This window comes from Pseudophryne corroboree, chromosome 1 (genome assembly GCF_028390025.1).
Source record: "Pseudophryne corroboree isolate aPseCor3 chromosome 1, aPseCor3.hap2, whole genome shotgun sequence".
Lineage (NCBI taxonomy): Eukaryota > Metazoa > Chordata > Amphibia > Anura > Myobatrachidae > Pseudophryne > Pseudophryne corroboree.
In genome coordinates this window covers 218,333,075-218,477,253 of record NC_086444.1, presented here as the reverse complement: position 1 = coordinate 218,477,253, position 144,179 = coordinate 218,333,075, and the positions used below count along the sequence as shown (strand labels likewise).

Here is a 144,179-nt window from a genome sequence, read left to right as displayed (position 1 = left end):
GGTGCAGCTGTACTTAAAAAACAAAATTACGATAATACAGATACAAGCATTTGTAGGTGAAATGGATGGTTTTTGAATTGTCCAAGTAAGGTAGTTCCGTGCTATTTAATCAGATGGAACAATCAGGAGGTGAGTGATCTGAGAAGTGACCCACATTTGTTATTAGTTCTTCAGTTTTCTTTGTTTTTTTAGATTGGTGTGCTTTTGTTTTCCTTCTTTTTCACTTCGATTGAACGCTGATGGAATGCTGCTATGTGGCAATTTTATCACGCTTTGATAAAATGCACGCTTAGATAGTAAATGCACAGCCAAACGGCTTTGCACAGCCTACACCATTGAACTTAACTAGAGGACTACTACAAGTGAAACCAATAATTGAAATCTGTAGCCACACCCCACCCCGTCAAATGCCAAGCAGTAAATTACCTTACAAAAACAACCATGAATTCCACAAACATTAAACTGGGTCTATATCATTCATACCTAGATATCCCTAAAACCTGGACTGTTAGGGTGCCTTGAGGACAGAATTTGGAAATCACTAACATATTTCAATTGCGAAAAGGCGCAAATGAGTTAAATACAGTATATTGGTATTCAGAGTTATTTACTTCAATCCAGAGGGTTTGGTGAGACATAGATGCTCCGCCACAGGTAGCAATGCAGACGTTTTCCTAAATATTGAATCTTAGTTGCATCATAGCCACATAAAGAGCCATTCACAGTCTACCAGGGACGCTGGATTACTGCTTTTTTCACAAAGGATTAGATACAAAATGTGTGTAAAGTTGCAGATTTTGCTTAATGAAACATGGCAGGAGGAATGGGCGCAGCTGTTCATATCGGAACCTTATTTACACACATTTGCGACTTAGTCATATACACAGAAGTTTTGCCAAGCCCAGTGTATGCTTGCAATGCAGTTTTGTCGCTTTAATGGTGCAAATAAAAAAAGGTCACGAAGTCTGTTGTGCACTAAATAGCACAGGTTGGCGTGACACAGACTTTGTGCCAAGCAATCTTCAAATGTTAGTCTCATTGTATTTGCAATATTATAGCAAAAGGTGTATGAGTAAATATCTGTATTCCAGGGCTGTAGATGCTTTAACCAGTTCACATATGATCTACCTTGTTCGCATGTAAGCAAGCCTATCTTTATATATATATATATATATATATATATATATATATATATGATGAGGCATTAACATTTTTTAGTTAGATTTTATACATTTTGGATGTACTGAATTGTGTACAGTATGTGAATAACAAACATGAACATCTAACCTTCAATGGCAAACTTCAAACACATTAGTATTCAAGCTTGAATTAGATTTAAAACTAAATGTAGGTTGCAGTAGATATGTACAAGCTACTACATTTGATTTCTAGGTGAATAAGACCTTAATCCTCAAAACCTACTGTGGCTTGGTTATTCTGATATGTTAGTGAACCTGTTTGTGTTGTAATTTTGCTATTTGTAATGTATATTCCCAGCACTTTCTTTTATACTTAACCAAAATGTAAGCGTTGAAACAATGAAAATGACTTACACTGCAGCACAAAATACAGTAATTGTTTATAAATATGTGGATAGGACAGAGCCGCCCTTAGGCATAGACAAACTAGGCAATTGCCTAGGGCATCTGGTATGCCTAGGGGCACAAGCAGCTTCTGCTGATTAAAATGATATGCAGCATGCCTATATTTTGTGTGTAGCATTTCGTATGCAGATACAGCCACAGTCGTACACAGTATATAGGCATGCTGCATATCATTTTAATCAGCAGAAGCTGCTTGTGCATTCTAGCCACATAGCAATGCAAATAAGATGCATTTTCATAAAAAAAAGGCACCCGATGTTAGCAGAACTGCCAGTTGACTCACGCCAGGAACTATGGAATGTGTCATTATTTGTATAAGGGCATTAATAATGTGTAACATATGTGTAAGGGACACTATGTATATTATTATGTGTTTAAGGGCACTAATAATGTGTGGCATATGTGTAAGGGACATTATGTGTGTCATATGTATAAGGGCATTAACAATGTGCGGCATATGTGTAAGGGAAATTATATGTATAAGGGCATTAATAAGGGTTGGCATAATGTGTAAAGCGCATTATGTTTATAAGGACATTAATAATGTGTGTCATATGTGTAAGGGGCATTACTGTGTGGTATTATGTGTATAAATGCATTACCAATGTGTGGCATTATGTGTATAAGGTGCTCTACTGTGTGGCGTAACGTATAGAAAGGGCACAACTGTGTGGTCTAATGTGAATAAAGAGCAATATGGTGTGGTGTAATGTGAATAAGGAGCAATATGGTGTGGTGTAATAAGAATAAAGAGCAATATGGTGTGGTGTAATGTGAATAAGGAGCAATTCAGTATGATGTTATGTGAATGAGGGGCACTACTGTGAGAAGTAACGTATATAAGGTAAATTGGTACTACTGTGTGATGTAATGTGAATAAGGGACACTATCGTATGATAAAGTGAATAAAGTTGCACTACTGTGAGGCAAAATTTGAATTGAGGGTACTATTGTGTGGCCATGCCCCTTGCCAGCAAAAACACATATCATTTTGGGCTGTGCGCCAAATGTGCACACTGTTCTTATTTAAATTACAGGGGGTAGGAAAACAAAATAAAGGACTGCTATGCGTGGGGGGTGATGGTGCTGGGAAAGGGGTGCAGGGTCAGAGGCGGAACTAGCGGTGGTGCTAGGGGGCACCATCCAAAATCTTGCCTAGGGCATCATATTGGTTAGGGCCGGCTCTGGGATAGGATTAGGATTTTAATAAATATATAATGGGTCCTACACTTTCGGCGACCCGCCGCCGAGCTGCCCAACTGCCGATACGGCAGACGGGTGACTCGGTGGCGGGGGGAGGTGACGGGGTGAGTGAAGTTTCTTCACCCCCCCCCGTCACCCGACTCCATAGCAGTGCATGCTAATATGGACAAGATTGTTCATATTGGCTTGCATGCAAAAGCGACCCTGCACCAACGATAAATGAGCAGGGGCCGCGCATCATTCATTGTTGGTACCTACACACTGAATGATATGAACAAGTTCTCATTCATTACTGAATGAGAATGTTCATATCATTCAGTTATATCGCCTAATGTGTAGGGCCTATTAAAATGTACTATTTCAATAGATTGCAACCAAATAAAAATTCATCCCTATCTGAACAATATTTAGTAGAAAGCCAATTATAGAAACCAATTTACAATATAGAAAGCAATCTAGGGAACGCTGTATAAACCAAAGAGCAAGGCCCATACAAGGTTTCTCAGGAACATGGACAGAGTTTCATCCTACTGGTCTTTATCCCCCACAATACAGACTTTACAAGACCCGCACTTACTGATTTTGCAAAATCGAAAATAACGGTTACGTCCTCCTGGCTAGCCACAAGGCTGCAGTTAACATGCACTTACAGGTATATCCACAGAAACATAGAAACATAAAATTTTGACGGCAGTTAAGAACCACTTGGCCCATCTAGTCTGCCCTAAACATATGTACAAGCACACACTTGCACAGTAGGGTTCACTTTTATCAGGAGCCAATCAACATACCAGTATATTTTTGGATTGTGGGAGGAAACCAGAGATGAAACCATGCAAGTACGGGGAGAATATCCAGTTGCAAAACGCTGTCCAGGCTCCTCTACTGCCCTGGGGAAAACACAGGATTTCTACAATGGAACACTTTAAAGATTAGATTTCAAAGTAAGGGGAAAAAAATATTGCAATAAGCAACAGACATATTATTTTTATAATTTGTTTGAGTCCTTATCTATGCATTATGTACATACACCATTACCATTTTCACCCGAATACTTTTCATGACAATTTAAGGGGAAAAAAAAGCCAAGACAGCACAGCAATACTCAGCTCCCTGGTAATACTGGATTCAAATTGTAAACAGAGACTTATTGCATCGCTAACCACTCATGGTCCATTCTGCATATGCGTGGCCCTGCACTATATATACAGCAAGTAAATAACCAGCATCACTCTAGGTTCTGTCAATCACAATAAACTGAGACTGGGCAAAATCAGGCAGACAAAAAAGTAACAGAATAATGCTCGCAAGTGGGGGTGTTTTTTATTTTATGTGCATAATTCTATAAATTGGGAGATTAGAGTTATATATGGGATATTTGTACAGATTTTAACATATGCATTTTTCTTAAGACTGAACATGAGTAAATTATTAAAAAAAATAATGGATGTAATATCACAGTGCATAAATAAACTAAGTTTTAGGTAGAAACAAAAATTGTCTCCGTTATACATAGCACAATATCACAAAATGTAGTTGTCACATACAGGACAAGCCAAGTCCACCACCATTTTGTAAAGGAAACCTACTTGATAATTCAGCTCATCTCTTTGTAGCCTGTGCTGTTTTTTATAAAAACATACTGTATGAGAAACAGCTACAGTATAATTTAACTATAGCAATAATAGCTATCATTTAACATGACAACCTGAAAACTCAAAAAAATATACAGCTACAAAAAAATTTATTACAGTGTCACAGATGGGACCTTTTTACTAATTTTCATGGAATGGCCAATTATTACTTTATTCTAAAAATGTGTTACCTTATACTTTGGAGCACTTGAATGAAGCATACTATCCATTCAGGAACTTAGCTTGAAATGTCAGAGTCCAATACCAAAACTGTGATTGGACCTTTAAAGAATCATCTTACAGTCAGATTAATCCACACTCATTATCAAATAGGACAGAGTTTTAATTATAGTACTAGTTATCTGGTACAATTGAATGGTTTATATACAGTATACTGTCATATTACCCTTATTATTTTCCAAATTATATTACTACCTGGATAAATATCTTATGCAGTCATATTATATTTGTACTTTTTTTTTCTGGCACAGAGCCATCATATTGACGGGTCTGGTAGCAGTTGCATGGACTGCTATGGTTAGTTAAACCCTTACATATGTGCTATGTCCAGTTAAAGCTGCATGACATACTGTACAGTTAAGCAGTGTCGGACTGGGGCATGTAGGGCCCACCGGGAAAATGCAGTGGTAAGGGCCCCTGTTTAGGGGTGTGGCCAGTCCACAGAGGGGGTGTGGCCTGCCACCTCATTGGTTTGATTAACCATTAGAGAGTGCAACATCCGGGCCCCTTCATAAATATATACAGTAAATTCATCTGCTGCATGCATGATAATGTAACAGATTAATAACAGCAATGCACTGTAGAAAATAGACCATAGTCCAGTATAAGGTAACATATGTATGATGTATAATTCAAGTGCACAGTCTAGAACCTGATCCTTAGAGCAGGAGGTGGGCCCCCAGGCAGTGGGGCCCGCCGGTGGCTTCCCCTGTACCCCTGTGGGCCAGTCCAAGCCTGTAGTGAAGTGATTGCCATGTCCTGCCATTAAGAAATTAACCATTGTCTGCTTTTTTTAATGTATTTTTTTAATACTGTTTCTAACAATTGTGTTCTGCCAATAATTTAACAATAACAAGTAAGACAGACACTGATGCTTCTTCAATCATGCAAATGAGAATGATATGTAAATGTTATTTTTTCAGTTATTTCCATAGATTTCTAACATCTTTATCAGTCCTTTCACATGTTGGAGGAAGATTTCTGTCACTGAATCACATTGGTGTTGGCAAAATAGCATATTTTTGTGTAAAGAAACGCTTCTGTTCAGTAGTTAATTGGCTGGCCTATGTAAAGGTGTTAATGTTGCAGCAGTGTGCTTCGTGATATAGTTTTGGGCAGCACAGAGCTGAACCAGCCAAATCCACCAGGAGGTTCAGAAAACCACTGCACGCCTCATTGTAACCTAATTGACATTAGTAGAGTACAGAAAAAAAGAAAAGATTATGCACAAGGCCAGTATGTATATTGGATGTGTTATGACTGCCTACTGTGACCGTGAGCTTACACAACACTTTCCAAGTGTTTCACCTACAACAGTGCTTCTTACAGAACTACAATCATTCACTGGTACTCAGTGGTTACCAAGTCTAAGTAGTGTAAGCCCATTTAACAATACATACGTATATTTAAAGGTAACAGGACACCTCAGAGACTACTAAAACTATAGACAGCAAACATCATTCCAGATCTTCAGTATAGCATGGGCAATCTTCACTGAAGAGTGTGCTTGTCAGTTTTCCAAATAGCTTTAGTAATGTTTGGCTGGACAATTCTCTCAAATAATAGAAATCTTTTCCACAATAGAGAATTGATGATATTTTGCAAGAATAGGTAAATGCCTAGTATAGAAGTATTTCACAGTTCTTTCCAATAGCACAAGTATATGTATTTACAAATAGATAATGGATTTCCTGAACAGCACAATTGATTTGCATAGCAGCAAACTGTAGAACAGATCTTCAGAATACTCCAAATTGATTGCACTATAATGAAATGCCACACTGTCCTTTTTAATATGCACAAATCATAAGCACTGTATCAAAATACTTAGCAGATTTTCACAGAGTCAAGGTTAGCTTCATTATAGAGAAATATCAACAAGTAAGAAGCTTTGCTAATTGAACAGGCAGGTGAACGTTGCTGAGCAGCTCAGGGCAGGAATCCATGTATGCATAAGGGCAAGACAGGATTAGACTGATTACAACCCACAACAGAGTGTATAAGGGCTGAACAGCCAATCAGCACCAATCAAAGGACCAAGCAAGATTCAACTACAGCAAAGTAATAAGGGGTCCGAAAGAAGCCTAGCACAATGAGACCTAGTATGCACAGCTGACTGGTTATCAGGAGACTGTTTGCAGCTCACAGAACTATCCTAACCATTATCTATCAAGTTGTGCTTATTACAAATTCTAAAAGGATGTCAATATGGAATATTACTTTCACTATGAAAGTTCTCATTGTGAGAGATTTACTGACTCAGCCAATCAAGGGAAGCACAGCTGGATATAACACATGAACAATACATGTTGAGCTCAGATGAGAGCAGCTGGTTAGAGATGCAGCAGCTCCATCTAATACTCTGTGTGATATGTCTATCTAATCTGCAAAATAAAGTCCTAAAAAGAGAAGAGGTGAGAGGCCACACCAATGGACATAGGAAAGTCCTGCACTGCTTTATGCTACAGAGTGAAGAAGTCCAAATACCAGATACCCAGAAACCCAACAGATGATTCTCTGTTCTGGAATCTGTATGATGCCCCCAGGCCTGGCTTTCAGACTTGCATGTCTGTGCATGTTGTGCATGACGCCTTCCTAAATTTCTAATGCAGTTTGTGCTTTCAAATCTTCACAGAATATCAGGACAAAAAGTACATCTACAAGAAAAACCTGTTGAAAACCAATTTGACTGCAAACTCAGTGGTCAGCCAGTCAGAAATATGCAATTTAGTAGCACATCTTCTTTTTATAGAAATAACTTGTGTTGCTTGCTGCACATGCTAGAGATATGATAGATATATATATATATATATATATATATATATATTGCAAATAGAGGAAGGCTTGTCAGCGCTTAACCGTGATACCGAATTATACTAGAATGTAGACCAGAGTGTTATGAATAGTAAAAAATTTAATAGACTGTAATTAGCACCAACATAAAGGTAAATAAATATAAATAAAAGCAATGGCCCTAAAACAAGGAGCCAGCAATTACAGTCTATTAAATTTTTTACTATTTTTATAAAAAAAATTTACTGAGTCTCCAGCAAATTATAAGACACCATTGGTCGCTGAAAATTACCTTATTCCTTTTTACCTTTACACTGTACATGAAGCACTTTACCAACGCTTCTCTCTTTAAGGTATAGCTGACGCCCAAATATATCTAAGGGAGTGTCTGAATAAGGAGAACTTTTCAATCATTCATAACACTCTGGTCTACATTCTAGTATAATTCGGTATCGCGGTTAAGCGCCGACAAGCCTTCCTCTATTTGCAATTTCCATGGTAATCTTTGCCTACGGCTGCCTTCCATAAGCCGATACCGCTCATACAGTATGTTCAGAACCGGGGAACGCACCAACAAAAGAAATAATGTATGCCATAAGATCTTTAATGAAACCAATACCACTGAGAGCGTACCCAGTACGGACTCACTTGATGAGATATTCTGGAGTATGGAAAGACTACTAATTAAAGAAGTGAAGGCATGGTGGGACGTCAAAGGGTTGGAGCACTATATCAGCGTGGATCGAATACCCAGGGGCCTCAGAATAAACAAACAGCCCACATTTGGAACAGAAAACCCAGAATTCATGAAAGAATGGGATAACACACTCCACAGCTGTTCAATTAAACTAATGAAAATCCTGGTGACAGAGAAAAAACGTATCATCTCCACCCTGGAAACAGAAATCAAAGAGACTGAAACGAAGTTAGAAATATTCAAGGACAAAGAGGATTTCAAGATCAACGAAAAAGTATTGAATAGGAAACTGGAGCAAGTTGAAGATGAGGTTATAAGGAATAAAGGAAAGAAATTTGTACGGGACAAGCAAGATTATGAGAACAACAAAGTCAAGAATTGGAGCAGATTTAATGGAAATGACAAGATTGAACCGAGAACAAAGAGGGAATAGGCAATCTGTACCAAGAAGAGGTATAGATAACGGAAGGAACTATCCACAGAAAAGACATAATATACAGACCACTAATAGATTTTCTACACTACAAAGATTGAACTCGGCAACTGAGGAGGATTTTTTATCACCAGGCAAAAGCACACGATTCAAAACCATGGCAAGAAATATACCGAAGGAGAAGGTCACGAACACGACACCTCTAAAAAGAAGACTAGCAGAAGAAGAGGATGTCGAGGGGGCAGGAGGAACAAGTGTTTACAACAGCAAAAGAAGACATCTCCACTAGAACATCCGACACCGAAGGGTATCTTCAATTTATCAAGCCACACGCTATCAAAATATGAAAGTTCATTACTGAACAAAGGTCTCTCCTATGCACCTACAAAAGGCATGAACAAGTTTGACGTCTTCATAGATCTGAACAAGTTTGTACGGAAGCTAACACTCAAAAGGCACTTTCTCAAAAAGGAAAATGCGGTGATCCGCAATTATGACCAATCCAAATCGGGACTAAAACCGACTTCAAAATTTTACCCCTTGGAATCAAAGGGCCACAATGTGGGCATTTTTTATGATCTGGTTAAAAAGGATCTATGCGAAACTGATATGGAGGATATTAAAGAGAAGAATCTCACGAACAGAGAAACAAAGGCGATTAAAGAACTTCAGGATAACAAAAACATTGTTATAAAATCTGCTGATAAAGGGGGGGGGGCTGGTCATTATGGACCGGGAGGCATACGTCGCAGAAGCAAACAGACTGCTGGGGGATAGGACTTCATACACCCCCCTCCCAGGAGATCCAAAAGATGGTTTTGTGGAGGAACTGAGAACCATACTTGTAAAAGCATTCAGGTGTGAGATTTTAACTAAAGAAGAATACCAGTACCTGTTCAACGCCAACCTCATCACCCCCATTTTTTACTTCTTACCCAAGGTACATAAATCTATGACGAATCCCCCAGGAAGACCCATTGTGGCCGGGATAGATTCACTGACGTCACACTTATCCGAATACGTGGATGTATTTCTGAGGAAACATGTGTTGAACCTGCCAGCTTATTTAAAAGACACTACATCCGTCCTGAACCTGATGGACTCATTCGAATGGAAAGATACTTATAGATGGATCACCATAGACGTTCAGTCGCTCTACACCTGCATAGAACATGACAAGGGTGTAGAGGCCTGTAATGGATTCCTGAGTAAAGATGCAGAGATCACAGAGGAGCACAGGATATTTTTATGTGAACTAATGAATTTTATTTTGAAACGTAACTATTTTAAATTTTTAGATACCTATTTTTTACAAATCTGCGGTACCGCTATGGGCACAATTTTTGCGCCCAGTTTCGCTAATCTTTTTATGGGAAATTGGGAAAATGAGTACATTTTTAAGGATCATCCATTCCAACAAAATATTGCATTTTATAAACGTTATATAGATGACATTTTGCTTGTGTGGGACGGTGACGGTGCAAGTTTTAAAGAATTCTTCACGTACTTATCCAATAATTCCATGAATCTTCATTTCACTGCAAAGGAAAGCACAGAGAAAATAGAGTTCCTCGACTTAGTTCTGACACATACAGGTATTGAAGTGATCACCAAGAACTACATTAAGGAAGTGGATATGAACAGCTACGTACACTACCGAAGCAATCACAGTCAACAATGGAAGAAGAATATCCCCTTCTCCCAGTTCAACAGAATTGCTCGGAACTGTAAGGATACTGAGGACCGAGACCAACAACTGCAGATATACACCGAAAGATTCAAAGAAAAAGGATATCCGAACCATCTTTTGGAAGAAGCCAACCTGAAGGCCAAGAATTTGGAGAGGAAACAACTTTTGAAATATAAATCCAAGGAAAAAAGAGATGACACAGTGAGGTTTGTCACTACGTTTAGTAGACATGAGAACATTATTAAGAAAACCCTAAAAAAACACTGGAACATTCTCCTGATGGATCCGATTTTGAAAGACTATCTCCCAAAAGACCCTCTTGTGGTATTTAAGAAATCGCAAAACCTTAAAGATCTGGTGGCACCAAGCATGCTGAGGAACCCGGAAGTAAGATCTAGCATGCCCAAATGCGTCGGATGTTATAAATGCGGCCGCTGCAATGTATGCCGCTACGTACACCCCATAAGGAAAACCTTCAAGAAAACAAACGGAGAGAAAGACTATAAGATCAAGCAGTTCATTAACTGTAATACGGTGTCAGTGATATACATGCTGGAGTGCTCATGTGGGATGAAGTACATAGGTAAAACCAAAAGACCTTTGAAAATCCGCATTCAGGAACATATAAGGAACATTAAAAACAAAGTACTGACACACGCAGTATCGAAACATTTCCATGCTTGTCACAACTCGGACCCGGACGATCTAACCTTCAAGGGCATTGAACTAGTCTCACTGGGCGAGAGAGGCGGAGACCTCTCTAACCTTTTATCAAAAAGGGAAATGTACTGGATTTTTGAACTTAATACCCTGCACCCTGATGGCTTCAACGAGGGCTATGAAATAGCCCCCTTTTTGTAACGTAAGCTGACTACATCTTGTTCATATTATATTAACCTGTCCTCTCTCTCTTCTATTTCTATTTGGGCTACCTTCCAAACCACGTAATCACATTATGATACCTCCAAAAAACCAGGCCAATTATACAGCCATACCGCACTGGAGATGCCCAACTCCGTTCGATCTTGGAAGCCAAGCAGTGCTGGGCCCAGCTAGTACATAGATGGGGAACCATCATGGAATACTGGGTGCTGTAATACCTTGGTGTGCAAGGGCTATGAGGATATTGTACTAACTTCATTACGTGGAATGTGGGTGCCAAAAAAGAAGCTGATCTATTCTAACAACCAGGCTAACACCTGATTATCTTTCTAACACACCAAGAAATCTGTCTGCCGCTGATTCACTCCTGTATATGAATATCTTCACTCACCGCTTTCATGCAGTTTTTTTATACAGATTTCAACACTGCAAAAAACCAACACCTCCCAATCTCCTCCATTATAAATACTATAATTATTTACTATCCCTGTGCTCTATGCGGTGATATTAAGAAGTGGATATACATCCAATATATATATATATATATGCTATGCAAAAAACCCCTGTAATCAGGGGCACCAGTGGAATTTAATACTAATATTTGCATTCACAGTGGTCTTAAAATCATATTTCTTTCTTTTTTCTCGGTCGAATGAGCATATTTTAATATGAAAAGTCACAACAAAGATGGCCACCGCGATCACATGATCACACAAACAGTTGCTTGAGACGAACATTCTTCAAGAACATGGCCGCCGCTGTACGAACTCTTCCCCGCCTCTGAAGGGAGAATATATGCACAGTAGATGTACGAGACCATCTAACCCGCGGTCGGCGCATGCGCAATGAGGATTGCCGGACGCCGGAAGTGGGGCGGACGTGACGTCACCCACGATCCGGACAGGAAGTCCAGGATCACAAGTTTAAAAGTGTGGAAAATGACTTTTTAAACACAACAATGACTCCATTCTTAAGCGGTTTTGCACAGCATGGGGATACCTTGCTGCAAGGCTATTAGAGCTTCGTTTTTGATGTGTATACACATTGACTAATTTGACATTTGTTAATTGACAGGAAGTGATGTAACAATCACTTCCTCATTAACTTAGGTATATATAGATGATCTGTCCCAGTCATATGCCACCCCTTGATGAAGTCCAGAGAGGACGAAACACGTTGGGTGTTATGATATATATCCTCTCAAAAAAAGCTAAGAACCTTTTTATACTATTTATACGTTGATCTTACTTCCAATTTTATATTGTTAGGAATTCATTCTCCTGTCTTTTATTAGCTTGAACTATTAATTGTATGCATTTTTTACATTTTTTAATTAGTTCCATTGATTTCTCACTTAATTGCTGGCTCCTTGTTTTAGGGCCATTGCTTTTATTTATATTTATTTACCTTTATGTTGGTGCTAATTACAGTTTATTAAATTTTTTACTATTTTTATAAAAAAAAATTTACTGAGTCTCCTGCAAATTATAAGACACCATTGGTCGCTGAAAATTACCTTATTCCTTTTTACCCATATATATATATATATATATATATATATATAATAATAATACATTAAAATGTTATCACTGAGTGATCTGCATTACAAAGAACAGAGATAGACTATACTCAGTGCAATACGTCACATTCACTAATGTAGACTAATAATTTAAAAATGATTGAGATATATATATATATATATATATATATACTGTACAAACATATAAATATAGTATATAAATATACACATACAGTTAGGTCCATATATATTTGTACACTGACACATTTTTTGTTATATTAGTTGTTTACCAAAACATATAAAAATTACAGTTATATAATAGATTATGATTTTAAAGTTCAGACTATCACCTTTAATGTGAGGGTATTCAAATTGGAAGAAATGTTTAGGAATTACAGTTGTTTAATATATACCCCTCTTAATTTCAAGGGACCAAAGGTAATTGGACAATATTCAAAAGCTTCTTTATGGACAAGTGTGAGCTATTCCTTCATTAATTAAGCAGGCAAAAGGTCTGGAGTTGATTCCAAGTATGGCATTTGTATTTGGAAGCTGTATCTGTGAAACTACAACATGCGGTCAAAGGAGCTCTCAATGCAATTGAAACAGGCCATCGTTAGGTGCAAGAACAAATAAAAAAAAACATCAGATATGTTGCAGGAATATAAAGGAGTACGGGTGATCCTGCACCACTGAAAACAATTTTTAGAATAGTGATGTAAAACCAACAATCCAAAGAAATTAAAGGATGTAATTATCCTATTAGAATGTAATAAAGTTGGTGGTGCTCCCCCATGACGAAATGACAATTATATCAAAATAGTGAGATGTATTACATAGGTCCCAAATTTATTGGGAAATGTCTATATTCTTCTATAGAGAGTGTGTATGGGAGTGGCTATCTCAAGAGAGAGGATATGATTACCTCTAGCCACTATCAGGCACAAAGTAATGGGAGTTTTTCTACAGTATATATTTCCTTAATTCCTACCAGCATTATCATACAAGATCATTTGTGTCAATGTTTACCATAAATGGCAAACAAGGAAAGCAGATCCATCAATGTACTGTAATGTAAAGGTAATATAACCACGTAGCAATAACAGTAATGCCCTTACCAAAAAGAGCACATACAGTCTATCCCGTTGTTCATAAATCCAAGAAAAAATTATCTTGCAGTCAGATGACACCAATATGCTATGGGTGAGCCTTATTCCTAAACATATAGTATAGTTTCACTGATATAATTTTAATTAAATCATCCGGTGTGCATATGCAGCCATAGCCTGCTAGTAGCATCCATTCTTATACGTATTGTTTTGTTTATCATGACATTCCATATGAATACATACTGTAACTGGTGTGGTGTAAGAGACAGGATAGTAACTGCTCTGATATCCCAGTAACTTCTACTGCCTTCCCTTGTGGAAACCAGTGAACAGGTGGTGAGAGAGTTAGCTGGTCAGAACAGGATAGAAGGAAGCAGCGTTGGATCTGCTGTCAGGTGCTGCGGGGGATGGTCGCCCTGGCTGCCAGCTGGCAATTGCAGAGGGACCCCACCGCTAACCCTGATGAGAGGACACTGGAATACCTGTGTGTGAAGAGGGGTGTGCATGGTAGGATCCTCCACTTTGCTGGCTATCTCCCGTGTGCCCAATGCCGGGACCCGTGTGTGCTGCACGGAGTCCTGAGAGTGACGTCAGAAATTACGTCAGCTGACCGGACGTACGTTTCACCCAGTGGGGAGTGCTTGTTCACCGTGATGCCTGACATTGGGATTCCCTTCTCCTAGTTAAAAGGTGCCGCCAGCCTATCCCGTTCGTGGGCGGGACTGATTGGCAGTTCGGGCATCCAATTATAGATAGTACTAATAAGCCGCAGTGAGCCAATTATATATAAGACTGTTGTTTGATTCCGCATTCCTGATTGTGCCTATGTGTTCAAGTGCACGTTTCTTTAGCATCCTTGATGTCAGTCCCACGTAGTACACATTACAGGGGCATGTAATGCAGTAAATTACATTCTTCGTCTTGCAATTAAAGTACCCCTTTATGGGTTGTTCTATTCCAAATTTGACCCCGAATGATTTCTTTTGTAGGACATGTTTACACATTTTACATGTGCCACAAGGGAAGCTTCCATTCAGGGTTGTTGATTTTGTAGGATTCTCCACGTAATGACTTCTGACCAATTTGTCTATTGAAAGGAAGAAATCAAAATTCAGTCATGACAAACAAGATTTTTCCATTGGGAGAATCTTCAAATGGAGTAGAACATTTGGAAAGGATAAAACCCAGACCAATTACCTTTCCTCTTCAGAGATTGATTCATCAAGAACAGACAAAGACCAGCCAGATAGTGGAACATATTTCAGGGATGACACTAAAAACTTTTAACCCCCATATCATAATTTTTTAGAGAACAGCAGGGGCAAAAGAGGATGCCCCAGAGGTAGCCGCGGAGGGGCGGCAAGAAGAGGAAGAGGAAGGGGTGACCCAAGATGGCAGTCACCTCCACCATCCAACTTTCAGACAAGGACCAGGAAAGACCACTAAACATCACGGACAATCTATTGATTATTAATCTTTCAAAACACAATTTGTCTGAAGAACACTTTCTATCAAAAGGCCTAACCTTTGCACCCACTAAAAAATGTAATCGATTCCAATGGGAAAAGGACTTACAACTTTTTGGAAGAAAATTATTGCTAACAAAGTTTCACGCCAACAAAAAGAGAAGTTAGTCCCCACTCACTCAGAGTGAGTTAGCAACTACTGGGAATGAAATGGGACATTCAACCTTGCATGAAGAAGGCCAAAACTATTGGGCCACTGAGGAAGATCTGGAAGTAATCTCGATACTGGAGGAATTACAGGACCCCAAAGATTCCACTGATGATGAGTGGAAAAAGACCAATATGCAAGAAGAGGTCAACTTTTTACCCGCAGGACAATATATGCCCTGAGGTAAGAGTGTTTACACAATTAATATCCAAGGACCTGGATATGATGCACAAGAAACGAATTAGATGCACACATAATAATCTTTACAACAAGGAAAGAAAAGCCATTAGAGAAATTGAATCTTGGGAAGATGTTGAGATAAAACCATCTAATAAGGGCGAAAATATTGTCATATGGTCTAAAGATCTCTACACCAAGGAAGCCCTTAGACAATTAAGGGATAAAACATGTTATATAAAGACCCTTTTCAACCCTAAAGACAATTTTATGATGGCTTACAACAGAATTATCAACAAAGCATTGGGAGAGGGTACAATTACAAAGCAAGAATTCAACTACTTAGAGGTCACCAAACCCAGGGTACTGTACCTACCTTTTACCTGTTACCCAAAACCCACAAGAACCTATTAGAACCCCTGGGCAGACCAATTGTTTCAGGGATTAACAGCCTTCTGGAACAAGCAAGTGTTTTTATTGACATCCATCCTCAACACCATGTGAATGGCCTTCCATCATATATTCAGGACACAATAGACATTCTGAAAAAATTACATAATGTCAAATTGGAGAAATCACAACTACTAGTCAGCATGGATGTTGAATCCCTATACACCTCTATTGATCATCAAGGGATTGAAGCTATAAGACATTTTTTGAATATGGAAGGATTCAATGACTTCCACTCCTTTCTTATGGATCTCCTTCACTTTGTACTGTACCATAATTACTTTACATTCAATAATCAGTTCAAACAAGAGGGACTGCTATGGGAGCTTCCTGTGCGCCGACATACGCCGACCTATTTCTGGGATGGTGGGAGTGAGAATTTGTTTTCGGAGAGAAAAACTGTCATCATACTGAGAAGATAATTACTTGGCTGAGATACATAGACGACATCTTCCTCATATGGGATAGAAGCTCAGAATTTCTGGAGACATTCATTAAAGATTTACATACCAACAATCCAAACCTTAGATTCACACATGAATCCAGCCATGAAAGAATTACATTCCTGGACCTGTCTATATATCGGGACAAAGAGAATAACATTGCCATGGAACTTTTCCGAAAACCTTCTGCAACAAATAATTTACTTCATCAATCCAGCTCCCATTTCCCGCCTACAATAAATAATATCCCAAAAGGCGAGTTCCTGCGATTAAGGAGAAATTGCACAGATAATGATATTTATGCTACAAAAAGCAAAGAACTGGCATCTCGACTTAAGGCCAGTGGATATAGTAATAGGTTGATTAAGAAGGCCAATAAGGAGAACATACAAATCCATAGGGAAACTTTGATTTTCAAGAAGAAGACCAGAACTGAAAACACGGAAATGAGATTTGTTGCAAATTTCTGTCTGGAATGGAGAGAGATTAAACAAATTATCCAGCGACATTGGCCAATATTACTTACAGAACCTGATTTGGAAGGGGTCCTAAAGGATAAGGTGTCAATGAGCTGGAGGAGGTTTCCGAACCTCAAAGACAAATTGGTCAGAAGTCATTACGTGGAGAATCCTACAAAATCAACAACCCTGAATGGAAGCTTCCCTTGTGGTACATGTAAAATATGTAAACATGTCCTACAAAAGAAATCATTCGGGGTCAAGTTTGGAATAGAACAACCCATAAAGGGGTACTTTAATTGCAAGATGAAGAATGTAATTTACTGCATTACATGCCCCTGTAATGTCTACTACGTGGCAATGACATCAAGGATGCTAAAGCAACATGCACTTGTACACATAAGCACAATCAGGAATGCGGAATCAGATCACAGAAAATTCAAACCTCTTACAACGGTAGCAAGACACTTCTACCAAGAACATCAGAAATCCCCTGAAGAATTGAGAATTTTTGGATTGGAAAAAGTCAACATTGGAATACGAGGGCGAGATATTAACAAAGAGCTCCTCAAAAAAGAAAGTGCATGGATATTTAAACTGGGGTCAATAGCACCAAAGGGACTCAACGAGACTATCAATTACAGCGTCTTTCTGCCACATTAAAACAAAATGGATGTAGTAGTATTATTTTAGTCTTTCCACACTCATCTACAATGATGATTTATTACTTAGTCAATAATTTTTTTACACAAATTCTTTACATCTTTTTCAATAAACACGTTAACAATTTAAACTCTCTCATTTTAAACTCTCTCATATTAAGATCTACTTTAACAGCAATGAGGCATATTACTATATTTACAGTAATCACTATTGAGACAAAATATCAATAGTATCAGGTGGTCAGTAAATTACACTGATCGATAAATTATAATAACTATAAATTAAAATTAATTACCTTCCCAGTATTCATTGTATACAACTGGAGCAGAGGGAACAATATATTACAGGGTTATTAAACACTTGTATCTAAGTCCATTTTCCGTAAACTAAAGATTAATTTATCTCAATGTAATATAGCCTTATAATTGGCTGCGATAATTGTCAATCCAACACCAGTCCTATATATAATTGGATCACTGCGGCTTATTAGTACTATCTATAATTGGATGCCCGAACTGCCAATCAGTCCCGCCCATGAACGTGATTGGCTGGCGGCGCCTTTAAACTAGGAGAAGGGAAACCCGATGTCAGGCATCACGGTGAACAAGCCCTCCCCACTGGGTGAAACATACGTACGGTCAGCTGATGTCATTTCTGACGTCACTCTCAGGACTCCGTGCAGCACACACGGGTCCCGGCATAGGGCACACGGGAGATAACCAGCAAAGTGGAGGATCCTACCACGCACACCCCTCTTCACACACAGGTGTTCCTGTGTCCTCTCTTCAAGGTCAGCGGTGGGGTCTCTCTGCAATTGCCAGCTGGCAACCAGGGTGACCATCTCGCAGCACTTGACAGCAGATACACCGCTGCTTCCTTTTATCCTGTTCTGACCAGCTAGCTCTCTCACCACCTGTTCACTGGTTTCCACATGGGAAGGCAGTAGAAGTTACTGGGATATCAGAGCAGTTACTATCCTGTCTCTTACACCACACCAGTTCTGTATTCATATGGAATGTCATGATAAACAAAATAATACATATGAGAATGGATGCTACTAGCAGGCTATGGCTGCATATGCAAACCGGATGATTTAATTAAAATTATATTGGTGAAACTATACTATATGTTTAGGAATAAGGCTCACTCATAGCATATTGGTGTCATCTGACTGCAAGATAATTTTTTCTTGGCTTTATGAACAACGGGATAGACTGTATGTGCTCTTTTTGGTAAGGGCATTATTGTTATTGCTACGTGGTTATATTACCTTTACATTTGAAGTACATTGTTGGATCCGCTTTCCTTGTTTGCCATTTATGGTAAACATTGACATAAATGATCTTGTATGATAACACTGGTAAGAATTAAGGAAATATATAGAAAAACTCCCATTACTTTGTGCCTGATAGTGTCTAGAGGTAATCATAACCTCTCACTTGAGATAGCCACTCCCATACACACTCTCTATAGAAGAATATAGACATTTCCCAATAAATTTGGGACCTATGTAATACATCTCAATATTTTAGAGAGTGTCAATATTCTCACCCAATCAAAGAACCAATATAGTGGTGGATAAATATTAAATTACCTCTGTATATCACATATTAGTCACAAATTGTTCATTGCATTTTTTAATTCATGAATTATTCATTGGAATTTTTACCTTTATATATTTAACTATACCCTTAAGGTAAAACACAGTAAGTGTTTATTACTGTGCTAAGGTGAACTAAAATAATAATACAAAATAAAAAACACACACATTATTTTAGTATACATTTAATAAAAGTTACATTTTAATTACACAATTATATTCAAGAGTGCCCCCAAAAAGACAAAACTTCTGTTTTTTGTTCTCTTACGAAAACACCCCTCTAAAGATATTGCAGGAAGCAAACAGTAGGAATGACCAAATCAACGGTTTGGTACATTCCGAAAAAAAGGAACATACTGGTGAACTTGTCAACACATAAAGAAAACAACACTGGTGGATGATCACAGGATACTTTCAATGGTAAAGAAAAATCCCTTCATAACATACAGCCAAACAATGAACACTCTCTAGGTGGTAGGCATATCATTAGCCAAGATACAAGAGAGAGTACCACAAGTGCGCAACTACTAGGCTGCTGCTTATGTTAGTGGATAGAGTGTCACCTGCATTTAAAACAATGCGTTTGTGCAAAGAGAAAAAACATTGCACTAAAAAGCGCAAACAGACAAAATACTTAGTACATACAACCACAGTCCTCAAAAAATCCTTCAATGATGTTCAGTTCCTTTGGATATTCCTCAATACCTCAAAAAAGGAATAGATGGTGTGACACTGATAATATCATTCTACTAAAAAAAGATTAAGTAGGAACTTGTACCCAATTTTTTGTCTACCAGTTTATTAGTAGACAATAATAGCCCATGGAGCAGAATTTGTCCGTGATGAGGGACCCAATTGTTACAGCTTTCGGTCCTTAGACTATCTCACTCCAGATTACATGTAAATTAGATGGAGACTTCCATAGTGTAACACCATAAAACAATTTATTAAAATTACATACAAAATGCTCACCACAGGCTGAATCTTATCTTTTTTATAATTAAAGAATACTGTGTTCTCTTCGGTATTGCCATACTGTACGGTTCATTCTTCTTTCAAAGCATTGAATGTACCTGATGCGTTATCCTTCCTTTTTCCCTTCCCTTTTTTCTGTACCCTTATCCCCATCCTATGTCTGTGTAACCATTGACAAATACTAATAAAAATGTAAATTTGAAAAAAAATTACATACAAAATGGACTGCTACCAAATGGATAGGTCTGTTCATAAAAGCAGTCAAAAAGACATATTACAGTTGAATATCACAAGCAATGCAGATATAGGACTCCTGCCAGATGGAATTATCCACTTGAAAAAAAGTAGACAATTATGCCTGCATTCACCTTACCTGCGAACAGGTGCAAATTTGTCACAACTGAAACTATTCAAACCAGGAGCAGGAGCTTATGTTTATATATTGTTTTTTATTGCAATGTAAACAATAAAGGGTATTTTCAATATACTTTTTTAACATTTAAATTCCTGCATCATCCCTTTATGTTTAAGCCATTTACATTTCAAGTATTAAATATATTATGAAATATAATTTATATTTATAAATAATATATATATATATAATTATAATATATATATATATATATATATATATACAAAAAGAGAACCCAGCACTCGCCAAAGTAAACTCACTTATCCTCAACAATTCAATAAATAAATGATGGGGGTTTAGTTGGTGGATTGGCCAATGCACGGAAGCCTGTATACCGATTCAAGGTACCCCACCTTCATACAGGTCCTACACTATCACATTGTGAGTGGTAAGTGCATAGCTGTGCCCCGCTTCTGGTGCGGTGAGTGCTGTGGTTTTTACTTTGTGTGTATATGAAGGGGTTAATCTATGGTTAGCTCTTATTAACCGTGGCCACTAGCTTTCTCATGCACCCCTGTGTGGACTTTATTATCCTGAACCTGTCTCAGCTGTTTTTTAGCAATCATCTTTGAGCCAGTGCAATAGGTGACTAGTGTGCCTTTAAAAGCCATAAAGTCTGTGGCAGGTACACATTACATCTAGCAGGCAGATGATGCAGCAGTGTGGTAGTCAGGTTTTAAGACTCTGTGATAGTGTAGGACCTGTATGAAGGTGGGGTACCTTGAATCGGTATACAGGCTTCCGTGCATTGGCCAATCCACCAACTAAACCCCCATCATTTATTTATTGAATTGTTGAGGATAAGTGAGTTTACTTTGGCGAGTGCTGGGTTCTCTTTTTGTATTTATTAGAGCGATGTGGTCATGGGCTACATGCACCCCGCCCTGTGAGTGGTAAGTACAGCTGTGTACCCCGCTTCTGTGGTGGAGAGTGCAATGTTACATGCACCCCACCCTGTGAGTGGTAAGTGCATAGCTGTGCCCCGCTTCTGGTGCGGTGAGTGCTGTGGTTTTTACTTTGTGTGTATATATATATATATATATAATTTGTACAGTGTCCGGCTCTCACTTAATGCTGCCCATCTGCGCCGGGTGCCCGCATGCAGGGAAAAGTAATTACACGAGAAGTAGTATGCAGCACTCCTGGCGTCTTGAAAAATCAATCATATGATGCACATTCGAATGTGCATCATATGATTGATTTTTCAAGACGCCAGGAGTGCTGCATACTACTTCTCGTATATATATATATATATATATATATATATATATATATATATATAAAATGAAATATAATTTATATTTATAAATAATATATATATATAATTTTTTTTTTTTATATATATATATATATATATATATATATAAAATAAATAAAAAAGACAGTTACTCCTTGTGGGATTCAGATTAACCCATCACTGGGCACATAGGATGTGTTCATTTTTTTTGTCCACTTTCAGTAATGGAAGTTCGTGTGAAAGAAAACCCAGTTGTTATGAACCTCCTGGGTGCAGTTGCACAAGAAGTCATAAAGTACAGTAGTAATATTCATAAGATTGTATTTATTCTGGTAGAAGGTATACAGACTGAACCGATGCAGGATACACTTAAAAATGCACAGAGAGTCTGATAGATAGCATCCAGAATATGCACAATGGAGATAACTCAGTGTTCAGAATGGTAGCAAATAACAGAAACAAATAAAGTGCCTGATTAATAAATAATAAAGCAGACAGTAACTCAGAGTACAAAGTGGTAATAATGGCAAGCACAAATACAGCCCTGGATAAATAAACAAAGGATGGTAACCTAGTAACGCCTCTTTTTGCAGTCAGAAATATACAGGAGTTCATAGCAAAACAGGTATACACAGGAGCAGGAATACAGAAATCTTGGCAAGGCAGATCACAAAAGCTCATGAGAACACAAATCCATCACAGGAAATACAGGGACCAGGCAGACTTAAATAGGCAGGTGTCAGGTGCAAACCATAATGATGATTAGTAGTAAACAACCTGACCTCTGGCCACAGAACAGACTTGGAAGAGTAGCACCTCTGGAAATTTCTAGATCTGCAGCTTACATAACCAGAGGCCTGGAAAAACCTTAATGGCAGGGAATCATACAGCAAGGAGACAAGGCAAAACAGAGCTCTAACAGTATAATTATTTAAGTTACAGTTATTATTTTATCAGATTTGTTATGTCTGAATTATGAGACATTTTTGACAGCTCAAGTCATAGTGTTAGGGAAATCTCATCTCATAGTGTTGGGGGAATCTCAGGTTATGGCTAATTAGTGTGCACATACACTTCGACTTCCAATTTAATTTGTTGTGCCTGACTGTAAACATCATCAACAGATACCTATTGTGTGTCCATGTGCCAGCTGCCATGTTCCAATTAGTGGGCTTGACATCCCTCTGGTATGTACACCCTGGGGATATACCATTGATCTGTTGAGATTAACATGAATTTTAAATTGCATAAGCTTTTGGCCAATCTTTGGATTTTGGGCCACTGTTTCAATATTGTAATTAATTTATATTCTACTATTACACTATGGGGTATATTCAATTAGGGTCGAAAGCTGCCATTTGTCGTAAAGACAGCAGTTTTTGACTTTTTAAGGTCGAATCATGTTTCGACCTATTCAATCCCCAGCCTTTTTATTCGACAAGTCGGGGAATTCGATTTTTCGAATAGTATGTGAATCGGTGGTATAGCTGGCGATTCACGTACTTTTGAGGGAAACGGGGCCAAATTCGACAGGATTTGGCCCCGTTTCCGACCATCTCAGTCCAACATAAAAAAATGTCAGACTGAGATAAGGGACCTTAGAGGAGGAGAGGGGGGAGAGCGGCGGGCACAGGGGGACAGCAGCGTCGGAGGAGAGGAGATGGGAGAGCGGCAGGCACAAGGGGACAGTAGTGCCAGAGGAGAGGAGACGGGAGAGCTGTGGGCACAGGGGGACAGCAGCGCCAGAGGAGAGGAGACGGGAGAGCCGTGGGCACAGGGGGACAGCAGCGCCGGATGAGAGGAGACGGGAGAGCCGCGGGCACAGGGGGACAGCAGTGCCGGAGGAGACTGTGGGGGCAGACGGGGGACAGCAGCGGGCAGCGTAGCCGGAGGATGTCACAACCGCCACTCACAGCAGCGTCCACCCAGCTCCGGCAAGCGGGACCTCGCTTGCTGGAGCGGGGGGGATGCTGCAGTGAGTGGTGGCTGAGACATCCTCTGGCTATGCTGCCTGCTGCTGACCCCCATCTTCTCCTCGTCTCCTACGGCGCTGCTGTCCCCCTTTGCCCACATCTCAGCTCCTGCATCTCAATTCAACTTTTTTTAAAGTCGAATTGAGATTGCTTTGAATAGCCCAAGTCGGATTCATTCCGACAAATGAATGTTAGAATGGATCCGACTTCAATTGAATATAACCCTATGACGTTAAAATTAACAGAAATCTACAACTGTGACTGCGGTATTAATAATATTCCATAAATCCAGGAAATGGCCATAAAAGTAAAACATTTTTTTACATTTTTGTTAAAGTTGATCATCAACACTATGGGCAGTATCATATTAGATTTACCAATTACCTCATTCAGGGTTATTCAATTAGCCCCAGTGCTGGCACTTATCTTGGATTATTTTTTGCTTGCTCAGGAAGACAAAACTAAATCCGCGAAAAAGCCCTTTTTTCCGTGATCACAGGGGTGAACATACATAGATCTGAGACTCTTCATGGATACTCAAAAAAAAATCAATGGAAAAATGTTTGTGGTTAATAGGATACCTCCTATACATTCCATTTCCTGTAGCCTGTTTGCAAATAAGTAAGCTATCAGGACATGTTGAGTATGGGTCCCACGAGTGGGAATAGTCCCTTTTAGTTGGCATGCTGACTGTCGGATATATCAGTGTTCAGGATGCAGGGGGAGGTATTGTGACCATCCCATCAGGGCAGATACAGTAAGCCTGACTATTAAATATCACTATTTGGAGGCTATTTATGTTAGTACACTACTTTTTTTAGAACTTGCATCCAATCCCTTACACGAGTTACTAGTGCAGCTGTGGCCAACCTGTGGCTCTTGAGCCGCATGTGGCTCTTTCTTTTTTCAAATGTGGCTCCCGACACTCGAGGTCCACAACAGTTCCAGAAACCGCTGCACTCCAGTCATACACACAGCAGCACTATGGGGACTGACAACTGAGGGAACCAGATACTAGAAGTGAGACACCCAACGGCAAACAGAGGACAAATAAGGTGCTGCTGCAATGGCAAGAGTTGGGGGGCTGTAGTGACACATGAGACTGGGCTGGAGTGACACAGGAGGGTCCTGACAGGAGTGACACATGGGGGAGCTGGCTGGAGTGACACAGGAGGGTCCTGGAAGGAGTGACACATGGGTGAGCTGGCTGGAGTGACACAGGAGGGTCCTGGAAGGAGTGACACATGAGTGAGCTGACTGGAGTGACATACTGTAGGAGGATCCTGGCAGGAGTGACACATGGGTGAGCTGACTGGAGTGACATACTGTAGGAGGATCCTGGCAGGAGTGACACATGGGGGAGCTGGCTGGAGTGACACAGGAGGGTACTGGCAGGAGTGACACATGAGGGAGCTGGCTGGAGTGACACAGGAGGGTCCTGGCAGGAGTGATACATGGGGGAGCTGACTGGAGTGACACAGGAGGGTCCTGGCAGGAGTGACACATGGGTGAGCTGACTGGAGTGACAAAGGAGGATCCTGGCAAGAGTGACACATGGGGGAGCTGGCTGGAGTGACACAGGAGGGTCCTAGCAGGAATGACACATGGGGAGCTGACTGGAGTGATATAGTAGGATCCTGGCAGGAGTGACACATGGGGGAGCTGGCTGGAGTGACACAGGGGGGGTGCTGGCTGGAGTGACACATGGGGGAAGCTGGCAGGAGTGACACAGGGGGAAGCTGGCTGAAGTGACACAGGAGGGTGCTGGCAGGAGTGACACATGGGTGAGCTGACTGGAGTGACATAGCAGGATCCTAGCAGGAGTGACACATGGGTGAGCTGACTGGCATGACATAGGAGGATCCTGGCAAGAGTGACACATAGGGGAGCTGGCTGGAGTGACACATGGGGGAGCTGGATGGTGTGACACAGGAGGGTCCTGGCAGGAGTGACACATGGGGGAGCTGGCTGGAGTGACACAGGAGGGTCCTGGCAGGAGTGACACATGGGTGAGCTGACTGGCATGACATAGGAGGATCCTGGCAAGAGTGACACATGGGGGAGCTAGCTGGAGTGACACATGGGGGAGCTGGATGGTGTGACACAGGAGGGTCCTGGCAGGAGTGACACATGGGGGAGCTGGCTGGAGTGACACAGGAGGGTCCTGGCAGGAGTGACACATGGGTGAGCTGACTGGCATGACATAGGAGGATCCTGGCAAGAGTGACACATGGGGGAGCTGGCTGGAGTGACACATGGGGGAGCTGGATGGTGTGACACAGGAGGGTCCTGGCAGGAGTGACACATGGGGGAGCTGGCTGGAGTGACACAGGAGGGTACTGACAGGAGTGACACATGAGGGAGCTGGCTGGAGTGACACAGGAGGGTCCTGGCAGGAGTGATACATGGGGGAGCTGACTGGAGTGACACAGGAGGGTCCTGGCAGGAGTGACACATGGGTGAGCTGACTGGAGTGACATAGGAGGATCCTGGCAAGAGTGACACATGGGGGAGCTGGCTGGAGTGACACAGGAGGGTCCTAGCAGGAATGACACATGGGGAGCTGACTGGAGTGATATAGTAGGATCCTGGCAGGAGTGACACATGGGGGAGCTGGCTGGAGTGACACAGGGGGGTTGCTGGCAGGAGTGACACATGGGGGAAGCTGGCAGGAGTGACACAGGGGGAAGCTGGCTGAAGTGACACAGGAGGGTGCTGGCAGGAGTGACACATGGGTGAGCTGACTGGAGTGACATAGCAGGATCCTAGCAGGAGTGACACATGGGTGAGCTGACTGGCATGACATAGGAGGATCCTGGCAAGAGTGACACATAGGGGAGCTGGCTGGAGTGACACATGGGGGAGCTGGATGGTGTGACACAGGAGGGTCCTGGCAGGAGTGACACATGGGGGAGCTGGCTGGAGTGACACAGGAGGGTCCTGGCAGGAGTGACACATGGGTGAGCTGACTGGCATGACATAGGAGGATCCTGGCAAGAGTGACACATGGGGGAGCTGGCTGGAGTGACACATGGGGGAGCTGGATGGTGTGACACAGGAGGGTCCTGGCAGGAGTGACACATGGGGGAGCTGGCTGGAGTGACACAGGAGGGTACTGGCAGGAGTGACACATGAGGGAGCTGGCTGGAGTGACACAGGAGGGTCCTGGCAGGAGTGATACATGGGGGAGCTGACTGGAGTGACACAGGAGGGTCCTGGCAGGAGTGACACATGGGTGAGCTGACTGGAGTGACATAGGAGGATCCTGGCAAGAGTGACACATGGGGGAGCTGGCTGGAGTGACACAGGAGGGTCCTAGCAGGAATGACACATGGGGAGCTGACTGGAGTGATATAGTAGGATCCTGGCAGGAGTGACACATGGGGGAGCTGGCTGGAGTGACACAGGGGGGTTGCTGGCAGGAGTGACACATGGGGGAAGCTGGCAGGAGTGACACAGGGGGAAGCTGGCTGAAGTGACACAGGAGGGTGCTGGCAGGAGTGACACATGGGTGAGCTGACTGGAGTGACATAGCAGGATCCTAGCAGGAGTGACACATGGGTGAGCTGACTGGCATGACATAGGAGGATCCTGGCAAGAGTGACACATAGGGGAGCTGGCTGGAGTGACACATGGGGGAGCTGGATGGTGTGACACAGGAGGGTCCTGGCAGGAGTGACACATGGGGGAGCTGGCTGGAGTGACACAGGAGGGTCCTGGCAGGAGTGACACATGGGTGAGCTGACTGGCATGACATAGGAGGATCCTGGCAAGAGTGACACATGGGGGAGCTGGCTGGAGTGACACATGGGGGAGCTGGATGGTGTGACACAGGAGGGTCCTGGCAGGAGTGACACATGGGGGAGCTGGCTGGAGTGACACAGGAGGGTCCTGGCAGGAGTGACACATGGGTGAGCTGACTGGCATGACATAGGAGGATCCTGGCAAGAGTGACACATGGGGGAGCTGGCTGGAGTGACACATGGGGGAGCTGGATGGTGTGACACAGGAGGGTCCTGGCAGGAGTGACACATGGGGGAGCTGGCTGGAGTGACACAGGAGGGTCCTGGCAGGAGTGACACATGGGTGAGCTGACTGGCATGACATAGGAGGATCCTGGCAAGAGTGACACATGGGGGAGCTGGCTGGAGTGACACATGGGGGAGCTGGATGGTGTGACACAGGAGGGTCCTGGCAGGAGTGACACATGGGGGAGCTGGCTGGAGTGACACAGGAGGGTCCTGGCAGGAGTGACACATGGGTGAGCTGACTGGCATGACATAGGAGGATCCTGGCAAGAGTGACACATGGGGGAGCTGACTGGAGTGAAACATGGGGGAGCTAAATGGAGTGACACAGGAGGGTCCTAGCAGGAGTGACACATGGGTGAGCTGACTGGAGTGACATAGGAGGATCCTGGCAGGAATGACACATGGGGGAGCTGGCTGAAGTGACACAGGATGGTGCTGGCAGGAGTGACACATGGGTGGAGCTGGCTGGAGTGACACAGAAGGATGCTGGCTGGAGTGACACATGGTGGAGCTGAAGTGTATTATGTGAATCTTTTTCAATATATTTTATGTGGATCTGGTTTTTAAATGTATTTTATGTGGATCTAGCTTTTTAATGTATTTTTTTACCAGGGGTGTGGCCTAGCAGGCACAAAGCCACACCCCATTTTTGTACACGCAAGTTTGGTTCGATGTCGGCTCTTAGATGTACCTAACAAGATTTTTTGGCTCTTTGTCTCTGACTGGTTGGCCACCCCTGTACTAGTGTATTGCTCCCTTTCAGGTAGAGGCACAACAACTTCTACTTGTGCAGTAACTATTGGTTATATGTGATAATACTATCAGCTATCAGTAGTTGTAAGCACTCCATATTAAAGAAGCTGATATTCCAGCTAGGAGCCCCCACAATAGGCGGCTTCTTGCAACACTTACTCTTTCAGGGTGTACGTGATGGGATGTTTTCTCAAGAAAACAAAACCATGGCCCTAGCCAGAGATCTAGCAGTGCTGACTCTGCCTGCCGTGTGTTCAACACCTACCTGCTACCAGTAATGGCTGCTAGCTGTATGACAGTGGCAGGAAGAGTGATATGTGACAGCAATGTCAGTGTGCAGGACAACAGACACAATAGAAGTGAATTGCAGGAGTACATGGGCAAGATCGAATATGCATCGTGCAAAACAAAGACATCTTGTGCTGCCTGCTGCCCGAGAAGGATTAGCTCTTACGCAATTAAGAAAAGCTACTGACTGATCAACAACCTGAAGCCTCAATATGTAAAATAGTCACAGTACCACATCAACATCTATGATTAGTTATAAACAAGTGACACTTGAATATATGTAAATTGTAAATAAAGCTTAATATACACACACACATATATATATATATATATATATATATATATATATATAATATATTATAGGATTTTATCATATAGTGAAATCACTTGAAATATGTATAAAATGGTCATTATTGGCTATCAAAGTAAATAGAAGACTGCATGCCATGTGCTTTTATAGGATTTAAATCCAACTTGTACCAGCTACGTTCGCTGGTGTTTTATAGCTGATATGCTTGGTGGAGGTCTTACCTTTAATCACTTAGCTGACAATTTTTTATTTGTTTTTCAAAAACAGGCTCAAGAATTGTCATTTTTTTTTTAAATGATTGAATTAGGTGTAGAACGTGTATTTAACCTTATTCACCGTGATTTTAGTTTAAAAAAAAAATATTTTTTTTTTTAATGTCTGTAAAAAAACATTTTTGCTTTTTCCTCAAACATCGGGACATTGGTCAGCACCATAGGAAACATCAGAACATTGCGACTTTCATTTTGACAGTTGTGACAGCTGCCATGTACATGGGGATGGGGGGATTGGGGAGGTTACTACACTACAGCAGCGGCTGCTATTGTCTGCAGCCGCCGGGTGGGGGTCCTGCCATGCTGACCAATTAGCAGTGATCGAAAGCACGGCAAACAATGGGGGAGGGTGTGGGAAGGCAAGGGGACCTTCTGGTCCCAGAGGGAAGTTTCTCCTCCCCGCAGCTGCAAACACAGCTGATCTAACAGGTCGCATCCTGAACGACCAGGTCAGATAAAGCACTTGACGGTGTGGTCACATCTGATGCGACCATGTCAGGCAAGTGGTTAAAGCCATAAAGCCAGTATGATTGATAGATAGATAGATAGATAGATAGATAGATAGATAGATAGATAGATAGAGGGAGGAGATTACCCATGCCTACTAGTGCTTTAAAATACTTATTGCAAAAGTGCAAAAAAAGAAATGGAAAATGGCTAATATTTAATATTCTTTGTCTTTAGAAATCAAGAGTCCATGGAATTGTTAAATAGGCAATATAAGGAAAGACAAAAAATAATCATAAGATTGTGTGTATTTCTTAAAACCTGTATCTTGCTTCATATAACAAATAACATATAATAATAGTGTGAAAAGGTTTCTGTGTAGGGACTGTTGCCCTCATCCAGCATCAGTTGTTAATTTGAGAAAATCACAAATGACCATGTAGCGATCACAATGCGAGTGACAGGCGGCGGTTGCGGCATTGGAGGGGAGCAGGAAACACAGGCATGTCATGGCCGTTTTCATGGTAGCCCGATAATGTCGTCTGCGTTACCTGCGATAGGAAACATGACAGCTGCGTATGCATGGGGCTACCACTGTTTGCCGATTTCTGCGATGAATTGCGATCGCTTTGCTGATTGGCACTTAACATGCTGGGTGGCCTTGTCCTGTACTGGGTGGGCCCAGCATGCGATTTAACAGTAGCAGTTTTGCTTTTTCAGCAAAACTGCTAATGAAGCTGAATCAGGTCCTATGTCCCAATGTAATGCACCCACTGCAAATGTACTTCAAGTTTCACAATCAAACACACTTAATTGTAGACAAAAAAAGTTAAAAAATCAGAATACAAATAGTAAGCAGCAAATGTACAACATGTACAAATGTATAGCGCTTATCTGTCCAATTTAGTCAGATATAGAGTTTTTCCCAATGTGTTTCGTAAGTGCTCCATACTTCATCAAGGGGATATCAAACAGTGGCTTCTATCAGATATTTATAGGGTTATTGATTAACCCTAACAGGAAATTAGCATGGCGTTACTTCCTGTGATGTCATTAATATTTCAAACAAATGACTATAAATCATAAAATAACAATAATGCTATATAAGGAAAACCAATTGGGGATTTAGAAAACAGTGTAATTAAATAAATAGGTAGCACTAATAAGGTCTCAACAACTACAAATTGCCACCTTGCAGTGGCGGAATTCATGTGGAACGCACAATGCACTTCAACTTTGCAGTCATGTGGTGTCCCAATTTACCACGTGACATACTTCCACCTTCCCGTATTAGTGGAAAGCTTTGGGAATGCAAGACTTGCTTCCGCCTTGCAATCTCTATTAGAAGACAAGTGTGTCACATACAGTAATGTGATCCCGCCCTTGTAGCTCCTGTTGACAGATGTCAGTTGGAATGCATGAAGTTTTTTAAAGCACAAGTAGGCGCTGGTAATCTCCACTATCTCTATATCACAATGGTGTATCTCACCATTGCACTTTACTGATGCACAGCTGCCACCTATAAAAATAGGGAGCACATTCTCTGCAGTATTTACTTCTCAGTTCTAATTTACAAGAGGGTAATAGGTACATTGGTGCTAAATTTATTCTCTCCCGATATACAGATGGTGCCATGCTAATCGTAGCTCTGTCTGTGCCTGGGCGCACCCATTGGGGTGCGCCTTTCACCACATCCGGGGTGTACTGGGGTGTACACGTGTTCATGACCCATGCGCACCCCATTCACTAGAATGGGAGCATCTCTGTGGGCTCCCGGCATGACTAGGCGAACGGATCGCCCAGCTACGCCGGGAGCACCCGTATGAGATGAGCCGCACTAGATGAGTGTTGCTTCATCTGTATGTATATATATGTATAAACAATAGGCTAGAACCCACAGCACTCATACATCCGCTGTGCCAGTGGTATTTGTGACCACACCATTTAATTAAAAATATCATACAAATTCAGCTCTCACCTAATATTAACACTTCAAACTGTAATTCATCTGAATACAGGGAATGTTAGTTCCAAAATATTGCAATAGTATGTTAAGCTGACCAGCCACTTCACGGCCATTCCCATTTGGTCAGTCCTGAGAGCGATGCTGACTTTCAAAAATCTGAGCATTGCTCTCAGGCATCTTTTGGATTTTAAATACACAATATGCTTCTATCATGGGTTTAGGCCCTGTCTCCTTCTTTTAAAGAGACAGGTACCACACCCAAGCTTATCAGTTAATAAACACCTGGGGAATTTCTTAACATTTAATTTACATATGGACAATAGGGGTGCAAAAAAAAGTGCGACCACAAATATTTTATATGAACAATAGGCTAGAACCCACAACACTCATACATCCGCGGTGCCAGTGGTATATATATCAGTTACGCGCAGTGGGGTCAGGCAGGGCCTTTCCTGTCATACTAACGTATACGCCAGAGTTCTGACTATATAAAGTATATGAATACATAGAATATATTAGAAATAGCTTCTTTGTATTATTCTAATAATTTTTGTAGTCAGAACTCTGAAGTAAAAAGTCTATGGCGGGTGAGCCAGTGCAGTTGCGCAAATCTACCACAGCAGATCCAACAAAGAGGTCAGGAAATCGTCACCTTCTGACAGAGATCCTGGTAACATCACTCTCCCACAATGGCAGCTACATGCCTCTGTTTTGGGAAACTGAGGCCGTCATCACCCCCTTCCTGCCCTAAAATGGCAGCAGATTGTCAATCACTGACAATGTACTGCCGATCTACGCCTGACATCACAGATGCATATCGCACATGCACATCAGTACTGGAATGCACCACACATCCAAACACATCTAAATTAGGCCCACTGTGCCAGAACTATAGAAATATCACTAAGTTGAGGTGATATGTACAGTGACTCTTCTGTCCTTTTGCCCCCGTACCCACTCATCAGCAACACACACTATTTTGTGGATCCCTATCATTGCATTATCTTGATGAGCCCGCATTGGGTACGCTGGATCGGTGCTGGGGATCCCGGTAGTTAGTATACTGACCGCGGGATTCCGGCAGTGGGAATAGTCACTGGTAGTCGGCATTTAGTGCAGGCGGGATGCAGGGGTCGGTAATGTGACTGTCGGTCTCCTGACTGCCAGTCACATAACTACATCCCGTGACCCTTCATGCTCCAGCCCAACTCGAAGTTTAGAATCCCCTTATCATAAAATGTGCTTTCCAGCTAACTACTGTGTATACTACTATGCAGAAAGCACTATAATGACCCTTATGCAATATAAACAATAATTTAGAGAATATTGTAGGGAGAAAAGTTTTAAATACAGAAAGCATTCTAGTGACCAGTATATAAACAGAAGATGCCCAAGCGAACATTATACAATACAAACAACAAAGTAGTGTCCAGTATGTAATATGTAGCCCTCCTTAGTGAAACTGTATGACATAAACTCTGTATCTCTGCTGGCTTTTAAATATTGACACCCAAATATTTGATAACTATGCAGACACCCAAGTTTCTGCTGATGACAAATTCTCATTAATAGTTCTGTCTGTGTGAGAAGTGCCAAGAAGTCAAAGGCACCAGAATTACACTCTGATATGTGAATAGCATCTAGTTGTAATAACTACCCTCAGATGCAGCTGCTGCTTTATTATAATAAAGGGGTAGTTCCTGCTATACAACTATACAATTTTATCTCTTGGGGTTGCTGTAGGAGGGTGATGGGAAAAGTATGAGTCCTTGCTTCCCATAGCAGTTATAGTTAAATAAATGGCCTCATGTGTTTTGTAAAAGTATAAAAAGATCTGAAAAACTTTTCAAGACTTGTCGCTATTTCCAGTTACAGGCTATTGAGTTAATTAGAATGAGTCATAATAAATAAATAATGCATCAATTATGTTCCCCCTTCTAATAAGTTCCTATTCTGCTCCAGTTCACAGTTTGTCAAAGGCATAATCATCTTAGTGGTTGAAGCAGGCAGCAGGTTTTTTCGAATACAGCAGTAACTTATATACAACATGTATTTCTATAATAAAATTTATTTTTTCCCAGACAAATTATTAGTTTGATAAATACTCGCACAATAAAAATCCGATATAGTCATGGTTACCATAATATAAAAAAAGAAACACTGAGCCAAGAATTTATCACAAACATCAGCAAAATGTGTTTTTCTGATTACACATCTACAATTAATTTGACAATCAGTAGCCATAAATCATGGGTAACAGTATAAAGATGATTTGAAGCCAGATAAATTATCAATGTGGTATTTTATATCTGAATTAATCTTATTGTTGGAGAAATTTTTCATCTGCATTCAATGTTGTTCTTTATCTGTTTGTTATTATAACTGAATGTATTATTATTGCATTTCAGATTGCGTTTTTATTCGGTGGATTTCTCGTCTCACTATAGTCTAAGGAATGGAATTAATACAAAAGGAGGAGAAATATCTCCTTACAGGAACAGCTGCATCAATAACAGTTTTTCTGTTTCAACAAATTTACAAGTGTCAATTTAGTTCTAGTTGAAGACAGACTTAGATTCAGAAAAGAGGGATAAATATTTATGAACTTGCTTCATTTTTAGCCATTATGTAGGATCCTCTATTCAGTACATGTTATTCTGGATCTAAAATATGGTGTAATACGTTGAACCAGTAGTGGAGAGACATTTAGCATTTTGTCAATTTTGATTTTTAATCAACTACCCAGAAGAATGTGCTATGGTTATTATACTTTCAAGCTGGTTATGATGCTTCATTCTGTGAAGCAGTTTTTTCTCACCCCCATCTAAGGAAATCTATACTTCACCTACTGTTCATCAAGAATTTCTTAGCTATCAGCACTTGTGACTGTCCCAGCTGCATTATACCCTGTTATAATGTCAGTAACCCATCTGCTATATAAGACTTTTGATTTACCCACATGCTACAAGAATACAGTGTTCCTGACATTGTCTTAAACTTGACAGTGGTTCTTAAACTTGGTCCTTCTGGACCCCACACAGGTCACGTTTTCCAGGTCACCCGGCAGGTGCCTTGTGTATGACCATCTGTCACATTTTAAATAACCACAGGTAACCTGGAAAACATGCACTGTGTGGGGTCCTGAGGACTGAGTTTGAGAACCTGTTGTGTAACTGATGCTAAATAAATGGTTGGGGGAACCTGTTGCTGTTCAACTGTTGTTGGACCACAACACCTAACAGAGAAGAACAAGACATCCTTGACCTTTTCATATACTCACACACTGTATATCACTTACAAAATACTGTAGCAGGAAAACGAACATTGTTTGGCTCCATATTGATTTTTAGCAACTTGATATCCAAGACTGTTGATCAGTATGACATAAGTGAAGAAACAAGGGTTGCTAACTTTGGGGTCTATTCATGAAGCAGTGAAAAAGCATGGAGAAGTGAGCCTGTGGAGAAGTTGCCCATGGCAAACAATCAGCTGCTCTGTACAATTGTATAGTATGCAAATTATAAATGTTATGTCAAGGCTTATTGGTTGCCATGGGTAACTTCTCCACTGGCTCACTTCACCACCCTTTTAACTGCTTCATGAATAAACCCCTTTGAGCATTAGATCATGGAAGGTTGCTAGTTGCTGCTGGGCTGCAGAAACTAGCTGGACAGATATATGGGAGGTACATATTACTGTACTGTTGCGGGTTACACAACAGGATTATGCAGGTGACTGCTGATTAGTGATTAAAGAAGATTCAAATTAATGATAGTATCAAATTTAAAAAAAAACTATTATGTTTACTTACTATACACTCTGCTGGCCAAAGTCCTCTTCAGATGTAATACACTTGTGCGAGCTTCGCACTTGCGCATGCACAGTACAAAAATGTATATAAAACTCACTGGGCATGTGCAACCTTATCGTCTCACATATGCCTAGCAACCTTATCGTCTCACATATGCCCAGTATGGAGTGAAGGCTAAAAAAAATTGGAGCATCACTGGCATGTGGCCTCATTGATAAATTAGCCTAATTGATAAATGGAGCCCATAGTTCCGGGACAGCAAATATATGGTTGTGCATATGAATAACATTGAAATCTGGTGTAATATTATAAACATTAAAAGCCATCAAAAATGCATTTCCTCCCTCACTGGCACGTTCATCAGCGGTGGAGCTCAACAGTGCTAGCTCCTGGCAGCTAATTACTGTAGTTACACCAACTAATAAAACACTGTTGAAAAATGCAACTTTATTTAAACCAAAGAGCACATTCACTGATATTATGCAATGGTTTGTATTGGGTAACATTAATCCTATCCCTGTGATTTTACTCATAACAGTTGTGACTAAAAATGGAGTACACTACAGTGAACTACTGTGTTGTAGAGAAACACTGGAGAGATGAGTGGATGGCAGGAGATAGAGAGGTACAGGAGGAATGAGGCTGGAGAGACATAGGGAGGGGTGAGGCTGAAAACACAGGAATGCTGCTGGAGAGACAGACGAAGATGAGGCTGGAGAGACATGAGGGAATAAGGCTAAGAGACACAGGTGGGGATAAGGATGGAGAGATGCGGGCATGAGGCTGGAAGCACAGGGGGATGGGGGGACCAAAAACATGAGTTTGGTGGGTCCCAAGATTGCTGTTGCCAGCCCTGCCAAGAATATGTACTTCAAAAACAGGACAAGGAGAAAAGCAGAGGGCCAAAAACAGGGTAATAACAAGCAATGCATAATGGAGCCATTAACTATTAGGGAAATTACTATTAGTGAGATGCCTATACTGGTATTTTAATATTATTAGACTTACAGATAACAGTAAAGACTATGGGGTCTATTCATGAAGCAGTGAAAAGAGTGGCGAAGAGAGACAGTAGAAAAGTTGTCCATGGTAACCAATCAGTAACATTTATTAGGTGCATTTTATAAAATGATACATAGAAGCTGATGGTTGTCACGGGCAACTTCTCCACTGGCTCACTTCTTCACTCTTTTCACTGTTTCATAAATAGACCCTTATCTGTACACCACAGTCAAAGTAATAAGTCAGAATGGGAACGAAACACGGACGGCTTCTAGAAGGCCACTTCTAGTGCTCAACCAAGAGTTGGAGGTAGCTATAGTCTATGTACTAGAACATCCCAACATAGACTTTTTCATCTTTTTATATAAAAGGTTTCATATCCGCATGCTCTGCCTGCCCCTGAGAATAGCTTTGAATCGGTTAATTAATGTGAAATAAAATTTTACAGGTGGACAACATATGAAAAAAGCACTGGAAAATGTAACTACAGGTTGAGTATCCCTTATCCAAAATGCTTGGGACCAGAGGTATTTTGGATATCGGATTTTTCCGTATTTTGGAATAATTGCATACCATAATGAGATATCATGGTGATGGGACCTAAATCTAAGCACAGAATACATTTATGTTACATATACACCTTATACACACAGCCGGAAGGTAATTTTAGCCAATATTTTTTATTAGGTTGTGCATTAAACAAAGTGTATCTACATTCACACAATTCATTTATGTTCCATATACACCTTATACACACAGCCTGAAGGTCATTTAATACAATAGTTTTAATAACTGTGTGTATTAAATAAAGTTTGTGTGCATTGAGCCATCAAAAAACAAAAGTTTCACTATCTCACTCTCACTCAAAAAAGTCCGTATTTCGGAATATTCCGTATTTCGGATATTTGGATATGGGATACTCAACCTGTACTAGGTAATACATAACAGTATTTTGATGGAAGTAAAAATGGTGACAGAAGTGAGACACATATGAGTAATACGTTTCAACACTAAAAGAACCGAAAGCGGAAGAGTTAAATTTAATGGTTTATTGCACATTTCTGTACTGTAATCGATTTGTATTTCAGCAGACTATGTAACCTTTACAGATGTGACAGCAGTTAAAGTTTATCAAATGCCTTTGGTGATTTGTAGTGTCATAGAGTGACACATGTGACTGATGTATTTCTTTAGGGAAAGCTTTGTTTTATTCCCATAACATCCTTCTAGTTAAAGAAATAGAAAATAAACCATTTGGGAGAAAATCTATATGAATGCACTGTATACTTCCATATGGAAAGAGATGGACAGGTAGGCCAAGATTTGGGACGTTTGAATGTAGCCAAGGGATTCATCAGTCTGTAAAACCTTTACCTGTAACATGTTAGTGTTGTATATCTCTAGGCAACATAAACCCCTGTGAGGCATCATCCAACTCAATGCTGTATGTAGCCAGGATACATATAAATATATCTTTTTCAGTTTAGTTGACGATTTTTGTGTTTAACGTTTGAACGTCTCAAGAGTCTCAGAAAAATTATTATTTGCAAGAAACATAAAAAATTGCTTCAAAATAGTTGGTTACATCATAAATAAATGAAAGGAATAATAAAACATATGCAATTAGAAGGTAAAGAGTAGTGATGAGCGAGGTTCGGTTTTACTCGGTTTTACTCGGTTTTACTCGGTTCTCAAAACGGCATCTTATTGGCTATCCAAAACACGTGACATCCGTGAGCCAATAAGATGCCGTTTTGAGAACCGAGTAAAACCGAGTAAAACCGAGTAAAACCGAATCCGCTCATCACTAGTAAAGAGATACTAAATCAAGAAAGTTAAATAAGAAGAACACTAAAATAGCATCCTATGGGTACAAAATAGCCCCAATCCTGCCCACTGTATCACTCTGATGTGTTGCCAAATATTCCATCATGCTGATGCCTCTTATCCAAGTGTACAGGCCTGTCAGTGAGGGTTCTCTTTGTTCCAATGTACAGCAATAAGACAGCATGCTGCTATAATATATATAGAGATCTGCTGAACATTTGTAGGCAGTGAAAACAGTTTACCGCAGAGGCACATAAATATATACTTTTAAAGCAGACGTTCATGCCAACTTCCTAAATAACTTGTAAATGGCATCTGTTTAGGATGGTAGCGTAGTATCACGAACAATTTCCATGATGACCATACACTGCAAATTTAAGCCGCAATATAAGAGATGTATGTTATTTCCGTACACCTGACACTGCAGCTATTAAGCAGCTGCTGAAAAGCTGCTTGGATACTATGTAAAACTTTTCAGTCAGTAATATTCCTGCTGGGTGAACAGCTCTCCTGCGATACTGATGTAAGACAGCAGAAGCAGAGTTTTCCAATAAGATTTTATTAAGCGTCTGTATCCTGTATAGGCAGATCTACCGACAAACACTATGAACTAATTAAATTCCCACATCATGAAATGCAGGCAAGCCCCTACCTTGGTAATAATAGGATCGTCTTCAATTTGGTTTATACAGTACCTAAATTGTCCTACTAAAACCAAATTTGTTGCCATAAATCAATTAGCATACCTACACATTCATGAGCTGACTATAGGGATTACTCAGGTTGGATTGCAGATATTGCTAAAAAGCTGCCGATCCACCCCCGTTTCCCCCTTGACGCCCTCGCAATGCTCTGTCGCCGCCCCCTCCCACCCCACGAATGTGGCAGAGGCATTCGCAACCAATGCGATCTGATCGCATTGGTTACTAGCACATGCGCATGACGTGATCTGTGCGTGCACATTGCCACCTGGAATGGGGTTATTGCAGTCGCATCAATTAGCAATGCACCCTCAATAACCCCCAAGCTAATTTTGAGTTAAATGTGCTAAAAGCAAACAAGAAAATTCTTTAACTGTAAATCAGTGTAATTTCTCTACATCAATAACATTCATTAGCAGCAGGATGTATCACAGGCTTTTAGATCCTGGGTTAAGAGCCCGGGTCGGTATACATTTAATTTGCCGGCTGTCGGGATCCCTGCGGTCATGATACTGAGGCCGGAATCCCGACAGCTGGCAATGCTGGCAGCCGGAATACTGGTGCAACAGTACTATTCACACTCGTGGGTGTCCACGACACCCACAGAGCGGGAATAGAACCTGCGGCGAGTGTAGCGAGCCACTGAGCCTGCAAGGGGACACTTTGTGCTCACCCCGCTGCTGGTATATTGGCGGCCGGGATGCCGCTGTCTGTATATTGACGGCTGGCATCCCGGCCGACGGTAAATCATACAGAACCCCCGGATCTATTTAGTTGTATCCCACGGTAAACCCTGAGGCTAATATGTGGTAAGATATAGATTCCGGGTCAAGCGCCCGGAGCTATGCAATTACAGTACTGTCTGCGGTTAGCCCTGAGTGTGCATGTAATGCGGATTTCTGTTCTCACCCTCCTGATGTGCAAATAGAAATATACGCTAAGGGCCTGATTCATATTTATATGCAAACCCAATGGTTTGCATACAAATACAATGTTTGGAGGTCTGCGCAGGTGCAAGATCCTCTCTACACATGTGTAGAATAGGTCTTGCGATATTGCTCGCAGCACCCTGTCAGCCTCAACATGATGACATGCTGCGGCATTTAGGGGGCGGATCCTACGCAGGCTGGCCAGTGCCTGTTACTATCATGTATCACGAGCGATGGTCGCGATGGTGATCCGAGGCTGCATCCTCAGGCGCAGCACTTGGATCTTGGTGGCGTCTATCTCCTACAGATGCCTCCTGCTGCATTATAATTTTAATCAGATGGAATTTCACAGCCGCTTCATTGTGGCTGCGCAATTCCATACAAACATGAATCCGGCCTTCAGTGCAACATTGAGGCTTACAATGAGAAGTAATTTAATAGCTCTTTACCCAGTAACTAAAAGCCTGCATTAATTCCCATTAATTCCTGTGTCACTGGGGGTCATTCCGAGTTGATCGCTAGCTGCATTCGTTCGCTGTGCAGCAATGTGGCCAAAAAACGGCACTTCTGCGCATGCGTATGCAGTGCAATGCGCAAGCGCAACATACTATTACAACGAACGATGTCGTTTCACACAGGGTCTAGTGATGCTTTTCAGTCGCACTGGCTGCCGCAGAGTGATTGACATGAAGTGGGAGTTTCTGGGTGTGTCAACTGACCGTTTTCGGGGAGTGTTCGGAAAAACGCAGGCGTACCTGAAAAAATGCAGGCGTGACTGGGAGAACGCAGGGCGTGTTTGTGACGTCAAAAAGGAACTGAATAGTCTGAAGTGATCTCAAGCGCTGAGTAGGTTTTGAGCTACTCTGAAACTGCCCAAAAAACTTTGTAACCGCTCTGCGATCCTTTCGTTCACACTTCTGCTAAGCTAAAATACACTCCCAGTGGGAGGCGGCATAGCGTTTGCACGGCTGCTAAAAACTGCTAGCGAGCGAACAACTCGGAATGACCACCACTGTACTGTACACTGTAATATACCATAACAGTAAGTTTAGCTTTATTACATCTGTCAACAAGATAAAAGACACTCATTTAGACTGCTACAGTAACAAATAGCACCATACCAAGGGCTGTGCAACTGCGGTCATCGCCCAGGTCAAGTGACTAGTACAGTTACGTCCCCAATAGTACCTAGGACGTGCCAGGCTCTCATCATACTGCTCCTGGCACTTCTTCTGTCATGACATCACGTGCACAGGGGGCTGGGAGTGCTGGCCCAGGGTACAAATGTGACCTGCTATGGCACTGACATCAAGTTTCTATTATTCTAATTACTTGCCAACCTTTCACTACCAAAAAACTTGCCTGAGACAGATGCCCCAATTAGTCTCCCATCCTCGTAGTTGTTACAGTATTCTGTTAGCACTTCCTATTTGTGCCAGAATTTAATGAGAAAAACAAACTAACAGACGTTTGAAAGTCATTCACATTCAATTGGAGTCAAGTCAATAAGGTCAATCCACCCCACTCTTACTGGCATAAAGCATAAATATGTTTTTCTTCAAGCGTAAGCCCATTTTGATTTGACTCAAGCTGTTCTTTTAGAGTACAATTATTATTACGTAGTATTAGGACTTTTTAAGTTCATCGACAGTTACTGTAAGTGCAAGGAATGAAGTGCATAAAAAAAGAACACTTCAACTTTCTAGCCCCCGGAGTGTAATAGAGTACAATAGGCATATGTTATTTTTATTAATGGAGTAAAATAATTATATTAAGTAATGAATGAGGAAAAACGTTTGATGTATTAAAATATATGATGAAATGCACTCATATTTTTCACATTTTGCCTAAATGGAACATAACTCAAAAATGAAAAGACTTATTTGAACTCTTTGTAAGCAGCACTCATTCATAAAGTACATATAAAAGTATTAAATCAATTAAACAAAACATAGTTATTTCTGTCCATGTAACAGTAGTTTCAACATGCACTAACCTGGCCATGCTGTGACGTGTAGTTCTAGAGTGCAGAATGTTGCCTGCCCATGGCCCGGATTAAAGGCGGCGCGGCAGGGGCAGTCGTCCTGGGGCCCGCACACTTAGAGGGCCCCCACACAGTCACCACAATTATGAAGTGCAGAACAGTGTTTTGCTGCCTGCACTCCGGTTCTCCTCTGCGTCTCAGCTTTTTAGTAAACAGCGGCTGCCGCAGAGCTCACTGCTCTCTTTCTCTGGAGATGTCATTGACATCTTGCGAGACTATGTCTGCCTCAGAGCCGGAGGCGGAGCTGCTGTGGTCACACCACCATCCCAGCTTAATTCCTGTCCGGCTCCCCGGCATCTCTTTCCCTGAGCCCAGCTCCTTCCCCCTGCTGCGGGCACAGAGCAGGAGAACTTACTGTCTTGTGGGATGTCCTCAACTGACATGGGTAAGTTGCGAGGGGAGAGGGGACCCGGTCACATCAGGGTTGGCTGCATGTCCAGGGAGGAAGGGGGCTCCTCATTGACTCATGTATGAGGAAATAAGGATTATCAGGGACTGTATCACACAGAGGAGGGGGAGGGGGCTTCATGTCCTTGAGTAAGGGGATATTGAGGAAGATGCCTAGTCTCTTTGAATTACAGGGCACAGAGTACTGGAAAGGGGCCTGCGGTTTCTGGCCATGGGAGTTCACAGGAGCTAACTGCAGATTAGGGGTGGTGTTTAATGGAGGAGGTACACTGACAGCACTGCCTGTGGAAGTAGTTGGGAAGTGATCTTGAGAGCAGTCTCCTGCCGTACTCAGCTCCTCTGAAGTTTAGAGGGGGAATATCTCATCCTTCAGAGTCCAGTCTAATCTCCTGAGGGAGGCAGCTGCAGTAGTGATTATAATTTCTTATCACTGCCATTCACAGCAATAGAAAATTATGTTCCGCTGGCATGTACTATTGTATACATGCAGGGACAGGGGTCCCGTCAAGTTTGTTGCCAACGGCCCCCACAAACCTTAATCCAGCCCTGTGCCTACCTATTGACACAACTGAGGGTCTGTCTGTACCCAGAGTGGGTTGGGTGCCAAGAGCTGGGCTGGAGGCTACATGTAGGAAGCTAGGTGGCTTAATTAGATTCCTTTGCATGGAGTAGAAGGAACATGTACAGGATAGAGGTAGCTGAATGCACAGGAGAGCTACAGTATGCAGCTACAGTATGCAGGTATAGTATGCGCATGGCACAGGAGATAGCTGGAGAACTAGAGTAGCTAGTTAGTGATCTGACTTAACAGAGATAACTGGGCTGGGACCCATAATGCTGGCTGGACTGGAGCCAGCAATGTGGACTGGGCTAGAACTGGTAATGCAGACCAAGCTGGAACCGGTAATGCTGTCTAACAACAACTGGAACCAGTAGTGAGAGCTGGACTAGCAGAATTGTGCAGACAGGACTGGACCAATTTACTGGACTGGAGGACTGGAACCAGATTGTTGAACTGGACTGTATCTGGATTGCTGAGCAAGACTGGAACCAAAATGCTGAATTCGACTGGAACTGGATTGATGAGCCAGCCTGAAACTGGACTGCTGAGCTGGACTGGAACCAGATGGGTGAAATAGACTGGAACTGGATTGCTGAAACGGACTGGAAACAAAATGCTGAATCAGACTGGAACTGGATTTCTGAAATGGACTGGAACCAGATTGCTGAACCAGACTGGAACTGGATTGCTGAACTGGACTGAAACCAGATTGCTGACTGCACTGCCTAGGCAGGAACAACTAAATAGACTGCAGACTGCTATGGACTTGGTTGGCGTCTGAAGAATCAGTGTTGCTCTGGTAACTGGATTGGATGATGCGTTCAGCTGTGCAGAAGCATAACTCTGGCTGGGAGAGGACAGATGACCAATTTCTACATTGCAGGATGACCTGCCACTGGCAGAGCCTGCAGACCTCTGAGAGACCCTGGAAAGACAGATGAAAGGCAGATAACAGGACCTAAGAGTCTGGTGTGTTACAGTACTCACCCTTCCCTTTTGTTGTTGGTTTTTCAATTGGTAGTTTGGTTGGTAGTTTTGAGGCATGGGGCCCCCTGCATTGCCATGTCTGGGATGCTTCAAGGCATCACAATATAACTTTTCTTATTGTTTATTATTTTAGCACTCTATAGCACTTCTATTGCTTGTTTGTTTTTTATATATGTAACATTTTTGACATATTTATTTTTCACCCCTGTAACACTTCTAACACATGTAGTTCTTATCTGTCTAACACTCTTGTATACTTAACTTGTCTTACTGATGCCTTGGGGCGATTTGGCTGGGCTGGATTGGGGGTGTCCCACGCCCTAACCTTGGGCCTTTAGAATGTTAGGAATTTACCATATGATGAGGTTACCTGGATTTGGACTGTATTTTTGGCCAAGATTATGCAACTCTATTTAATTGTAAAATGTATTGCAAAATGTAATACAATTCTAATTAGTAATGTTTGAATAGTGCACCTGTGCTCTTTTTTCTGTGTGTGTGGCAAGGTCTCAGAAAGGTAGCACCACTCATTACTTGTAAAAGGGTGTGCAGTCTAGGGCCCTTTCCTATAAATCCTTTTGTTGGTGAACCCTGGACACCTCTTGGGCGTCATAGGACATTTTAAACAGTTTAAACAAATATATGTGGAAAGAGTTTGGTATTCACAGGAATGGAGGCAATTTGAGTTTTAAACCATTGGGTTCATGAGATGCTCTATGAGAAATGGACTGATGTAACAAGGCACAAATTTCATATAAAGTACTTTAAGTCTCAAGTTGCAAATGGAATGCCAGACTTGATCTACCTGCCGTAGGTTGGGTATTGCACTCCGTGTCCGGTCAGCATATATCTTGTACTGTAGCTGGAAGAAGCCCATAGAAAGGCACATTATGGTGAAATAATGTATTGCACTATGAGCATTGGGTGCATTGAGTAGAGCAGGCATGTCCAAACTGCGGCCCTCCAGCTGTTGAGAAACTACATATCCCAGCATGCCCTGACACAGTTTTGCTGTCAGAGAATGCTAAAGCTGTGTCAGGGCATGCTGGGATGTGTAGTTTCTCAACAGCTGGAGGGCCGCAGTTTGGACATGCCTGGGGTAGAGGAAGAGGTTGAAACTCAAGTAACCAAGGATGAAGTCCACAGACTATGAAAAAAGGTGTAGATTCAGAGGAGTGGTAATAATTACTGTGAATTCTGCCCAAGGTAAATGTTCCTTACAGTCATCTTGAGAAGATGAGACAAAGAGGAGAACAGTTTCCAAGTCCTGATTCACCCTTTCAGCTTGACCTTTGGTTTGAGGGTGGTAGGCAGAGGAGAGCTTGAGTGTTACCTGATGGGCAGAACATAAGGACTGCCAGAATTTCCCCATGAACTGAATCCCATGATTAGATATGATTTCAGAGGGCAACCCATGGAAACTGAATACATAGTTCAGTCAACTTAGGAGCTGAACTTAGTCCAGTGAAGGGAATGAAGTGGACCATTTTTGAAAATTGGGCAACTACAACCCAAATTGTGCTAAATCTCTTAAAAGTCAGCAGATCAGTAAAAACTCCTTTAACAGATGAGTCCAGGGTTGGCGAGGAACTGAAAATGGTTGAAGCTGATCAGTAGGTGCCTAACAAGGAACTTTGTGGCGTGCACATAGGGGACGTTAGCATTATTCTCCCTGATATCTTACTTGAGAGTGGGCCACCAGTAAGATCTTCAAATAAACTTGAATGTTTTTTGCACACTAGAGTGACCAGCAAATCGCGAGGCATGGGCCCAATGAAGCAGGATACTATGAAGAGCCAGACTGACCTAAATCTTCCCCTGAGGTGGAGAACGTGGAATGTTAGTGACTGCAAATGATACAGGATTAATAATAGGGTTCTTTTTGGTGTGCCAGAGATCTTCATCTTGCACCAAAGAGTGGGAAAGGGCATGAGCCTTGCAGTTTTGAGTTTTGAGTCCCTGGTAGGTAGGTTAATCTAAAATCAAACCTAGAAAATAATAGAGCCCACCTGACTTGCCTTGGGTTGAGGCATTTTGCTGATTTGAAGTAGAAAAGGTTCTTATGATCAGTAAGAATGGCAATGGGGTATTTGGTATCCTCTAACAAGTGTCTCCACTCCTCTAACACCAAATTGATGGCTAATCATTCTTGATCCCCAATACTGTAGTTCTTTTCTGCTGGAAAGAATGTTCAAGAAAAATACCCCCAGAGATGGAGATATACATATTTAAAATGCTGAGACAAAACAGCTTCCACTCCTACAGCTGAGGTGTCCACCTCCATGATGTTTACCCAACATGATTTCCCCAGTAACAGGACCCAGTGGCAGGGCCAGCATCAGCAAGTGCATAGACACTTGCCAATGCCGGCAGCAATGAGCTGCCAATGTCACCCATCAGACCTGCATGCAGGTCCAATGGAGGATGAAGCTGATGATGCCCATGAGCAAACATCAGCAGGGCCGTAACTAGGTGTGGAGAGCGGAGTATGCTCTGCACATAGCACTGCAGGGTAGGGGGTGCTGTTGGCAGCACTTGTCAATTATGAATTATCTAATACTGGAACTTTCTCTTGCATCTTCCACCCTTTTTCAAGCCCAGCAACTCCCGTCCACCCCTGTGTCCTACCCCCACTACTTTTGTCACTAATACCTATACAGCATTCATGGACTTGACGTGAGAGCTCTTTGTTATTCAGTCACACTGTCCTTTATTACATTTCGGGATGCTGATGTGCCCAGGATTCAAACCCAATGTCTATAACATTGCAGTTGGACACGCTATTCATTGTGCTATCTGCCCTTGCATAGAAAGCTAAGGAATTCCAAGCTGGAGAGTTTTAACTATTTGAAGCTTACCATGTACTTTGTGAAGGGGTGATCAGTGTTGCGGCTTGGCAGCAATGTAGTATGTGACTGCAAGGGATGTGTGGCTGCACACTGCATGGATCTGCTCAATTATATATATATCTATAACATTAAAAAATAAGTCCGCCAAAGAGTACTTAGCTGGTTGCCCCACAACCATATGGAACGAAGGTGCGGAAAATACATCTCACAAGGCTAAATTGCTAAATTGACAGCAATTTAGCCTCATGAGACATTTTTTCTAAAGCTTGAAGTGCCGCACCCTCGCTCCGTGTGTGTGTGTGTATATATATATATATATATATATATATATATATATATATATATAAATGCCTGTGTATGGGGGAAGGGGCATCATAGCATGTCATTTTATCATTTTATCATGCCTCTTCTCCACGAGGCATGTGCCGTATGACCCTGTTGGAAAAATGAGGGGGATGGGGGGCAATTCTCTTTATGGCACAGGGCACCAAAAAGTCTAGTTACAGCTCTGATCATCAGTGACATAGTGCATACACACTAGATGATATCATGCCGTATTTCTATGCAATTAACCATCTCAATGCTTGCACAAAGTTGATTTTAGAGATGTGTGTTGTCTGTGGACATGTGTCCTTTGATTCCTAGTCTTTTGTTTTAATCATTAAAAAAAAAATATGGATATATAAATATACAATTATTTTTGGAATTCTCTTCAGCCTTGTGTCATTCCTTAATGAAAAGCAGACTTGTTTATGTTTATATTTATTTACACTGGGATGAATCCAAGCGCAGTGATATCCATAATATCAAAATAAGTTTCTTGTTAAGTCTTGCTTTCTTCTTTTACTTGTACCTGTACATTCTCTTCTAATTGATTCACTATAAATATACAGCGCCGCAGGATAGGAACTGAGTCGTTCTCAGCTACTTTCTTTGTGTATCTATCTTGACTCTTCCAGAAGATCCAGGGGTGAGATCCAATTGGGAAGTGGTTCAATCAAGACTGCTGACTGCCCAAGTCAATTGAGAAGTGTGATCTGAGAGTTTGGTCTAATCTCATGGTTTTGTGGTAATGCTCCCTGAAAGTTGGAACTCTTCAGGATATTCCAGAAGAATAGGCAAGTTTGGATCAGTATACTACAGTGGGATTTAGTCAATATACCAGCATTTTACCGGCATATTGAATCCCGACACCCGCCCGGTATTCCCACTCGATTGGTGGGTCCATGCCACCAACCGAGTGGGAATAGAACTGATGCGTGAGGGGACTCGCTGCTGGGATTCCATCAGGCGCGATGCCGCTGTCGGTATAGTGACAGCCGGCATCCCGTCTGCCAGGATATCATATTTATCCGACTACAGGTACCCATGCTTATCAATCCGGTGTCAGTTCACTGACTCTTTACAGGTCATTTCAATTATTGATTGGGTTGATAAATAGTCACTTTGATTGCTTCAGTTTGGAATATGTGTGTTATCAGTATTCAATCCATGCAACAACAAAAAATACAAGGAATGTGCATCGAATGTCAAATATAGTATAATGTTTGTATCAAGAGATTACTTTCTCTGTAATTAATGAAAAGTAAAAACAAATTAACAAAGCAATTCTTTTTTAAACTGTTTTTCTTTTCCATATTAGTCATATTTATACAAATAACACATTTGAATAAATAATGTGTTTATCACTAATAGAAAACAATCAAGAGCAAATAACAAGTATAACAAAAAACATTTCTGTTATAGAGATTAAACAAACATAATGCTTCAGCAGCCTATGCGTCCACCTCTTCTGCAACACTTTTACATATTTAATACAAGATGTCCCAAACCAGTCATAAAATTGCCAAGTAACAAAAAAATTTACTTATCTAAAAATATTGTTTTAGAACCTCGTGCATAAGTTCTGGAAGCTACTGCTGTTATTGTTTGAATCTAGATTATTTTTAAGAAGGTGGGCCACATAAATACCCAGGGTTGTTTACTGTTTTCATTTGTGAAAATACAAGGAAACTTAAATTAAAATGTTCTTTACTGTGATATATCTGCTGGTCGAGGTCAGTGGAAAAGGGAATAAACTTTTCTATGTTGTTATTACTCTGGGAGGAGCTGATGAGCTACAGCTGTAAACAAACTCAGGTGTAGGGTTTATTTCATGAATTTAAAATAAAATATTAATTTATTCTAGATTTTAGCACCTGTAGTTGCTATTTCAGAAAGCAATGTTTCTTAAATAAATTGACCACACTGTGACTACAAAAATGGAAAAGTGAATAGAAACATTCAGTAAAATTATTAGGCACACATACAGTTCTGTACATTGCAATGTACTCTGCATTAAAAGATTTCTGAACAATTGGGCATAGTAATCTAAAAAGGCTGCACTGTTCTATGTTTTGATTTTAACAAATAGAGATAACTCTATTATGCCAAAATAAATTAATTACCGCATGTTTTTTTTTATCATAAGTCACACGTTGTTGGACAAAAGTGGGCATTAGTTTCTTCAGTGTTATACAGTCCACAATAAAAACAATGCTGCCTTTTGTAGCCAGTGATGTATCATCAATTTAAAAGCTGTCAGTAAGATCATTAAAATGTGTAAGTAAATATATCTGATTTAAATCTCTATCCTCTTTACTCAATGCAATTTTTACTTTTAATTTTAATTTTACTTTTGATCTTTTATTGCCAGGTGACAAAACTAGGTTGGATGACAAAGAACCACAGTCACGCTAATCAACATCCTATTCTCCAGGCTAGCTGTAATAGTGGGAAACTGCATAGGGAAGAAGACAGAAGGTGTTACCAATCCAAAGTCAAACTGACAATCAGTGTAACAGTACATGATCCTTCTAATTTCAAAATAAAATACTTTCCTGGTATGTCATGGCCCAATGCCATAGCAGATAATAGACATGTTAGACATCACCAGCCAATATTAAGGCACCATGATGGAGAGAACTTGGTAAAACCTACAGTATAACACTACCTATCTTTTGATTGCTTATGCAGGTTGTCACTTTTTTGTGCATTTCCCTGATGAAGTTGACTGGTTCTTGTGAAACGCGTAAAAGGGGAAATGAGATTAATATTAATCATTTAATATTATGGATGTAAGTGCTCACCAAATCACATTCTTCACTAAGAAAAAAAAACTTGCTCTGTTTTTTTTTATCTTTTGGGACAGCATTATTCCAATATGGATCCATAATCACATAAATGATGAAAGGTATTATTTTCATGGCTTCACTTGCACTCTTAACAGGTGAGTGGGTATTTAGTTTCTTCTTTTTTCTTTTGCTGAAAAAAGACCTGAAATTGTCACTATGCCAATGAAATGATAATCTACTTACACATCTGAATACTTTGGTTTGGTGTGCATATATGTTTCTTTTTTTCATCATGTTATTTGAACAGTACAAACTGTGGGTCTGATTCTGAGCCATACATAATGTGGCTGCAATTCTGGATGCCTACAGTGATTGTGAGTACTGTGTTACTGTACACCCATAATCTGAGTGATATGCATCGATGTCCTCCAGCTGTGAGACAGCCTTCATTACTATCAACTACACTTTCCCTTACCCCATGCTGGGTGCAGAAGATAAGTGTGAAAACTATGTGCACTGTCCATATGTTCCCTCCAAGTAAGTAGCAGCGATGCAACCTCCAATCACATCTGTATTAGGCTCAGTGACATCTCTGTGGATGTTGTGCCTTCTCAATAAAAATATATATATCGCAACCAATAGGAGGGATCTACACAATTTAAATATGTCATCAAGCCACACTCCTAAAGAAGTCCAATGTGGCAAAACACCATAGTGTAGGGGTTTCGCACCACCTCAAGATCGGCAGTGAAGCAACTTGTCTCGCCTTTCCTGTGCATGCTTTCTCCCAGTTGATTATACTGAAGAAATAATCTATGGAATATAGAGAATTGAGAGATCGCCTAATAGGGCAATATGTTACAGTTAAAAAAAAGGGGGTCCAAGTCGTGGGGAGAGATAAAGTGGATTGAGAAAAAGTACCTGACAATCAGCTCCTAACTGCCATGTTACAGGTCGTGCTTGAAAAAAGACAGGAGCTGATTGACTGGTACTTTATACCCATTCAATTTATCTCTCTCCGAGGCTTAGTACATATAGCCCTATGTGCTTCCTTTTCTTAAAGTGCAAGTTTTTATCTATATACAGTAAGTGTCATTAAATAAACAGTGCTCATCTGCAGTGTGATTCTTCTTATTGATTTACATTGTAATAACCATCTCTCTGGTGAGGTTAGGAACAGATAAAACAGAAAGGGAACAATGTAGCGCAAGCTACTTATAGAATAAAATTAACCAGAAAGTGCCCATGCTCAACTTTTAAAGTGCAATAGTAAAAATTAGCTCTGTACCAGAAATAGATAAATAATGGACTTATCCCAACTCTTACGTTCTTCGGTTCCAAGTGAGCCCTTGCAAACGTTTTCTCCTTCACTTTAGCTTATACAATAGAGAATAATTTTATACAAAAATATTACCTACAATATGAATGAATAAAAATAGCTAAACCTTTGACAGGTAAGACCTCTAGGTAACGAGAGCGAGAGAGAGAGAGAGAGAGAGAGAGAGAGAGAGAAATCACAAGAATGTTATGTTTTCTCTATTTAAAATAGGAGGCATTTGCAAAACATTCTTGCACTCAGATAATTATTACAAGTAATACAGTTATATACTGTACATATATATATATATATATATTCCTGACAAAAATCCTTAAAGGATTGAAATGTTGCTGCACAATGCTGTGTTTGTGATTCCTTTTATCAAGTGTTTGTGAGTGCCACACTTCTGCTATTATATATATATATATATATATATATATATATATATATATGTTTTGAAGGAAATTATCATTACTAAAAGTACCTTACTTATCTGCCTTACTAGTCAGTCAGCAGGGAATAAAAAATTAGACAAACTGTGCATGTAGCTGGCATAATACTTACACTACAGGGTTTAAGACCCTGGGAAACTACATTTCAACTTTATCTCCCTGACTGCTGGCAGTTAAGGATTCAGTCACAGTAGATGTCTATGCAGAGAAAGAGCTGTTATGAATGTTAAGAACCAATATGCCATGCCTTAATATCCGTAATATGCTTGCATACTTAGAACAATGGCTTTACACTTCACATTTTATACTATCCTGAAATTAAGCAAAATAAATGGTTCTTCAGTTAAGGAAATAGATGTCAATGATTTCAAAGCATCATATAAAAGCACAGTAAAAAAAAAAAGACGAGATAATTTGTCATTTATAAGCATTGTCCATGAAAATATATAGTGGAATACTAACATACACATTCCTACCAACTGTCCCGATTTTTGCGGACAGTCGCATTTTTTTGAGACTGTCCCACCCATGGGCCGCAGTCTTCCGCAGTGGGGGGAGGCAGTTGAAAGGCTCCTGTCACTCACTGCTTTGCTTAACAGAGCAACGGTGAATATATGCTGTGCGCATGCGTCTATTCACGGGACAGAGAAGAACTGGGGGCATACCAGCAGCTCACAGAGTGTTGGGCATGCCCCCTCAGTGACAAACACAGGGGCATGGCTCGTGATTGGAGCATTCCAATGAAGCCACTCCCCCTTTTTCATAGGCCATGCCCCCTTTTCGGTCATGCGAAGCATCGCCGCATATTACTGCATATTAAATTATTACTATATTAAAGTGTTGTTCAAAGATACATATATGGGATATTTAATTTTTGTGGGTACCCATTTTTTGGGAGGATATCCTGCATTTTTTTTATTTTTAAAATATGCCTCTTAATAGGCATAATATTGAGAACATCGTACTATTATTAGCGCTGCTGGTACAGCTATATAAAAGTGTGATAAGTAACAGCAGTTCTGTGAAGTCCCTGCTGTGGAACGCATGTGGAAACTAGAGAACCGCATGCACCGGTTGCCATGGTTACAGCTGTACACACGAATTTATCATTGCATGTCCCCAGAAAGAGGCATGGTGACAGCACCGGAAGTGACATGTGGTGCCATTAGCCAATGGGAATCGGTGAACCACATAACCTGGAAGTCCGGGGTTTGAGCAGCAGCGCTGGCAATGTAAGTGTTGGTAAGGCTTGGTTGTGTATGGAGACAAATTGCGCATGTGCACTTCAGTGGAATGCACGCCGGGTGGCCGGGAAGCATGTTGGATCACCTGTAAGTAAGTGTTAATTAGGTGCAAGGGTATTTCATGTGGATGACTGCTGTTTCTCTTGGGTGGCTCCTGACTGCAGAAATGGCTATGACATGGTGCAGAGGTGACCGAAGTCAGACAGTCAGGATAAGTTGAGAATTTTTTCATTACTGCAAAAGTTAGATGCTGGATTGCTGTGGCATTATATAATGCTTATATAAAGAAATGTGGATATTTTTACATCTGGAATGAGCCATCATTTTCTGGTTTTTAAAGTGCCCTATTGGTGGTGAATAAAATATGGATTTTGTTTCAAAGTGAATTGAATGCCCTTTCTCTCAAGATTTATATATATATATATATATATATATATATATATATATAGAGAGAGAGAGAGAGAGAGAGAGAGAGAGAGAGATTTATGGTAAGAACTCACCTTTGTTAAATCTCTTTCTGCGAGGTACACTGGATTCCACAGGGAATAACATCAGGGTGCAGAGTTGGATCTTGATCCAAGGCACCAAGAGGCTGAAGCTTTGACTGTTCCCAGGATGCTTTGCACCCAGAGCCGTCTTAACAGCAGTGTAGGCCCCTGGGCACAGCAATGAACTGGGGCCCCTAACCACCCATCAGCAGCAGGGATCGGGGGTGGTATCAGTGGTAGCTTTGATGTCCCGTGGGTGGAAGGGGTGTTCTGTCTTCTGCTCAACATGTAGGACCTGGAGCAATAATTTCTGCTAATTATTCCTTTACTGCACAGATAGAGCGTTAGGGAGAACACTAAACTGTAGAATGTGGGACATTGGGCTGAATGAAGGGGCCCCGGTACATGACTTCCAGGGTGGTAGGGGGTGTCTAATACGCAAGGAAGGGGTCGATAGTGGAGTGGGCTTAATATTCATCATTTTCTGGTGGGAGGGCAGCTTGCTTGACTGCAGATATCTCCAGTTCCTTCAAACAGATTTCTTAGTTTTAATGGGATAAAATCAACTAGAAAGTCCCACCTTTCAGGAGATACTGGGGACTTGGGGATCAGACTTCAGGAGCCAGAGCAATCCACCAACGAAAATATAAAACAGCATATTAGGCGTGTGCAGCTGGAGCAGGGACCAGCTGCTGGAAGGCTGATATCTCTGGTTCTGGGCATAGTAGAGACAAGCTGCTAATGTCCACCAAGAGGGGAGAGTCACAGCTTTTGAAATATGTCCTCAGAAAAACTCTACATCAGACAGAACCCGAGATATCTGTCTGGGAAGGAAAATTAACAGGTATGGATGGGGACCACTACTTTGAAGTCGGATATCTCTGGTTCCCCAGGGCCGATTTTCAAAAATCTGGTACCTCTGGAAAGAGGGGACCCTCAGCTATCAGTCTAGGGCCCTTTTACCCCTGGGGCCCTTGGGCAAGAGCCCATTGAGCCCATACGTAAAGACGGCCCTGTTTGCACCGCCTCCTCTATATCCCCGCCTCCAGGCACTGGAGCTCAGTTTTGTTAACCAGTCCAATGCAGTAGCAGGCAAAAGAGACGATAACAGTTAGTAGCCACAGCGAACCACATTCTCACGACAGGAGAAGGTACCAGCGGCTAATGCCATACAAACCCAAAGAAGCTAAGTGCGTCAGGGTGGGCGTCCTGTGGAATCCAGTGTACCTCACAGAAAGAGATTTAATAAAGGTAAGTTCTTACCATAAATCTCCTTTTCTGTAGCGGGGTACACTGGTATTCCACAGGGAATAACATCAGGGATGTCCTAAAGCAGTTCCTCATGGGAGGGGATGCACTGTAGCAGGCACAAGAATCCGGCGTCCAAAGGAAGCATCCTGGGAGGCGGAAGTATCACAGGCATAGAACCTAATGAATGTGTTCACTGAGGATCACGTGCCTTGCGCAATTGTTTTAGAGACGCGCCACGGCGGGCTGCCCAAGAAAGTCCAACAGACCGAGTAGAATGGGCCTTGATAGTAGCAGGAGCTGGAAGAACAGCCTGTATGTAAACTTGTGCAATCACCATTCTAATCCATCTGTCCAAGGTCTTCTTATTCGAAGGCCAGCCAAGTTTATGAAAACCAAAAAGAACAAAGAGAGAATCAGATCTCCTAAGGGAGGCGGTTCTTTTTACATAGATACGGAGAACCCGTACCACATCCAAAGACCGTTCTTTGGAGGACAAATCAGGAGAGATAAAGGCCGGAACCAAAATCTCTTGGTTAAGGTGGAAAGATGACAACACCTTAGGTAGATAACTAGGGTGAGTTCTAAGAACGGCACGGTCATGGTGAAAAATCAGAAAGGGAGACCTACAGGATAAGGCACCCAAGTCTGAAACCCATCTAGCAGAGGCAATAGCCAGCAAAAACAAGACCTTAAGCGTAAGCCATTTAATGTGTACAGACAAAAGAGGTTCAAACGGAGACTCTTGCAGGGCATCCAGAACAACCGACAAATCCTAAGGAGCCACAGGAGGAACATAGGGAGGTTGAATCCGTAAAACACCCTGAGTAAAGGTATGAACGTCAGTCAGAGTCGCAAATTTTCTCTGATACCACACCGACAAGGCGGAAACATGAACCTTGAGGGAGGCCAGACGAAGGCCTGAGTCCAGGCCCTGTTGCAGAAACGCCAAAAGTGTGGTGGTACTGAACTTGTATGCATCATAATTCTTAGCCGCACACCAGGTGAAGTAAGAATTCCAGACCCTATAATAAATCCGAGCTGAAGCCGGTTTACGGGCTTTCAACATAGTTTTAATGACCGCCTCAGAAAATCCTTTGGCCCTCAGGACTGAAGCTTCAAGAGCCACGCCGTCAAAGCCAGTCGGGCCAGATCCTGGTAGACACAAGGGCCCTGAACGAGGAGGTCTGGGCGTTGCGGAAGTAGAAGAGGACGCTCTATCGAGAGACCCTGCAGGTCTGAGAGCCAATGCCATCTGGGCCACGCTGGAGTGATTAGAAGTAGTATTCCTCCTTCTTGCTTGAACTTTCATATTACCCTGGACAGGAATGACACCGGAGGGAACACATGCGGCCGACGAAAGTTCCATGGAATTGCCAGCGCATCCACGAACGCTGCTTGAGGATCCCTTGTCCTTGCTCCGAAGACCAGAACCTTGTGATTGTATCGAGGCGCCATCAAGTCTACATCTGGTAGGCTCCACTTGTCCACTAGGAGTTGAAACACTTCTGGATGAAGGCTCCACTCTCCGGTGTGTACGTCCCGATGACTGAGGAAGTCCGCTTCCCAGTTGAGAACCCCCAGAATGAGCACTGCCAATATGGCTGGCAGATGGCGTTCCGCCCATTGAAGAATCTTTGACACTTCCAACATTGCCATGCGGCTTCGAGTGCTGCCTTGATGATTTTTGTACACCACCATGGTGGCATTGTCCGACTGCACTTGAACAGGCCTGTTCTGTACCAGAGGCAGGGCCAGTTTCAAAGCATTGAACACTGCCCGCAACTCCAGAATATTTATCAGGAGGAGAGATACCTCCCTGGTCCACCGACCCTGAAGAGAAGAACCCCGTTGGAGATCCAGAAGGGACGACCCCTGCTCAATCGTTGGTCCTGTAGCCACCAGCTCAGTGACAGATGAACTTCCGGAGTCAAGGAGATCATGTGAAATCTGATCCGGTAAGGCAGGCCATCCCACTTGGCAAGGATTAGCTTCTGCAGAGGACAAGAGTGAAATTGAGCGTACTCTACCAAGTCGAAAGCTGACACCATGAAGCCTAGTACTTGCATCGCCGAGTGTACTGACACTCGCTGATGAGAAAGGAAGCATCTTATCCTGTCCTGAAGCTTCAGGACCTTCTCTTGGGACAAGAACAACCATTGGTTGTGTGTGTCCAACAATGCCCCAAAGGTGCACCATGCTCTGAGCAGGGACCAGGGAGGATTTCTTCCAGTTGATGGGCCACCCGTGGGCTTGCAGGAATTGGACCGTCAGTTACAGATGATGGAGGAGGACCTCTGGGGAGTTCGCCAGGATCAACAAGTCCTCCAGGTACGGCAGGATCCTGATATCCTGTATGTCCAGTGATACCATATAGTCCATGGGCTCCAAGGCCAGAACAATAGAGTGAAGAGTTTCCATACGGAACTTGGATACCTTCACAAATTTGTTCAAAGACTTGAGGTTGAGAATGGGACGGGAGGAACCATTCGGTTTCGGAACTAGGAACAGCGTTGAATAGTACCCCCTGCCTTTCTGAGCAAGAGGCACCGGCACTATCACTCCTGTGTTTTGGAGGGATTGTACCACCAAATGGAGAGTTTTTGCTTTCACCGGATCTGAAGGGATATTTGTTGAGCAAAACTGGCGAGGGGGACATTTCTTGAAAGAGATGGCGTATCCGTGAGTGACGACTTCCCTTACCAAGGCGTCGGAAGTGGTCTGTAAGCATACCTGGGCAAACCATAGAAGTCAGCCTCCCACCCTGGGATCCCCCAGGGGGAGACCTGCTCTGTCATGCAGCAGGCTTGTCTGGTTTGGAATCAGGATGATGGGCAGCCCAGGAACGTTTAGGCTTAGAGGTTTTGGAAGTGTGAGCCTATTTCGGGTACGCCTGACCCTTTATTTTACTTGGAGGTCAAAAGGAACAAAAGGTGGTACTTTTAGCTTTCGGAGCCGAAGGATTAGTACTCGGCTGATATGCAGTTTTAGCAGACGCTAAGTCAGCAACAATCTTGTTCAGATCTTCCCCAAAAAGAATGTCTCCCTTAAAAGGGATAACTTCCAAGGTCTTTTTAGAGTCCAGATCCACAGACCAGGACCGCAACCACAGAATCCGGCGAGCCAGAATGCACGTAGTAGAGGCTTTGGCCACCAGGACATCGGCATAAGAGGCCACCTCCTGAATATAATGAGAGGCTGTGATAATATATGAAAGACACTGTCTGGCATTACCAGAAAATTTAGAAGGTAGCTCCACTTCAACTTCTTGAACCCATGCTTCAATAGCCTTTGGAGCCCAAGAAGTCACTATAGTGGGTCTATGCACAGAACCTGCAAGGTAAATAGACTTCAAGCAACCCTCCACACGCTTATCCGTCAGCTCCTTCAGAGGGGTGACGGTAGTGACAGGCAGAGTAGATGACACCACCAGATGCACGACATGTGAGTCCACCGGCGGCGGTGTTTCACAGTTTTTACTTAACTCTGCAGCGAGGGGATAACGAGCTAGTATCTTCTTAGACTGGGAGAATTTCTTTCCTGGAGACTCCCAGGATTCCTGACGTACAGCATGTCAACAAAATGGTCAGAATAGGGCAAAACTAATTTAGTGACCTTCTGACGTGTGAACTTATCGGGTTCTTAGACGTTTGAACTTATCGGGTTCTTAGAGGTTCAGATTCATCATCAATCTGAAGAATCAGTTTGACAAGCCTCCAAAAGGTCAGGAACATCCACCTCATCACAGCCATCTTCATCGGATGAAGTATCCAAAGCATGCGTGTATTGTGAGGAAGTAATGACCCGCTTAGATTACCCTGTGGTCCTAGGAGGGCAAGGGTTAGGTTTCTGTTTAACCAAAGACTGATTTAATTGCTGTAACTGAGTTGACAGAGTATCTGGCCATGGCGGATTAACGGCAGGGACAATTCAGGGCTGGATTAAGCCCTCGGGGGGCCCAGGGAACCCAAGACAGGAGGCTCCCCCCCCCCCCCAGAGCCACGCTGCAGTAGGGAGAGAAAAGAAGATACCAGGTTGCCAGGGCAGGAGGGATCCACGCTGCCAGGTGAGGAGTGCTGCTGTGCATGCGGCTTCCTCCCCCCTCCTCTTGAGCAGCACAGGCCAGGACTGAGTCAATCGATCTCCAGCCTCCGCCACCAGCAGCATCTCTCCTGGCAGCAGCGAAGGCTGGAGATCGCTTGACTGGAGTGGGAAGGAAGTCGCATGCACAGCCGCACTCCTCCACCGGCAGCATGGATCCCTCCTGCCCCGGCAACCTGAAGAGCGGTGTAGAGCTCCGGCTGGGGGGGCCCCTTAAGACAGGGGGGCCCGGAGTACTGACCATCTTGGCACCCCCCTTAATCCGGCTCTGGGGACAATATGTAGCTGCAATGGCACAGGTCTCACAGGAGGCGTAAGTCTCGTTACTAGCGTAGTCAGTAGATTGGAAAAGCAGCCCAAGGTGGGTCTTGGTGTGCAACCGGTGCTGCAGGCTGACTGAGGGGTACTGGACCCCCGGTACCTGGACTCTCGGCTGGAATATTTTCCTCAGGTGCATCCGCGGCGTCAGCACTGCCTAACGCAGGATCCACCACAGATCTCCCGCCCTGTGTAGCAGACATTATTTGGAAGCGTAGCCTTAAGGCGTAATAGTACAATATAGCCAGACAAAGTACCAGACAAAAAACCCCTGTGGAGTGTGACTGCAGATGCAGAACACAAACAGAGGATTTAAGTGGTATATGGTGACTGAAATACACAGAGAAAAATACCAAACAGTATATACTGTGAAACACTATATATATAGGACCCTGATGCACTTAGTCCACATCAGGGTACAGAATATAGGGATAGCAATATGTGTGAGATACACAGAATAGGAACCACACAGCAGCTATTGGCACACACAGTCACATGTACAATGCAGAAATTATTACAAACAACAATAAAACTGCACTGGAATAGCAATACTAAGTAAAGCTATATATGTATACAGATATAACAATTGACAGTAAATACTGCATGTATATCACAGGATACTTGTACTAAATATCCCTGTAGTTATGCACTTGATCTTAAATAACACTGTCTAAATGACATGTAGAATACTTAAGTGTCCTGTAAATGCACAGCGCTGATGAGGCAGGCGGCTTTACAGAGGAGACAGTGCCCAGCAGTCCCAGTATCAGCGCAGCTCTGTGTAATGGTGCCCAAACGCTGACAGGGTGTGAGGGAGAGAGAGAGATGCAGCTCCAGGGAGGGAACATCTGCTGTAGATGGCGCCTGGGGCTGAGGGAGGGGCTACAGGTCAGAGCCTTATCCCCTCTGCTGGACTTCACCAACAGGTACTGTGGGGCCTATGCTAAAGGGATTTTAGTAAATCTGACCGGTGCCCCTTGCCCTGGTGGATATAGTGGGGTCCCTGCACGGCCACAATGTCCACTCCAGCAGTGCGGTCCGTCTCCGAAGACCGCGCCGTCTCGCGATTTCGGCGGGTCCCGCCTGGGGGACCCTCTTACCTCCTCCCAATGATGCGGCCACGTGATCCAGGAGAGCAGCGGCGGTATGTGTGCCTGAAGGAACCGGAGCACCTCCACTGTAAGTACCCGGCAACCAGGGCGCGCGAGTATACACGAGGTGATGGCCCTTGAAGTCTTCTTTCTTCTCAGAAAAGCTCTTTTCAGGGCTGCTTAGAGTAGCTCATCTTGTTAGCTGCCTGCACTGCAGGCACCAAACTACAAACTGAGCTCCAGTGCCTGGAGGCGGGGATATAGAGGAGGCGGTGCAAGGCATCCTGGGAACAGTCAAAGCTTTAGCCTGTTGGTGCCTCGGATCAAGATCCAGCTCTACACACCGATGTTATTCCCTGTGAAATAACAGTGTACCCTGCTGCAGAAATAAATATATATACTGCTCAAAAAAATAAGGGGAACACTTAAACAACACATCCTAGATCTGAATTAATGAAATATTCTTATTAAATACTTTGTTATTTACATAGTTGAATGTGCTGCCAACAAAATCACACAAAATTTATCAATGGAAATCAAATTTATTAACCCATGGAGGTCTGGATTTGGAGTCACACTCAAAATTAAAGTGGAAAAACAAACTACAGGCTGATCCAACTTTGATGTAATGTCCTTAAAACAAGTCAAAATGAGGCTCAGTAGTGTGTGTGGCCTCCACGTGCCTGTATGACCTCCCTACAATGCCTGGGCATGCTACTGATGAGGTGGTGGATGGTCTTCTGAGGGATCTCCTCCCAGACCTGGACTAAAGCATCTGCCAACTCCTGGACAGTCTGTGGTGCAACGTGGCGTTGGTGGATGGAGCGAGACATGATGTCCCAGATGTGCTCAATTGGATTCAGGTTTGGGGAACGGATGGGACAGTCCATAGCATCAATGCCTTCGTCTTGCAGGAGCTGCTGACACACTCCAGCCACATGAGGTCTAGCATTGTCTTGCATTAGGAGGAACCCAGGGCCAACCGCACCAGCATATGGTCTCACAAGGGGTCTGAGGATCTCATCTCGGTACCTAATGGCAGTCAGGCTACCTCTGGTGAGCACATGGAGGGCTGTGCAGCCCCCCAAAGAAATGCCACCCCACACCATTACTGACCCACTGCCAAACCGGTCATGCTGGAGGATGTTGCAGGCAGCAGAACGTTCTCCTTGGCGTCTCCAGACTCTGTCACGTCTGTCACATGTGCTCAGTGAGAACCTGTTTTCATCTGTGAAGAGTACAGGGCGCCAGTGGCGAATTTGCCAATCTTGGTGTTTTCTGGCAAATGCCAAACGTCCTGCACGGTGTTGGGCTGTAAGCACAACCCACACCTGTGGACGTCGGGCCCTCATACCACCCTCATGGAGTCTGTTTCTGATCGTTTGAGTAGACACATGCACATTTGTGGCTTGCTGGAGGTCATTTTGCAGGGCTCTGGCAGTGCTCCTCCTGTTCCTCCTTGCACAAAGGCGGAGGTAGCGGTCCTGCTGCTGGGTTGTTGCCCTCCTACGGCTTCCTCCACGTCTCCTGATGTACTGGCCTGTCTCCTGGTAGCGCCTCCATGCTGTGGACACTACGCTGACAGACACAGCAAACCTTCTTGCCACAGCTCACATTGATGTGCTATCCTGGATGAGCTGCACTACCTGAGCCACTTGTGTCGGTTGTAGACTCCGTCTCATGCTACCACTAGAGTGAAAGCACCGCCAGCTTTCAAAAGTGACCAAAACATCAGCCAGAAAGCATAGGAGCTGAGAAGTGGTCTGTGGTCACCACCTGCAGAACAACTCCTTTATTGGGGGTGTCTTGCTAATTGCCTATAATTTCCACCTGTTGTCTATTCCATTTGCACAACAGCATGTCAAATTGATTGTCAATCAGTGTTGCTTCCTAAGTGGATAGTTTGATTTCACAGAAGTGTGATTGACTTGGAGTTACATTGTGTTGTTTAAATGTTCCCTTTATTTTTTTGAGCAGTGTATATATATATATATATATATATATATATAGATAGATAGATAGATAGATAGATAGATAGATAGATAGATAGATAGATAGATAGATAGATAGATAAATAGATATAGTCTGTGTGTGCAGATTTCTTAATACACATAGGGGGTCATTCCGAGTTGTTCGCTGGTTATTTTTTTTCTCGCAACGGAGCGATTAGTCGCTAATGCGCATGCGCAATGTCCGCAGTGCGACTGCACCAAGTAAATTTGCTATGCAGTTAGGTATTTTACTCACGGCATTACGAGGTTTTTTCTTCGTTCTGGTGATCGTAATGTGATTGACAGGAAGTGGGTGTTTCTGGGCGGAAACTGGCCGTTTTATGGGAGTGTGTGAAAAAACGCTACCGTTTCTGGGAAAAACGCGGGAGTGGCTGGAGAAACGGAGGAGTGTCTGAGCGAACGCTGGGTGTGTTTGTGACGTCAAACCAGGAACGACAAGCACTGAACTGATCGCACTGGAAGAGTAAGTCTCGAGCTACTCAGAAACTGCACAGAGAAGTCTTCTCGCAATATTGCGAATCTTTCGTTCGCAATTTTGATAAGCTAAGATTCACTCCCAGTAGGCGGCGGCTTAGCGTGTGCAAAGCTGCTAAAAGCAGCTTGCGAGCGAACAACTCGGAATGAGGGCCATTGGGGGTCATTCCGAGTTGTTCGCTCGTTATTTTTTTCTCGCAACGGAGCGATTAGTCGCTAATGCGCATGCGCAATGTCCACAGTGCGACTGCGCCAAGTAAATTTGCTATGCAGTTAGGTATTTTACTCACGGCATTACGAGGTTTTTTCTTCGTTCTGGTGATCGTAATGTGATTGACAGGAAGTGGGTGTTTCTGGGCGGAAACTGGCCGTTTTATGGGAGTGTGTGAAAAAACGCTACCGTTTCTGGAAAAAATGCGGGAGTGGCTGGAGAAACGGAGGAGTGTCTGAGCGAACGCTGGGTGTGTTTGTGACGTCAAACCAGGAACGACAAGCACTGAACTGATCGCACTGGAAGAGTAAGTCTCGAGCTACTCAGAAACTGCACAGAGAAGTCTTCTCGCAATATTGCAAATCTTTCGTTCGCAATTTTGATAAGCTAAGATTCACTCCCAGTAGGCGGCGGCTTAGCGTGTGCAAAGCTGCTAAAAGCAGCTTGCGAGCGAACAACTCGGAATGAGGGCCATTGGGCGGCATTCAATTCTTTCCGTCCGCTTCCATACCCGATCTGATTCTGCTGACGGGGTTGGTATCATCATTTCAGCTCACTATCCCCGTGGTAGCGAGGCACACAACCCTTTACGCAGCTAGACCTGATTACTATGTGCACGATATGCGCAATCATGGGGATCACTTTAGAAAGGTGATTGGGCCGTACTTCAGTTGCATTTCCCCTTTATTAAATCAGAACAATCCAGCACCAGTCAATATGTCACAAATCAGTACAAATTCATACATAGCATGTGTTTACAATAGTCATTGTTTTTTTTTTGATTGGTACTTTCAAAAGATGAGCGGAATGTGATGTTGAAGTTAAGTTCATATACCCCTATAGCACTGTTCAATGATTTCACTGGTCTCTACAGAAGAAAGACGACATCTGTTAGTTGCCTGTGTTCAATGGGGGTCATTCCGACCCGTTCGCAAGCAGCGTTTTTTTGCTGCTGTGCAAACGGGTGCGGAATGCACATGCGCGGAGGGCGCAGGGCACGTACGCGACGTTGCTCGGCGACAGGGGTCACCGGGTTTTGTCGCGGCTACCGACGGGAGCGGTCGCAGCAGCGACCGCTAAGAGGATTGACAGCAAGGAGGCGTGGATGGGCAGATCTGGATCGTTGGAGAGCGTTTTCGGGGAGTGGTGAGTGAAACGCAGGCGTGTCCAGGACAACGGAGGGCGGAGGAGTGACATCAAAGCCGGCCCCATCATCGTTGGATCCATCGCACATGTCCAGAGCTACTCTACTTCTGCTTGAAATTTTTTTAGCAGGGCTGCTCAAGCGATCGCAGCCCTGCTAAGCTAAAATACACTCCCCCATAGGCGTGGACTGTTGATCGCAGCAGCAGCTAAAAGTTGCTGGCTGCGATCAACTCGGAATGACCACCAATATCATTTCCTCTGTCAACTCTCCTATCATGAAGGGTAATGGAAGGATGCAAATCTTGTATGTACAACAGCAGTACAGTCTCAACTTCAGTTAGACATCAGGCATCTGTTAAAAAAGTAAGATTAATAAGATGACATATTTAACACTTGAACTAGTTTATGAAATAAGCCTTTTATATTAACCTAAATCAAAGTGCACAGGAATACTAGTAATAATATTGCTACAGTACAAGTTGTCATTTTATTTCCTACTTTACCATTTAGAATCATCTTGGTAATGTGTAACGGCACATGTAGTACTTATTTTTTCTTTAGTTTTCTTGTTATTGTTTGGTCTGTATTGCAAAGTCAATCAATATCACTTGATTTAAAAAAAACTAATTTTTTTGTAAGGAAAATAAAATAAGATTGATCATCCAAGTATAAATTTATCAAAATTCTATTAATTTTTGGCTTATGCATCAATGAAAGTGTTGAAAGTCCTTAATTTAGAATAAATTATCCAAGATTACGGAGGTTACAGTATTCAATTAGCCAAAATCACAGAAACTTTTCAAGGTAATCATGCAAAAACGTCTTTTCGCGGGTATGCACGCTTCCGTTTTTGCACTTGTTCAATGCCAAAATAGTGAGAACAGGATTTGTGTGAAAATTCATGCCGTAAAAAGTGGAGATGAAAAAAGTGTAGATCAGCCTGTACCCTGAAAAATGTCAAACTAACATATGATAACAGCATAGAAGTGCATTAGAGGTCATATTAAATAGATTTGTGGTATTTAAATTATTAACCAATTTTTTATCAGTAAAATAACAGACACTACTGTGTGGTATAATGTCAATAAGAGACACTACCATGCGGTGTAATGTGACTATGAGGCACTACTGTGTCACATCATTTGAATTGGAGGTATTATTGTGTGGTCACTCCTCCTTTCCTACAAGACCACAACCCTTTTCAGGGCACGCTGTCCTATTTATAATATGTGGGGCACCGATGCTTTTTCTGGCACAGGGCACCAAAATGTCTAGATACGGCTCTGGTCATGGGTGTGCCTGGACGGTGACAGGGAGGTGTCTTAGTGCACGTGCAGAGATGGTCCATCTTATGGGCATATTATAGGAGTGTCATGGGTATGTTGGTGATAGTGACTGAGTATATAGATGCTTGACTGCTCACATAGGAGGCCATACATGGATGGAGAAATTGCACCTGCCAATCGTTATTACTGCGTATGTGTCTATGCTGATAGTGGGCTTCTCAGTCCTTACAGACGGGATGCAGTCAATTTACCTACAATCAAAATCCAGACGGTCAATATACCGACAACCATTCACCGGCGGTCAAAATCCAGACAAGGTCAAAATCCTGACATTTAAATGTCGACAGGTCATAAAGTCGACATGAGTTTTTCATGATTCTTTCATTGAAACCGACTTGTTCATACTTTATCATCCCAGTGGACCTGGAGGGGGAATATAATAGTGTGCCGAGCGCAGCAGGACACCATGCCTGAAGCATGGCTAGCGCAATAAGCCATGCGAAGGGAAGCTGTACACTAATGTCCATGTCGACCTATGTCAACATACACACTAAACATACACACATACACACTAAAAGTGTCGACTTTTTGTCCTAACGACATTTTAAATGTCTGTATTTTGACCATGTTGGTATTTTAAATGTCGGTAATTTGACCTTGTCTGTATTTTGACCTTGTTGGGATTTTGAATGTAGGACAATTGTTGTCGGTATTTTGACTGTTGGGATTTTGATTGTAGGCATTTCATACTAAACCCTTTACAGACAGATGTACACAAGGGAAGGATTTTGTATTGATATTTGCATAAAGTTAAAGACATGTGACCACCAAAAGACCTACAGTAGCTGTGGAGGCTTCTATGTCCACCTCTGAATCAGCCCCTACATGTGCTGACAGATTTAGAGTTGGGAGGGGGTGGATCGTATCGAAGCTCTAAATTGCACTGAATAAATAGTTGTCCTGTTATTTTCCAAGATTGATGCAAAAGCAGGCAGTATCTTCCATGCATGTGTAACACCCACTTTTCTTGTCTGATGGTTCAGGTAAATCTAATCAGTCGGGGAAGGTGTGCTTCCTTTTCCTTCCCCGGCATAGAGGTGAAGGCAACTGACCCCAAATCCAAGCATCACACTTGTTTTAAATAAAACACTTTACTTATTAAATCAATACTTTAAAACATACAACGTAGGATCATATGCATATATCACCAAAGAGATAACAGCTTAGCTTTTTCTCCAGACCTTGACCCTTACACTTCGATAATGCATGTATTAAATGCTTAATTAACTTTTAAACACAGAATCAAATGAATGTATTTACATTTCATATTCAAACAGCACATTTCATGCACAAATGACAGCTCTAGGAACTTCTGATAGATTATTACAAAATGTCTTTCTTTATGAGTTCTAGGCTGTAGCCTGAGCCAGGCCTGCTCAATTTACTTAAAATTCTTATTTGTTGCAACTGAGGGTTACATTTTTAAACACTCTCGCTGTGGTGGTAGGCTTGCTTCTCTTTGTAACAATTATGCTAGATAGAAATCTTTGCCAGCGGACAGTCACTTTCTGGTGATTGCCATATCACAGAACAGTCTCAACTCTTTTCTTTACTAATAAACAGTCATATGGGGCTAGATGCATCAATGCTTGGAAAGTGATAAAATGGAGAGTGTAAAAGTTCCAGCCAATCAGGTCCTAACTGCCATGTCACAGACAGTGTTTGAAAAATGGCAGTTAGGAGCTGAATGGCTGATACTTTTCACACTCCATTTTATCACTTTCCAAGCGATGACGCATCTGGCCCATGGTGTCCAATACCTCCTAGTACTGTAGTATGTATATATTTGTTGAAAAGTAATACCAATAACTGACTCTTCTCTTGTGGCAGTGGCGATAATCTCTACGCTGCCTATAGCAATAAAATAAGATAGTCTGCATCTGTATGAACAATGGTGATTTCAATAGCCTTCTTTTTGATTACCAGTAGTCACAGTTCTTAGGAAGGTGTGTTAAATACTGATTTTGGCACCTGAAATATGGAGTCTTTGGAGTGGATTTATTCTCACTATGAAGGAACAGATACCTTCTGCCAATAATAAAAGCAGTGGGTCTTCCTACAGACCTGTAAGAGTATCCCAGCTGCTGCAGCTCATGTGATTGTAAAGTGTCTTAGTTTTACCTCACACATCACCAGCCCCGTGAACCATCTCTGGGTTTCCCAGCTGTCTGTCGATCACATAGACTGCTCCACTCCCAGCGTTATGCAGTCTGAGGGGATGATTTGGGGAAAATCCTGAAGTGCTGCTCTCTACCTCCAGGGACAGTTAGAGGACAGCTCCTCCTGGATGGTCAACGGCTCAGTTCTGCTCCCTCCCCCAGGACACCTTACCACCATAGAGGTCTCTCAGCCAGTCCTAACTCCTATTACAACAGTGGAGACCAGGGTCCTAGCCTAAGGTATGCTGCCGCACTCATTAGATTCTCCTCAAGCAGTTCCACTGCAGTCCTAGTCTCTGAGATGCAGCTCACACACAGCCATTGTCAATGGCACCTCAGCAGCACAGGTCAGTTCTCACAGCCGCCATCTCAGGGCTAACCACTGACCAAATGCCACTTCCAACTGTCACTAGCTGTACCACCTGATACTGGTCATGTGATGTATTTCTGACCTCTTGAGCAACTGCAGAGGCTGCTGGGAATATTGATCTGCATGTGTCATGACAGGCGCTATAGAGTAACACACAATGCATACCCTCCAACATGACCCATTCCACTAGGTACAAAATGCTCTGTTCCTGGCTTTTCTTGCCAGTGGCAGTTACAGAGACGGGGCTGTAGCACAGTCCAAAATTCAAACAGGGGAGCCACACCAACTGCCAGTGAGTCCTGGCCATCTCTGGAGCCACCACTGGAAGAAAGTCCAGGAACAGAGCATTTGTACCTAATGGAATGGTTCATGTTGGAGGGTATGACAATGTCAGACGTAATAACTTGCATAGCGGGGTTTTACACATGCAAAAATCAATTAGGTTTGCACCCTCTACATTGGTAGAAATTCCACTGTTAGATTTGTTTCTAAGTCTAACCAAATGTTGTTTAAGGTAGCTATATATTATTATGAATACATTACATGTAGTTTTCACAAAATACTTACATTTGCAAAAGTAACAAAATAAATGCAGTTTGCCCGATTAAATAATACATACCAAAATGTTATATCGTGCAGGCATTAATAATAAACAACACTGTGTAAAATTTCAGTTCAAATTATGTTTTATTTAAAATGTTCTTTATAAAGATATATTTTACTCTGGCGTATTTGCAAATGTAGATAGTTCTGGATATTTTACAGCTTATTTAAAAATAACCTCTACTTATGATTTAACAGAATAATGTTGATTGGGTCTTGCTGGTGTATCCTTTGCTTGCAGCACTACTGACATAACCAATATACAAAATACTCCAGTTTATAAAAAGTTATTATAATAAAATCAACTATATTGTATGACTTTAAGCATTTTCAGAATGAAAATATTACAACTAATTTTTTTATTTCAGACATAATTTTGAAAGTATCGCGGAATGAAGGCTTCGTGTGCATCTCTTCCCATTTATATCCATGTCAGAGTTGTATTGATTTTTCTGGCAGCTGCACACAGACAGAGGCATAGCATAAAACTATGTTGCCTGGAAGACCAGCACATTACAGCACCCCATCCAACCCAGTACAGACGTGTGCCTGTATAGCGCAGCCAGCTTGTGGGGCAATTTGAAGTAAAAAAAACAGCAGGGCCAAAATTGGCCTGAGCATGTAGTCCCTCAGGAGGAATGCAGTAGTAGAAGCTCTTAGTGTGTAAGCTACCATAAAGCGCCAGCACACCTCTAAAGGGGTGTGGCTCAAGTTGGGCTTTAAACATGGACGGCATTTAGGCAAAAACTTTACAACATCTGGAACTCGCCCACAGTGACTGTTAAATTTATCCTGGGGACAGCATACAACCAGGGCCAGCTCCAAGCCTACTAGCACCCTAAGCAAAAAATTTTGAAGCGCCCACCCAATGCTGCCTTACACATAATTGGTATCCTTACACATAAAACCCACAGTAGTGCTCCTTACACATAATGCCCACAGTATAGTGGCAGTTACATGTAATGCCCTCAGTATAGTGGCAGTTACACATAATGCTCCAAGTATAGTATCAGATACATGCAATGCCCCAGTATAGTGCCAGTTACACATAATGCCCCTTTGAAGTGCCAGTTACACATAATTCCCCAAGTATAGTATCAGATACAAGTAATCCTCCAAGTATAATGCCAGTTACATGCAATGCCCCAAGTACAGTATCAGATATATGTAATACCCCAGTAGTGCCAGGTACATGTAATGCCCCAGTATAGTGCCAGTTACATGTAATACCCCACTATAGTGCCAGTTACATGCAATGCCCTAGTATAGTGCCAGTTACACATAATTTCCCTAAGTATAGTATTATATACATCTAATGCCCTAGTATAGAGCCAGTTACACTTAATTTCACAGCAGTGCCAGTTACACGTAAATGCCCTCAGCAGTGCCAGTTACATGTAATGCCCTCAGCAGTGCCAGTATCACATAATGTCCCTGGCAGTGCCAGCTACACATATTTCACCAAGCACTGCTAGATACACATAATTCCATCAGCAGTGCCAGTTACACATAATGCCCCCTGCAGTGCCAGTTACATATAATGCCCCCTGCTGGGCCAGTTACACATAATGTCCCTTATAGTGCCAGTTACGTATAATGTTCCAAGCATTGCCAGTTAGACATTATGCCCTCTGCAGTGCCAGTTACACATAAAGCCCCCTGTAGTGCCAGTTACATATAATGCTTCCTGTAGTGGCAATTACACATTAATGCCCCCCTGTAGTTCCAGTTACACATAATGCTCCCTGTAGTACTAGTTAATATCCCCTATAGTACTCACCACTGCTGTGCTTATGAAGGTCTGCCACTGCTGCTGGCCTTCCCCTGCTGGGTGTCTGAGAGGAGGAGAGGGGAGAAAAGCCGGAAAGGCAGCGACCACATAAAATATGGCACCGGATCGTGAGCCAATCAAAGCTTGCAGTCTGGGAGTCAATCAGGAGCCATGCTGCCTGATTGGTTGACAGCTGGCACCACATTAAGAAATGGACAGGCACTCTTAATAGCCCTGCACAGCAGCTCCTATGGAACATGCCTGGAGCCGGCCCTGCATGCAACACTCACCCAAGGGTGTAGCTACCATAGGTGCTGGGAGTGCAGCTGCTATGGGGCCCAGAGCTGGGATTGGCACACCTTCACTGTCACAGTTACATGTGTTATATACATGCTTCAACATTGGGTGGTATATAGGGGCCCTCACAAATGTTGCCTCTGGGCCTGCGATATATCTCGGTATGCCCCTAGACCTGTTCATTGTAATATGGTATAAAATGAACTGGAGGGCATTATAATGTTATGTAATATGAACTGGGGGCACTGTAATGTGGCATAATATTAGCTGATGTCACTGTACTGTATGTCATAATGTGAATTGGGGGTGCTAGGTTGCATAATGTGTACTGGTACCCCTACAATGCACCATAACATGAACTAGGGCACTATTGGGGTTCATAAAATAAACTACAGATGTGTCCTATTGCTTTGTTTCTGCATTCTGCAGCATATACTAGAGGCACCGCGGTGCGTTTGCTTTGCGGCATGCCAAGATTAGTCACACCCGCTGGTGACCCCATTGACTGTAATGGATAGCGAGAGCGTGCATATGCACATGACCCGCTATGCCGCTAGAGGACACATCTGTGTTAGGGGATAACCCTGTGTTTTGTTGAGGTCATTTGCTTACCTCAATATCAGAAGAGTCAGAGGATAGGAAGTTTCTGACTGAAAAAGTCCTCTTTTTCTTTACATTAATATCCTCTGAGGAGTCAGAGGATGAAGTAGTAGAGTTATTTGCCCTTTTATGGGCTCTCTTCACTGTAGAACCGCCAGCCATGGAGGACAGTGAAAGTGTGTCTGTTGCTGAGACAGAGACACAGTCCTCCATGTCCGCTGACAGAAAAAATCTAATCAGAGGCTGGGGCGTGCGCCCACGTGACCATGCGCACGCACGTGACGTAACGTGCGCACGCCCCGGCCAGCCCCTGGAGATGTGGGAGGGAGTGAAAATTCTTTCACTCTCCTCTCCATCAGCGCTTTTCGGGAGGCTTGCTGCCTAGCCCACTTGCTGTTGCTAGGTGGCAAGCCTCCCGAAGAACAAAATGATAATATTAGCTGATGTCACTGTACTGTATGTCATAATGTGAATTGGGGGTACTAGGTTGCATAATGTGTACTGGTACCCCTACAAATGCACCATAACATGAACTAGGGCACTATTGGGGTTCATAAAATAAACTACAGATGCATCCTATTGCTTTGTTTCTGCATTCTGCAGCATATACTAGAGGCATCGCGGTGCGTTTGCTTTGTGGCATGCCAAGATTAGTCACACCTGCGTACCAAGCCCTTCTTGGCCAGTCTGGAGCAATGAGGATCGCTTGATCCCTTGTTCTCCTTATGAGCTTTATGATGGACTCCACACTTCTCCTGGATTCTGTGTTGGCAGACTATTGACGTAGCCACAGTCCTCGCCGTGCTGAGACCGACATGGAAGAAAATACTGCAGCCATGGAACCCAGATCTTTCATGGATTCCACCAGAAATCCCGCTGAATCCTGAATGTTGCGCAAAAATAAGCCAACATCATCCTTATCCATAGTATCCAAATCTTCAAGTAAGGTGCCAGACCACTTTACTATAACTTTGGCAATCCAAGCACTGTGGGACACGGTATAGCCCCTGAAGCCGTGTACATGGATTTGAGCGTATTATCAATCTTATGATCAGCCGCCTCCTTCAAGGCGGTAGATCCCGGAACAGGCAACACCACCTTTTTTGAAAGTCTGGATACTGACGCGTCAACAATAGGTGGGTTTTTCAATTTTTTCCTATCAACAGGGAAAGGAAATGCCACCTGAACCCTCTTAGGGATCTGGAATTTTTTCTCAGGGTTTTCCCAAGCCTTTTCAAAAATAGCATTTCATTCTTTTGACGCAGGGAAGGTTAGCAAGGCTTTCTTATTCTCAGTGACGTAAGCCTCCTCAACCTGCTCAGGTGGTGTGTCATTAATATTCAACACATCCCTAATAGCCTCTATCATTAACTGCACCCCTTTAGCAAGAGATGCTGTCCCCCGTACCCCATCATCACCGTCAGAATCTGTATCGATGTCATCCTGCATAATTTGTGCTAAAGGACGCTTATGGGAGTGCATAGCGGGGGGACCTGAGGTACCAGAACTGGGCCAGACTGCCATATTCTGCAGCACCTGGGTAGCAGATTAATTTTGTGCAACCCTCTGTGAAATCTGAGAAATCATATTTTTGATAGAGGATAACCATTCCAGATCCCTTGCTGGAATCTGTGCTAAATCAGTGCAATCCTGATTACATGGAATGGGATCATCTTGAGAGGACAAATCCTCTGCAGCATATGACACAGAGTCCCTGGACATTGCTATTGGTGACCACAAACACTCCACGCACACACAGGGGATACACACAGAGTTTCTCCCCAAGAATGGCAAGAGAGACACAGAGATTGGAGCCAACCCACACACAGCGCTTTTATACATATAAGGGAGACCCCTTATGAGTGCTGACTGTGTACCTTAATAGGTTACACAGCCGTTTTGCAGCCTCCCCCTCCCCCTTCTACATTCTACAACCCCTTGGTACCGTGAGATAGCTGGAGATTGCTGTGGAGGGACTTGCTTCTTTCCTGGACAGCGCTGTGCAGGCAGGAAAAGGGCACTGAACGCTGCTGGGTCCACTCTGAGGAGAAGCTCCACCCCCAAAATGGTGCTGTCTTCCCGCTCTTCATAGGATTATACTGGCCTGAGTGTCACGATCCGGGTATCTGGACGCCATTTCTTACCCATCAGATGCCTCCTAAGGCTGGCTCAGCGCTCCAGGACCGGATCCCATCTGTTATCCTAATGTTCACATTCCTGCATCCTCTCCTGTCTCTCTGAGACGCTGTCACAGTAACGCCTTATTACATCTGGCATGGCGTCTCCCGCGGCCTCCGCCGCCGTCCCTGAGCTTCTGCATGCAGAGTGTCAGAGTGGCGATTACGTCAGCCGCGGCCTCCGCTGTGTCCGCGTAGTTGGATGTGCACTTGTCAGCCTGGCGTCTCCTGTCTCCAGTGGCCGGCGCCGCCATTACTGTTTTCATTACCACATGGATTACAAACCAAACTTCCCTCCAAGTGTCTGCATGGGCGCAGCCATCTTGGATTCTGTCAGCTGATCATTTCCTCCAATCTGTTGTCAGTATTGTTAATCTGCATAATTGCCTAGCCAATCCCTTCCTTGCTGCAGGTATAAATACACTGCCTGAGCAAGGAAGGCGTCAGTGCTCTGGTTGTCAAACCTAGTTCCTGTTTGTCTCTCTCCTGTGATTGTCTTCCAGGTTCCAGCTCCTGTCTCAAGACTTCCACCATAGAGACCCGCACCAGCATTCCACCTGCGGTGTAGCCTGACTCTCCAATCCATTGTGGATTCATCTGTTTCCAGCTACAACATTACCTGCTTCCAGCTCAGCTTCCAGCAGAGTACAGCTTCCCTTAAAGGGCCGGTGTCCTTTCTACACTTTACCACTCTCCACCGGTATTATTATTTCTCCGCTCTCAAGTTCTACATTTCAGTTCATATTTCATCGCTCCCAAGTTCATTTATTATTTAACTGGTTCCAGCCAGTATCCACTCCGTGCTAACAACAGTCTGGTTCCAGCCAGTATCCACAGCAGCTGTTTTACCTTCAGCAACCCAGCTTTTCCTGGAACACCAGCTGGCACAATCCTGGGTTATCTCCATTGCTACAGTCGGGCCTGGTAAGGACTTTCCATCTAGAAGATCATAAGAACTATCTCACACTACCAGTGCCCTGTGGCTCCTGCCATCCTGTAGTACCCAGGAACTGTATTTATTATTTGCTGACTTTTACGTTTTCTTTTACTGCTGCTGTGTTGCGGAGTTGTCATAATAAACATCATTGACTTTTATCCAAGTTGTCGTGGTCACGCCTTCGGGCAGTTATTATTCATGTTACTTACATGTCCAGGGGTCTGATACAACCTCCCAGGTTCCGGTACATCTCAGCCCCTACAACTGAGGCTGCCTCCCGTCAGCTCAGGCCCTCAGTTGTGACACTGAGGATTTATGCTGGCTGAGGTCCGGGGACCCCAGCAGGCTGAGTGCCCAGTGTAGGGTGCAGGCGCTGGCTCAAGGCGCCCCTCACAGCACCGCACAACGTACCGCTGAGCCTCCTGGAGCATAGTTAATACTGCGCTCCTACCCTGATGCCACCATCTTCACACCGGTCCCCCACTTGCTCCCCTGTGGCGGGGAATGATCTATCCCCTCTGGAGCTCAGTGTCCAGTCAGCGGAGACAGTGGCTCAGACCCCGCAGGGCTTACACTGCTCCCCCCAGGGCCGGTGCTAGGGTGTTCGGCGCCCCTCTGCAAACTATAAATTTGCGCCCTCCCATATTCAACAAAGGGGGCACATGCTGGGAAAAGAATTGTGGTCTCACAAGTAAGGGACATGGCCACACAATAGTACCACCATTTACAATTACACAACACAGTAGCACAATCTTATTCATCTTATACGTAATGTCCCACCCGTAGTAGTAGCGTCCTTATATGTAATGCACCCCAGTGGTAGTAGCATCCTTATACATAATGCACCCACAGTAGTAGTAGCGTCCTTATACTAAGTGCACCCCCAGTAGTAGAAGCGTCCTTATACCTAATGCCCCCCCAGTAGTAGTAGCAGCAGCGTCCTAATACGTAGTGCACCCCCAGTAGCAGAAGCGTCCTTATAAGTAATTCCCCCCTAGTAGAAGTAGCGTCCTTATACGTAATGCCCCCCCAGTAGTAGTAGTGTCCTTATACGTAATGCCCCAAGTAGTAGTAGCTTCCTTATACATAATGCCCACCCAGTAATAGTAACGTCCTTATACATAATGCCGCCACCATTAGTGGTAGCATCCTTATATATAATGCCCACCGGTAGTAGTAGCGTCCTTATATGTAATGCCCCCTCTCAGTAGTAGTAGCATCGTTATACGTAATGCCCTTCCAGCAGTAGTAGGTCCTTATACATAATACCCCCCCAGCAATAGTAGCGTAATTACATGTAATGCCCCCCCCCAGTAGTAGTAGCGTCCTTACATGTAATGGCCCACCCAGTAGTAGCGTCCTTATACATAATGCCCCCCCAGTAGTAGCGTCCTTATACGTGATGCCCCCTCCCCCAGTAGTAGTGTCCTTATACGTAATGCCCCCCAGTAGTAGTAGCGTACTTACATGTAATGCCCTCCCAGTAGTAGCATCGTTATACGTAATGCCCCCCCTGTAGTAGTAGCGTCCTTACATGTAATGGCCCCCCCAGTAGTAGTAGCGTCCGCGCACACACACACACACACAAACATTTCTCACTCACCCTCCACTTACCTAAGTACCTAAGTCTGGCTGTCCCTCTCTCTACAGCAGCCTGGTCCATTTAGCTCCACCCCCTTCTGTCCAGTGTAGCTCCGCCCCCTCCTCTGATCCTACACAGCCACTGTCACAGCTGATTGTGGGGAGGGTGGGGGTTTTCATGCTGCCAGCGCTGCTACCTGTCATACAGTGACAGGCACAGCAGCTGGCAGCAGCAGCAGGGGGGGACAGGACGGCGCCGCAGGGAAGGGATGCAGAGTAGGGAGATCGCCTCTCCGTCCCAGCGCCTCCCTGCACTGCATCCCTTCGATGAGTGGGTAGCGCCGGGCCTGGCTCCCCCCCTAAGTCCCTCGCTGCAGGGAGGCTGTTGCCAGCAGCCTCCCTGTAAAATAAACTCTGAAAAATAACTTTTACTAAGGAAACGCTGGAGAGCTCCCCTAGCTGTGACCGGCTCCTCCAGGCACATTTTCTAAACTGAGTCTGGTTGGAGGGGCATAGAGGGAGGAGCCAGCCCACACTCTAAAACTCTTAAAGTGCCAATGGCTCCTGGTGGCCCCCTCTATACCCCATGGTACTAATGTGGACCCCAGCATCCTCTAGGACGTAAGAGAAAAGTTATTCAAGTGCAAAGATATGTCTTTGCATACAAAGATACAACTCGTTCAAGCTATGGTTTTTCCAGTGACATTTTATGGTCGTAAAAGCTGGACAGTCAAAAAGCATGATAGGAAGATTATTGATGCTTTTGAATTATGGAGACGAATATTACGTATACCATGGACTGCCCAAAGAACAAATTAATCTGTAATAGATGAGATAAAACCTAAGCTCTCCCTAGAAGTACAAATTATAAAACTGCGCCTTTCCTACTTTGGCCACCTCATGCGAAGAAAAGAATCTGTGGAGAAATACACTATGCTTGGAAAAGTTGAAGGCAAACGAAAAAGGGGAACACCAGCAGCGAGAGGTCTTGACAAATCACAACTATGGAAACCACACTATGGGGGTAATTCTGAGTTGATCGCAGCAGGAATTTAGGGGTTAATTACAAGTTGATTGCAGCAGGATTTTTGATAGCAATTGGGCAAAACCATGTGCACTGCAGGGGAGGCAGATATAACATGTGCAGAGAGAGTTAGATTTGGGTGGGTTATTTTGTTTCTGTGCAGGGTAAATAATGGCTGCTTTATTTTTACACTGTAATTTAGATTGCAGATTGAACACACCACACCCATATCTAAAGGCCAGTACTCACTGGCCGATGCGGGAGAGATGTGTGCTGAGCGAACCGCTCAGCACACATCTCTTCCGCCGCTCAGCACAGCGCGATGTGTGCTGAGCATGCGGGGGGAGACGGGGTGGGGGTGCTCATTTCACCCAGCGGGTGAAATGAGTGACCCGCTAGAATGGCCTGTCTAGCACCAGCGATAGCGATGCGCGGGGCTGTGCATCGCTATCGCTGTAGGGGGTACACACGGAGCGAACAGGCTTAAAATCTAAGCAATCTAGTCAGATTGCTTAGATTTTAAGCAGCGATCACTCCGTGAGTACCCCCCTTAACTCTCTCTGCACATGTTATATCTGCCTCCCCTGCAGTGCACATGGTTTTGCCCAACTGCTAACAAAGTTCCTGTTGCGATCAACTCAGAATTACCCCCTATAAACATTGAGCCGCTTGATAGAAGAACAAAATTTGATTAGGACAGCTATCCATTAGGTCGCCATAAGTCACAGCACAACAGGTTTCATATGATTATCACATACATTATTGCGCCCCTCTGTTTGTTTACTATGCTTACTTTATAGCCTTGATTAGAGCTGCTGAACATATCCTAATGCAGGTCTTAAGTTTTTTTTTATCCATTTTATAAGATTGGGCTAAAAGAGATTGCAATAACACCAATAATATCAAAAAGGGAGCGCATATAGCGTTAACAATTTAAATATTTTTATTACACATATAAATATACAAAGTATGTAAAAACAATCAAGATATAGACATTACCACTATTGGAGATGTTAATCCATATATAGGCCCTCATTCCGAGTAGTTCGCTCGGTAATTTTCTTCGCATCGCAGCGTTTTTCTGCTTAGTACGCATGCGCAATGTTCGCACTGCGACTGCGCCAAGTAATTTTGCTATGAAGATAGTTTTTTTACTCACGGCTTTTTCTTCGCTCCGGCGAACGTAATGTGATTGACAGGAAATGGGTGTTACTGGGCGGAAACACGGCGTTTTATGGGCGTGTGGATGAAAACGCTACCGTTTCCGGGAAAAACGCAGGAGTGGCTGGAGAAACGGAGGAGTGTCTGGGCGAACGCTGGGTGTGTTTGTGACGTCAAACCAGGAACGACAAGCACTGAACTGATCGCAGATGCCGAGTAAGTCTGAAGCTACTCTGAAACTGCTAAGTAGTTTGTAATCGCAATATTGCGAATACATCGTTCGCAATTTTAAGAAGCTAAGATTCACTCCCAGTAGGCGGCGGCTTAGCGTGTGTAACTCTGCTAAAATCGCCTTGCGAGCGAACAACTCGGAATGAGGGCCATAGTTCTAGTCACCATTCAGTTTTGTCCCTTTTTATAGTGTAAATAAATCCAGTACAATATGTCCCTCTTTTAGGATTAAATAAGACGACAGTCCAAAGGTGCAGTAGCTTTGCTAATTAATTAATGCTATGAAATAATATACTCCACATAAGTGATATCCCAGAGAGGTTCCTGGTGCATACAAATGATTGTGTTAAGAACAAAGAAGATGCTTATACTGTAAGTTATAATTATCTTCTTTCTGTTCTTCCAATAATTTTTATAATGAGAACTCTGAGCGGGTGGTCTTCAGTATGCCGAATGTCGGGATCCCGGCACACATTATACCGGCGCCGGAATCCCGACACCCGGCATACCGACAGCTATTCTCCCTCGTGGGGGTCCACGACCCCCCTGGAGGGAGAATAAAATAGTGTGGAGCGCGTAGCGCGCCACCGTGCCCGCAGCGTGGCGAGCGCAGCGAGCCCGTAAGGGGCTCCTTAGCACTCGCCACGCTGTCAGTATGCCGGCGGTCGGGCTCCTGCCGCCGGTATGCTGGTCGTCGGGAGCCCGAGCGCCGGCATACCGTACTACACCCCTCTGAGCATGATAGGGAGCATGACAGGTGAGGCACTGCCTCCCCTGACTGCACGTTCCTGGTTGGTGGTTTTTTTGTTGTATAGATCAGTACCAGGTGGGACCCAGTGGAGTGGTAAGAGCAATTTGGGCCCTCTGTTTGTTACTTACCTTATCCTACTATGGAAAGGTTGCATCTACCCACCAAAAGGTTAGTGTATCTGTACCAGCAATTTTATTTTTTTATTATTAAAAAGTCTGTTTTTATCTACAAATGTTTTTTTGCCCTTTTTGGAATTCTAAATACATATGCGGGAGGAAAAGAAACCGTTATAGGAGTTTACAACGCATGTCTCAAGTAAGCATACATGTAAGATTTCATCACCTGATGATAAAATGTCAGAAAGTGTTTTAAAGATACCTTTATGACAGGGGTGGGGAACCTTTTTTCTAGCGAGGGCCATTTGGATATTTATAAAATCCTTCGGGGGCCATACAAAAATTCTCAATTTAAAAAAATGACCCTGCCCCCCAGTAGGTCTGCCCCTTAGAGGTACTGTATATGCGCGCCGGAGGTGCGCGCGCGCAAAAAAAAATGGGTATGGCCAGTTAAAATGGGACGTGATACACATATGCCCCCAATAGTGCAGTGCCAGATCCACAATTGCTCCCACAGTGCCAGGTATACAAATGCCCCTCACAGTGCCAAGTATACAAATGTCCCTCATCGTGCCAGGTATACAAATGTCCCTCACCGTGCCAGGTATACATATGCCCCTCACCGTGCCAGGTATACATATGCCCCCCACCATGCCAGGTATACATATGCCCCCCACCGTGCCAGGTATACAGATGCCCCCACAGTGCCAGGTATACAAATGCCCCCCACAGTGCCAGGTATACAAATGCCCCCCACCGTGCCAGGTATACAAATGCCCCTCACCATGCCAGGTATGCAAATGCCCCTCACCGTGCCAGGTATACATATGCCCCTCACCGTGCCAGGTATACAGATGCCCCCACAGTGCCAGGTATACATATGCCCCCACAGTGCCAGGTATACAGATGCCCCCCAGAGTGCCAGGTATACAGATGCCCCCACAGTGCCAGCTATACAGATGCCCCCACAGTGCCAGCTATACAGATGCCCCCACAGTGCCAGGTACACAGATACCCCCACAGTGCCAGCTATACAGATGCCCCCACAGTGCCAGCTATACAGATGCCCCCACAGTGCCAGGTATACAGATGCCCCCACAGTGCCAGGTACACAGATGTCCCCACAGTGCCAGCTATACAGATGCCCCCACAGTGCCAGGTATACAGAAGCCCCCACAGTGCCAGCTATACAGATGCCCCCACAGTGCCAGCTATACAGATGCCCCCACAGTGCCAGCTATACAGATGTCCCCACAGTGCCAGGTATACAGATGCCCCCACAGTGCCAGGTATACAGATATGTCCGTCCCCCCGCCCCCCCCGTGCTGCTTACCGCTGCTTGCTGACAGGGAGGAGAGCGCGGCTATGTCGGGTGGCGGCGGCGGCGTGTAGGACTTCAAACCAGCCGCCGGTGCGAGAGCCAATCAGAGCTCGCGGGACGGCAGCCGCAGCTCCTGATTGGCTGCCGGTCCGCGAGCTCTGATTGGCTCACGAAGCGGCGGCTAGTTTGAAGTCCTACACACTGCCGCCGTCATCCAACATCGCCGCGCTCTTCTCCCTGTCCTGACAGCTGAGACACGCTGCCGCCGGACTGAGCGGCGGCGTGTCTCACTGACAGAAGCGGGTGGGCCGGAGCAAACGGCTTTGTGGGCCATATACGGCCCGCGGGCCGGAGGTTCCCCACCCCTGCTTTATGAGCACGGACTTCTTATTCGAAAGTAAGCTTGAAAGTGAGCATCGTTTTGTGATCATTGTGCACTTTGGGTGACCCCATACTACGTCTTTGGATGTCACATAGTGGAGGATTCACTTACTGTCTTTAACTCAACATCCCTTAATTTTTTTTAGCACTTAAGATGGTACTACACATTGGAGCGAATTTATGCTCCTTTTGTATATGTACATTCCTTGGGAGGAGTTAGTACAGTTTCTTGCCAGATGGCATCATGTTAGAGAGGATTTAAAGATACCTTTATGAGCATTGACGTTGTATTTTAATGTAATCTGAAAAGTGAGCATCATCTTTCTTGGTCGTTGTGCACTTTGGGTGATCCCATACCACGTTCTTTGATGTCACGAAGTGGAGGATCTACTTACCTTGTTTAACTCCCATACTCTTTGACTTTTCTGATCAAGACAATACTACAAATTGGAGCGAATTTGTGTTTTCTCTTTTACATGTGCACTCGTTTGGAGGAACTCGCATATTTTTGCAGATTAAAGGAATAGAAAAATCCGCAGAGACTACAATTGTGAACTCGGTACACTTGTCATTAGTTTACTTAATGCATCTAATTCCCTGTAATGCGGCGCGTTGGTACACCGGTGCTAACAATAGTGACTGGCTGGCAGAACTGACTGACTCGCTGAATCAATGTAAAAGGTGAGAGTGCTGTGCAGTGTCAGTGACCCCGCACATCCACTGCACTGCACAGCACTGTCACCTTTTACATTGATTCAGCGTCCAAACATTATCCTTCACGATATCACCCACTCTATCCGTTACATTAGCCATCTCGGGGCTTCCAGGCCTGCAGCCCAGGTGCTGTGTTGTGGAGTCAGGGCCTCTGGGGATCTGGGCACGGCTGTGGTGGGGAGGCACTTCTGTGACATCATGCACAGAGGAGGCTCCGGGGCTTAGAGAGTATGCGGCGCAGGGAGGGCTATGAAAGCCTTCCGCTGCGCCGCTTTCATACATATCTATGCCGGTGGCCACAGCAGCTTTTATGCAACCTGCGCCGCAGCTAGGGAGTGGAAATTGTTGATGCCGGAGGAGGGGGCAGGCGGACTGGCAGCAGGACATAGGATGTTGCAGTAAAAGCATTTTTTTTCCCTATCTACAGCGCAGAGACTTGCTGCAGATGCAGTGGCACACCCTCCAACTGCACCTTTTTGGCAGGTACAGGACCTTTTTTTATGGTCTGTACTGATTTCTGGCTCTCCAAACATCCATTGAAAGTATAGGAAAAGGGGCGTGGCCACGCCACTGTACCCGTACCCACGCCCCCTTTTCGAATTTGTACTATTTTTTATGTGTAAATTGTTGGAGGGTATGTTGCTGCAGATGCAGTGGGACTATTTTTGGGTGTGGACCTGGAGCTGCAGCTCCATCAGCCCCATTGTTAATCCTGCTCTGGGGACACACAGCAGCCAAAGGGCAGAGCCTCCCATTGGATGTAACCTGTGTGGGAGGGCGTTTCTTGCCCAATCAGCTGTGGACTGGGTGTTATTGACCTGCTGCTAACCCAATAAGAGTTCCTAGCCATGCCCAGTGTTATCCACACAGTCACAGAGTGACAGATCTGGGCTATTATATAGGAGATCTGCTTGCAAATTAATACAAGTCAAATCTAAATTTAACCAAAAGTTTTCCAGCGGTGATTCATCATTATCCTAACGTGTGGTGATTTCTGGGGGTGTTGCTTGGGGTTCTCCTCGTTCCTCTGCCTAGGGTTCCAGTGGTGAGATCTGGTTCCAGAGGTGATTCCGGGCAAGGGATCCAGGTACGTCGACCTACATCTGCACCTGCACTTATATCAACACTCTACCATACTTACCGCAAAATATAGCAGTATTGTAACATATGTGTGAGAGAGTGAGGGAAGGAAAGAACAGAACTTCAAGGAACCATCCCTATCGGCTGTCCAATGTCATCAAATGAGCAGACAGAGGATGACAGCAGGAATGGATGCAGCACTGACAGAAGTAAAAGATGAAGCATGACGCTGACCCCCATATGCCGGTGTTAGATAATCCCTGATACATTTTGCATTGCAGTTACCAAATGTACTGTGGAAGATTAAGCCCTCATACTAGAAAAATGCCAGTCTGTAGAAACCAAAGACGGAGTAAAGTCTGCAGATCCCACTGCTGTGTGCGGCTTGTGCCTGCAGTTTCTCCCTGTGGGCATGATCACCTATCAGCCTGTCACTCACTAGCCGAATGTTGTGTAATCGAAGCCTGTCACTAACCAGCCAAATGGTGTGATGGCCTGTACGGACACCCGATGGTATTGGCAGCATAGGCAGAAGTCCAGAGCAGGTGGTAAGCCCCAGGATCCACTGGATAATGCATGGACAGGCACTAAGCAATAGCCATTGCTGAAGTTGCTAGCAGAGGCAGATGGAATTTGCGGGTACTCCGGTATAACAGCTGCAGCAGGAAATACCAGTGGCAGATTGTATAAACAGCAACAAAGGTGATAATGAAGCCTGGAGAGAATGATTTCTAGAATGCAATATGCTGGCTCCGGGTGCAGGTCTAAATAGGAAACAGTTCAGGCTCATTAGTGTAGATCATGGGCCTTCAACCTGCGGCACTCCAGCTGCTGTGGAACTACACAGCCCAGCATGCCCTGCCAGTTTTGCTATTAATACATGTAGGTTGAAGATCCATGGTGTATATGATCATGTGAGCGTGGCAGGGATCCTCAGGTGATTCACCTGACAGAGTCCAACATGACCACACACCATGCTGCTGATTGCTTGTTTACATTTTGGAAGTTTAGCTGATGCATGGTGCACAGAGATGTGTGACTGCAGGATCTAGTAAGTAATACTGTGTGGCTTTGGATTAGCACCACCAGGGTTAGGGTTAGGCTGAAGGAGAGGAGAGGTTAGGGTCTGGCACAAGGGTTAGGGTTAGAGTTAGTGATAAGGGGGCTCAGATGCTGCCAACAGAACTGCTTCTCACATGACTGCCAGAACCTGAAAGACAATGCTGGAGATGCCACTGCCGTTGGGAGAAGGTGACACAACAAGACCACCGGGGACGGTTTAACAAACGTCAATCATGTTGACATATCATCTGTGTAGACGGGTGTAGTAGGGTATGCCGGCGGCCGGGCTCCCGGCGACCAACATCCGGCGCCGGAATCCCGACCGCAGGCATACCGACAGCGTGGCGAGTGAAAATGAGCCCCTTGCGGGCTCGCTGCGCTCGACACGCTGCGGGCACGGTGGCGCGCTATGTGCGCCACGCTATCTATTCTCCCTTGAGGGGGATCGTGGACCCCCAAGAGGGAGAAAACGTGTCGGTATGCCGACTGTCGGGATTCCGGCACCCGTATACTGTGCGCCAGGATCCCGACAGCCGGCATACTGAAGACCACCCGTGTAGACATGTTGCATGTCGACAGTTTGACCATGTTCACATTGTCATGTTGACCTTATGCATACCGACATACTGACAGCCAAACATACCAGACCCAGAGTGGATGGTGTGTAGAAGAAAATTAACAGTGTTGAAAAAAGCCTGGAGTGTAGAAAAGTCACTGGGCAGAAGCTGATAGCGGAGAGTTAAGTTTGGAGAACGAGAGTCATTGCTCAGGTAATTTGGAAATGGAGTAGTTGGGGATAGTTTCTTTAGAATTGAAGATATGGGAGTGTGTTTAACAGGGGATAGAAATGTACCAGTGGAGAGATGGGTCAACGAGGTGAGTTAGAGGCGGGTATTGGTGAAAACTGAAGAGAGCTACTAAGCAGTCTCCATGATGCTCCTTCAGGGAGGCATCAAGTTCTTTACCAAGACGACCACCATTTGGTCTTCTGCACATATGCGGCACCATCTTGTCACTGTGAAAGAGTGCTATAGTGGGACATGGATGCTCAATGAGACCCTGGGATATTCTGCATCCCACAGTCCTAGAAGCCGATTGTGGCTGGTGACTTGTATGCTCAGCTCCATGCCAAGAGTCTGTATATATGCATAACTGTGAGTATGGCTGTACATCCAGATTACCGATAAACAGGGGCGCTTTAAGAGAGCAGAAAGGTGTATATAGTGGATGGGGCACATGTGTAGTCTCCGATTGGTCCCCCTCCACTCCGGCGGTGCTGTAGACTGTTCTGCAGCTATTACTGGACCGACGGAGAGGTGAGTATAGATAAATTGGTGCAGGGTGTGCAGTGTGGGCCCCCCCAGACCCAGGGGCCCGTGTGCACCACACAACTTGCACCCATTATAGATACACTAGTGCTGATAAATCAACCCAATGGTTAAGTACTGGGCTGTTTTGTGACTTCGAGGGATCCGCTGGTTTATACTATTGCTCGGAGATGGAAAAGTTACTCTTTCTGCTATTCACCTAAGCTGGACAGCATTTTGTCTTCTATATAATGGACCTGAAGTTATTCCTGAATTTGTACAGTTTCTGCCTCAGTTCATGTAAACTACATTGTCCAGTCATTATTTTATACTGTTGCTGACATTACACAAGGGGGTAAATTTACTAACATTCGTAATTTTCGGGAAAAGGTCAAAGTTCAATCACGAATGACATCGAAAGTGTAAAACTGCAACTTTTTGAATTGATTACGACTAATTTACTAAGCTGTCGTATTCGGGTTTTTCTTTTGTTCCGATGTCGATGTCATTCGTGGTTTTTTTTCTATTTTTACGGCAGTGATTAGCAAAACACTGCCGACTTTTTTACAATGAATCTCGGCCGGATCTGTGTGATCCGTGCTGGGGTTCATTTATTTTGTTTTTTTTAAATTAAACACTGTAAAATATTTAAAAAAAAATTGCGTGGGGTCCCCCTCCTAAGCATAACCAGCCTCGGGCTCTTTGAGCCGATCCTGGTTGCAGAAATATGGGGAAAAAAATGACAGGGGTTCCCCCATATTTAAGCAACCAGCATCGGGCTCTGCGCCTGGTCCTGGTTCCAAAAATACGGGGGACAAAAAGAGTAGGGGTCCCCCGTATTTTTAAAACCAGCACCGGGCTCCACTAGCTGGACAGATAATGCCACAGCCGGGGGTCACTTTTATCTAGTGCCCTGCGGCCGTGGCATCAAAAATCCAACTAGTCACCCCTGGCCGGGGTACCCTGGGGGAGTGGGGACCCCTTCAATCAAGGGGTCCCCCCCCCAGCCACCCAAGGGCCAGGGGTGAAGCCCGAGGCTGTCCCCCCCCTTCCAATGGGCTGCGGATGGGGGGGCTGATAGCCTTTGTTGTAAAAGAACAGATATTGTTTTTAGTAGCAGTACTACAAGTCCCAGCAAGCCTCCCCCGCATGCTGGTACTTGGAGAACCACAAGTACCAGCATGCGGCGGAAAAACGGGCCCGCTGGTACCTGTAGTACTACTACTAAAAAAATACCCACAAAAACACAAGACACACACACCGTGAAAGTATAATTTTATTACATACATACACACATACATACATACTTACCTTATGTTCCCACGCAGGTCGGTCCTCTTCTCCAGTAGAATCCAAGGGGTACCTGTTGAAGAAATTATACTCACGAGATCCAGGGGTCCAGGCTCCTCGGGGAATCCAGGTGTAATCCACGTACTTGAAAAAAATAACAAAACGCTGACCCGAGCCACGAACTAAAAGGGGACCCATGTTTGCACATGGATCCCCTTTTCCCGACTGCCAGAAAACCCACTCTGACTTCTGTCTAAGTGGGTTTCCTCAGCCAATCAGGGAGTGCCACGTTGTAGCACTCTCCTGATCGGCTGTGTGCTCCTGTACTGAATGACAGGCAGCACACGGCAGTGTTACAATGTAGCGCCTATGCGCTCCATTGTAACCAATGCTGGGAACTTTCTGCTCAGCGGTGACGTCACTTTAGGTCAACCGCAGGGCAGAAAGTTCCCAGCATTGGTTACAATGGAGCGCATAGGCGCTACATTGTAACACTGCCGTGTGCCGCCTGTCACTCAGTACAGGAGCACACAGCCGATCAGGAGAGTGCTACAACGTGGCACTCCCTGATTGGCTGAAGAAACCCACTTAGACATCAGTCAGAGTGGGTTTCTGGCAGTCGGGAAAAGGGGATCCATGTGCAAACATGGGTCCCCTTTTAGTGCGTGGCTCGGGTGTCCGTTTTGTTATTTTTTTCAAGTACGTGGATTACACCTGGATTCCCCGAGGACCCTGGACCCCTGGATCTCGTGAGTATAATTTCTTCAACAGGTACCCCTTGGATTCTACTGGAGAAGAGGACCGACCTGCGTGGGAACATAAGGTAAGTATGTATGTATGTGTGTATGTATGTAATAAAATTATACTTTCACGGTGTGTGTGTCTTGTGTTTTTTTGGGTATTTTTTTAGTAGTAGTACTACAGGTACCAGCGGGCCCGTTTTTCCGCCGCATGCTGGTACTTGTGGTTCTCCAAGTACCAGCATGCGGGGGAGGCTTGCTGGGACTTGTAGTACTGCTACTAAAAACAATATCTTTTCATTATCACAAAAGGCTATCAGCCTCCCCATCCGCAGCCCATTGGATGGGGGGGGGACAGCCTCGGGCTTCACCCCTGGCCCTTGGGTGGCTGGGGGGGGGGGGGACCCCTTGATTGAAGGGGTCCCCACTCCCCCAGGGTACCCCGTCCAGGGGTGACTAGTTGGATTTTTGATGCCACGGCCGCAGGGCACTATATCAAAGTGACCCCCGGCTGTGGCATTATCTGTCCAGCTAGTGGAGCCCGGTGCTGGTTTTAAAAATACGGGGGACCCCTACTCTTTTTGTCCCCTGTATTTTTGGAACCAGGACCAGGCGCAGAGCCCGATGCTGGTTGCTTAAATATGGGGGAACCCCTGTCAATTTTTTCCCCATATTTCTGCAACCAGGATCGGCTCAAAGAGCCCGAGGCTGGTTATGCTTAGGAGGGGGGACCCCACGCAATTTATTTTAATAAAATAACAACTTTCCCACCCCTTCCCACTGATATACATGCACGGATCTCATGGATCCCTGCATGCCTATCCAATCACGGGGAAAAAAAGCAGGTCTGTTTTTTTTTTGCACTTTTTTACGAGTTGTAATTTTTCACGGCAGTGTTTTTTTTTTTTTTGCTTTGCACTTCTTAGTAAATTACCGAGATTCATACTTAAACAGCCGCGTTTTGACCGATGGTGTATTCATTCGTAATTTTTTTCTTGGACTTGCAAAAAATTACGAATGCCCTCATCACTGCCGTGATTATTGCTTAGTAAATTACCGAGATGACACTTTGATGAAAAAACGGCATCTCGGTCAAAATCGGGAGCTTAGTAAATTTCCCCCAAGGATGTAGAACTAAAGATATTGATGAAGAAGAGTTTATTTGTCTATTCTCAGTAATTGTAGGAGGAAAAGCTTGTACATTCACAGTATTTGGCAGTGACTTAAAAGTGGGCTTATTCCTGTATCCACTGCTTACATTTACATCTGCTACAGCGAGTCCTTCCCTGATATACTGTAGACTCTACTGAGAGTGAGTTCATTGTAAGTGGGTGTATATGAGGTGACAACATCACAGGAAAGCAAAGGTGTTCTCAGGTCACACAGACATTGGCAGACGCAGACAAGACATAAAACAAATATGATGTTTCATACACACTAGACAAAGGCAGAAGTAAGGGATGAGGGATTTGAACTATCCTGCTGTAATGTTTTGTGATTACAGACTGTATCTTGATATAAAGGGCTAGATGTACTAAGCCAGTGATGGCTAACCTTGACACTCCAGCTGTTGTTGAACTACACATCCCAGCATGCCCTGCATCAGTTTTAGCATGGCCAAATAGCAAAACTGTAGCAGGGCATGCTGGGATGTGTAGTTCAACAACAGCTGGAGTGTCAAGGTTAGCCATCACTGTACTAAGCAATGAAGTGTGATAAAGTGGAGAGTGATAAATTACCAACTAAACAGCTCCTGTCATTTTTCAAACACAGCATGTAACATGGCAGTTAGGAGCTGATTGGCTGGTATTTTATCACTCTCCACTGTATCATGTCAAAGTCGAAAAATATTGCAGTACACACATCACGTACAAACTACACACAGATGGCCTCCGCGCGTGTACTTGTTCTGCCGTGCATGCACATATCCACAATTTGTGTATGGTCGCTCCCGCGGTCCTGCGCATTAGCGCGTGGTATGAGTATTTACGGTAGAGTTTGTGAACGCATGGAAAGCTATCAAAACACATTACATATTTAATCCAAATAGTGCACAATGTACACATAGTCTCCCTGCACCACATCAGAAAGTAACAGCAGTTTAAATGGTAACAGAACAAAGAGATTCACCTTTACAGGATAGGAGGGGACAGAACAAGGTTATAAGGTGGTGTTTGGTATCCAGCTGTAGGGTATTTTAAGGGTAACATTCCGGTGTTAGTTTGAGGAAGATCGCATGTTCCTGCGGATAGTTATGTGCAGGAGCAGAATATAGCTATAAACTGTATTTACTGTACATTATGTATGCGGCGGGAATCCAGAGGAGACCACCCACAAGAGCAGTTGGAACAGACATCGCCCACCTATTCAAACCGACCTATGACCTCTCCTGTACTGTAAATGACCATTCCTGTGTCCAATGGACAAAGAGATTACAGTATCCATTGTGTTAAGTTTTGGATGAATTGTATAAAGAGAGCCTGCTGCAGGCCTGGTCAGACACAAGACTCACAAAGTTATCTATTAGATGACCGAGGACCGGACCAGGTAACGCGGCGAATCCAATCACGTATGTACCATTGACTGTAGCCATTACTCTGTTGTATTGTATTGTAACCCCCTTTCAGCAATAATACGCTGTGGTGTCGGAACCCAGTGGTTTAACTACAAACTGGTGTCGTGTCTTTCTTTCCCTGCTAAGGTTTAAAGTGTATTAGTATCGCATTGCATTGCTGTATAAGGTTTAAAGTGTATTCATTGGGTGTGTATGCACTGTGTGTACTTTGTACCATCAGCGCGGCATTTGTACGCAAAGTCCGTACGCAGTACGGGACTCTTTACGCTAATAGCGTCAAAAGTACGTCGAGTGTGTATTAAGTATAGCGGCCGCAGCGGCTCCATGGTAAAGTGTATTTAAGGTGTGTTTAAGGTATAACTTTCATTCCTGTATATAAATCAGCATTCTCAATTGGGGGCTCCATCCGGTTTTCCACATACTCACAGCCTAACAGGTCAAAGCAGACTTAATCTATCAGCAAAAGGCCAGACAGAAAGTATCTTACGTATCCTTTTCCTGGTCGATGGATGCACTGAAAACCCTATTTATTTGCTGATTAGATGGCGTCTGCTCTGTATGGTTTGTAGAGATGCTGGGAGAACCCGTAAAGTAAACAGAAAAAAAGCTATTTAAAAAATCAGTGATTTTTTTTATTGGCGCCAAAAGCGTACACAGCACCCATACTCTTTGTATACCCTCACATTGTTGCCATAACACTCAGATTGCTAGACTCATTTAGATCTGTGTGAAACCGGTTACATTTGTTGCTATATAGTTACAACTAAAATAAATATTTAAGGAAGTAAGCGTAAAACACAAACGCAGTCTGGCCTGGTTGTAAAGGTTTATACAGAAAGAAACTGTTGTGCTTAGTGGGCAATAGTAGTTTTATTGCTCACATTTATAGAGTTGTATGATTTGTGCTATTGCGGACGTACGGTTTTGTACACGTATCTCGGACAAAGTACGGAACTGCACACGCGGCGTAAGAGACATGCAAGGTTGCGTGTTTACGCAAATTGCGTAAGAGTGCTAAGTAAAAATTACACAAAATAGTTCGTTTAGTTCAAAGTTGGGACAGTAGCCATGCTACAATAGCACAAAACTGCACGGTTTCTAAAGCAGATTAGTATAAAAAAAAAAATTCAATTGCCTCTGGGGTAAAGCTGCCAACCTGAATGAATCCAAATTTTCTGTACAGAAAAACAAAGTATATTTGAGTGAGCGAATGTAAGAGTGAACGTATTGATCTCCGGAAATCGGGTCCCGTGGTACACCAAGTAAGTAGAGGCTTGGTGGCATGAGGCGGCTAACTCACGTTAATATAGATTGAAATACGCAAACGTGAGGTGATTTGCATAGGAGCGTGATAGTGCATAAGTATTGCGAAGTATTGAAGTAAAAAGGTTTTTGTATAAGGCTCCGGACTGAGGGTCGCAGTTTGTACATCGACCCGTGGTTGTACGGCAGATAGGTAACAAGTACCTATACGCTGTATGATTGGACCACGCGTTTGTGAGTGCGATATATACAGCGCAACTTGATACCCCTTTACGAGCTTTTGCGTAAAACCGCGATATCAGTAGTGCTGTATAGAGCATACGCAAGTGTGATTTGTGTATAAGGTTATAGGGAGTTTTCGCTGGTCTCTCTCAGGAAAATCTCCAGCGGTGTATATTTACTGGAATAGGTAAGTCACTCCTAAACACTTCCAGTAAATAGAAACCAGGTAGGGCCTCGCTGGATTCGCGGTGTTCACTATTGCAGTGAGTCGTGGTACTCAGTGGAGAAGGAGCAAATGAAAGCGCTAGGTGTCTTTCACCGTCTATCTGCTGTGTGCATTGGGGATTGCGCTTATTGGCAAAAAGTCAGTGATGGGATCCAATTGCACAAGCAGTGGGCGTTTAGTAGCTTGGGTTCAGGCTGAAGAAGTGGGACCGAAAAGGTCAGATTTGCGACCGAGAGGGTCAGCAAGGTTTATTATGTGTGAAAAGTATGGTTCACACACGCAGGCTTTTTGCAATGAATGGGTATGTATGACTAACAAAGATAGGGTACCATACCCTAGAGTGGGCAGCTTTGTACCAGAGGTACTGCAGAATGTAAGCAGTAAAATATGTTTTCTTAAATCCAGAAAACAAAGGATTAGGCATAATGCAAAGGGAACAAATTCGCAAAACAGGTTCAAAACCTAGCGGGAATGAGAACACAAACACACCATTGCCGACACAGGTCGAAGGGGAAGAGATGGCTACAGTCAATGTACCAGCGGGGGAGGCTTGCTGGGACTTGTAGTACTACTGGAAAAAACAATATTCTTTCAATTTTCTCAAGGCTGTCAGCCCCCCATCCGCAGCCCTTGGATGGGGGGGACAGCCTTGGGCTTCACCCCTGGCCCTTGGGTGGCTGGGGGGAGGGCCCTTGATTGAAGGGGTCCCCACTCCCCCAGGGTTCCCCGGCCAGGGGTGACTAGTTGGATATTTAATGCCACGGCCGCAGGGTGCTGTATAAAAGTGACCCCCGGCTGTGGCATTATCTGTCCAGCTAGTGGAGCCGGATGCTGGTGTAAAAAATACGGGGGACCCCTACTCTTTTTGTCCCCCGTATTTTTTGCACCAGCACCAGGCGCAGAGCCCGGTGCTGGTTTTAAAAATATGGGGGATTCCCTGTCATTTTTCCCCCTGGATTTTTAGAACCAGGACCGGCTCGAAGAGCCCGAGGCTGGTTATGCTTTGAAGGGGGGACCCCACGCAATTTTTTTTCAGGTTTTTTACCGTTTTTTCAGTTTTTTTAAAAATCGGATCAAAATCTGTCAAATCGGCCGTTTTTCGACAGCGGGACTGTCGAATCCGTTTTTTATTGAATATGTTGAATTCCGGCACCCACTTGCCGGAATTCGACGGTCGAATTGTGTCGAATTAAAAAACGGGTGAAAAATTGCCGCGATTCGCCGCTAATTGCATATACCCCATAGACAAGATCAAGGGACATATAGTAAGGAATCACGAGCCATATAGAAGACACATATTCGGTTAATGGGAAGAACAGAATAAATGCAACTTTACCCTTTTGACAGAACTTGCTGGGGTTAGGAGGAGGCCTCTAAACTTTTGCTTCTCTCTCTAGCAGAAGTGACCTCTAATTAACTTAACAGAAGTTTTGTTAGAGATGGTATACATATAGAGTGCTCCCGCCCAGGAAGCACAAAGTATGTTGGATACCCACGAAGACTAATGTTGCATTTCACTGTTTTAGATGCATGTCCATCACAGGTAGAGGAAATTATCTCAAAGATACCGGGTTCCCTATGAACTTAGAATGGACAAGACACTGGATTGATGGCTGGGATAGTCCCAGTAGAGATATAACACACATAGAATTTTTTTTTTAGGGGAACAGACCGAGTAGAGAATTGCATTGCTGTATAAGGTTTAAAGTGTATTCATTGGGTGTGTATGCGCTGTGTGTACTTTGTACCGTCAGCGCAGCGTTTGTACGCAAAGTCCATACGCAGTACGGGACTCTTTATGCTAATAGCGTAAAAAGTACGTAGAGTGTGTATTCAGTATAGCGGCCACAGCGGCTCCATGGTAAAGTGTATTTAAGGTGTGTTTAAGGTATAGCTTTCATTCCTGTATATAAATCAGCATTCTCAATCACTTTTCAAGGCTTAGTACATCTGCCCCTTAAGCACAAAAACATGTAAGGATGAAAGCATGACTACCTGCTCCTATCCTACGTTTTAGCCACTCTACAAGTGCTAAATACCCTATTTAGTTTTGCACCAATCATCACTGTCTCTGCTACATAACTATTACATTCAGAATTTCCCATCTTTACTTAAATACCGCAGTTGCATTATAGCATTTTCTTCCTCAGTACTTTCTCTTTTTATGCCACTATCTGCACAGCTGAAGTTATTCTCTTACCCTCCAGGCCACTGTATCTCTGTTCAAAACTTAAGGGCCCTACACACTGGCCGATGGTGAAGGACGATATGAACGACATATCGTTCATATCGTTTAGTGTTTAGGCATCAGCGATGAACGTTGCACGTCCTCGCAGTCATTCATCTTTGGGTTCCCATCGTTTTGCAATGCAAAACAATTTGGACGATAATGATCATCATTCAGAACGTTTATCGTCTGAATTGCTGCCGTCGCACAGTGTGTAGGGCGCTTCAATTCAGAACTTATCCAGGGCACACAGTGTTTTTTGATAATCATTGTTTGTTCCTCTAGCTTATTGCTTGTTTTAGACATCTGTACCTTATATGAGCTGCAATATACAGTAGCCCCAAGATAGTCAGAGAGGCATGGAGTTGCCCCATGATATTTTCCCTGCTGCAGGCTGCTACTGGCAGGGATGTTGAGAGCTATGCCGGGCCCCAGTAAAGGTTTGGGTGTGTGGCTTATTAAGTGTGCGTGGTTATGCCCACTTAAGCCACATTTGCAAATTTGTGAATAATAAAATAGCAGGACCGCTTACAAGGGGGGCACTTTTTATCATAGGAGGGAAGGGGGAGGGCATACGCTTTCTACCTTACTTGATCTGAAAGTGAGTCCCTCCTCCCCAGCCAGCACCATCGTCCCAGTGATATTTGGAAAGATGACGCCGGCCACTAGAGAGCAAAGCTGTGTCAGAGTCTTTGATTTCTATGTGCAGCACCATCTTCTCGAAGATATCACCAGGAAGATGACGCCGCAGTACAGGTATCCAAGGGGAGGGGGTTAGCTACTCAGGGCCCCTCCAGCAGCCCGGGTTGGGTAATTTGTACCCTCTCCCCTGCCTCTCGGCACCACTGGCTACTGGTTCCAGAGTCTTTTTCTCTACCTTATTCTTAACATATATTGCAAAAACTTTCACCAAGTATATCTACATGATATATTCTTGTGTATAAAATATATGTGTAACATATTAACTTGAACTCAGCAGTGGGCCCTATAACTAGATTTCCCGAGGAGGCTTTCATAACCCAATAGGAAACTGGTTAATTGGGTTTTATTTTTTGATTTTGACATACAGATAATTTTCTCGCCACATTGTTTATTGTATTACAAATGACTCATATTCATTTCATCTGCAGAGTGCTACAGCTCCATTATCTCTCAAGATGTTCAGAATCCATTTCTAATTAATAAGTAACATTCTTCTGTTTTATATTTATAGTACTTATCTTGGATTTTTCCTTATGATTAGTTTCACTTTGCTTTTTTGTTTCTAAAACAATAAACACTCTAAATATATGTGTTAAAATATTCATTCTTTGCTAGATAATGACGCAGAATTGAGTCTTTGCATTCTGAAATAACATATGGAGAAGATGCCAACCAGAGTACAAAATAGATACTTGGATTTAGTATATATTATTACAAAAATAAATGTATATCCCACTCTCATTAATTTGATAGGATAAAAAAAAGTAAATAAATGGAATCATTTTCTTCTTGTCAATACTAATGCCCTATGCGGGTCATTCCTAGTTGATCACTTACTAGCTACTTTTAGCAGCCATGCAAATGCATAGTCGCCGCCCACGGGGGAGTGTATTTTCGCTTTGCAAGTGTGTGAAAGCGTGTGCAGCCGAGCGGGACGAAAACGTTTTTTAGAGTTTCTAAGTAGCTCTGGACTTACTCAGCCCTTGCGATCACTTCAGTCTTTTTGGTGAATTGACGTCAGACACCCGTCCTGCAAACGCTTGGACACGCCTGCGTTTTTCCAACCACTCCCTGAAAACGGTCAGTTGACACCCACAAACGCCCTCTTCCTGTCAATCTCCTTGCGATCGGCTGTGCGAATGGATTCTTCGTTAAATCCATCCAGCCAGCAACGATCCTCTTTGTACCTGTACAACGTGCCTGTGCATTGCAGTGCATATGCATGTGCAGTAGTAACCTGATCGCTGCACTGCAGAAAATGGCAGCGAGCGATCAACTCGGAATGACCCCTATGTGCCTGATTCTGATGTGGTTGGTATTGTACTGTCACAAGGCGTATTGCAATACCACCAATATTCTAATTCTGCAGTAGGCATCTATAGGAAAAAGACACCTCCTGGTCAGCAGCTGCGATCCGAGTGCTGTGTCCAATCAGATCACCATTATGATGAAGCTTTTACTCATACTGGCATGCTGAACCCATTTGCCGGGTCTAGGAAGTCCTGTTTTGTAGAAATGTCCAGTCACCGGTTATCAGCTATCACTTTACTTTTTATTCTTTGCTTGGACAGCAGGCTCATAACGAAGTCCTGGGAAACTCTTCATAAATAAGATTTTTTTTTTTTAAATTACTGTACTGAGGTAATATTACGAGCTTTGATAAATCAGCCCCTTAAATCACTCCCATTCTGACCGAGTGAAGAATAAATACAAATAAGGCATTTTCTGTGTGCAATCACTCCTATCCTTATCTTCAGCACTTCTCTTACTGGAGAAACACAAGCACTTAAAGCACCTTCCTGACATCACCCTAATGCAATCAGAAGAACTCTATACACTGCAGTCTGCAAATGCCCACTTCTATTTCTTCACTGGCTGCACAAATGTTATTTGAAAAATACACATCTGTGTGTAACAACCTCTATATAAAACAGTTTATGCCACCAACTTTTTGTCACTATTATATTGCAACCTACTTATTGCTATCAATTTATAAACATATCAGTACATTATATTTTCCCAATGTTATTTTGTAGCCGTATTTACAAGTATGTCTCCATCATCTAGGATGTATTGCTATTATTTATTGTGATATTCATCGAAAGGTTTGTAGCATTGTCCAGGTCCATTATTTGAATAAATGATTGGCTTTTCGTGATGCAATGCATGACTAGCTGACATTTCAAAGATAGACTACTGTAATAAACAGAACATTAATGGAAAATATTAAAGTGACAACAAAAATATGCGTAGAGTCAGGAAAAAATAGTATAATAGGCTAAAAATAACCACACAGGATAGAAAAGTAATGCTGCTTAGATGGAGGAGCACAACAATTAAATAAAGCAGAAGTTTTATTATATACATCAATGTTCAGTAACATATATCAATAATTTTTTTTTTTTTAGAGGAAGATCAAAATAATCAATAAAGGTTAGACATTAAGAAGAAAACAATTTTAAATGCCATGCAAAGGCGTCTGGCTAAAGGTATACTTAGAAATAAAGAACAAGCTTAAAATGTTAATAGCTTGGTACAGTATATTTACCCATCTGTGTAAGATGCACATATTTAATTTTCACTGTACAGGAGCACACTCTACAGGCAGTTTTAATTCCTGCAATAATAAAATATGTTGCTCTAAGGACATTTTAAAATTAAATGAATCTAACATTTTTACATCATATACTATAAATCTGTGATTTTTAACATAAATATGAGAATTTTGCATTATATCGTAGATGTACATGTACCGGTGGTGGAATTAAAGACTCGCTGGCCTAGAGGGGGGCAACAATATCTACATCAGGAGTTTCCATACAACCATAGGTCATGTGGCATGCTAATGAGTCAAATAATATCCCAGTATGCTTAGAATTATATGTGCACGAAAAATGCTGAAACAAACTGGATACCGGAAACAGAGACGGGAACCATGAAGCAGATAAATGAGTTAATCATGCACAGGACTTGGCAGGTTGTGGTTTGCGGAAGCACAGAAGATCTTGGCATGGTTTTGCAAAACCAGTGAAACTGATCAAAAGAACTGCACTTTAAAAGAGTTATACTCAGATACAGATATCAGACTAAAATACAATGTAGAGTCTGTTCTAGTGACAATCCAGGACCAGGTCTGCTGACTAGTATAAAATACATTGATAATCCATATGCAACATATTCAATGGCATATAGGGGGTTATTCGGAGATGGACGCAGATCTTGCTTCCCCACAGATCTTGTTTCCCCACTATGGGGCCCAGACACCATCGGACGCAGGTGTGACTTTTTAGAGCTACAGAAGCATGCACAGTTGCAAAAAATTGCTAATTTACATGAACTTCAGCAAAGCGTGCAGCTGAGAATCAGCCCCTTAGATCTGAGAGGGGCGTGTCCAAATTCAAATCTAAGTTGCAGTGTAAAAATAAACCTGCCCAGTATTTGTGGGTTCCATGCAAAAGCAGCCAGTATTTACCCTACATGCAAAACGGGATGCAATCAATTTGCCGGCTGTCAAGATCCCGGTGGTCGGCATACTAATGCTGGAATCCCGACACCCGACAATGCTGACAGCTGGAATCCCAGCGCACAGGGGATGTTCCCACTCGTAGGTGTCCACGACACCCATAGAGTGAGAATAGAACCTGTGGTGAGCGCAGCGGGCCACCAAGCCCACAGCGTGGTGAGCGCAACGAGCCTGCAAGGGGACTCTTAGCAAAACATGTATTCAGTTCCTTGTGGGTGAGGGTTTTTTTATTTTTTCATTAATAGAGTAGTTTTGTTCAATCTCACTATGTCTAATCACTTTTCTTCCATTCTTAATGAGATGTTTGACTATTTTTGGATTATAGTTACTGCATTTTTTTTTTGTGGTGTTTGTATCACTCTATTTTGATGTGTTAAGACAATATATATGGTGAATATAGATTGAGAGATTGGAACTTTCAAAAGAAAGTATTCAAAAGCAGCCAGTATTCATCCTGCATGCAAAAAATAAATGTATTTGCACCCCTTGCATTACTATATTTTCTGTCCTGGTGCACAGTTACTGGCTTGTTTTGTTCTGGGAAACAGCCTAAGTGTGTGCCTAGATCCTGAATATTGCATAGGCTACTACCTGCGTATACTACACTGTCATATAATATAGGGCCTGAGCAGGGGTGCCGGTATGGTTTGTGGTTGGGAGGGAGCATAGTAAAAAATACATTTTGGCGTGCCCCCCCCCCCCCAATTTTCCATCCCCCCTCCCTGCTTACCTTCAGATCGCGGAGACTCCATGAAGACTGTGTGCTGCCCCATCCTGTGTCTGGCCAGCTCTTCAGTTCACTCTTCAGGGATGCATTACTGGGAGCAGGCGTGGCCATGCTGGGCCTGCTGGGACATCCCCGCCTCCTCCCAGTAGTGCATCAGTGAAGAAACGGCTAGGAAAGGACAGGGGGCAGCACACAGTGGCGCCGCTGGCAGATTTAAAGTAGGAGTCTCTCAGCGGGAAACTGGAGGTAAGCGCTCCCCCTCCTCAGTGGCTGCGTCTCTTATATGTTTGGGGGGAAGGCATGCTGCCCACTCCCCCCATCCCCCCTTCCCCCTGTTCCAATGCCACTGGGGCTGAGGAAGAAAATCTGACATGTTATTCCACAAACGTGTATATTCGCCCATATGCTGAGATGACGTATGCAGCTTGTGATTAGGTATGTGTGGGTTTGAATTTGCTCTGTTCTTAACGCTTACTTAGTAGAGATGAGCGGGTTCGGTTTCTCTGAATCCGAACCCGCCAGAACTTCATGTTTTTTTTCACGGGTCCGAGCGACTCGGATCTTCCCGCCTTGCTCGGTTAACCCGAGCGCGCCCGAACGTCATCATGACGCTGTCGGATTCTCGCGAGGCTCGGATTCTATCGCGAGACTCGGATTCTATATAAGGAGCCGCGCGTCGCCGCCATTTTCACACGTGCATTGAGATTGATAGGGAGAGGACGTGGCTGGCGTCCTCTCCGTTTAGAATTAGAATAGATTAGAGAGACACTTGATTTACTAATTTTGGGGAGCATTAGGAGTACTCAGTAGTGTACAGTGCAGAGTTTTGCTGATAGTGACCAGTGACCACCACTTTTATTTATAATCCGTTCTCTGCCTGAAAAAAGCGATACACAGCACACAGTGACTCAGTCACATACCATATCTGTGTGCACTGCTCAGGCTCAGGCCAGTGTGCTGCATCATCTATTATCTATATATAATATTATATATATCTGTCTGACTGCTCAGCTCACACAGCTTATAATTGTGGGGGAGACTGGGGAGCACTACTGCAGTGCCAGTTATAGGTTATAGCAGGAGCCAGGAGTACATAATATAATCCGTTCTCTGCCTGAAAAAAGCGATACACAGCACACAGTGACTCAGTCACATACCATATCTGTGTGCACTGCTCAGGCTCAGGCCAGTGTGCTGCATCATCTATTATCTATATATAATATTATATATATCTGTCTGACTGCTCAGCTCACACAGCTTATAATTGTGGGGGAGACTGGGGAGCACTACTGCAGTGCCAGTTATAGGTTATAGCAGGAGCCAGGAGTACATAATATATTATATAGTGAGTGACCACCAGACACACAGTGCAGTTTATTTAATATATCCGTTCTCTGCCTGAAAAAAGCGATACACACAGTGACTCAGTCAGTCACATACCATATCTGTGTGCACTGCTCAGGCTCAGGCCAGTGTGCTGCATCATCTATATATATTATATATCTGTCTGACTGCTCAGCTCACACAGCTTATAATTGTGGGGGAGACTGGGGAGCACTACTGCAGTGCCAGTTATAGGTTATAGCAGGAGCCAGGAGTACATAATATTATATTAAAATTAAACAGTGCACACTTTTGCTGCAGGAGTGCCACTGCCAGTGTGACTAGTGACCAGTGACCTGACCACCAGTATATAATATTAGTAGTATACTATCTCTTTATCAACCAGTCTATATTAGCAGCAGACACAGTACAGTGCGGTAGTTCACGGCTGTGGCTACCTCTGTGTCGGCACTCGGCAGCCCGTCCATAATTGTATATACCAGTGACCTAACCGTGGTTTTTTTTTCTTTCTTTATACATACATACTAGTTACGAGTATACTATCTCTTTATCAACCAGTCTATATATTAGCAGCAGACACAGTACAGTGCGGTAGTTCACGGCTGTGGCTACCTCTGTGTCGGCACTCGGCAGCCCGTCCATAATTGTATATACCACCTAACCGTGGTTTTTTTTTCTTTCTTTATACATACATACTAGTTACGAGTATACTATCTCTTTATCAACCAGTCTATATATTAGCAGCAGACACAGTACAGTGCGGTAGTTCACGGCTGTGGCTACCTCTGTGTCGGCACTCGGCAGCCCGTCCATAATTGTATATACCACCTAACCGTGGTTTTTTTTTCTTTCTTTATACATACATACTAGTTACGAGTATACTATCTCTTTATCAACCAGTCTATATATTAGCAGCAGACACAGTACAGTGCGGTAGTTCACGGCTGTGGCTACCTCTGTGTCGGCACTCGGCAGCCCGTCCATAATTGTATATACCACCTAACCGTGTTTTTTTTTTCTTTCTTTATACATACATACTAGTTACGAGTATACTATCTCTTTATCAACCAGTCTATATATTAGCAGCAGACACAGTACAGTGCGGTAGTTCACGGCTGTGGCTACCTCTGTGTCGGCACTCGGCAGCCCGTCCATAATTGTATATACCACCTAACCGTGGTTTTTTTTTCTTTCTTTATACATACTAGTTACGAGTATACTATCTCTTTATCAACCAGTCTATATATTAGCAGCAGACACAGTACAGTGCGGTAGTTCACGGCTGTGGCTACCTCTGTGTCGGCACTCGGCAGCCCGTCCATAATTGTATATACCACCTAACCGTGGTTTTTTTTTCTTTCTTTATACATACATACTAGTTACGAGTATACTATCTCTTTATCAACCAGTCTATATATTAGCAGCAGACACAGTACAGTGCGGTAGTTCACGGCTGTGGCTACCTCTGTGTCGGCACTCGGCAGCCCGTCCATAATTGTATATACCACCTAACCGTGGTTTTTTTTTCTTTCTTTATACATACATACTAGTTACGAGTATACTATCTCTTTATCAACCAGTCTATATATTAGCAGCAGACACAGTACAGTGCTGTAGTTCACGGCTGTGGCTACCTCTGTGTCGGCACTCGGCAGCCCGTCCATAATTGTATATACCACCTAACCGTTGTTTTTTTTCTTTCTTTATACATACATACTAGTTACGAGTATACTATCTCTTTATCAACCAGTCTATATATTAGCAGCAGACACAGTACAGTGCGGTAGTTCACGGCTGTGGCTACCTCTGTGTCGGCACTCGGCAGCCCGTCCATAATTGTATATACCACCTAACCGTGGTTTTTTTTTCTTTCTTTATACATACATACTAGTTACGAGTATACTATCTCTTTATCAACCAGTCTATATATTAGCAGCAGACACAGTACAGTGCGGTAGTTCACGGCTGTGGCTACCTCTGTGTCGGCACTCGGCAGCCCGTCCATAATTGTATATACCACCTAACCGTGGTTTTTTTTTCTTTCTTTATACATACATACTAGTTACGAGTATACTATCTCTTTATTAACCAGTCTATATATTAGCAGCAGACACAGTACAGTGCGGTAGTTCACGGCTGTGGCTACCTCTGTGTCGGCACTCGGCAGCCCGTCCATAATTGTATATACCACCTAACCGTGGTTTTTTTTTCTTTCTTTATACATACATACTAGTTACGAGTATACTATCTCTTTATCAACCAGTCTATATATTAGCAGCAGACACAGTACAGTGCGGTAGTTCACGGCTGTGGCTACCTCTGTGTCGGCACTCGGCAGCCCGTCCATAATTGTATATACCACCTAACCGTGGTTTTTTTTTCTTTCTTTATACATACATACTAGTTACGAGTATACTATCTCTTTATCAACCAGTCTATATATTAGCAGCAGACACAGTACAGTAGTTCACGGCTGTGGCTACCTCTGTGTCGGCACTCGGCAGCCCGTCCATAATTGTATATACCACCTAACCGTGGTTTTTTTTTCTTTCTTTATACATACATACTAGTTACGAGTATACTATCTCTTTATCAACCAGTCTATATATTAGCAGCAGACACAGTACAGTGCGGTAGTTCACGGCTGTGGCTACCTCTGTGTCGGCACTCGGCAGCCCGTCCATAATTGTATATACCACCTAACCGTGGTTTTTTTTTCTTTCTTTATACATACATACTAGTTACGAGTATACTATCTCTTTATCAACCAGTCTATATATTAGCAGCAGACACAGTACAGTAGTTCACGGCTGTGGCTACCTCTGTGTCGGCACTCGGCAGCCCGTCCATAATTGTATATACCACCTAACCGTGGTTTTTTTTTCTTTCTTTATACATACATACTAGTTACGAGTATACTATCTCTTTATCAACCAGTCTATATATTAGCAGCAGACACAGTACAGTGCGGTAGTTCACGGCTGTGGCTACCTCTGTGTCGGCACTTGGCAGCCCGTCCATAATTGTATATACCACCTAACCGTGGTTTTTTTTCTTTCTTTATACATACATACTAGTTACGAGTATACTATCTCTTTATCAACCAGTCTATATATTAGCAGCAGACACAGTACAGTGCGGTAGTTCACGGCTGTGGCTACCTCTGTGTCGGCACTCGGCAGCCCGTCCATAATTGTATACTAGTATCCAATCCATCCATCTCCATTGTTTACCTGAGGTGCCTTTTAGTTGTGCCTATTAAAATATGGAGAACAAAAATGTTGAGGTTCCAAAATTAGGGAAAGATCAAGATCCACTTCCACCTCGTGCTGAAGCTGCTGCCACTAGTCATGGCCGAGACGATGAAATGCCAGCAACGTCGTCTGCCAAGGCCGATGCCCAATGGCATAGTACAGAGCATGTCAAAACCAAAACACCAAATATCAGTAAAAAAAGGACTCCAAAACCTAAAATAAAATTGTCGGAGGAGAAGCGTAAACTTGCCAATATGCCATTTACCACACGGAGTGGCAAGGAATGGCTGAGGCCCTGGCCTATGTTCATGGCTAGTGGTTCAGCTTCACATGAGGATGGAAGCACTCAGCCTCTCGCTAGAAAACTGAAAAGACTCAAGCTGGCAAAAGCACCGCAAAGAACTGTGCGTTCTTTGAAATCCCAAATCCACAAGGAGAGTCCAATTGTGTCGGTTGCGATGCCTGACCTTCCCAACACTGGACGTGAAGAGCATGCGCCTTCCACCATTTGCACGCCCCCTGCAAGTGCTGGAAGGAGCACCCGCAGTCCAGTTCCTGATAGTCAGATTGAAGATGTCAGTGTTGAAGTACACCAGGATGAGGAGGATATGGGTGTTGCTGGCGCTGGGGAGGAAATTGACCAGGAGGATTCTGATGGTGAGGTGGTTTGTTTAAGTCAGGCACCCGGGGAGACACCTGTTGTCCGTGGGAGGAATATGGCCGTTGACATGCCAGGTGAAAATACCAAAAAAATCAGCTCTTCGGTGTGGAGTTATTTCACCAGAAATGCGGACAACAGGTGTCAAGCCGTGTGTTCCCTTTGTCAAGCTGTAATAAGTAGGGGTAAGGACGTTAACCACCTCGGAACATCCTCCCTTATACGTCACCTGCAGCGCATTCATAATAAGTCAGTGACAAGTTCAAAAACTTTGGGTGACAGCGGAAGCAGTCCACTGACCAGTAAATCCCTTCCTCTTGTAACCAAGCTCACGCAAACCACCCCACCAACTCCCTCAGTGTCAATTTCCTCCTTCCCCAGGAATGCCAATAGTCCTGCAGGCCATGTCACTGGCAATTCTGACGAGTCCTCTCCTGCCTGGGATTCCTCCGATGCATCCTTGCGTGTAACGCCTACTGCTGCTGGCGCTGCTGTTGTTGCCGCTGGGAGTCGATGGTCATCCCAGAGGGGAAGTCGTAAGCCCACTTGTACTACTTCCAGTAAGCAATTGACTGTTCAACAGTCCTTTGCGAGGAAGATGAAATATCACAGCAGTCATCCTACTGCAAAGCGGATAACTGAGTCCTTGACAACTATGTTGGTGCTAGACGTGCGTCCGGTATCCGCCGTTAGTTCACAGGGAACTAGACAATTTATTGAGGCAGTGTGCCCCCGTTACCAAATACCATCTAGGTTCCACTTCTCTAGGCAGGCGATACCGAGAATGTACACGGACGTCAGAAAAAGACTCACCAGTGTCCTAAAAAATGCAGTTGTACCCAATGTCTACTTAACCACGGACATGTGGACAAGTGGAGCAGGGCAGGGTCAGGACTATATGACTGTGACAGCCCACTGGGTAGATGTATGGACTCCCGCCGCAAGAACAGCAGCGGCGGCACCAGTAGCAGCATCTCGCAAACGCCAACTCTTTCCTAGGCAGGCTACGCTTTGTATCACCGCTTTCCAGAATACGCACACAGCTGAAAACCTCTTACGGCAACTGAGGAAGATCATCGCGGAATGGCTTACCCCAATTGGACTCTCCTGTGGATTTGTGGCATCGGACAACGCCAGCAATATTGTGTGTGCATTAAATATGGGCAAATTCCAGCACGTCCCATGTTTTGCACATACCTTGAATTTGGTGGTGCAGAATTTTTTAAAAAACGACAGGGGCGTGCAAGAGATGCTGTCGGTGGCCAGAAAAATTGCGGGACACTTTCGGCGTACAGGCACCACGTACAGAAGACTGGAGCACCACCAAAAACTACTGAACCTGCCCTGCCATCATCTGAAGCAAGAAGTGGTAACGAGGTGGAATTCAACCCTCTATATGCTTCAGAGGTTGGAGGAGCAGCAAAAGGCCATTCAAGCCTATACAATTGAGCACGATATAGTAGGTGGAATGCACCTGTCTCAAGTGCAGTGGAGAATGATTTCAACGTTGTGCAAGGTTCTGATGCCCTTTGAACTTGCCACACGTGAAGTCAGTTCAGACACTGCCAGCCTGAGTCAGGTCATTCCCCTCATCAGGCTTTTGCAGAAGAAGCTGGAGGCATTGAAGAAGGATCTAAAAGGGAGCGATTCCGCTAGGCATGTGGGACTTGTGGATGCAGCCCGTAATTCGCTTAACAAGGATTCACGGGTGGTCAATCTGTTGAAATCAGAGCACTACATTTTGGCCACCGTGCTCGATCCTAGATTTAAAGCCTACCTTGGATCTCTCTTTCCGGCAGACACAGGTCTGCTTGGGTTGAAAGACCTGCTGGTGACAAAATTGTCAAGTCAAGCGGAACGCGACCTGTCAACATCTCCTCCTTCACATTCTCCCGCAACTGGGGGTGCGAGGAAAAGGCTCAGAATTCCGAGCCCACCCGCTGGCGGTGATGCAGGGCAGTCTGGAGCGACTGCTGATGCTGACATCTGGTCCGGACTGAAGGACCTGACAACGATTACGGACATGTCGTCTACTGTCACTGCATATGATTCTCTCAACATTGATAGAATGGTGGAGGATTATATGAGTGACCGCATCCAAGTAGGCACGTCACACAGTCCGTACTTATACTGGCAGGAAAAAGAGGCAATTTGGAGGCCCTTGCACAAACTGGCTTTATTCTACCTAAGTTGCCCTCCCACAAGTGTGTACTCCGAAAGAGTGTTTAGTGCCGCCGCTCACCTTGTCAGCAATCGGCGTACGAGGTTACATCCAGAAAATGTGGAGAAGATGATGTTCATTAAAATGAATTATAATCAATTCCTCCGCGGAGACATTGACCAGCATCAATTGCCTCCACAAAGTACACAGGGAGCTGAGATGGTGGATTCCAGTGGGGACGAATTGATAATCTGTGAGGAGGGGGATGTACACGGTGATATATCGGAGGGTGAAGATGAGGTGGACATCTTGCCTCTGTAGAGCCAGTTTGTGCAAGGAGAGATTAATTGCTTCTTTTTTGGGGGGGGTCCAAACCAACCCGTCATATCAGTCACAGTCGTGTGGCAGACCCTGTCACTGAAATGATGGGTTGGTTAAAGTGTGCATGTCCTGTTTTGTTTATACAACATAAGGGTGGGTGGGAGGGCCCAAGGACAATTCCATCTTGCACCTCTTTTTTCTTTTCTTTTTCTTTGCATCATGTGCTGATTGGGGAGGGTTTTTTGGAAGGGACATCCTGCGTGACACTGCAGTGCCACTCCTAGATGGGCCCGGTGTTTGTGTCGGCCACTAGGGTCGCTAATCTTACTCACACAGTCAGCTACCTCATTGCGTCTCTTTTTTTCTTTGCGTCATGTGCTGTTTGGGGAGGGTTTTTTGGAAGGGACATCCTGCGTGACACTGCAGTGCCACTCCTAGATGGGCCCGGTGTTTGTGTCGGCCACTAGGGTCGCTAATCTTACTCACACAGTCAGCTACCTCATTGCGCCTCTTTTTTTCTTTGCGTCATGTGCTGTTTGGGGAGGGTTTTTTGGAAGGGACATCCTGCGTGACACTGCAGTGCCACTCCTAGATGGGCCCGGTGTTTGTGTCGGCCACTAGGGTCGCTAATCTTACTCACACAGTCAGCTACCTCATTGCGCCTCTTTTTTTCTTTGCGTCATGTGCTGTTTGGGGAGGGTTTTTTGGAAGGGCCATCCTGCGTGACACTGCAGTGCCACTCCTAGATGTGCCCGGTGTTTGTGTTGGCCACTAGGGTCGCTAATCTTACTCACACAGCTACCTCATTGCGCCTCTTTTTTTCTTTGCGTCATGTGCTGTTTGGGGAGGGTTTTTTGGAAGGGCCATCCTGCGTGACACTGCAGTGCCACTCCTAGATGGGCCCGGTGTTTGTGTCGGCCACTAGGGTCGCTAATCTTACTCACACAGCTACCTCATTGCGCCTCTTTTTTTCTTTGCGTCATGTGCTGTTTGGGGAGGGTTTTTTGGAAGGGACATCCTGCGTGACACTGCAGTGCCACTCCTAGATGGGCCCGGTGTTTGTGTCGGCCACTAGGGTCGCTAATCTTACTCACACAGTCAGCTACCTCATTGCGCCTCTTTTTTTCTTTGCGTCATGTGCTGTTTGGGGAGGGTTTTTTGGAAGGGCCATCCTGCGTGACACTGCAGTGCCACTCCTAGATGGGCCCGGTGTTTGTGTCGGCCACTAGGGTCGCTAATCTTACTCACACAGCTACCTCATTGCGCCTCTTTTTTTCTTTGCGTCATGTGCTGTTTGGGGAGGGTTTTTTGGAAGGGCCATCCTGCGTGACACTGCAGTGCCACTCCTAGATGGGCCCGGTGTTTGTGTCGGCCACTAGGGTCGCTAATCTTACTCACACAGCTACCTCATTGCGCCTCTTTTTTTCTTTGCGTCATGTGCTGTTTGGGGAGGGTTTTTTGGAAGGGACATCCTGCGTGACACTGCAGTGCCACTCCTAGATGGGCCCGGTGTTTGTGTCGGCCACTAGGGTCGCTTATCTTACTCACACAGCGACCTCGGTGCAAATTTTAGGACTAAAAATAATATTGTGAGGTGTGAGGTATTCAGAATAGACTGAAAATGAGTGTAAATTATGGTTTTTGAGGTTAATAATACTTTGGGATCAAAATGACCCCCAAATTCTATGATTTAAGCTGTTTTTTAGTGTTTTTGGAAAAAAACACCCGAATCCAAAACACACCCGAATCCGACAAAAAAAATTCGGTGAGGTTTTGCCAAAACGCGTTCGAACCCAAAACACGGCCGCGGAACCGAACCCAAAACCAAAACACAAAACCCGAAAAATTTCAGGCGCTCATCTCTATTACTTAGCACAAGTTCGGATTTATCAGATTGTGCTGACCTGGACGTCCCCTTTCGGAGAGGGACTTCTGGATGTCGGTAAGTATGATTAAGCATCTTCTGTCTTAAAAGTAAATGTGATCAAATATGTATGGACTTGGACCACCCATAGTTGCAAGCAATCAGTTCTGGAGTGCTGGCTTTGCAAACTCACGCAAGGTACTCTCCACAAATGATAAAGGTTATTCACCGAAACGCGTTGACACAGGAGTGAGTAGCTTCATACCTTCCAGCTGATGTTTGTTACTTTCTTTTGTTTTTAACTTTGCATGTTTTTTGATGTTGGTGCAACTTTTATTCACATTGCGTGTGGATTTTTGTAACATGTTTTTATACGGAACATTTTATGGATTTTTAATCCAATAAATATTTTTTTTCTGACTACCACGGACCTGAGTGCTCCAGTGCTTTGTATGAAGATTTTCACCAGCCGTGTAAAAGATACCTTTATGGGAGCACCAACACACTATGAACTATGAGTTTGGGTACGCCATACCTTTAACAGGCCTCCAAAAAGATACCTTGATGTGTTTTCTTCCCCTCCTTCTGTTGCAGGGCCGGCTCCAGGCCTACTAGCACCCTGAGCGGGAAATTTTTAAGCACCCCCCCCCCCCCTTTCATTGTGTGCGCATTCGGCACGCGCACTTCTGGGAAAGTGGGTGTGGCCACGCAACTTTATATTATGTTATCAAACTATAAATATGTATATTTTCACCACAACCTTAACACAATTAGCATCCTTACACATAACGCCCACAGTAGTGCTCCTTACACATAATGTACCCAGTATACTGTTAGATACACATAACGTTCCAGTATAGTGCCAGATACACATAATGACCCCAGTAGAGTGCCAGATAGGCATAATGACCCCAGTAGGGCAGTGCTAGAGACACATAATGACCCCAGTAGTGAAGTGCCAGATACACATATGCCCCCAATAGTGCCAGATAAACATAATGACCCCAGTAGTGCAGTGCCAGATACACATAATGACCCAAGTAGTGCAGTGCCAGATACACATATGCCCCCAATGGTGACAGATACACATAATGACCCCATTAGTGCAGTGCCAGATTCACAAAATGACCCCAGTAGTGGCAGATACACATATTTGAAAATACCAGAGCAAAAAGGAATCCACAGCGCTGTTCCTAATTAATTCCCTACAAACTCCAATATATTGCTTAATATCATATAGCAGATCCTTGTAAAATTTTTCTTATATGCAATCCCAGTTCTCGGACATACTCAGTGGGGACCGTTTTTCAAATCCGCACAGCAGACGATAACTGAAGTATGGTTCTATTGGTCTCCACACAGTAATGCCCCTTGCACCGTATCATGCCCCACACAGTAATGCTCCTTGCACATTAATATGCCCGCACAGTAATGCCCTTTACACCTTAGTATGCCCCACAAAGTAATGCCCCTTATACACGTTACACCACAGTAGAGCAACTTATACTGTACATGTTACACCACATCATAACCCTTAGACACTTTACACCAGAGCCACTTACACACATTATGCCATAGTAGAGCACCTTATACACATTACACCACAGTAGAGGCGCTATGAAAGTAGCTTTGAATTGTGGACAAGAGAGAAAGAGAGAGGACAAGAAAAAGAGAAGTGAAGCAAGAGAGAGGGGGAGTGAGGACAAAAGAGAGAGAGAGGGAGTGAGGACAAAAAAAGAGAGAGGGGGAGTGAGGAGGAGAGGGGGAGTGAGGACAAAAGTGAGAGACGGGGAGTGAGGACAAGAGAGAGGGGGAGTGAGGACAAAAGAGAGAGGGGGGTGAGGACAAAAAGAGAGGGGGGTGAGGACAAAAGAAAGAGAGGTGGGTGAGGACAAAAGAGAGAGAGGTGGGTGAGGACAAAAGAGAGAGAGGGGGTGAGGTCAAAAGAGAGAGGGGGGTGAGGTCAAAAGAGAGAGAGGGGGGTGAGGACAAAAGAGAGAGGGGGTGAGGACAAAAGAGAGAGGGGGGTGAGGACAAAAGAGAGAGGGGGCGAGGACAAGAGATAGAGGGGGCGAGGACAAGAGATAGGGGGAGTGAGGACAAAGAGGGGGAGTGAGGACAAGAGAGAGAGAGTGAGGACAAAAGAGAGAGAGAGTGGGAGTGAGGACAAAAGAGAGAGGGGGAGTGAGGACAAAAGAGAGAGGGGGAGTGAGGACAAAAGAGAGAGGGGGAGTGAGGACAAAAGAGAGAGAGGGGGGTGAGGACAAAAGAGAGAGGGGGGTGAGGACAAAGAGGGGGAGTGAGGACAAAAGAGAGAGAGAGAGAGAGAGAGAGAGAGAGAGGGAGGGGGGTGAGTACAAAAGAGAGAGGTTAGGAAAAGAGGGAGAAGAGAAGGGGTGAGGACAATAAAAAGAGAGACGAGGACAACAGAGAGAAGGGTGAACACAAGAGAGAGGTGAGGACAAGAGGGAGAAGAGAGGGGGGGGTGAAAAAAGAGGGACAGAGAGAGTGGGTGAGGACAATCAGAATCAGCCAGGGCATGTATACATCCGCACTCACCCTGGACAGGGGGGCAGTACTCTCCCTGCAGTGCTGATGCTGACTGTGTGCTGTGCTGCTGCTGGGATCCCGGGCTGCATGGGTGGCTGTACTCCTCCTCAGGACCAGGGGCTCAGGCAGGCTGCAGACCGTGTGCTTGTGGGCGGCCAGCTGCATACAGTATCACGCGACATCGCTCAACGCCGTGCTGCTGCTCCTAGGACTCCTCCCTGCTGTGCGCTATGATGAGAGAGATAGAGAGAGAGGGGTAAGGAGAAGAGAGAGAGGGATGTGAGGGCAAAATTGGGGGGGGGGTGAATACAAGAGAGAGGAGAGGTGAGGACAAAAGGAGGCATGAGGACAAGAGAGAGAGAGAGGGTGAGGACAAATAAGAGATAGGATGAGGACAAAAGAGAGGGAGTGAGGATGAGAGAGAGGGAGAGAGATCAAGAGAGGGGGGTAAGGACAAAAGAAGAGAGGTGAGGAAAAGAGACAGAAGAGAGGGGGGTGAGGACAAAAGAAGAGAGGTGAGGAAAAGAGACAGAAGAGAGGGGGGTGAGGACAAGAGAGAAGAAAGGGGTGAGGACGAGAGAGATAGAGATGAGGTGAGGACAAGACAAGACAGAGAGGTGAGGACAAGAGAGAGAGAGAGAGGTGAGGACAAGAGAGAGGTACTGTAAGGACAAAAGAGAGAGGGGGTAAGGACAAAAGAGAGAGAGGGGGGTAAGGACAAAAGAGAGAGGGTGGGATAAGGACAAAAGCGAGAGGGTGGGATAAGGACAAAAGAGAGAGGGTGGGATAAGGACAAAAGAGAGAGGGTGGAATAAGGACAAAAGAGACAGAGAGGGGTAATGACAAAAGAGACAGAGATGGGTAACGACAAAAGAGAGAGAGGGAGGTAAAGACAAAATAGAGAGAGTGGGTAAGGACAAAAGAGTGAGAGGGGGGTAACGACAAAGAGGTGGGTAACAACAAAGAGGGGGGTTAGTACAAGAGTGAGAGAGGGTCTGAGTACAAAAGAGAGAGATGCGAGGACAAAAGAGAGAGGGGGCGTGAATACAAAAGAGAGAGAGAGAGGGGGGGGGCAGAGAGAGGGGGGGGCAAGAAAAGAGAGAGAGAGGGGGGTGAGGACTGAGAGAGAGCTAACAGAGAGAGCTGACAGAGAGTTAGAGATGTACTCTATACATGTATACATCCGGACTCAACCTGGCTGGGGGGCAGCACTCTCCCTGAAGTGCTCATGCTGGCCATGTGCTGTGCTGCTGCCGGGATCCTGGACTGACAGGTTGCTTCTTCGGGGCCAGGGGCTCAGGCAGGCAGGCTGCAGACCTGCTGGTGCTTTTTAGTGGATGGGTGGGCACATGCTGTACAGTACGCACCGTCGCTGGGGCTGCCGCTGCTCCTCGATCTTCCCGCTCCTCGGTCCTCTCTTCTCCCACCAACGCTTCCTCTCCCAGACTGCCGAGCACAATGACGTCGTGCGCACACCGGCTTTCTGGGGAGGAGAGGGGGATGAGGAGAGCACAGTGGCTGGAGACAGGCGGTGGGTGTGTCGAGAGGGAGGCGGGGCTGCTCGGGCTGGCTAGGCGCCGCACACAAATTTACTGAGCCCGGCCTTGGCCCACCCACAACACTCCCCCATCATTGCGGCCACTGCTGAGAGCCGGGGCGGACATTTGTGATCAGGGCAGTGCCGGCTCCAGGTATGTGGACACAATATGACGGCCACAAATAGCGGCGCCCTTTGAGGGGTGGCGCCCTGCGCGGCCGCTCGAGTGGAACATGCCTGGAGCCGGCCCTGTTCTGTTGTGAGTGTTGGGGTACGCTCCTGAATATTACAAATCCTTGGGTAATACCACTAAACTGGTTTTGCATCTAGAGAGTGAAAGACACCAGAGTGGTTTCTAAAGTGATTGGGGCACTATTTGGTTTTAAAGATACCTTGATGTGTGTACTCCCTCTACCTTTTGTGTGAGTGGGGTACGCCTTTGATTAAGTCCCTAAAACCCCATATTCTTACTCCCTGGTTGTTCAGGATATACTACACATTGTTTTGTTTGTTATCATATCTTTTCATATTGGGACACATGACCCGGACATACATTATGAGAAAAAGAACCTAGGACAACATTCAACACAAAGATACCTTGATGCGTTTACCACCCTCCCTCTTGCTGTGAGTGTTGGGGTACGCCTTCTAATTATTGTAAGCTGACTACTTTTGGGTAACATCACCTGACTGGTTTGCACTTCAGAGAATGAAAGACACCAGACGGGACTTTTAAAGGGATTAGGGCACTACTTGGTTAAAAGATACCTTGATGTGTATACTCCCTCTATCCTTTGTGTGAGTGGGGTATGCCCTTGAGCAGCTTCTAAAAATCTGTATTCTCACCTCGTTACTTGTTTAAGAACAAACTACACATTGTATTTCTTTTGTTATAATTTCTTCTGGGGTACCCATTCCGGATATATATCACCTGAAGAAGAATTGGAAATACGAGAAATTCTCTGCACCTCTCCTAAAAAGGGATGTATTAGCTTCTTTCCTATTAAGCGCACCGTATGTTATACAGGTCCAAAATTTGTGTTGTGTGAAATTGTGTTTTAAATGTGGTGACATTTATTATTTGGACCTGAACAAACTGAGCTGCTTTGCGCCACATTGACGCACTTCCCCCCAAAAAACTTATTTTTCTAGTTCTGGAGTGCTGGCTTTGCAAACTCACGCAAGGTACTCTCCACAAATGGGTGTATGTTCAATTCAGTTTCAGCCCAATAATGCCTACTTTACAGCGTACTCTCATAATAAGTTGAGTGAAATCAAATTCCAAGGTTTGAATTACAGCTCCAAAACTCTGTGCAATGCACTTCTTATAAAAGTATATTATTTTATTTTATGAAATGGCCCTGCTAGCACTTAAGCCCAGATTTATCATGTCTTGAGTGATAAATTGCATGGTGATAAAGTATCAGCCAACCAGCTCCTAACTGCCATGTTACAGGCTGTGTTTAAAAAATGATAGTTAGGAGCTGATTGGTTGGTACTTTAACACTGTGCAATTTATTACTCTCCAAGGCTTGAGAAATCTGGGCCTTAATTTGTTAGCAAATAATTTTGCCACATATTTGGGACTAGGAGAGCTTTATATAAGGCAAATATGCTACCTGTATATTCATGACCATGTTAAACCTCAGTTATAGTACAACTTTCCATATCAAAGACAATATGCAAAACTCAGAGGAAGCATATTACTTCACAGTGGAGGATGTAAAAACTGCCCCTGCCTACTTTTAAAATAATAGCAATGTTTGTTTTAAAATCCTAAATCTCATTCTGTCACAGCACGGAAAATTGGGAGTACACTGGGCTGCACAGTTCTCCAATTGCAGCCTGCTGCGCCGAGATATGAAAGCAGGATTAAGGAAACCATTGTTTTTATTAATTTAACAAGTTCCATTGAAAGATAAAATGCACACAGGAAAATTGCTGGACTCCGGACTGTAAACTGAGGAGATTACATAGGAATGTAAAACACTTTTCAAATAACATCGCAACCTTATGTTTTTCATATGGATGAGGAGAGATGACCTTTGAGATGAAATGAACAGGATGATAGAGTCACAAAGTTAACATGGATTTTTATATAAGTATTGATGTCAGATCAATTTGCTAACTGAGTTTTGTGAAGCACAACAGTACTATATAATTCCGGGTATTTGAATTGAATTAAATAGTAAAAATAAATATGTTGCAAGGGGATAGAAAAGTGTGGCTACAGAACGATACTTTCTGCCATTCACAGAGAAGAGTTGTCTAAAGATATAAGGGCTGATGAAAAGTGAAGGCAAGTTGGTTTTGCAGACATGCTGGACGGAATATAAATGTTTATCGTCAGCAGCCAGTAGATGGCAGTCAAAATGGAGCTATTTAATTGTAGCTCCGTTCGGGTGCGTTGGAGCGATGGAGCTGCATTTCAGCTCGCACCCCCTGGGGGAGCTTTACTCGGCTAAACCCGACCTCTTTGGGCGCTGATCGCGCCCAAAGAGGTCGGGAGCGATAACCCGAGATCGGGCACGATAATCAATTGAATACCACCCACTGCAGCAGCCTCCACACTAAGACTGGATTGTCCCTTTCTCCTATACACTGAACCATGATTGGTTTTATTTTTTGAAAACCAGTACAGGAGTAGAGCTACTGTTGTTGAACTGCCACAACACAAAGTGAATGTACAATGAGACAGAGAAAGAAGGGCCGACTGTTACTTTTACCATGCCGTTTCATTAAAAGACTGGAGAATTTGTGGACACCAGAAACAAAACATATTTTTTTTACAACTTGTGATTTTGGGGTGAAGATGATGGGGATACCACACACCCAGTAACACAACCCAGAAAATAATATAAATATACGCTGCAACACTTGTTTGCATTTTAAAAGAGCCAAAACAATTGGTCTTCTTTGGTAATAAGAATAATTAAGCACAGGGATGAATGCAAAACAAATAAACTCACAGACAGACTGGGGAGTATGACATTACATACACAGAAGGTGATAGGGTAACAAAATAAACACAAAGTGAACAGAGAAGCCCAAAGGCTAAGAAACTGGGTGTCTCCCTAGTATTAGGAATGCTCAGATGGAAAGAAGCGAGATGTAGTGATTTAATACGTAGAGAACCCGAAATGCTGTTGCTAAGGGCAACAGAAAAACCCTAAAGGGTTACCAACGGGTGTGGCAGTAAACTCCTTGGTCAGAGATGGAATAATAGACACAAGGAGAGTCTCCACAATCCTAGTCCTCACTTGCAGTGCAGTGGTTCAGCTTACTGCCACTAAACTGACACCTGAACACCTTGCACAGTGAAAAAGGATTTTGGCAGGCAAGTCTGAGAATACAGCCGCAAACTTGCTAGGTTCACAGAGTAGCAAAAGAACCCCAGCAGGTTAAACGACTGACTCCAGTCTTACTGCTAGGTCTGGATTGGCAGAGTGTAATACCAAATCCCAAGGCCTATTTGCAGTAAGCAACAAACAAATACAAAGTTTACACAGTACTAGCTAGCTTTCAGGAACTGACTAACCAACAAAGATTCAGCAGCATCTGCCTAACCTGAGAAGAGGGTTTATATAGCAGGTGCTGTCCACGCCCCACTCAGACCTCACAGACTGTGAGCACAAAAACCAGCACCGGATCCCCTGCCGTGCACAGAGCCTGTAACCACTGCACAGCAAAAGACCCGAACCGGAGTATCAGCTACGCTCAGGTTACTCCGCTAGCACTTGTCTCCCGGTTGCCATGACGACGTGGCAGCACAGAGCAGGAGACCCTAACACCACTACAAAGACTGGCCGCAATGTCAAATTTAGCTATGCAGAAAATATGGCTTTGGTGCGGGAGCTGATGAGGCATCATCGGCAGTTGTTTGGCCATGATGCTGCAAAGGTGTCGTCACGCAGGAAGAGTGTTCTGTGGGGGAAGGTCATTGCGGCTGTGAATAGTGAGGGTGTGGTGAGGCGGACCGAGGACAGGTGCCGTAAGCGTTTTTTACGACATAAAGCGCCGTGTCAAGGCGAAGATGGCCAAGGAGGCTAAATCGGCCCGCCAAACCGGGGATGGACACCCCTTCCGTGCATCTTACCGAGATTGGGAGGAGCCTGTGCGTGCACTCATTCCGCAAGAAGTGGTTGGTGCCACTCATGTCTGGGATTCGGATCGGCCAAGGCAGGATGGTGAGTTATTTATGTTTACTTATAAACAATTTAAGCATGTGTGCTTTGTCTTTAGTTGTCTGAAATGTCTTCTAGCTAATTGTGGCTGTCAGTTGGTTCATTCTTCTAATGTGTTGGTGATGATTGTACTTTTTTTTTTTTTATAAAAAAAAAATCTTACTGGTTGCCTTGGAGTATTTCTGGTGTTGTAAGTCAAAAGTAAATGTTTGTAGGTGTGTTTTCATGCTTTTAAATTTTAATTTTTGAAACAAAGGTTTTTTGTAAATACATTTCATATCATTTATGATTATTGTGTGTTGTTACGGGTTGCCCTTTGTGTGCTTGATGTGTTTTTGAATGCATATTTGGTTGTGATGTTTCCAATTTTTTCAAGATATTTTTGACTAGTGTTTTATTATTATTTTGCAAAATTGAGACCTTAGCGTGCAATATTGTGGTTGTGTCAAGCTACGACGTTTTGTTTTTAAGTAGTATAATTGTTTGCATTATGCGCCTTTGTGTATTGTATTTTTGGCACAATTTATGCAAATTTAAAGAATTCGCACCCAATGACGTCAGGCAGAAAAGCATAAGCATCGTTTAGTTTAATTCTCATCAGGTATCACATATGTTACAGTTTACATCACAATAAGGAATTTGGGGAAAAAAAACACCAAAATAGTCTGTTCATAAGGACATTCTTCATATTTCTACAGTACGCCAGAGAAGCAGCACAGCCAGGCCACAGCCAACACTGCCAAGAGATGCAGATGGTGGCAATGCCGGTAAGATTTAACTATATACACATATTCTGCAAACACATAGAAACACAAAATGTTAATGATTATCTTATCACACAGGTTCTTCTTCGGCAAATCCACCTACACTAAGGCGCCCATCACAGGGCTCGGTTAGTGTGGCAACGAGGCCACCCAAGAAACGCCGTCTTGAGGCTCCAGCACCAGCATCACCACCCCAATGCCACATCTCTGCAGTGTCGGCCGTGCCACCACTAGTTCTATTGGCCAGCCCCCAAAGTGAGGATCCACAATCCCCTCAGTTGTCTGGTGAGTAAACATAACAATTACGTGTAAATAAGTAAACAAACAGTGTTGTCGATTTATTAACCTGGAGAAGGCATAAGGATTTGAAAAAAAACTGATATGTGCAAGGTGATAAAGGCAGCAGTACAAAATAAACACAACTGTTAATGTACATATTGGATCTGTTTGCCTTGTGCCTTTCTCACCTTGCACATATCCCTGCTTTTTCACTTCCTTATGCCTTCTCCATGTTTAGACATCTGCCCCACTGTTAGTACATAGAAAATATAATTAAACTAATGACCAGTCATCCTTGCAATAATCAACAACAACAATCAGATGGTGTGAAGGTATTTTTAGATGGATAATTGTCAGATGTGATGTTGGCCATATCAACACATTTTTGACACAGAATTTTTGGAGTAAAAAAACAACATAAATGTTAAGTCTCATCCAATTGTTTTGCATGGCCAACAACACCACTTCTAAACATAGTGCACCGTAATACTTTTTCTACCATTGTTAATGTGTACATTGTAGGACAATATATTTGTTTATGTTTTTGCCAGACCACTGACTGCCTTGAACAATGTATGAGTGTGGTAAACACATTTATTGTATTGTGTGTGTTGTTCCAAAGGAAGGTACGTTCCCAATATGTAAATGTATTAATTTGTATTTGTTCGAGTTCTTCGTGGTTGCACATTAATTATGGCTCAGAGTCCAACAATTTATAAAAAAAACATCAACTGAGTAGTGAAGGATAGAAGCAACATATTTATACAAACAGATGAACAACATAGTCAAGTTTATGCCACAATCTATTGATCAATTAAAACATGAATATTAAGAAGAAATGCATGTTGACGTAAAGCTAGAGTAAGACCAATGCTAAAAAGTTACTAAATACTGGCTGTCTTCAACCCCATACAGAACCAGCCATCATGCCCGAGGATGCCCAGCAGGAAAGTGACCAGCAGGATACATACACTCTTCACCTGCAACCTATAGATGATACCCAGACAACCACGCCGCAGGACATACCCCAAACATCCCACAGGCCACAATTGAGCACAACAACAGCCCAGACACAAATGGACACTGAGTTTTGGAGCGGATGGGCCAAACAACAGGAACTGAACTATGCGTGCCTTAACCAACAAAGCCAATACCTGGCAAGTCTGCCCCATCATCTGCCTAGACTGGCTCGAAACTCTGGCAGACTTATCGTTCAAGTGGGAAGAATAGCCAATTCAATGGAACAGATGAGGGCAGACAACTGCCAAATGCAAGCAAATCTCGTACGCATCATGGATGAACAACAGCGCCAACAACAATCCCTAATTCAGGTCATCCAACACAACCAAATTATCAATGAAAACATGTCCCGAATAATAGCAAGCCACACTGCAGCTAATACGCAACTCACTGCCAGCCTCAATATACTCAGCCAAAGCCTTAATGTTTTGGCATCACACCAAGTCAGCTCTAGCTCGGGGACAACTACACCAAACCAGACCCCAGTTCAATCCCCAGTTAGACGCTCCAGTAGAACCAGGAGCAACGAGCCAGCACAATCCTCGGCACCCAGCACACAACAAAGAAAAAAATAATGTGGCCTGCAGCTAATTTTTTCACTATTATAATATTATGTTGAGTTGTTGTGGCAAAAATGCCTTTGTTGTAGGAAATAAATTGCTCACACGGAATATGTGTCTTGTTTAATTAGCTACAGAAACAACCTGTACATTAGTGTCTAGGACCAGATGTGTATTGTTAGAAATATATTGCCTGCCCCTAGGTGTCCTCAGCTCAACGTGTGGCTAATCTATGGCACCCAGAACATTGGCCATGGCCGCAAGATCAGATAAAGCTACCCTGACTGCATGCCACTGCGACTCCTGGGTAGGGAAGCAGAGAGAGGCATGTATGTAGCCATCCAAGACATCCAAAACCTGAGTGGACAATCCAAAATTAAAGGTGAGTGTCATGACCTGTAATCAATACAACACTGTGTTCTATTACATTACAGAAGCACGACTTAGACATAGACGTGTATGTATGTTTTAACTCACCTGAATTAAATATTTATAAAAGGTGGCCTGTGAGATACTAATTACATTGCCAGTCACAGGCTGGAAGCTGCCATTAGCCATAAAGTACAACACAGCCAGGAGTTTGAGCAGGCCTGAGACAGAGCGAGAGCGTGCTGTCTCAGGGTTTAGGTTCAGTTTGACAAGGTCATACAGACGGAAAATGTTATTTACATTCAGTCGGAGCATCTGTATAACATGGTCATCAGCAAATGTGTTATCGTTTAAACGCACAATACAAAAACAAGCCATGGCCAGCCTACGTGGAACATGTACAACCTGCTTACCCTGTAGTTTTTCCTGGCCTGGGTTTATTCTAGCCTCATGGAGCAGTGTCAGGTATCCCCCAGCAAACAAGACAGCAGTACTACACACAGTAGCAGCCATTTCAGATTGAGAGTGGTGAAAAATGTGTTGGGGCCCCTTTTAAAGGTCCAAAAAATCAGGTGTGACTAATGTAGAATTGGCAACACATGTAAACACGCTTCTCAATAGCAGGTCTATTTTTTTTTTAGTCTTTTTGTACGATTAGTATTTTTTCACGGACGCACATGCATTTTCACATTAGAGATTTCAAATCCGAATGTTTAGTAAATGACCGTGTTCCATACCTAAACAGCCGCGTTTGACCGATGGTGTATTCATTCGTATTTTTTTTATTGGACTTCCAAAAAAATACGAATGCCCTCATCACTGCCGTGATTTGAGTTTAGTAAATTCCCGAGATGACACTTTGAAGAAAAAACACCATCTCGGTCAAAATCGGGAGCTTAGTAAATTTCCCCCCAGGAGAGTGGGGCCTCCATCAAGAGGTCTTCACAGAAGTGACAAGTCATTGGGGAATTCCTCAAATAGACATGATGGCATCTCGTCTCAACAAGAAGCTTCAGAGATATTGTTCCAGGTCAAGGGACCCTCAAGCAATAGCAGTGGATGCACTGGTGAAACCATGGGTGTTTCAGTCGGTGTATGTATTCCCTCCACTTCCTCTCATTCCAAAGGTTCTAAAGATCATAAGAAGAACAAAGTTTCAAGCGATCCTCATTGTCCCAGACTGGCCAAGGAGGGCTTGGTATCCAGATCTTCAGGAATTACTCATAGGAGATCCCTGGCCTATTCCTCTACGCGAGGACCTGTTTCAGCAGGGGCCGTGCGTGTATCAAGACTTACCGCGGCTACATTTGACGGCATGGCGGTTGAACGCCAAATCCTAGCCCGAAAGGGTATTCCCAGTGAAGTCATTCCCACACTTATTCAGGCCAGGAAAGGAGTAACGTCTAAACATTACCACCATATTTGGAGAAAATATGTTTCTTGGTGTGAATCCAAGAAGGCTCCTACGGAGGAATTTCAGCTAGGACGTTTTCTCCATTTTCTACAAACAGGTGTGGGTGCGGGCCTAAAGTTGGGCTCAATTAAGGTACAGATTTCAGCCTTATCGTTTTTTTTTTTTTTTTTAAACAATTGGCCTCCCTTCCAGAAGTTCCAACCTCTATTTGTGCCCCCAGTGGCACCATGGGATATTAACGTGGTGTTGCAGTTCCTTCAATCACATTGGTTTGAACCTTTACAAAAGGTGGGGTTGAAATTCTTCACTTGGAAAGTGGTCATTCTGTTGGCCTTGGCATCCGCAAGGCGGGTGTCTGAGTTAGTGGCCTTGTCTCACAAGAGCCCTTATTTGATCTTCCATGAAGATAGAGCAGAGTTGAGGACTCGTCAGCAATTTCTGCCGAAGGTGGTTTCATCTTTCCACATGAACCAACCTATTGTGGTGCCAGTGGCTACTGACGCCTTAATTGAGTCAAAGTCTCTGGATGTGGTCAGAGCTTTGAAAATTTATGTCGCCAGAACGGCTCAGGTTAGGAAAACGGAAACTCTGTTTGTCCTGTATGCTTCCAACAAGATTGGGTGTCCTGCTTCCAAGCAGACTATTGCACGCTGGATCTGTAATACGATTCAGCATGCTCATTCCACGGCTGGATTGCCGTTACCGAAATCGGTGAAGGCCCATTCTACAAGAAAGGTGGGCTCGTCCTGGGTGGCTGCCCGGGGGGTCTCGGCATTGCAACTTTGCCGACCAGCTACTTGGTCGGGTTCAAACACTTTTGCAAAGTTTTACAAGTTTGATACCCTGGCCGATGATGACCTCAAGTTTGGTCAATCGGTGCTGCAGAGTCATCTGCACTCTCCCGCCCGTTCTAGAGCTTTGGTATAACCCCATGGTTCTAATGGTGACCCCAGCATCCTCTAGGACGTATGAGAAAAGGGGATTTTAATACCTACGGGTAAATCCTTTTCTCTTAGTCCGTAGAGGATGCTGGGCACCCGTCCCAGTGCGTACTGTATCTGCAGTTATTAGTTGTGGTTATACACATGTTGTGTTACGTTTATAGTCAGCCTGTTGCTGAAATTGTTCATGCCGTTGGCTTGTGTTCTGTTGAATGCCACGTTGTGCGGTATGCTTGAGGTGGGAGCTGGTATGAATCTCACCTTAGTTTAACAATAAATCCTTTCCTCGAAATGTCCATCTCCCTGGGCACAGTTCCTATAACTGGAGTCTGAAGGAGGGGCATAGAGGGAGGAGCCAGGTCGCACCCTTTGAAAATCTTAAAGTGCCCATGTCTCCTGCGGATCCCGTCTATACCTCATGGTTCTAATGGTGACCCCAGCATCCTCTACGGACTAAGAGAAAAGGATTTACCGGTAGGTATAAAAATCCCCTTTCTTTTTAAATCGGATTGACTTTGTTGAAAATGGGACTAAAACCTGTCAGATTTGGACGCAAATCTGACAAAACACGTGGATCAATGGCTAATCGGCCTACGTACGTGTTTTCCGGAAAGTCGGAATCGCCAACTAGTCAGAGAAATGCCAGCCCCATTGAATAGGTTGAATTATGATTTGACCTAAAAAAAGGCGGAAACTGCCGTCTTTCCGACTAGACGGCAGTTCCGACTTCAATTTAATACTGCCCATAGGTGGTACATAACAGGAAGTTACCTGGTGTAACACAACCCAGCTAATATAATATGATATACGCTGCATCACTTGTTTCAATTTTAAAAGAGCAGGAACAATTGGTCTGCTTTAATAATAAGAATTATTTTGTAGTACAGAGAGACAGGTGGTATGTGTTTCAGGCAGGCACCCAGCAGTAACACAACCCAGCTAATATAATATACGTAGGCAGAGCCATAACTACTTGTATGCCAGGTGTGCCTGGCACACAGCGCAGTCGCCCTGAGGGCGCAACTGCCAGCATTCCATGTCAGCGGCTTGTAATGAGTCAAATTAACTCACTACAAGCCACCTGTGCTGTGTGCGCCGGAGTAGGAGAGGAGCAGCTCCGGGGCAGGGGAGGAGGAGGAGGGAGGAAGATTCCGGAGCCACAGCAGCGCTATGTAATTGGTAGCGGTGCCGCTGCAGTTGTCCCTCTCTCCGCATTGGCTGGCCGGCGCTGCTGTGAATGCTGGGATGTGCTCCCCTCATCCCAGCATTCACAGCGTCATCGGCCAGCCAATGTGAAAGGAGAGGCACAGCTGCATGCGGCGCCGCCAGCAATTACACTGCGCTGCTGCGGCTCCCAAGTCCCCCTCCCTCCTCCTCCTTCTCCCCTGCCTCCGGAGCTGCCAGCACCGAGGAGCCTGACTGCCTGAGCCAGCTGAGAAATGGTAAGCATCAACTATTCTGTCTGTCTATCTGCCGTAATGTGTAAAAAGGGGTACGCTGTCTGCCGTACTGTGTAAAAAGGGGACACTGTCTGCCGTAATGTGTAAAAAGGGGGATGCTGTCTGCCGTTATGTGTAAAAAGTGGGACGCTGTCTGCCGTAATGTGTTAAAAGGGGAAGCTGTCTGCCGTAATGTGTAAAAAGGGGGACTGGCTGCTGTAATGTGTAAAAAGGGGAACTGTCTGCCGTAATGTGTAAACAGGGGAATCTGTCTGCCGTAATGTGTAAAAGGGGCTCTACCTGGTGCAGTGGAACCACTGTGCGGCGTAATTTGAATAATGGAGACTACTGTGCACCGTAATATGAATTGGTATTATTTTGTGGCCACACCCCTTCCCCATGAAGCCAAACCTCTACATTTTTTGCGTGCGCCTGTGGTGTGCACTGCCCCTATTTTACCTAAGGGGGGTGCCAATGCCGTTTCTTGCACACAGCGCTAAAATGTCTAGTTACGGCACTGGTACCAAGCACTGCTCATCAGAATAATTATAATAATCCCTAGCTGAATACCTGGCATTTCCTGGGTTTAAATCTTCAAGCTATTAAGGGGCAGATTTATTAAGCCTGGTGAAGTGATAAAGTGGAAGATGAGAAAGTACCAGCCAATCAGCTCCTAACTATCAAGTTACAGGCTGGGTTTAATGACAGGAGCTGACTGGCTTATGCATTATCACCTTCCACTTTATCACTTTACTAGGCTTAAATCTGCCCCTCAGTTATCAGTTATCAATGCATCACTATACTTACTCTGTGGCTTCATACCAATTCCTCTACTACATAATACCTAATCCTATGTAACTAGTAGCGGCAGATACGGCAGTAACTGCCTGGAGGTGAGATTAGACAGGGCCATGGGCCAGCTGACATCACAATGGTCCTGATGACATGACAGTGGGGTCAGGGGCCAGCTAACATCCCATGCATGTGATAGATGACCATATAATCCTATGCAAGTAGAACACAATTTTGCAAACTAACACACAAATTTGATGAAAAGAGTAGAAAAATGGAGGAAAAAGTGTGCAGTATGAGAATTGCACTATATGGCACAAATTGGATAACTGTACGTGGACAAATGGGATATGTGATATGGGTGGGTACAATGGGGCCAGGGCTGGCAGAGGTAGGAGGAGGAGGAGGCAGAGCCAGCCCTAGGCATAGGCAAACTAGGCAAATGCCTAGGACATTTGGAATGCCTAGGGGTACAAGCAGAGCTGGCCCTAACCAATATGATGCCCTAGGCGAGATTTTGTCTGGTGCCCCCTAGCACCGCCGCTAGTTCTGCAGGAGATGCCTGGCATGAGTCAGCTAGTAGCTCTGCTAACATCGGGAGCCTTTTGTTTATGACAATGCATAATTTGCATTGCTATGTGGCTGGGACGCAGAAGCAGCTTCTGCTGATTAAAATGATATGCAGCATGTCTATATTCTGTGTGCGACTGCGGCTGTATCTGCATACGAAATGCTACATTACATTGATTTCCAGGAATACACTGCAATGTAGCATTTCGTATGCAGATACAGCCGCAGTCACACACAGAATATAGGCATGCCGCATATCATTTTAATCAGCAGAAGCTGCTGGTGCCCCTAAGCATACCAAATGCCCTAGGCATTTGCCCAGTTTGCCTATGCCTAAGGCCGACTCTGGGTACAAGCAGATTCTACTGATTAAAATGATATGCAGCATGTCTATATTCTGCATGTGACTGCGGCTGTATCTGTATACGAAATGCTACGTTACAGTGTATTCCTGGAAATCACTGTAACGTAGCATTTTGTATGCAGATACAGTCACAGTTGCACACAGAATATAGGCATGCTAATATAGGCAATGAAAATAAGACGCATTTTATTAATTAAAAAGTGCCCAGCGTTAGCGGAGCTGGACGGGAGCTGCATGGCATATTGAGGCAAGATGTATGAGGACACATCTGTATCCAAGCAGTGGCAGAGGTCACAGTGTTAGCGGCTGTGTGAGTGCTGTGTGTGGGTGGGTTGCAATAGTGTTCGGCATATGTGTAAGTAGCATTATGTGTAAGAGGCATTATATGTGTCGTGTATAATTAAATTAATAATGTGTGACATGTGTAAGGGACATTATGTGTATAAGAGCATTAGTAAAGATTGACATAATGTATAAGGTTTATTATGTTTATAAGGACATTAATAATGTGTGTCATATGTGTAAGGGGCATTACTGTGTGGTATTATGTGTATAAATGCTTTGCTAATGTGTGGCATTATGTGTATAAGGTGCTCTACTGTGTGGCGGAATGTATAGAAAAGGCACTACTGTGTGGTCTAATGTGAATAAAGAGGAATATGGTGTGGTGTAATATAAATAAGGATCAATTCAGTGTAATGTAATGTGAATGAAGAGCACTACTGTGATTAGGAATGTATGTAAGGTAAAGTGGTACTACTATGCGATGTAACGTGAATAAGGGATACTATAACATGATATAATGTGAATAAAGTTGCACTGCTGTGTGTCGTAATTTGAATTGAGTTTACTATTGTGTGGCCATGCCCCTTCCCAAAAGAACATGCCCCCTTTTGGGCTGTGCACCAAATGTGCGCACTGTTTCTATTCAAAATATAGGAGTAGCAGCACCAAAATGAGGACTGCTATGACTGAGGGGTGATGGTGATTGGAAAGGGGTGCTGGGTCAGAGGTGGAACTAGTAGCGGTGCTAGGGGACAACAGCCAAAATCTTGCCTAGGGCATCATATTGATTAGGGCCGGCTCAGGGAGGAGGGGTGGTGAGCTAGAAGTGAGTATTAGGGGCATATGTTCAGGCTGGGAGGCTGGCTGACAGGCTAATGGAGCGATGGAGATTATTCCAGAGGTAAAGAGGGGCCTGGGTGACATCCTAAGCTCACACATACACAATAGACTAGTACACAACATAACGATCAAACACTAAATAAATAGTAATCTCTCATCTGAATTTCTGAAATAAATCCTTTACATTAGATGCGCATTGCCCCCAGAAACATAAAAGGGTTCTGCACCTAATTGTGTTTCACCTATACAGGAAGGATCCCTCTCCAACATAGCCCATTTCATACCTAGAGAGTAGCCACTATCCAGTGCTGATTGCCACCTCTGATAGATTTTCTGGGTCACCTCAGCTGTACCGCCCCCTCCCATCCTGTTATTCTTGCCTCCTATTCCTGGTTCTATTCTGTCCAGTCGCTGCGGCACGCAGCTGCAAATGTGATGATCAATCAGGCTCTAATTTTATAGTAATAGATATAATAGAGATGAATGGAAAGTCCCAGGTCAGACATGCTCAGTAGATGTCGGAACTCTCAGGGAATGAGATCACCAACACTGGTAGGAGGAGTCAGAATACAGACCAACTGTCAATCACTGTAATGTACAGTAGCTGTTACTTAGCAACAGTCGTTGGTTACTCCCTTCGTTAACAGCAATCTACAGAGAAAGTGGTAAGATGGGGGACATTCCAGGAGTAATGTCTGTGATGACGTACAATGAGTGTGACCCCAATTGTTTGGACTCGCAATCATATTTCTATGCATTTTTGCATAGTCACGACTAGATTGCTTAGAAATTAAGCGCGGATCTCTCCGTGTGTAGGGTGCCGGCGACAGCGATGCGCGGTCCCGTGTGGCGCTGTCGCCAGCTCTAGATTTGGCATGCATGCTTGCCACATCTAGTGAGATCGCTCATTTCACCGCTGGGTGAAATTAGCGTCCCCCCTTCCTTGCTCAGCACACATCAAGCAGTGTGCTGAGCGGTCTGTGCTAGATCGCTCAGTACACATCTCACCTGTGTGTACGGGGCTTAACTGTAAACATATTAAAAATAAGTAGCAGCTCTTCCAACACACCCATGAGGTGTGTTGGAAGTGTCGTTTTTATTTTTGGGGTTACGCCAGTAGCCCTAATCCCCATATATGTATTTTTGTGTTTTTATTTTTGTGTATTTTTTGTTTTGTTTATGCAGATTTGTGTTTTGTACATTTATGTATATGTTTTTTGTTTTGTTTTTCAAGAAGTTTATTTTTGTGTTATTTCTTTATTTTTGTGTATTTTTTGTTTTGTATTTGCAGGAGTATTTTTTTGTTTTTTCTTCATTTTTATGTTTTTTTTTTTATTTTCGCTTTTTGCCGATGTGTCAAGAAGTATATTTTTGTGTTTTTTCTTAATTTTTGTGTATTTTTTTGGTTTTTTATTTGCAGATGTGTATTTGTTTTTTCTTAATTTTTGTGTTTTTTATTTTTTTTCTTGCAGATGTGTTTACTTGATACAAGACACCTATCACATAAAACAAAACAACTTTAACCAAAAACTAGCTTTGGATGGCCTGGCCTTCTGGACCAGGCTAGGGCCTGCCGGCTGGGCAGGGTTGGTGCCTGCCGGCTGGCCAGAGCTAGTGCCCGCCGGCTGGTCCGGGATTGGGCCCGCTTTCTGGGCTGGACTTTTGACTGCCGGCTGGGCTGGGTTTGGGCCCACCTTCTGGGCTGGTCTTGGGCCCACCTTCTGGGCTGGTCTTGGGCCTGCCTTCTGGGTCGGACCTGGGTCTGCCTTCTGGGCCGAGCTTGGGCCCACCTTCTTGGCTGGACTTGTGTCCACCTTCTTGGCAGGGCTTGGGCCCACCTTCTTGGCCGGGCTTGGGCCCGCCTTCCTGACCGGACTTGGGCCGACCTTCCAGGGTGGTCTGGGGACCCGGCGGCTTGGCCTGGTTGGGTGCCGGTGACTTGGCCCGGTTGGGTGCCGGAGACTTGGCCTGGTTGGGGGCTGGTGACTTGGCCTGGCTGGGTGCCAGAGACAAGGCTCGGCTGGGGGCCGATGGCTGGTCCCGCCTAGGGCCCGTCAGCTTAGGGCTCCGTGGCTTGGCAGGTTGAGGGCCCGCCAGCTTGCTTGGATGAGGGCCTGCCAACTTGGCAGGCTGCCTCATCGCTATCTCAGCTCTGCGCTGCACCACTGGGTGCGACGCTATGTACCAGTTTGGTATCTTGCCTACCCCTGCTGTTGGCATCCTCTCAGTAGGAGCACTCAAGAGATATGGCAGAAAACTGCCTGGGTGGTGATATTTATAGCCTCAGGGCCATGTGATAGATTACCATATATGGGCATGAGATGAATGGTAAGTCCTGGGGCATGTCTGAGCATGTTGAGAGCTCAGATAGGCATGTCTGGGCATGTTGAGAACACTGATGGGCATGTCTAAAGGTATGATGGGCATATAACTGGCATGTTGGGAGCACTGATGGGCATGTTGGGAGCTCTGATGGTCATGTCTGAAGGTCTGAGGGGCATGTTGGGAGCACTGATGGTCATTTCTAAAGGTCTGAGGGGCATGGTGGGAGCACTGATGGGCATGTCTAAAGGTCTGAGGGGCATGTTGGGACCATAGATGAGCATATATGGGCATGGTCACATGCCCATGTGATAGATGACCATATATGATCATAGGCTAACCGAGGGCCCTCAGACATCAGGCACCAGCTTCCTGCCCATATATAGGCCTAATTTTTTTAAACGACAGGGGCGTGCAGGAGATGCTGTCGGTGGCCCAAAAAATTGCGTGCCACTTTCGACATTCAGCCACCGCGTGCCGAAGACTGGAGCGCCAGCAAACACTCCTGAACATGCCCTGCCATCAGCTGAAGCAAGAGGTGGTAACGAGGTGGAATTCAACCCTCTATATGCTTCAGAGGATGGAGGAGCAGCAAAAGGCCATTCAAGCCTATACATCTGACTACGATATAGGCAAAGGAGGCGGAATGCACCTGACTCAAGCGCAGTGGAGAATGATTTCAACGTTGTGCAAGGTTCTGCAACCCTTTGAACTTGCCACAAGTCAGTTCAGACACTGCCAGCCTGAGTCAGGTCATTCCCCTCATCAGGCTTTTGCAGAAGCAGCTGGAGAGATTGAAGGAGGAGCTAAAATGGAGCGATTCCGCTAGGCATGTGGGACTTGTCGATGGAGCCCTTCATTCGCTTAACCAGGATTCACGGGTGGTCAATCTGTTGAAATCAGAGCACTACATTTTGGCCACCGTGCTCGATCCTAGGTTTAAAGCCTACGTTGTATCTCTCTTTCCGGCAGACACAAGTCTGCAGACGTTCAAAGACCTGCTGGTGAGACAATTGTCAAGTCAAGCGGAACGCGACCCGTCAACAGCTCCTCCTTCATTTTCTACCGCAACTGGAGCTGCCAGGAAAAGGATAAAATTTCCAAACCCACCCGCTGGCGGTGATGCAGGGCATGCAGGAGCAAGTGCTGACATCTGGTCCGGACTGAAGGACCTGCCAACGATTACTGACATGTCGTCTCCTGTCACTGCATATGATTCTGTCACCATTGAAAGAATGGTGGAGGATTATATGAGTGACAGCATCCAAGTAGGCATGTCAGACAGTCCGTACGTATACTGGCAGGAAAAAGAGGCAATTTGGAGGCCCTTGCACAAACTGACTTTATTTTACCTAAGTTGCCCCCCCCCCCCTCCAGTGTGTACGCCGAAAGAGTGTCAGTGATCGGCGTAGGAGGTTACTTCCAGAAAATGTGGAGAAGATGATGTTCATCAACCTGAATTATAAATTCCTCCATGGAGACATTCACCAGCAATTGCCTCCAGAAAGTACACAGGGACCTGTGATGGTGGATTACAGTGGGGACGAATTAATACTCTGTGAGGAGGATGTGCACAGTGAAAGGGGTGAAGAATCGGTGGATGAGGATGAGGTGGACATCTTGCCTCAGTAGAGCCAGTTTGTGCAAGGAGAGATTGATTGCTTCTTTTTTGGTGGGGGCCCAAACCAACCAGTCATTTCAGCCACAGTCGTGTGGCAGACCCTGTCGCTGAAATTATGGGTTTGTTAAAGTGTGCATGTCCTGTTTATATAACATAAGGGTGGGTGGGATGTCCCAAGGACAATTCCATCTTGCACCTCTTTTTTTATTTATCTTTGCATCATGTGCTGTTTGGGGACAATTTTTTTAAGTGCCATCCTGTCTGACACTGCAGTGCCACTCCTAGATGGGTCAGGTGTTTGTGCCGCCCACTTGGGTCGCTTAGCTTAGTCATCCAGCGACCTCGGTGCAAATTTTAGGACTAAAAATAATATTGTGAGGTGTGAGGTGTTCAGAATAGACTGGAAATGAGTGGAAATTATGGTTATTGAGGTTAATAATACTATAGGATCAAAATTACCCCCAAATGCTATGATTTTAGCTGTTTTTGAGGTTTTTTTAAAAAATCACCTGAATCCAAAACACATCCGAATCCAAAACCCCGAAAGGGTGGTTTTGCTAAAACGCGTCCGAATCCAAAACACGACCGTGGACCCGAATCCAAAACCAAAACACAAAACACGAAAAATGCCTGCTGCACATCTCTAGTCTCAAGGCACAAGTCTGGGGAAGGGTACAGAAAAATATCTGCTGCTTTGAAGGTCCCAATGAGCACTGTGGCCTCCATCCGTAAATGGAAGAAGTTCGGAACCATCAGGACTCTTCCTAGAGCTGGCCGGGCATCTAAACTGAGCGATCGAGGGAGAAAGGCGCTAGTCAGTGAGGTGACCAAGAACCCCATGGTCACTCTGTCAGAGCTACAGTATTCCTATGTGGAGAGAGGAAAATCTTCCAGAAGGACAACCATCTCTGCAGCAATCCACCAATCAGGCCTGTATGGAAGCCACTCCTTTGTAAAAATCACATGGCAGCCCACCTGGAGTTTGCCAAAATGCACCTGAAGGAGTCTCAGACCATGAGAAACAAAGTTTCCTGGTCTGATAAGACAAAGATTGAACTCTTTGACGTGAATGCCAGGCGCCATGTTTGGAGGAAACCAGGCACCGCTCATCGCCAGGCCAATACCATCCCTACAGTGAAGCATGGTGGTGGCAGCATCATGCTGTGGGGATGTTTTCCAACGACAGGAACTGGGAGACTAGTCAGGAAAGAGGGAAAGATGAATGCAGCAATGTACAGAGACATCCTGGATAAAAAATTGCTCCAGAGTGCTCTTGACCTCAGACTGGGTCGACTGTTCATCTTTCAGCAGGACAATGACCCTAAGCACACACCCAAGATATCAAAGGAGTGACTTCAGGACAACTCTGTGTATGTCCTTGAATGGCCCAGCCAGAGCCCAGACTTCAATCCGATTAAACATCTCTGTAGAGATCTGAAAATGGTTGTGCACCGATGCTTCCCATTCGACCTGATGGAGCTTGAGAGGTGCTGCAAAGATGAATGGGCAAAACTGCCAAATGATAGGTGTGCAAAGCTTGTGGCATCATATTAAAAAATACTTGAGGCTGTAATTGCTGCCAAAGGTGCATCAACAAATTATTGAACATAGGCTGTGAATACTTATGTACATGTGATTTCTTAGTTTTTTATTTTTAAGAAATTTGTAAAAATCGCAAAAAAACTTTTTTCATGTTGTCATTATGGGCCATTGTGTGTAGATTTTTGAGGGAAAAAATGAATTTATTCCATTTTGGAATAAGGCCATAACATAACAAAATGTGGAAAAAGTGAAGCACGGTGAATACTTTCCAAATGCACTGTACTATTGACAAAAGAACATAAATATGATAAGCGTTATCAGTCAGAAGATAGAATTCTTAGAATTTCTCTCTTATCCAAGGTACCTTGCAAATCCTACCAATGATCTGTAATGACATCATCATCAAATACATTTCAAAGAGGCTAATTTATTAACACTCACAAATGTCCTCCATTGACTTTAAAATATATTCCAATAATAGTCCCTCTTAGTAAGACAGTAAAATGATAGCAATTCCGGGTTAGTTAATTACTTACTTGCCTACTCTGTATGAATGTGTAAGTATAGTCTGGTGGAGGAGGATCTGAAGGATCCCTTTCCAAGAAGAATAATTTGGAAAATGTAGTTTATCGGTAACAAAGGCTATCTAAACCATCTAAAGTTACTAGCGCCAAAGACTGAAGAGCTAAGATTTTCAGAGCTACAGTAGGTAAATTGGGGATTTTCGCAGTCCCTATACAAAGTTATGGGGACTGCTTTTGCAATCAGTATCTATGGTTGTATCCTGTGGATTAATATTGCAAAAATATAATAATAAATAGGCCCAAAAGTCTTGTATCTGTGCTGTATAGGCTGCCTTGAACTGCACTATGGAGATTACTACTGCAGATCCTTTGGTACTGGGGGGAAGATGTATTAACCTGGAGAAGGCATAAGGAAGTGATAAACCAGTGATATGTGCAAGGTGATAAAGGCAGCAGCCAATCAGATCCTAACTGTTAATTTACATATTGGAGCTGATTGGCTGGTGCCTTTATCACCTTGCACATATCACGGGTTTATCACTTCCTTATGCCATCTCCAGGTTAATACATCTGCCCCTGAGTTACTTGCTCCTCTGAGCTTACTATAGGGGAGATGTACTGTATGAAGCCTTCTAATAAGTAGAGATGTGCCCCGGCAATGTGTTTTGGTTTTGCTACTAATTCGTTGTCAGGTTTTGGTTTTGTCAAAACAGCCTTTACATGTTTTTGATTTGGTTTTGGATCTGTATGTTTATTTGTTTTACAAAAATTGATCAAAACATCTAAAATCACGTAATTTGGGACTTTTTTGTTCCTACAGTATATTATTAACCTCAATAACATTAATTTGCAGTCATTTCCAGTCAATTTTGGCCACCTCACAACTCATAATAATGTTTTCATCATTATTGGACAAAGGCAGTTTATAGCACATCTATGAAACACTGCCACACAGCAGTGGCAGAAAAGAAAACTAACTTTGGCCTCACAAATCCAGCAGATGCCTTCACAAACATTGTCAGGATTTGGGTAAAAAAAAAATCCCACACCCAAGACATGGCTTTTTTGGTCTTATGCCCAGGCATTGCAATGGCTTTCTTGTTATCATGGGAAAGAACTGCTGCCACTGGTGGCTGACTTACACAAACAACATCATCAACATCCTTATCCACATCACTGGCATTGCAAATCCTCCCAATGATATGTAATGAATGAAATCACGTCTTTACTTGTACTGCTCATCCCCATATTTGCAGATCGTGCAGAAAATGCCAGAAATGGTGGAAGGAGGCAAAGGTAGCTTTTCTATTTTCTACGAGTACAGTGTGAGGAATGTCAGACTCACACATACAGTAGGACACCCCTAGACTCTCCTCAGGAATTTGTGTGTACACAGTTTGTTCTTCAGTCAGACCATAAAACAGTCTCTCTCTTTATATGGATTGAATGCCTGACATCCACCTCCGGTATGAAATGACACCCGAATCACCGCAGATGGAACTTATATCGAATCTAAAACATGAAAGATCCAACGCCGGGAGGATGACATTTTGCCTTATTTTGGAATCTGAGCAAGGGGGGAAAACCCAAGTCCGCACCTGGATTCCCTTGGATCACGGAAGTTCAGATGGGATCAGTTTTATGAAAACCGAGCCTGCACTTCTCTACTAAAAAGTGGAGAATTGGATACTTGGAGAAGTTACCCATAGCAGCCAATAAGCTTTAAAGTAGCATTTATCAAGTAAATTCTGTAAAAGCGTAGAAGCTGATTAGTTGCCGTGGGCAACTTATCCATTTGTCCACATCTGTACTCTTTAGAATGCTTGATACATCTCCCCTGTCCCCCCTCAGGATTTCTGTAGGCGATACTGTAGAACAGGGGTGGCCAACCAGTCAGAGACAAAGAGACAAAAAATCTTGTTAGGTACGTCAAAGAGCCGACATCAAGCCGAAGGCACGTGTGCCTGCTAGGCCACACCCCATGGTATAATATACAATGAAAATGCCAGATCCACATAAAATACATTTTAAAGCCAGAATCAACATAAAATACATTGAAAAAGACACTTCCACATAAAATAATGTAAAAATCCAGATCCACATAAAATATATTGAAAAAGCCATATTCACATAATACACTTCAGCTCCTCCATGTGTCACTCCAGCCAGCTCCCCCATGTGTCAATGTGTCACTCCAGCCAGCACCCTCCTGTGTCACTCCAGTCAGCTCCCCATTGTGTCTCTCCTGCCAGGATTCTCCTTTGTCACTACAGCCAGCTCCCCACTGTGTCACTCCTGCCAGCACCCTCCTGTATCACTCCAGTCAGCACCCCCATTATGTCTCTCCTGCCAGGGTCCTTCTGTGTCACTCCAGCCAGCTCCCCCTTGTGTCACTTCAGCCCACCCTCATATGTCACTACAGCCCAGTATCTGGCTCCCCAGTTTTCAGTCGCCGTAGTGCTGCTGTGTGTCTGGTTGGAGTGAACCAGTTTCCAGGATCTGTTGTGGTCACATGACTGAGTGTTGGGAGCCACATTTGAATAAAGAAAGAGCCGCATGCGGCTCAAGAGCCACAGGTTGGCCACGGCTGTTGTAGAAGAACAAATTCTGCAGAAGTTTCTATGTTGTGCAATATATAATTAGGAATGGACTTTATATCGATTTGATATGCTACTGATGTTGAAGGACTTTCTTGTAGCGGACAGTCGCACTGATCACATAAGTATGCAAATCTGATTTATTTTGCAGCTGAATGATTATCATCAGACTGCGCACGCATATGTGCCACAATGGCGGCAGGGCTAGTTCTAGACCTTTCGGCACCCAGGGCGAAAGTTTCCTTTGGTGACCCCCCCCCGACAGGCAAACAGGGTCAGTGTGCGTGGTTGGCGTGCGGGGGGAAATAGGGGCGTGGCTTCATTGGGAAGGGGTGTGGCCAGTTATGCCCCTGTAACTGTGCCCCCTTTAGTTGTGCCCCCTGTAGCTGTGCCCCCAGATTTGCCCCCAGTAGAGTTGTGCCCCTGTAGTTGTGCCTCCTGTAGCTGTACCCCCAGTAAAGTTGTGCCCCCTTTTGTTGTGCCCCCTGTAGCTGTGCCCCCAGTAGATTTGCCCCAGTACAGTTGTGCTCCTGTAATTGTGCCCCCTGTAGAGTTTTGCCCCCTGTAGAGTTTTGCCCCCTGTAGCTGTGCTCCCAGTAGTGCCCCCTGTAGCTGTGCCCCAGCAGAGTTGTGCCCCCAGTAGAGTTGTGCCCCCTGTAGAGCTGTGACCCCAGTAGAGTTATGCCCCCTGTAGTTTTGCCCCCTGTAGATTTGCCCCTGTAGTTTTGCCCCTACTAGCGCCGCTTACAAAAATAATAATAAAAAAAATACTCACCAGCCCCACTCCTGCTTCCCGACTGCTGCTGCGGTCTCTGGCCACGCGCTCCTGAGATCTATGGGAGAGACGTCATGACGTCTCTCCCATAGCTCCACACAGACACTAGAAGTCAACTACGACCTCTAGCGTCTGCGGCCGCTCTCACAATGACATTTGCAAATTTCCGCACAGCTGCAGAGTACAAATTCACAGCTGAGAATGCATTTGCATACATATCCGAATTAGTGATGTGCACCGGACATTTTTTGGGTTTTGTGTTTTGGTTTTGGATTCGTTTCCGCGGCTGTGTTTTGGATTCGGACGCGTTTTGGCAAAACCTCCCTGAAATTTTTTTGTCGGATTCGGGTGTGTTTTGGATTCAGTTTTTTTTTACAAAAAACCCTCAAAAACAGCTTAAATCATAGAATTTGGGGGTCATTTTGATCCCATAGTATTATTAACCTCAATAACCATAATTTCCACTCATTTTCAGTTTATTCTGAACACCTCACACCTCACAATATTATTTTTAGTCCTAAAATTTGCACCGAGGTCGCTGGATGGCTAAGCTAAGCGACCCAAGTGGCCGACACAAACACCTGGCCCATCTAGGAGTGGCACTGCAGTGTCAGGCAGGATGGCACTTCAAACAAATTGTCCCCAAACAGCACATGATGCAAAGAAAAAAAGAGGTGCACCAAGGTCTCTGGATGGCTAAGCTAAGCGACCCAAGTGGCCGACACAAACACCTGGCCCATCTAGGAGTGGCACTGCAGTGTCAGGCAGGATGGCACTTCAAAAAAATAGTCCCCAAACAGCACATGATGCAAAGAAAAAAAGAGGCGCACCAAGGTCGCTGTGTGACTAAGCTAAGCGACACAAGTGGCCGACACAAACACCTGGCCCATCTAGGAGTGGCACTGCAGTGTCAGGCAGGATGGCACTTCAAAAAAATTGTCCCCAAACGGCACATGATTCAAAGAAAAAAAGAGGTGCACCAAGGTCGCTGTGTGACTAAGCTAAGCGACACAAGTGGCCGACACAAACACCTGGCCCATCTAGGAGTGGCACTGCAGTGTCAGACAGGATGGCACTTCAAAAAAATTGTCCCCAAACAGCACATGATGCAAAGAAAAATGAAAGAAAAAAGAGGTGCAAGATGGAATTGTCCTTGGGCCCTCCCACCCACCCTTATGTTGTATAAACAGGACATGCACACTTTAACGAACCCATCATTTCAGCGACAGGGTCTGCCACACGACTGTGACTGAAATGACTGGTTGGTTTGGGCCCCCACCAAAAAAAAAGCAATCAATCTCTCCTTGCACAAACTGGCTCTACAGAGGCAAGATGTCCACCTCATCATCATCCTCCGATTCCTCACCCCTTTCACTGTGTACATCCCCCTCCTCACAGATTATTAATTCGTCCCCACTGGAATCCACCATCTCAGGTCCCTGTTTACTTTCTGTAGGCAATTGCTGCTGGTGAATGTCTCCACTGTAGGAATTGATTATAATTCATTTTGATGAACATCATCTTCTCCACATTTTCTGGAAGTAACCTTGTACGCCGATTGCTGACAAGGTGAGCAGCTGCACTAAACACTCTTTCGGAGTACACACTGGAGGGAGGGCAAGTTAGGTAGAATAAAGCCAGTTTGTGCAAGGGCCTCCAAATTGCCACTTTTTCCTGCCAGTATACATACGGACTGTCTGACGTGCCTACTTGGATGCGGTCACTTATATAATCCTCCACCATTCTTTCAATGGTGAGAGAATCATATGCAGTGACAGTAGACGACATGTCAGTAATCGTTGGCAGGTCCTTCAGTCCGGACCAGATGTCAGCACTCGCTCCAGACTGCCCTGCATCACCGCCAGCGGGTGGGCTGGGAATTCTTAGCCTTTTCCTCGCACCCCCAGTTGCGGGAGAATGTGAAGGAGGAGATGTTGACGGGTAACGTTCCGCTTGACTTGACAATTTTCTCACCAGCAGGTCTTTGAACCTCTGCAAACTTGTGTCTGCCGGAAAGAGAGATACAACGTAGGTTTTAAATCAAGGATCGAGCACGGTGGCCAAAATGTAGTGCTCTGATTTCAACAGATTGACCACCCGTGAATCCTGGTTAAGTGAATTAAGGGCTCCATCCACAAGTCCCACATGCCTAGCGGAATCGCTCTGTTTTAGCTCCTCCTTCAATGTCTCCAGCTTGTCTGCAAAAGCCTGATGAGGGGAATGACCTGACTCAGGCTGGCAGTGTCTGAACTGACTTCACGTGTGGCAAGTTCAAAGGGTTGCAGAACCTTGCACAACGTTGAAATCATTCTCCACTGCGCTTGAGTCAGGTGCATTCCCCCTCCTTTGCCTATATCGTTGGCAGATGTATAGGCTTGAATGGCCTTTTGCTGCTCCTCCATCCTCTGAAGCATATAGAGGGTTGAATTCCACCTCGTTACCACCTCTTGCTTCAGATGATGGCAGGGCAGGTTCAGGAATGTTTGGTGGTGCTCCAGTCTTCGGCACGCAATGGCTGAATGCCGAAAGTGGCCCGCACCACCAAATTCAATGTATGTGCAAAACATGGGACGTGCTGGAATTTGCCCAGATGTAATGCACGCACAATATTGCTGGCGTTGTCCGATGTCACAAATCCCCAGGAGAGTCCAATTGGGGTAAGCCATTCTGCGATGATCTTCCTCAGTTTCCGTAAGAGGTTGTCAGCTGTGTGCCTCTTCTGGAAAGCGGTGATACAAAGCGTAGCCTGCCTAGGTACGAGTTGGCGTTTGCGAGACGCTGCTACTGGTGCCGCCACTGCTGTTCTTGCTGCGGGAGGCAATACATCTACCCAGTGGGCTGTCACAGTCATATAGTCCTGAGTCTGCCCTGCTCCACTTGTCCACATGTCCGTGGTTAAGTGGACATTGGGTACAACTGCATTTTTTAGGACACTGGTGACTCTTTTTCTGAGGTCTGTGTACATTTTCGGTATCGCCTGCCTAGAGAAATGGAACCTAGATGGTATTTGGTACCGGGGACACAGTACCTCAATCTAGTCTCTAGTTGCCTCTGAATTAACGGTGGATACCGGAACCACGTTTCTCACCGCCCGGGCTGCCAAGGCCTGAGTTATCTGCTTTGCAGCAGGATGACTGCTGTGATATTTCATCTTCCTTGCAAAGGACTGTTGGACAGTCAATTGCTTACTGGAAGTAGTACAAGCGGTCTTCCGACTTCTCCTCTGGGATGACGATCGACTTCCAGCAGCAACAACAGCAGCGCCAGCAGCAGTAGGCATTACACTCAAGGATGCATCGGAGGAATCCCAGGCAGGAGAGGACTCGTCAGACTTGACAGTGACATGGCCTGCAGGACTATTGGCTTTCCTGGGTAAGGAGGAAATTGACACTGAGGGAGTTGGTGGTGTGGTTTGCAGGAGCTTGGTTACAAGAGGAAGGGATTTAGTTGTCAGTGGACTCCTTCCGCTGTCACCCAAAGTTTTTGAACTTGTCACTGACTTCTGATGAATGCGGTCCAGGTGACGTATAAGGGAGGATGTTCCTAGGTGGTTAACGTCCTCACCCCTACTTATTACAGCTTGACAAAGGCAACACACGGCTTGACACCTGTTGTCCGCATTTGTGTTGAAATAATTCCACACCGAAGAGCTGATTTTTTTTTTGTATTTTGACCAGGCATGTCAATGGCCATATTCGTCCCACGGACAACAGGTGTCTCCCCGGGTGCCTGACTTAAACAAACCACCTCACCATCAGAATCCTCCTTGTCAATTTCCTCCCCAGCGCCAGCAACACCCATATCCTCATCCTGGTGTACTTCAACAGTGACATCTTCAATTTGACTATCAGGAACTGGACTGCGGGTGCTCCTTCCAGCACTTGCAGGGGGCGTGCAAATGGTGGAAGGCGCAAGCTCTTCCTGTCCAGTGTTGGGAAGGTCAGGCATCGCAACCGACACAATTGGACTCTCCTTGGGGATTTGTGATTTAGAAGAACGCATAGTTCTTTGCTGTGCTTTTGCCAGCTTAAGTCTTTTCATTTTTCTAGCGAGAGGATGAGTGCTTCCATCCTCATGTGAATCTGAACCACTAGCCATTAACATAGGCCAGGGCCTCAGTCGTTCCTTGCCACTCTGTGTCGTAAATGGCATATTGGCAAGTTTACGCTTCTCATCAGACGCTTTCAATTTTGATTTTTGGGTCATTTTACTGAACTTTTGTTTTTTGGATTTTACATGCTCTCTACTATGACATTGGGCATCGGCCTTGGCAGATGACGTTAATGGCATTTCATCGTCTCGGCCATGACTAGTGGCAGCAGCTTCAGCACAAGGTGGAAGTGGATCTTGATCTTTCCCTATTTTAACCTCCACATTTTTGTTCTCCATTTTTTAATGTGTGGAATTATATGCCAGTATCAATAGCAATGGCCTACTACTATATATACTGCGCACAACTGAAATGCACCACAGGTATGGATGGATAGTATACTTGACGACACAGAGGTAGGTAGAGCAGTGGCCTACTGTACCGTACTGCTATATATTATATACTGGTGGTCAGCAAACTGTGCAAAACTGAAATGCACCACAGGTATGGATGGATGGTATACTTGACGACACAGAGGAAGGTACAGCAGTGGCCTACTGTACCGTACTGCTATATATTATATACTGGTGGTCAGCAAACTGTGCAAAAATGAAATGCACCACAGATATGGATGGATAGTATACTTGACGACACAGAGGTAGGTACAGCAGTGGCCTACTGTACCGTACTGCTATATATTATATACTGGTGGTCAGCAAACTGTGCAAAAATGAAATGCACCACAGGTATGGATGGATAGTATACTTGACGACACAGAGGTAGGTACAGCAGTGGCCTACTGTACCGTACTGCTATATATTATATACTGGTGGTCAGCAAACTGTGCAAAAATGAAATGCACCGCAGGTATGGATGGATAGTATACTTGACGACACAGAGGTAGGTACAGCAGTGGCCTACTGTACCGTACTGCTATATATTATATACTGGTGGTCAGCAAACTGTGCAAAAATGAAATGCACCACAGGTATGGATGGATAGTATACTTGACGACACAGAGGTAGGTACAGCTGTGGCCTACTGTACCGTACTGCTATATATTATATACTGGTGGTCAGCAAACTGTGCAAAAATGAAATGCACCACAGGTATGGATGGATAGTATACTTTACGACACAGAGGTAGGTACAGCAGTGGCCTACTGTACCGTACTGCTATATATTATATACTGGTGGTCAGCAAACTGTGCAAAAATGAAATACACCACAGGTATGGATGGATAGTATACTTTACGACACAGAGGTAGGTACAGCAGTGGCCTACTGTACCGTACTGCTATATATTATATACTGGTGGTCAGCAAACTGTGCAAAACTGAAATGCACCACAGGTATGGATGGATAGTATACTTGACGACACAGAGGTAGGTACAGCAGTGGCCTACTGTACCGTAATGCTATATATTATATACTGGTGGTCAGCAAACTGCAAAACTGAAATGCACCACAGGTATGGATGGATAGTATACTTGACGACACAGAGGTAGGTACAGCAGTGGCCTACTGTACCGTAATGCTATATATTATATACTGGTGGTCAGCAAACTGTGCAAAACTGAAATGCACCACAGGTATGGATGGATAGTATACTTGACGAGACAGAGGTAGGTACAGCAGTGGCCTACTGTACCGTAATGCTATATATTATATACTGGTGGTCAGCAAACTGTGCAAAACTGAAATGCACCACAGGTATGGATGGATAGTATACTTGACGACACAGAGGTAGGTACAGCAGTGGCCTACTGTGCCGTAATGCTATATATTATATACTGGTGGTCAGCAAACTGTGCAAAACTGAAATGCACCACAGGTATGGATGGATAGTATACTTGACACCACAGAGGTAGGTACAGCAGTGGCCTTCTGTACCGTACTCCTATATATTATATACTGGTGGTCAGCAAAATTATGCACTGTACTCCTACTATATACTGTCTACAATGCAGTACAGATATGGAGTGTTTTTCAGGCAGACAACGTATACTGGTGGTCACTGGTCAGCAAAACTCTGCACTGTACTACTCCTCCTATATAATATTATACTGGTGGTCCCCAGTCCCCACAATAAAGCAGCACACTGATCACAGATATGGAGTGTTTTTCAGGCAGACAACGTATACTGGTGGTCACTGTCAGCAAAACTCTGCACTGTACTCCTGCTATATATACAGCTGCTCCCCAGTCCCCACAATTAAGCAGTGTGAGCACAGATATATGCAGCACACTGAGCACAGATAAGGAGCGTTTTTTTCATGCAGAGAACGGATAAAACTAGTGGTCACTGATCAGCAAAACTCTGCACTGTACTCCTCCTATATTATACGGCTGCTCTCCAGTCCTCCCCACAATTAAGCAATAAAGCACAATCAATCAAGTTCAACAATAAACGGAGAGGACGCCAGCCACGTCCTCTCCCTAACATTTCCAATGCACAAGTGAAAATGGCGGCGACGCGCGGCTGCTTATATAGAATCCGAATCTCGCGAGAATCCGACAGCGGGATGATAACGTTCGGGCGCGCTAGGGTTAACCGAGCCATACGGGAGAATCCGAGTATGCCTCGGACCCGTGTAAAATGGGTGAAGTTCGGGTGGGTTCGGTTTACGAGGAACCGAACCCGCTCATCACTAATCTGAATCAGGCCCCTTGTCCCTTAAGTCGTGCCCCATAACTGAGTTTCTGTCTATTCCTTAAGGACACCCCAAGAATACTATCATTCTCAGTTCAAAGTGATCCCTGTCATGAACATTATCTTAAATACATAGAAGATGCACGTGGAAACAGGCGTATTTATGCTTATGACCAACTCACTGAGCGATTTATCTATGTGACATGGGGGGTCGTTCGCTCGCTGCTGTTTGTCGCAGCCGAGCGAATGGGTCTCTACTGTGCATGCGCCGTAGTGTGCCGGCGCATGCCAGACGGCCGAAGGCCATAGCAGGGCTGCGATCGCCTCTGCCTTATTGACAGGCAGAGGCGGCCGCTGGGTGGGAGGGGTCGGAATGGCGGAGTTTGGCCGCCATTTCGTGGGAGCGGTCCGGCCAACGCAGGCGTTGCCGGACCAAATGGGGGACTGGCCGCAGCGGCTGCGTGACGTCACAAGCAGCCGCTGCGGGCCGGGGAGCGATGAGTAGCTCCCGACAAGCACGCTAAAGCTGCGCTGGTCAGGAGCTACTCTTGAAGTGCAAAGGCATTGCCGCTGTGCGATGCCTTTGCACTTCTGCTGGGGGGCCGCCACTGACATGTGGGGCGGACTAGCCCTGTGCTGGGCGTCCTCCCGCTGTCAGTGTGAATGATCATAGCTTTGCTTAATTTAGCACAGCTACGATCAACTCGGCATGACCCCCATTGCCCATTACAGCCCAGTTACGCCCCTTCAGCAATAAGTGGGGATACGCTTGCTATGCATATGACTTTGCATCTCTTGTTCTTGCGTATGTTTGGTTCACACCCATTTTTCCATTGCCATGTGTGGGTAGAAAAACCAGGGTCACTTGCATGTATTTGCCCCTCTAGCTAAAAGTTGCCAGCCAGCCCCTGTTGTCATATCTACCAAATGGGTTTCCCTAATTCTATCAGACATCTTTCCTTTATTTACCATTGCAGACATACCATCTTCCTTTACATAGTACTATAATGACCAACAATTGTATTAATTCTATATTAAAGTTATTTTAAATGTGGTATTTAAGCTAGAAGATGTGCAATGATTACTAATTGTAGAACTTCATCTATGTCTACACCACACATTTGTATTATTGCTGCCCAGCGATACATTTTTAAAACCTTTTTGTCTTTGTCATTTGAAAGAACCTTTTCCTACTTAATTCATTATTAACAAAGGTTCAGCGATGATAGACTATTGAACTGATTTCACTTACCATAAATCAAACAGGGCCTAGTGATCAGGTATTGCTCTTATTTAACAGGCAGTGTAGTAAGTGTTGTGGTATGTTTATAAAGCTTTTACTGCAGATGATAAATGATTTACTTTTTTCTGCAGTTTGAAATTTTTTTATTTTTTTATTAAATGAAAAATCACATTTGATTTGTCAATGCTGCCATCTGCTGCTTAACAGGAAACTTGCAGTTTTATTTCACATATTTCGAAATTGCAGCATTTAAAATGGAAAACACACTATACATGTCTTTATGCATTGCAATTTTTTAATGTAACATGTAGAACATTTTCCAAAAACAGAGCATGCTGTAGGCATCACACACATCTAAGGGGGTCATTCCGAGTTGTTCGCTCGCAAGCTGCTTTTAGCAGCTTTGCACACGCTAAGCCGCCGCCTACTGGGAGTGAATCTTAGCTTATCAAAATTGCGAACGAAAGATTAGCAGAATTGCGAATAGACACTTCTTAGCAGTTTCTGAGTAGCTCCACACTTACTCGGCATCTGCGATCAGTTCAGTCAG

General features: G+C 44.2%; 1 long non-coding RNA gene and 1 pseudogene across 1 annotated transcript; one reads left to right on the top strand and one right to left on the bottom strand.

Moving 5' to 3' along the window:
* The first annotated feature begins 11,275 nt into the window (after positions 1 to 11,275).
* LOC134946200 (5S ribosomal RNA) lies at positions 11,276 to 11,394 on the top strand (annotated as a pseudogene).
* Positions 11,395 to 63,766: 52,372 nt separating this feature from the next.
* Positions 63,767 to 143,705, bottom strand: LOC135052610 (uncharacterized). Its single transcript, XR_010242233.1, has 4 exons — positions 143,639 to 143,705; positions 112,100 to 112,388; positions 110,915 to 111,133; positions 63,767 to 64,621 (listed from the first exon to the last, which is right to left on the bottom strand). It is a non-coding gene; the product is annotated as an uncharacterized LOC135052610 (long non-coding RNA).
* Between the last annotated feature and the right edge of the window lie 474 nt (positions 143,706 to 144,179).